The sequence below is a fragment of the Bidens hawaiensis genome, unplaced genomic scaffold, assembly GCF_021521415.1.
Source record: "Bidens hawaiensis isolate Kalapana, Puna unplaced genomic scaffold, B.hawaiensis_p1.1 tig00000458_1, whole genome shotgun sequence".
Taxonomy (NCBI): domain Eukaryota; kingdom Viridiplantae; phylum Streptophyta; class Magnoliopsida; order Asterales; family Asteraceae; genus Bidens; species Bidens hawaiensis.
This window is the reverse complement of record NW_027491030.1, coordinates 1694186-1822710: the sequence shown is the minus strand read 5'-3', so window position 1 is coordinate 1822710 and position 128525 is coordinate 1694186. Positions and strand designations below refer to the sequence as shown.

Here is a 128525-nt window from a genome sequence, read left to right as displayed (position 1 = left end):
GTTAGAAGCATTCAAGTTGAAACCATCTAATCAAATTATTTTTATCTTATATCTTTTAAAGATTTTAAAAGTTTTTTAAATGCTCTTCAAATAAAGTTTTAAGAGAGGTGAAGACGAGGAGGGTCATGACAGATAAATAGTGAGGTTAGAAAATGGATCGTAACTCGTAAAAACCTAATGAGAGAGAAATTGATAAAGAAGAAAGGGCTATGAGAGTCAAGGTTTAAGGCTAGAAAATGGATCGTACTCCTTTCTCACAATGTAACGTCATTTACTCTCTCTCTCTCTCTCTCTCTCTCTCTCTTCGGGTATCATACCCTATAGTCGAACACCGTCGCCGTTAGTTTAATATCCGGTAGTAGTATAACAAAGTAGGTTTTTTGGTTTTTAGAATACCATTAATCGAATCTTGATCGAAACTGGTAAGTTCGGTTTGCTACATTACCCTATTGTCTTATATATGTCTAATCATTACGTATATGACACCATAGATTAGGTTTTGATTGTCGAGTCATTACACACTTTTTAATTTTTAATTTTTTTATTCCAAGTATTTGGAAAGGGAAGAAACAAGACATGTGATTTTCTTTATTTTGATGATATTCCGTTTATGTATTGACAACGAAAATATGATTTTCTTTATTTCGTATGTTTTGTACATCATAACTACTTTTTTCCAATTTAATTTTTCTTAATTTTTAAAACTTAATATAAACCATAAAAATCAATTTTGTGAAAAAAGGGATAGAAGTCACACACTTTTTCTTTAAATAAAATAAATAAAGGCACTCTTTTGTTTGGTAAAAAGCAATAAGATACAATATTGTTTAAAGAACATATTACAATAGTTGTAAATTACGTATTAAATAAACATAGTCGAAATGAAAACAATATGTGTTGCTCCAAGAATAAACAGATAAGATATGACAAGTCGATTTGGCTGAATATTCAGGTTTGTGTTAAATGTTAATAAAAAGAGTTTTTATTGTATGAACACAAAAACCATAGAAACAATGTACCGATGTTATGGAACATGTATCTTCGTAAGATAGATCCGCCGTGTATGTACATGTGACATTACCTTGATAGGCGTCGGTGATATCAACTTAATGGTAAATGTATATGCAATGTAAATTTGATGGTCATTTATCAAGTTCTAATCTAATATCTTTTGCAACTCCGACTGATATTGTCGTTGGTTTGACCTGGTAAGAAGCTCTGTTGATAGAACTTGGGATAGGCACAACATCTACTTCCACTCTCTGATGTGACAATCTTGATCCTACATAGATTGCAGCTAATCATTTGTTTCACGTCAAACAAAATACGTTGGATATGACCTTCACTTAATTAGAGAGAGTCGCTGAAGGAAAACTTTATATGCATTTTATTTCTATAAGGGATGGGAATGCAAGCAATTTTACAAAACCGCTATCGACTCAAAGATTCACGTTTTTGCATTCCAAGATACGATGTCCTTAATTTGTGAACAGGGGAAGGGATATTAGATCTTATTGTAAATAGAGTATATGAATGAATGATTATTTAAATATGCATACAAGTATATCAACATGTATCATCCAATATTTTATGTGTGTGTGTGACAGAGAGTGAGAGAATCACACCACGACTTATGTCCTAGAAGTGTAACTACAAGTTTCTATCAATTTTGTAAATATATCAGAGTCGTTGTTTTATTTAGTAGAAGACTTCTTAAAGTATTAATTTACATTAAAAACTTACAGAGAACTAAATACCCAAATATTTGGTTTACAAAATATTGTGTCATTTTAAAGAATTTATTAAAGTTTCGTTAAATACAAAGATAGGTTTTTGTACAACTTAGCGGATTGTCTCATTGATTATATGGCCCGTCTAATCTAAGTTTTAGAAAATTACATATCACACCATGGACTTTAAGTTTGGCTAAATGACAATTTGGCCCTTCCACTTCTAAAGTTGGCAAAATTGATATTACACACACACATATATATATATATATATATAGAGAGAGAGAGAGAGAGAGAGAGCCAACTTCTAGGTGGTCTACTAAACTAACACGTGTTATGTATTATATTGTATTTATTAGATATGAATGATACAAGATATCCTTCGTTGTTTAAAAGTTAAGCTCGTCTAATAAAAACTTTTTAATTGTTAATAATGAGTTGTCTGGTAGCCTCTTAGTGATTCTATTAACCATGTAGCTTTGGATCAGTTAGCATCAAAATGTATTTGGTTGAGTAAAAAGAAATATTTGAATCAGTCATTAACCTCTCACATAATTATATTTCTAAACATGTTAAATGAATAAATGAAGCATTTAAATCGATAAACCTTTTTAATGACTCCCATGGTAGGTCCAAAGAGCCTCTAAGTTTATTTATTAAATAATAATTAGAACAATCTATTTAATTCTTAAGTGAATCAATGCAATTACTTAAAAAGTACCTTTAGCACTAAAATGTGTATGGTCCCAAAGTCTTTTCCTTATGTTAATGTAATGCTAAAAAGCAAACTGCACACTCTTGAGTCAACAAAACTAATTAGAAAGAAACTTAGGTATGAGTCACTTTTTTTCTTTATTTTTGACTCAAAAGTGAACGTTCAACTAAAGAACTAATTTAAATGGTCACGTCATAATATTATGTTAATGCAAAGAAAAATTAAAAAAATATATATACAATCAACTAATAATATCTAACTAGGCTTCCTTCAACTCTTCGAGGTCGCCACTTCAAATCCAAGTTAAAAAGGGAGTTTTATTCTATACACGTTACCCAGAGGGTTTCCACTCTTGTGGCGAAGGAGCTGCCGTCAAGTGGCATCGAGAGAAGCTTCATCCGAGGATGCAAGGAGGACCCATGAACCAGGGGTTATGCCCTTCGGGAGAAACTCTCTTGGTTGGTCGCAAGCTGACCTCCGACCATCGAGTTATACCGTAGACTGTCGTTGTTGTAAAAAAACTAGTAATATCTATTGAAATTGATTTTTTTTTTTTTACAATTTTAGCATTTTCTTCTTTATACCTCTAATTGTAACTAAGTATGTTCTCATAGCCGTTAAAAATATATTTGTGAATTTTTGTTGCATATCTATTTTCGTGCATCTACTATCCATGTATTCACTTTGCATGATCTAATTTACATACACTATCTTAATTTCTTAAAAGTAAGTGATGCTTATACTCTTCGACGAGAAACGAGAAAGTATTCACACACAAAGAGTGTTTGATTATAAAGTTAATGGATGATGTTAAAGCATCGTCATTCCTCTGGCTAAAAAACATAAGCAAAAGGGCGAGTTTAGAGTGGGAGCCTTGGAGCAAATTTAATTTCGTGAACTTCCCGTTGTAGTTTTGTATTGTCTTATTTCATCGTTTATGTTTACTGCCTTTTAACTACTTGTACTTGGGGTCTCTCGCTATTTGTTTGAGGTTTCCTTTCTCGGTTTTAATTAGATTTGGCCTTTCAAAAAACTATGATATACAGAAAAATAATATGTATACTAAAAAATATTTCATGTACCTCATTTCTAAAGATATTGAATTTGGTCGCACATACTTGGTAACATATTACCTTACCTAAAATGTTATTCTCTTGATTTGTTCCATCTAAAATTAAATGATCAAACCAGAAACAAGACAAAAGTTGATTGGCATTCATTGTGTTTAAACTGAATATAAGATAAAACTTTTATATTGATAAATAACCTATGTATATATACACCTTTACACATATAATGATATAAACATGTCCAATACATATGCGAAATAATCATTTTATAACGATTTTATTTTTACATAAATCCAGCTTCAATCACATAAAATACGAGTGAAAATATGTTTTACTAAAACTCCGAAGCTAATCTTATTATAATTTCCGCGTCTTTGCTTCACTGTAATTATTTATGCTAGAAGGGTTTCGTTGCTATAGGCTACCTATTATTAGACGTGTAAGAAGTTATGCACTCGAGTCTAAGGCTATATGTTATGATTTAACCAGCCCTTGCTACTTGCTAGTTAAAACATCACGAAACTGCCACGTAAGTAGTGGAGCTTTAACTAGCTCACATGTTAAGTAGTGCGTTGTGAATATTCTAGCATTATCCTTAAATTTTATTTAAAAAAACAAAACATTGATTGAGCTCACCAAGCAAAAATGGTGCCCCCCTTAACGTCACGGCTCGGTGTAGCTGGCACAGCTCCACATCACATAACCTAATAGTCGGGATGAACAAATTGTATCCGGGTACCGTTATTTCGGTAACAGTACCAAGTTTTTAAGAATTTCAGGATCGGCAACGGTCGATACAAGTGTTTACCGAATTCTTGCTTATCATACCTTACCGAGCACTTTCGGTACATGTACGGATACCAAGCTTTTAAAAAAACTCAAGATCGAAACATTTGAAATTGGTACCGATCTATATCGATATGTTACCAAGCTCATTTGAGTTGATTAGATTTGTTTTACAAATATAGAATATAATGCAAGCATTTAAGTGATGATTTTATGTGTATATGTTATCTAGTTCTTCCAAATTGCAAAAGTCCCATGTGGACTTGACACAAGACCAAATCTTTACACCACACCCAGCTCAGCCAATTAAGCTTTTTCAATAAATCCACACACCACTTGAGATCTACCGTACTTTTCAAAAAATCCCCAAAAGCATTTTTCCAATTTTTATAATTTTTAAAAGGTGAGAACACACACAATGAAACAAGATTCTAGTTTATGTCTAACAATATTTCTTTTTCATTCTTGGACGAGTTGTGGGCCCATTAGATTCTTTAAAGAAAAGATTTCTTGAGTTTGATGTATACCCGATTAAAGGGCTGTTTGGTATTCCTTATTTTATCTTCTTATAACTTTTCAATAAGTTAATAAGTTACAAAACTGTAATTTATGAAACGTTTTCTCTCACATCAAAAGCAATTCCAAACACCTTATTCCTTTTCAAAAAGTTAATAAGTCATAAGTTGATGAAAATAAGCAGTCCTAAACACCCCCTAACTCTTTGAAACCACATCGCAAGCCAATTTTATTAGTTTTGTCACATTACATATAACAGGTCATCAATGATGCTTTCTTCTTAAAAAAAAAAAATTAAAGTTTGTGTTCGTGTTCTTGTTTAGCATTTTCTGAAGGGTAACACCTCAGAAGAAGCTCCGGACTACCCAGTATCTGAAATAATATTAATAATTGGTAAGGTAAGAGAAACCAAAGCTTCAAGGGCCTAGCGGATCGATGATGCGATGGCAAGTACCGTTGTTAATCGTGGGGTCCCACACGATAACATAGTTTGTAAAAGGATAATGTCATGAGGTGGTATCCCCCGAGAGCGATGTTGTATTGAAAGACGCAACATGTCCAATGTAAACGATCACGACTCTATATATTTTATATATGTGTTTGTATGTGAAAATAGCTTTTTTCCATTTTAATTTCATATTTGTTAACTCATCGTACTTTAAGTGTGTGAGATCATTGTTTGGTGAATTAAGTGTTATCATGTAGTTCAATACCTAGTTAATACTCACTTCAACATTGACAACATCCGATTTGTGGTTTAGAAACAGTCTTTATGAAATTGGAAGAAAATTACGAGTATGGAACACTAGAGGAAGAGGAAATTGAGGATGTTGAAGTTTATGCATAGTAGTGTGTAAATTACATTTTGTCCTACGAACTACATCAATCCATATTTAATGATGTTATGTATTTTTATTTATCTATACTACTATAAAATACCTTCTATAAAGAGCAAGCACGGCTATTAAGACACATGGTTTTTTCTAATAGGTTTTTGATGAAGTTATAAGAACACATAGTAGGTTACAATAAGTTACAATGAATCATAAATGTATTGATGGACACATTACTAATTCGCTTTAGTTTATCTTTCTTTTTATACTTTTTGAACCTTATTTAAATTTTATTATTTTGGTCGAAATGCTATTGTTTAAGTCGGAAATCACGCGGGCATCCATTATACATAAATCCGTATCTAATGACATAACTTTTGTTATGCACATTAATAGTAGTAGGCTTGCACATGTTGAATCAGATGCAACACCGCATATCCTGTCCCGTAACGCTGCTATCTGTGCTAGCAATACTTTTAAATGTATATTATTTCATAATTTTCATTCTTTAACTAAAGTAAGACCATGCGTAGTGACTCAACGAGCTACAAAACGCAATGAACACCGCCCCCTACCTCGTTTTCCTCTTCATATTGCCCTGGCTCGTTGTACACACAAAGGTGGTGGTGGGAATGGTTGACTAATCAACAATTTTATATTTTATATATTTTTATCTATATTAAAAAATAAAAAAAATAATAATTGTGTAATGATTGGAAAAAGATTATGGGACATTCTAGCACTACGTCAATATTTACAAAATTAGTTATTGATAATTGAAACGTCACGTGTCAAAAAAATACATCTATTTATTTAGTTACCGCTACACATATGGTCTAGTATATACTCATTTTGGACTATAAAGTATAAACGATAGGTGAGTGCCAACTCACATGCTGAATAGACAGCAGAATTTGGTTGGATGGTCATGGCCAAGCATGGTGTATCCTATTGGCCCTCTTTGTGATTGTATGTATGTTGGAGACAGTTGTAAAAAGGGAAAATATATTTTATTTATATTTTTTAGTTATGTTTATAAACAATTTAACTAAAAGTTAAGCTAAAAGTGTTTTAAGTAATGAGTTACTTAAGATAAGTCTGCTAGAAGCTCGACTCAAGCTCTAGTTTACACTGAAGCTCCGGTAGTAAACGAGCTCTAGCTTCACATATCGATTTTGAATAGGCTTGTTGGCTTGAAAATTTAACCGAGTCTATTGTTTATATATGTTTAATTTCAAATAGTAATATATATTTACACAATAATTATATGTCTGAATGTTATTCATGAGCCAACGAGCCAAGCTCGAGCACTTTTAAATAAAATGAGCCGAGTTTGGGCTCGGCTTGACCTGTTGACATCCCTAGTCAAAGGGTTAGTCACTGAAAAACATGAATTGGATCCTATGACTGTAAATCAATAGAGAAAATAGTTCTATGAAAACTTCACCTAGTGGCCTATAAGTTTTGATTTCATTAGTTTGGATTTGAAATTGTAATAAGAGGAACAACGATCTTACTAAAGTAAAATAGAAAATAATGTTGTTTTAACTTTTAAGTGTAAACGAGTCTAAATGAGTAATTAATAAAGATGCAGTTAAAGAAAACATTTGTATTTGTTTTGTGATAAACAGAATTATAAGTACTCTCTACTTTAAAGTTAAACGGAATAAACGGAAGCAACAAGTGTGAATACGTATTAACATTTAATAATATTAAATAAACACAACAGACGTAATTATGTTTCCATGTCATACGATGACGTATATTTTGATACATCATGGTGCTATTTTCTTTTATTATTCGACTCAATATAGTTGGATTAGTTGAAACCGAAATCAATATGGTGAAACCAATCAATCTTTGAATCATAAAAACGAAGCCTACCCATCAAAACTGATTTTTAAATCACAACAAATTACATTCAGTTGTATCGGTTTTAAACTTTTATTTCTCTCTTAATAATCAAGTAAGATCATTAATGATATCTTTGAAATGAATATCAGACGGATTAGTACTAGACGGATTAGTACTTTTACCTAGGGGTAGACTTGTCGTTAAAGAAGAATGTGAGTTGATAAAATTTTCACTACGAATGATGGTACTCTGTAGAAGATCGGTCTTCAAAAAAGGCCTACTTTCTTATAAAGGGGATGCGAATGAATGAAGCTTGAGCGCATTTGCATCATTTATTTTCAACTTTCTTATAAAGAATGTAACAAAAAAAAATTCAAATCATGCATCAATGTAGCAATGTCATAAAGTAATACATATTAGCTATGGAATCAACACATGTGAATTACATGGACCATTAATACGTGAATAAAATAAATAGCATTTAAATTAATTGACAGATTCATTAATATATATATTAAAAACTAAAGATCCCTTCTCATGTTATTACTATTCAATTTTACATGATTTTATTGGTCCATCAACAGTTTTAGTAACAAATAAATTGTACTTAACTTCGTATGGTTTAATGGTTTCATAGTAAAGAGCAGGTCCTAAATACTAGTTTAAATAATTCATTGAGTTTTAATATATTTTTTTTCTACCTCCATCAATAGTCATATATTACTAGATGACATTTTAAATACTTAATTTTTAACATTTTTGCGGTTCTGGTTTAACCTTTACTCTATAAATTTACTCTATAAATTTATAACAATATAACATAAAAATATTAAAACTGGAGGAGAGTCATTCAAAAGAAATTGTACTTAACTTCCAAAAGCTGAAAATTGCACATGATATCTATCAACTTTTCTTTCATGCTTCAAATGCATTGAATTAACAAACCTATTGGGTCCCACCTAACCTTTTATTATTCTTTATTCTGTTTATCTCATATTCTCATTGCTACTTCTCCTTTAGTAATCAAGAATTCGTTTTGGGCTTTTAATCATCTAAGCCTTATCAAGCCTAAGACCAAGCCCATACCATTACAAAAGTTTATATCATCTGTACATATATAGACTCTCGAAACAACATAACCCACTGGACTATTCATTCAGTATTTACAAGGTTAACAACTAACAACAACCTATGTATATCCCTTTATTATTAGACTTGACAACTAACAACAACCTATGCACATCCCTTTGTTATTCAACCACCTAAGGTTATCAAACAAACTACTATATCTTCGACAACTTTCATTCACACTAGCGGTCCACCCGCCCGGGCCCGAGCCTCCTCTAGCGTTACAATGTCGCTAGGACACTCTTCGAGTATCCCTATCAAACCACCGCCATGAACCCTGCCTTCGGGTAGTGAGTAGCCGAGGCTCGCCATCTCAACCGGTCTGCCTGCATGACCACTTGACACCAGCCGACTATGAGATGCACAAAGACCATTTTTTCCCCTAAGATGCTTGCCACATGGAGCCGAACTTTGACCAGTCAACGGGTCGGGCTGGACCCACCAGCACCGGTTCCCACCACCGTGCGCTTTACATAAATCGGTTCGCCCTTGGGCACTTTTCCCACACCCTTGGTGATGACATCTTTTCCCGCCACCGTGACGGACACAAAAACTGGTTCGGCCTCTCGCGCTTTTGGTGCATCCCGCCACCCCGCACCGCTTACCGCCACCGTGAGCGACACAAAAAGTCGTGCCCCCGTGCACGCTTTTTGAACACCCGCCTTCAAACGTGCACCGCTTACCGCCACCGTGGCCTTTGCAAAAATTCGTGCTGCCTTCTGCACCTTTCGTGCACCCTTCAAACACGCATCGTTTACCGCCACCGTGCGCCTTACAATACATCGTGTTCACTTGTGCGCCTTTCGTACATTCGGGGTATTGGCACCGTTTCCCGCCCCCGTGGGAAATACAAAGGCCCGATGCATCCTCCGCGCTTTTGGAGCATCCTTCAATCTTGCACCGCTTCCCGCCACCATGTCGGATGCAAAACCCCGACCTACCTCGGGCGGCATGGGTGCAGCCATCCTGGCTGCACCGTGTACCGCCCCCATGACCGATACAGAAATCGGTACGTCCTTCCGCACTTTTCGTGCACCCGAGAAACTGACACCGCCTACCACCACCATGGGCTTTACAAAACACTGTCTTTCCTTCCGCACCCTTTTGACACCCATCCTGCTGACACCGCTTACCGCCACCATGCCCGATACAAAACCCCGTCGCGCCTCTTGCTCCCTTAATGCACCCGTTAAACTGGCAACTTTTCACCTTATATATACGCTTTCGTTTTAGCGAACCTGGCTCGGAATTAAACGAAGACGAACCCGAACCACCTTGAGTTACCGGTTTCGGTAATGGGGGCAGTTCCCATTGGGACGACATTGAGTTTGAACTCGAACCGACATGAGTTACCGAATTTTGCAATGGGGGCAAAGTAGGTGATATCCATTGAGTCGAGTTTGAACTCGAACCACCACGAGTTACCGAATTTGGCAATGGAGGCAAAGTAGTCGATTTCCATCGGGACAACATCGAGTTTGAACTCGAACTGCCACGAGTTACCGAGTTTGGCAAAGGGGGCAATGTAGGCGATTTCCATATAGACGACATCGAGTTTGAACTCGAACTGCCACGAGTTACCGAGTTTTGCATTGGGGGCAAGGTATGTGATTTCCATAGAGACGATAACGAGTTTGAACTCAAACCGCCAGGAGATACCGAATTTTGCAATGGGGGCAATGTAGGTGATTCCCATCGGGACAACATCGAGTTCGAACTCGAACTACCACGAGTCACCGAATTTGGCAATGTGGTGAAAGTAGGCAATGTCCATCGAAACATCATCGGGTTCGAACTCGAACTGCCATGAGTTACCGAATTATGCAATGGGGGCGTAGTTGGTACTTTACAACGGCACGACATTGGGTTTGAACTCAACCCGCCACGAGTTACCGAATTATGCGATGGGGGCAAATTCGGTGATTTACAATGACACGAAGTCGGGTTAGAACTCAAACTGCCACGAGTTACCAAACTACGCAACGGGGACAAAGCCGATTTTTTAAATCGAAGCGACGTCGGGTTCAAACTCAAACCGCCACAAGTTACTGAATTACGCAACGGGGACGAAGTCGATTTTTTAAATCGACTCGACTTTGGGTTCGAACTCGAACCACCATGAATTACCGAATTATGTGATGGGGGCAAATTCGGTAATTTACATCGACACGACGTCGGGTTTGAACCCGAATCGCCATGAGTTCCCGAATTCGGCAACGGGAGCAAACTCGATTTTTTACATCGACACCAAGTTGGGTTCGAACTCGATCCACCACAAGTTACCAAATTCGGCGATGGGGGCGAAATAGGTAATTTACTTCGATACGGAGTCAGGTTCGAACTCGATCCACCACGGGTTCCCAAATTCGGCAACGGGGGCGAAATAGGTAATTTACTTTGAGACGAAGTCGGGTTCGAAATCGATCCACCACGGGTTACCAAATTCGGCAACAGGGGCAAAATAGGTAATTTACTTCGATACGACGTCAGGTTTGAACTCGAACCGCCATTAGTTACCGAATTCGGCAATGGGTGGGAAGTCAGTAAATTCCATCTAGACACAGTCGGGTTCGAACTCGACCCACCACGAGTTACCAAATTTGGCAACGGGGCCAAATTAGGTAATTCACATCGAGACAGCGAACCCGACCCCACATCAGTTACCGAATTCGCCACTGGGGACGGATTCGGTAACTTCAACTGAGACAAAGTCGAGCCTTCGTCACCAACTCGATATCCCACCAACGCCATCGCGCTACTCGGTTTTCGACTAACATTATCGGAGTTAATCGAATCCGAGGCGTATCCGAGGCTTAACTCGAGGTCTACATTGGTTTGGGTTGGGATGCTCAAACTAAGTTCAAGATTGGGTGATGAATTATCAGAATTCTCTTCGATTTCAATATCGGGAAACACGGTGACACCGGAGTTCACCGAAGAACCCAACCCGAGAGACAATGACAATGACGATTCATCTATACTCTGTTTTCCTCTATTTTCATTAACAGCGTTTGAAGCTGAATTTGAATGAAAATATGAAGGGATGTCACTCATTTTGATTGAATTGCACCAATTACCTGATATATCATAAAAATTGAACATGATTAGACAGGATCTCAGTGATTGTAAATTGAAAACAGAGTTACATAGTGTAAACTGAATACCTGAAGGCTGAAGCAAAGTTATGAAGAAAATTGGAGAATATGGGAATATTATTAATAATAATAGTATTTGTAACGAAGGATGGTTTTCATGTGTGTTTTTGATCATGTACTATATCACATGTATCTTTCTCCTAGTAATGTATGTTTAAGGTGATGTTTTTGTTGAAGTGAATGTTTTTTTGAATAAGGTTTATTGTGTTTGGGTTCACACTATTTATAAGGTGTCAATGGTTACCAAGGGGTAAGAATGGGAAGCATTGCAATGTTAAGTGTCTAGGTGTGTCTTGTGGTTAAACATTTATGAACGTGTAACACTAATCTTCGCTAGCTTCGTTACACGTGTATTTTCGTATTATGTTTCTGACGTTTTAGCGGATAGCTGTTAGACGGTGAGAAGTGTAAGAGGTGTAAAGTCGAGTGAATGTGTGCCGGTGGAAGGTGATGAATTAATTTGCATGAAAGATAGTATCTATTGTGTTTTGTTATTATGATACAGAAAGCAGATATCTGTTAGACGGTGATAAGTTCAGAGTTATGAATTCGAGTAAATGTATGCCGGTAGAAAGTAATGAATTAATTTGCATGAAAGATAGCTTCTATTGTGTTTTGTTATTATGACTCAGCCTTAACAGTATATATCTGTTAGACGACAAAAAGTGTCAAAGTTATGAATTCAAGTAAATACATGCAGGTAGAAAGTAATAAATAAATTTGCATGTAAAAAGAGTTTCTCAAATCTCTGTTAGAATATTTAGGCAGATACTAACAAAAAATAATTATTAGGTTATTAAAGTTTATGTTTTAGGAATTATAATTTTACATATATATATATGTTGGTCTTGTTGAAATGAAATTATTTTAAGAAATTTAAAATAAACAGATACGCGCGGTTCTTACAATGTTAAGGATTAAATTATTATTATGCATAATAATAGAATAATTATAATTTTGAGTAGTGGATATCTTGTGGTTAAACCTCAATGTGCATGTAACACTAATCATCATTAATCTTGTTACAATTGTATTACTCTGACGTGCTAGTAGAAATCTGTTAGATACTGATAAACGTAATGACAAATATAAAAAATTTAAATTCGAGCAGATGCATACCGGTGGAAAGTAGTGAATTAATTTGCTTGAAAGATCGTCTCTCTTATATCTCAGTTAATGCATTTAGGTTGGTGTTAAAGAAATAAACCTATTAAGGTATTAAAATTTATGTTTTAGGAACGGTCGATGGTTTTACATTCATATATGTTGGTTTTGTTTGAAATGAATTTGTTTTGAGAAATATAAAATAAATATCTTGATGTTGGAGTTATTATAGTAGTAATGATCCAATGGTGAGTATGGGAATATTTTGTATTTAAACCTCTACTTACGATAACACTAATCTTCATATTTCTTGTTACACATGTATTTTCGTGTTATGATTCTAACGTGTTAGCATTAATATGTTAAATAGCACAATGTAAGAAATATAAATTTGAGTAAATGCCTGTTAGTGGGGAATTTAGGCAAATTTAGATGGGAACTAAAATGAATATGTAACATCTCATTTGGGTATATACATTATATCTCTATCTCTGTTGCTATTGCTATTGCTATTGCTATTGCTATTGCTATTGCTATTGCTATTGCTATTGCTATTGCTCTCTACATCTAATAAATAAAAATCCTAGAAGACGCATGACACAATTCTTAGTCTTCTCAATTGTGTTTCTCACCTTTCTCTCATATTAAATAATGATTTAAAAGAATACATGTTTAACTATTTAAAATAAATTATTCTGGATACTTAGTATTATATGATTTTTAGTTGTTATATCATTAACCAAATAAAAATTAGTTATGGATATATAGTTATAATTTATGGCTTTAATATGAAATTAGTGGTTGTTTGATTCAATATTTTTTTTAACTTCGCAGAAATTATAATTGCTACATCAAAATTCATTTTTAAAAGACATAATCTTACAATCATATGGTTGAGGGTTTTAGTATTAACTGAGACATGTGTAAAAGGAAAAACGTTGTTTAAGAAAATTAATAAATAATGATTGTTATCATTTTTTTCTATTGTTGATGGTTTTTCAAAAAAAATTAAAAATTGTTATTGTTATCATTTTTTTATAGTTAATATGGTTGTTCAAAAAAATTAAAATTTATTATTGTTGTCATTTTTTTCTATTGCTGATATTTTTAAGTTTATGTTTTAGAAATATTTGATAATTTATTCAACATATTATTAATAATAATACTTGTAACGAAGGATGGGCATGTTAAGAAAGAGGTGCACAGTGGTTTCCATGTGTGTTTTTGATCTTCTACTATCACATGTTGATGTTTCTTCCTCCTACTAATGTATGCTACTCTATATTTTAGGTGTTGCTTTTTGAAGTGAATGTTTTTTTTTTCTTTTTTGAGGTTTATTGTGTTTGGTTCACACTATTTATAAGGTGTCGTTGGTTACCAAGTGAAGCATAAACATTTATGAATGTGTAACACCGATCTTTGCTAGCTTCGTTACACGTGTGTTTTCATATTATAATTATGATGTTTTAGCGGATAGCTGTTAGATGGTGAGAAGTTTTAGAGCTGTAAAGCCGAGTGAATGCATGCCGGTGGAAAGTAACGACATAAATTGCATGAAAGATAGTATGTATTGAATTTTGTTATTATGACTTGACAGTTGATATCTATTAGACGGTGATAAGTGTCAGAGTTATGAATTCGAGTAAATGCATGCCAGTAGAAAGTAATGAATTAATTTGCATCAAAGATTGTCTCTATTGTGTTTTGTTATTATGGCTCAGCCGTGCCAGTAGATATATGTTAGACGACGATAAGTATCTTAGTTATGAATTCGAGTAAATGCATGCCGGTAAAAAGTAATTAATTAACTTGCATGTAAAAAGAGGATCTCTCGTGTTTGTTATTATGACTATGACGTATTGACAGATATCTATTAGACGGTGATCAGTGTAAGATCTATGAATTCTAGTAATTAATGTCGGTATAAAATAATGAATTTAGGCATTTAAGCGGATTCTAACGCATTAAGTTATTAAAGTTTATGTTTTAGGAATAACTGGTGATTTTGCATTCATATATATGTTGGTTTGCTGAAATGAAATTATTTTGAGAAATCCAAATAAGTATATACATGTGGTTCTTACAATATTAAGGATTGAATTCTTATTATGTATAATAATGGAATCATTAAAATGTTGAGTGATGGATATCTTGTGGTTAAACCTCTATATGCATGTAACACTAATCGTCGTTAATGTTGTCTAACGTGTTAGTAGAAATCTGTTAGATACGGATAAATGTAAGAAATATAAATTCGAGTAGATGCATAACAGTGGAAAATAGTGATCTTAGTCAATGCGATGAAAGACCGTCTCTCTTATTGATCTTAGTCAATGCAATGAGGTGAATGTTAAAGAAATAAACTTATTAAGGTATTAAAATTTATGTTTTAGGAATTGTTTTACATTCGTATATGTTAGTAGATTTCACTAGAGGTGCAAAAAAACCCGAATCTGGAATCGGACCCGAAAAAAAACCCGGAACCGGTTTTTTTATACTCATACCCGACCCTACCCGTACGGTACGGATAGGGTATGCAATTCGGTACTAAAACCCTAACCCTAACCCGAACCGGACCCGATATGTCCCCGGTAATACCCGAAAACCCGAACCGGTTCCATACTCGGAACCGTGTTTTTCCAATACCCGAAACCGGGTATTTCAAATACCTGATCTGTACCCGAAAAATACCTTAAAAATACCCCAAATACCCCTAAAGAGTGCAACCTCTTAAAAAAATTCAATCTATACCCGAAAAATACCCAGAAAAGCCCGAAAAAACCCGAAAATAGGGTATTCATAAACCCAGTTTTAGAATACCCGGACCAAAACCCGACCCGGGTATTACTAATACCCCATTTTCAAGTACCTGATCATACGCAAACCAGGTATTTGAAAAAACCCGATTTATGCACCTCTACATTACACAGTGTATTTTAGTATAATGTAACACAAATCTTTGTTAGTCACATTACCCATTCAGCCCATAATGCTTCTGATGTGTTAGTAGATAATATTAGCCCATAACCCATTCAGCCCAAATCCAGTTTCCTTTAAAAATTTAGGGCACAAGAATTACAACATAATGTGTCATGTAGCATCAGCCGCCACCCATGATTTTATTACTTAAATTATAAAAAAGAAATCTGTTACAAGACTCAGACCATGATTTTAGTTGCAGATGCTTTCACAAGCGACTCCCTTTCGGATTCTAGAGCTTCGATCTGCCTTTGCTGATTCAGTGATCTAAGTGTCAGCCCCCCGAATGCACCCACCAGGAACACGCGTCGTTGTTTAAGTATTTCATCGCCTTACTACCCAATTCCATCTTTTCAAATCTCAATTAGGACAGGGCAGGCAAGGCAAGGCCCCCAATGCTATATAGTTTTTTCCTTTTTTTTTTTTTAGTGATTACTTATTTACTTGTGTGTGTAACAATGTGCTTGCATGTGCTCTTGACCCACTTATCTTGATAGGAGCATTATGATCATGGCCCAACTAACCTGTTGAGGCCCAATAGCATATACTCACCAGTCATCAATAGATTTAACTTATGATTGGCCCAACTAGTTGTTAGGGTCCATTAAACTTAATTAAATATGTATACTACTAGGTAGTGGTGAAAAAAAAACCGAACCCGAAAACGGACCCGGAAAAAAAACTCGAAACTGGTTTTTTTTATACCAGGGTTTTTAATACTCGAACTCGTACCCAACCCTACCTGTAGGGTACGGATACGGTATGCATTTCGGTACTAAACCCCGAACCCAAACCGGACCCGATTTGTACCCGATAATACCCGAAAACCCGAACCAGTTTCATATCCGAAAACGGGTTTTTCCGATACCAAAACCGGGTATTTCAAATACCTGATACTGGGTATTTCAAATACGGAAACATTTGTACCCAAAATATACCTTAAAACTACCCGAAAAATACCTCTAAAAAGTGCAAGCTTTTAAAAAATCCAATCTATACCCAAAAATACCCGGTAAAAAATCCGAAAATAGTGTATTTTTCAATACCCGAAAATATGGTATTCAAATACCGGTTTTAGAATACCCGGTTCTATACCCGACCCGAACTCGATGCATAGTGTATGGTTTTTAGAGACAATAGCCAAACCCAAACCTGACCCCGGGTATTACCAATTCCCGATTTTTCAACACGCGGTCATACCCAAACCTGGTCCCATACTCGGAACTGGTATTTGACAAACCCGATTTGTGCACATCTACTACTATGCTCAGTGTGATACTTAGATGCTACTCATATATGTAGACATACAGGGGAGGCTCAGAGGATGGTGAACCACACCATCGGCCGAAACACATAAGGTTCGGGGGCACAAACTTTTTTTTATACATGTTACATATATATGTTTTTTGGTGTTAAAAATAAGGTTATTTGGTATGGTTTATGAGATAAGCACATGCTCAGAATATTTTCTACTTATAATAAAATGGTTGATAAAAGTTTTATCAAGACAAAATGGCAAAACCCGTCCTTTATGTTTTTACGTTTTTTCAGTTGTTGTCCTTTAGCAAACTTAATGATAAAAAACATCCTTTATGTTTAAAAAACCTTGCACGGTTCGTCCTTTTCACTAACCAGGGTTAGTTTTTCTTGTTAAATCAAGTCATGTGCATCTCATGTGAGGGCAATTTAGTCTTTTTACCCATTCGAGGGTTATTTGTGTAATTAACTTAAAATTTTGGTTTTTAAACAAATAAAACTTTTTTTCTTTTTAATCATTATCTTCTCCCCCCAAATAATCAAAATCCATCATCAACACTACAAACAAACACTAGTGCACCATCGTTATCATCATCTTAGAAACCCTAGATCTATCAAACGTTACAAAGATCTAATCGTATAGCATCGATTTCAGTTTCGTTTGTGCTTTGTTGTTTAATTGATGAATTATTGAGTACGGAAGTGATGAGTGACTTTGTAGAAGACAGAACCAGAGGCTTCCTCCTTCTTTCCACCATTAATAATAATAATAATCAACCTACTGTTGCCATAACTCAATTCAATTCATCATAACATTGGGTCTGTAAAAAGCTGAACACGCAAAACCCCTCTTTTTGAGATTAATAATTTGGCGGCGTTGTTATTGAATCGAAGGTGAGGCTTCAAGAATGGGGATTTGAAGCATGATGCGCCGATAATAGTCGTTGACACCTGAAGAAGCGTAGATCGACTTACTAGTATACGATCAACGTTCCTCGGGTATGAGTGTGTTATATCACCGATGATTCTCCGGAATATGAGTTCTTCCACCTACAAAATGAACAGCACCGTGAACTTACCCCTCAGAAAGGGACAGAGGGGTCCTCTTTGGGGTAACCCTCCGGTGTGAGAATAAGATTTGGTAGGAGAAGATGATAAGAATGTAAAGTGAGTAAGGGCTCAGAATATATTTTCTTGCTTACCTTCCACTGTGGAGGTGGTGTGGTATTTATAGTATTAGGGTTTCCAATGATTGGGCTCAGACCCAATTAGGGCATTTTTGGCCTCCTCCTACTGCTTCGCGCCACGTGTCCTTAGGACACCTGGTGCTTTTTCATTGATTATTCTCTGACCAAGGTATTTCACCTGACCCATGTGCAATCACGTGGTAGCACATGGGCTTTGCTGAGTTGTCCACCCTTCATTGGCAGCTGTCAACATCAGCATATTCTTTATTCCTTAGAAGATACCTTCTGGAAGGTTGTTTGATGAGCACAATCATGGTTGTCCTTATCCTGATTTGGATAAGGACATGGTTGATTGTGTGTATGTGTGATATGCGCCTATCCTGGGGATGCGCGAGCTCTTCTCTTTATTCTCACGCGCAGATGTTTCATGCGCAGATGTGATATGCGCAAGCATATGTAGTATGCGTGAGCATGTGACATGCGCCACGCGCAGATGTGCCACGCGCAGATGTGATATGCGTGAGCATATATGATGCGTGAGCATATGTGATATGCGCCACGCGCAGATGCGCCACGCGCAGATGTGATATGCGTGAGCATGTATGATGCGTGAGCATATGTGATACGCGTGAGCATATGTGATGCGCGTGAGCATATGTGATATGCGCCACGCGCATAGGTTTTGGCTTTGTGTCTTCATGACATCCTGATTTCAAGTCTCTTGTCTATATCTTGTGGGTTGACCCGCCCCGCTCGATGTTAAGGCGGGTGCATACCTCTTCAAGCCTCCCCAGTCTAATGTGTGTCTTGTCTCGCGCGAGCGAGGTAAGATAGATATTAGACTTAATAGTTTGCTCTTTTAATAGGGTTTGTCTTTTCTTTTTTATTTCTCATATGTGCGTTGCGCGAAATTCTATCCTTTTGGTTGAAATGAATCGTCCATGTACGTGGTTGGTTGGTGCTGACATGCCTCAGAGATGGAGACGTTATGTGTCAGACTTTTCGTGTACTCGAGGTGCTACAGTGGCCTTTCATGTCTCCTCATACAGTGTCAGGAACACGTGTCGCGCTCATGTTGGCCTGCACCTGCAAGTGGGGGCGCGTGAGCGTAACTCTGATCAGTACCTGTTTCTTTCTCTCTCCTGGGCCTATAAAAGCAAGGGTAAACGGGTTGCCGAGGCCTCGTCGGAGGAGGTGGGGAAGAACAAAACGGTGAAGAGATGGGATGAGATTCCCTGCAAATTGAAACAGTCTGACTTCGATAATCTCGTCGCCTCTCAGGGTTTTCTCCCTGAGTACAGCTGTTTGCTCCCGGCGACCGGGCAAACGGCGGCAGATCCGCCCACCGGCTATATCTCTTTATACTCTCACTTTTTCACTCACTGTAACCTTCGTCTTCCGATGACAAGGTTTATAGGTGCGCTCCTTCAGTTTTATGGGATTCACATATCCCAAGTCCATCCTTGTGGACTAGTGCGCATGACTCATTTTGAGTTCATGTGCAAAGCTCAGCGCGAGGAGCCCACCCCTCGGCGCTTTCAATATTTTTACAAGCCAAAAATCCAAGATTCTTGGTTCTCCTTCACACCGCGCAATCAGAAGGTTAAGTGCTGCACTGTTTCCTTCAAAAGCCTTCATGATTGGTCTGAAAATTTTTTTTATATTAAGGCTGGTGTGATTCCCATTCGCGTGACCATGCGCGCGATCACTTCTGCGCCCGCGGATGAGAATGTTCTTAAGAACCCAACGGGCACATGGGTTAACAAGTTAACTGCTGAACCATCCCCCGCCAAGAATATTTGCGAGGAGGCGCTGGTGGGGGTTGGTATGAGCAAGAGGTGGATCGACAGCGCGACTGAGCCTGTCATCCATGTTGATGGCTTGGGTGAGTTATTTGCTCATTGCATTATATCTGCGCGAATATAATTCGTTTTGCTGATATCATTTGTCTTGTATTATGCAGTAAGCAAGGAATACGTCCACGCCGCCTATGACGAGCATATGGAGGGTGGCTCTGTCGCGATGAGCGCTGGGGAAGTTGCTTTCCCCGATCGCTTCGATGATATGTTCATCCCTGTTGATTTAGGATTTTGCTTTGACAGCGATGCGCCTGGTAAGCCTTTGTACTTATGCTTATGCCTTTAGAATACCAAATTTGGTTAACATTTCTGTTGCACGTATTGTAGATGCGCTCGAGAACTATGAGTTGGAGCTTGCGGAAGAGGATGTGGAGGAGGAAGCTGAGGCGCCACAGCTTAAGCGCAAAGCTAAAGGCAAAACTCACTCATTGTTGGGTGATGATGATGATGATTAACAGGTTTAGAAAAGCGACCACAAACAGCAGATGCGTGCCAGTATTCTCACAAATCGATGCTGATACGATTAGATTTTTGTAACGTTTGGTAGATCTAGGATTTCTATGATGATGATGATGATGGGTGATGAGTGGTGCACTGGTGTTTGGTTATTTGGTTGTGGTGTTGATGGTGAGTTTTGATTATTTGGGGTAGAAAATAATGATTAAAAAGAGAAAAAGTTTATTTATTTAAAGATCAAAACTTTAAGTTAATTACACAAATGACACTCGAATGGGTAAAAAGACTAAGTTGTCCTCACATGAGATGCACATGACTGGATTTAACGAGAAAAACTAACCCTGGTTAATGAAAAGGACGAACCGTGCAAGGTTTTTTGAACATAAAGGATGTTTTCTATCATTAAGTTTGCTAAAGGACAACAACTGAAAAAACGTAAAAATATAAAGGATGAGTTTTGCCATTTTGTCTTTTATCAATGTACGTTAGCGAATAAAAAATTTTCATTAAGGCATACATGCCTTTTTATTTTTGCTCAGCCGAAGTATTTAAATTCTCGGAGGCGGCCCTGTAGACATACATATGTACATGAGTATGTGTATGATTATACGTCGATACCCGAATGCACCCAGAGCCACATATATATACATGTATTGAAGTCATATTCAAATTTGAATCAACTTATATTTGAATAACCTGAATAAACTAAAAACCAACTCGATGAATCACATAGTTAAAATGAGCTTAGCTTAATAAAGAAAGGTTGAACACAAGGGTGGTTTAAAATTTATATTAAATTTGATCCTCAAATGGGTGAAGAAGGGAGAAATGGAACTCAAATCAAACATAAGTAGTGTTAAATAGTTGATAAACAAGTGTCCTAGAAACATTATTAGGAGTGCTATGCGTTGATTAATGAAACGTTGTGTTTAAATTACATCTGTATTATGGAAATTGAGTTGTATATTAGTAACTTGCCAAGTCCCCTTCCTTCTCCTAAGTTTCTTTACTGTCCTAAGTGCCATTCCTTCCCCTTTCCTCGTTAAATGAAACTCGACAATATAACATTTAAGTTCTTATGCAATAATTACAAAAAATATTTAAACTGAAAAACGCATAGATAAAAAACATATATAAGCATATACAGTATGTATGTAGATGCCTCTATATTGTGTTAGAAAACTGATTGTTTTGAGCATGAAATATTGGGCTTATAAAATGAAAAGGGGCCTGAATGTTTGAGCTTGAGGCTTGAAACAAACCAAACCTTCACATTTGAGACCTAAATCCCCACCCCCCCCCCCCTCCACCGCGCCCATGCTGACCAATTCACCCAATCCGAACAGTGTAGCTTGTCGTTTTTCAAAACTGTATTAGCATTTAGCTTAATTTTTTATCAAATCCAACTGAACCGGATCATATATGCTCTCCCTATAATAATCACACAACGTCCTTAATGCCAAAATGTGGATGTTATAATACTCTCTCTGTCCTATTATAAGTGTCCACATTTTCTTTTTTATTTATCCCATTACAAGTGTCCACTTTCAAAATTTATTAGTTATTTTTCAAGTTTACCATTAAACACACACAACTAACATTAATAAACAATATTGATTGACCCATTTTTCAAGAACATTATTGTCATTTGATAGGTAAAAAAAGTAATCATTCAATCCACCTTAAACTTTGTGTTTTTCAAACATGGACACTTATAATGAGACGGAGGGAGTAATACAATTGGATCATAAACAACAATTAGCTAACTAAAAATAATGTACTTGATTATAGTTATAAATAAATAAATATATATATATATATATATATATGTTAAAAAAAAGGAAAAACCTTTATTGGCATTTCTATAAATTACAAAAATAAAAGTTAAAAACCACAACATAATTAAAAGTTACACAAATAGTGTTACAATTACAAGGCTGATACAATTGATGAGCTATATCCACTCTGGTCATCCCAATATTTTGACCACAACATTACACCTCCATACTTTGCAGACTTCTTAATCACCGGAAGAACTTGAGAGGTTAATACATCCGCCGGAATAAACCCGCTTCCTGCAGCTTGAACGTCCGCCGGCAATCCCAAAAACAACTTCTTAGCCCTTAATGACTTACTCCAAAGGTTCCATGAGTTTATCAAATTTGTAGTGTTACCCGAACTATATTGGCATGGAGGGTTATTATAAAACTGAACCCAAACATAGTCGAAAAGGCCCGTGTTTAAAGCGGTCCCCATTAGCCTATCCGGGTACGGGCATTGTGGGGCCCCGGTTATATAAACTCTTTGTTTTTGTGAACAATATGATTTTAGATATCGGATTAGGTCATCATAAAACTGTGATGACCCTAGCTCGATATCAAAGTCAATGCCGTCTAGTGCAGCATCACCTAGGGGGCGAAACACTGACTGTGATTTGCCCCCTAGGAAAGCGTTCCATAAATATAAGGAAACGTTTCTGGCATCTGGCTTTGAAGATAGTGAATATCTTCCAATGCCACCACCAATGGCTAACATGAGCTTAACCCCTTGTTTTTGACAACTCCGGATGTCGGTGCTCAATGAGACGCACCCTCCGGAGGTTGGGTCGCAGTGCCCGGCTAGGTTAAGTTCTGGGGTTGACCCATTGCCAAATACATTAAGGAAGGCTAAGTTAACATAGGGAAACTTTTTTGTGGCACACGTCGCGGCTAAAGTTCCCTCATTGCCATTTTGGCCCCAGTAAATGGCGATGCCGCCGCTTCCGACTGCGGAGATTGTGGTGGTGGATAGGCATAAGAGGAAAATAATAAGGGGGTTGAATTTGGATGATTTTGGAGCCATTTTTTGTTGCAATAAAATGGGGTGAAGGTGGTGTGTATTTATAATATATAAGGTGTCAAGTGGCTCATTGACTTTTATAAAAGTTTAATATAAGCATAATGTGATCACTGCCGGCAGCCATGGGAAGTGGGGGTTTGTAGGATGCCACCAAAAACCACCTTTAATTAATATTTGCTCGGGAACAAGTCAAGATTTGGCTTCCTTGTTTTGTAAAGTCATCTCTTTACCGGATAATTGGATAATGAACTTATTATTTTTTAAAACAAACAAATATATCTACTTGTGCATTGCCACGTAGCGCGTTAAATGCAATACGTGTTTGAAACTACCGAGTGTTGGGGTGGGGATGCGGCAGAACTCGATCGGTATCGGTTCAGTTCATTGTATTAAAGTTTTGTGGCAAACGTTAAAAGTTTAAAAGTTTTTTGGCCAAAGTTGAAACTAAAAGTTTATTGTAAATTCTAACTTTTGTCGACAAAGTTGAAAAACGTAAAGTTTGTCGCAAAAGATGTTACAAAAATTGAGGAGCAAACAGATAAAGGCGTGAAACTTTGGCGTAAAAAGTTTAAAGGATGCCAAAGTTTATTTACTAAAGTTGAGGGGCCAACATATAAATGAAAAAAAGTTCAAAAAAGGCTAAAGTTTATTCACCAAAGTCTAAAGATAAGGAGTCATGTAAAGTTGTGAAACTTTGATGGCAACAGTTCAACGATCGCAACTTTACGAGTTGCATCTTAACTGAATTTCATTTACCAAATATTATATGATAAATAAACCCTTGACGGTTTAGATAGCATGCTAAATGGTTTGTGTTCACGTTACATGATTTTAAGTGTGTACGTGTGTGTGGGGATTAAGGTTGATGCTTTTGATACACATACAATGTCCCCGCCAACCCGACAAGATTAACACCCATAAAAATTGGTGTACAGGTAGTAACAAAGTTATAAACGTGCTAATCGGGTTAGTATGATGAAAAAAATTAGTGAAACAAGTTATAAATAAGTTAATGAGTCGACCTGTTTTATTAAACATGTAAAATATGTCAACCGAACACGACTATTTTAATTAACAGATGTTTCATAATGGGTCAGAAATCGACACCACTGTCGATAAAAGAGAACCCACTAACCAAATTACGTTTTGTCAAATTCTTTTAAGAACTAGTTAAGACTATGGGTAGTGGGGGGTGAGGGGTGGGGCGCGGTCCAGGTGGCTGATGATGTGGCTCGCGAACACCGCTACACCGGTCCGGTGAGCCGGGGCGCGGTTGGGCGGCGTGACTGCGGTCGCGGGACACAAAATAGCCTTTGGGCTTTTGGGGTTCAAAAAACTAGTCGTTGGCTAGTTTAAATTGTTTTTTTACTAAATAACATATTATAAATAACTACCCCATTTTATAACAATAACACACCATTCTCACTTCATTTCTCTCTAATAATTTAAGAATTTATCAAGTTACAAACCATGTCGGGATGGGGCAACATCAACGACACTCAATTTCCCGAGGAATGTAACTACATGGACGACGATTCGTTTCAAGAGTTCATTGGGATGTCACAACCTGATTTTTCGGTCCCGGAAACACAACTGGAGCCGGCAAAACGATCCCACAAAAAGAAGGGGAAGAAGACCGGCGAAGCGGATGGTCCCTCGGCACCGGAGAAGCGGAAGACTACTCCGTGGTCTAAAGAAAAGAATCTTGCGTTGGCGAAAGCTTGGATTGAAATATCCCAAGATCGGAACACGGGTAAATTATTTCGTGAATTTTATTGTTTGATATTTCTTTATAGAAGAGAAGTTTTATTACATTTTTTGTTATTTATTTTGTAGCCGACTTTCAAAAAGCTCGAGTTTTTTGGGCCAAGGTTCGGGAATGTTTTTATGAACAAGTGGGGAGTAGGGCTCGTACCGATAATATGATATCGGGTCGGTGGACCGATACTCGTAAATATGTAGGATTGGTTACCAACATACATAACCGCAATGCTAACCAAATGCGGCCGAGTGGGTCCGATGATCTCGCGGTTTACCAATTCACTTGTGACGAATGGAAACAAGAGGTGTTGCGGAGGTATGGGGTGGTGAAGACGTTTGACGATGACTACTTGTGGGAGGTGTTAAGAAAGTGCTCGAAATGGATTGAACTATGTGCGGAGGACTTTGGCGAAGGGGCAAAACGTACAAAAACTAGTGCGTCCGGCACATACGTCTCTTCGAGCGGGTCGGAGAATCATATTGACTTCGACCTAAACTTGTCCGAAGATCATTTGAAAGACCAAGGTTGTAGCCGCCCTCCGGGTAGGGATCGTGGGAAAAAAACGGTTGTTGATGGCGACTATAAAAAAGAAATTAAGGAATTGTCAAGTGGCATCCACTCGATTGGTGAAGCTCGACACAAAAGAAACCGTTTCAAGAGTTTGGCTTTTCTAGCCAAAGACTTTAGCCACCTACCACCATACAACCAAGCGCTAATGGAGGAAGAAAAAGAACGCATTCGGAAGGAATTGGCAACACAAAAATAAAAGCGCTATTTATTTGTATTTTTTTATTTTCCTTTTTATTTTCATTTTTATTTATGTTTTAATGAAGTATTTTAATTTATATTTGTGTATATAATAAAAAAAATAAAAAAAAAATCAATCAAGCCCCTGACCAAGCCCCTGATCACCTGGACCACTACACCCTCTGGGGCTTGGTTGAGGGGTTTGATCCTGTGCCACATCAACGCCTACGTGTCAGATTTTGCTTGGCTCACTTGGGGCTCAACCAAGCCCCATTACCCTTAGTCTACGTGTCAGATTTTACATTTTATTAAACATGTAAAATATGTCAACCGAACACGACTATTTTAATTAACAGGTGTTTCATAATGGGTCAGAAATCGACACCACTGTCGACGAAAGAGAACCCACTAACCAAATTACGTTTTGTCAAATTCTAGTTAATGGTTTATGGTGATCAGTTGAACTAGTCTTCCATTACCATGTAATAATGTCAAAGGCCCACATTCTGGTCAACCATTATGCAAGTTGACAACGTTTTAATTTAAGTTTTAATAATAAAGAAAACAAGTATAAACATTTATTATAATGTCGATTGAAAGTCATGAACAAACATGATTTTGGTTCACATTGTGAGAGCGGCAACATTCTAAGACATTTATATTAGAAAACAATTTGTCTTTTATTCGTACTGAAGCACCTAATAAGGCATGAGGAATAACCAATACATAAGTAGGTTGTTTAAAAAGCTCACGGCTCGAAGCTCGCTCGAAACTCGTTCGAAAAAAGCTCGGTGAAAGCTCGCTCGAAATCGGCTCGATTGTAAACGAGCCGAGCCTAGCTCGACTCGATTTCTAAACGAGCCGAGCCTGAGCTAGCCCCGGCTCGACTCGAGCTCGCTCGATTGGCTCGAACTATTATATTTTAATTTATTATATATATATACATACATGCATATAATTATCGAGCCCAATTATTTTAACACATGGGCTTTCCTTTAATCCAGCCCAATTTCGTTTCTCACTCCATAGTTTATATTCATAATTTCATATAGTGAGTAACTGAGAGATGAGACTTCATAGTTCACACACTCAATAATCAGTATACGTTCCATTTTCCACCCTAACCCTAGCCGCTCATATTCACCTCCGCCATCGGCCGTCGCTCATAGATAATACTTCTCTACTTAATTTTGTATTTGGTTTGGTTTAGACTTGTTGAACATATTTTGTTTTCGATGGTGTTATTAGACGTATTTATTTAGTTTGTATTTGGTTGGTGTTGATCTTAATGTCATATTTATTTAGTTTAGCTTGATGGTTGCATATAAGTTTTATTATTACATGTTAACTCGAGCCAAATCGAGCTGAACCGAGCCGGCTCGATTTAAAACCGACCCGAGCTTGAGCTCAAATTTTTAGCTCGATTAAGAGCTCGGGCTCGGCTCGATAAAAACCGAGCCGAGCTTGAGCTCAATTTTTTAGCTCGATTAAGAGCTCGAGCTCGAGCCGAGCCAGCTCGATTGATTATCGAGCCTAGCTTGAGCTTGCTTTGGCTCGAGCTTGGCTCGGCTCGTGAGACACATTCAGCGATCATCATTGGAGTCTAGTGTAAGATGACAAGAAGCACCATTCAACACCTTCTTTATTTTATTTTATTTTATTTATATATTTGTTTGTTATCTATCTGTATTTAAAAATAGACATGATAACTATCCAATGTTTATTTTACTCCATCATATATTCTCTAAGATTTTTTAATCATACTTAGTTTAAATTAACTTTTAACAGGGTTTAGCCATAAGTCGTGGTGTATATTGATGGATGGACAAAAGACAATTTGTAGTAGGGTTATCGATTGGTATCGGTACTGATACCAAAATCGGTACTGATTTATTACCGTCGGTACCGAATAGGTGTCAAAGTTTTAAGTTTTGGTATCGGTACGGTTTTGGTACCGGTACGTACACGGTATCGGTGTTTTCCGAAATTTACTTTATTTAATAAAGTCTCTGTACCGGTACAACAATAATTTTTAAAGTTCAACATTTTATTCTATATATGACTATAATACTTACATAATTATATGACTAATAGATATAAAATCAAAATTGTTGTAAAAAAAGAACAATAGTTTATTATCCTGAAAGGAGTATTAAAAGATTAAGTTGAGAATTGAGATTACAATGCATGTCAACCATTCAAGACCAATTCTTGCGCCATATTTCAAGGAACAGGCATTAAATAACCAAATAGGCAGCGTCACGATAAGCCAAAACTTTTTTTTTTTAACGGCCAATTAAGTAATGCCGGGTACTTCATACGCGGCCTCATTGGCTAAAGGTAGCCCGAGCCGGCCACTAGTCCGGACGGACGGAGCCCCTAGCGGTCCACCTGTTGAGGGATTCACCGGATAAAACCCCGACCCCTACGCCCGCCAAACGGCACGACAGCAAGGAACCGGTAAAAGCGGGTGAGATCAGGACTCGAACCCTGGCAAACCAGGGTCATCTCTCATATCTTCCATATAAATTGGTGATAGTGAGGTTTGAACCCCCTACCTCTCACTAGTTTAGTGAGTGCTCTGCCATTGAGCCACATCCAATTTATATAAGCCAAAACTTTTAATTAGTCAATTTTAATATTATGAATGATATTACATAACTTCAATTAAAGTTATATCTACTAAATATAAAGCATGAGTTAGAGACCTCTTAAATTTTAAGAGGTACATAACTTGTTGCTTACTGTACAACATAACATAATATGCATAGATTTAAGAAATTTTAAGGGTAATGTTGTCTTTATAAAACAACAAGCATGGTTAATTTAGAATCTTACATAATAGTTTCAATTTTAGTCCTCTAACTTTAGTCAAATTTTGTTAATTTATAAATTAATTACACATTTACCCCGCACTTAAAATAAACTACCTCCACCACTTTTAAATGTCTATAACTTTTTCATACGTTAATATGTTTTAAGAAAATTATTCTATAAAAACGAGCATTTTATTCTCTTTAATTTGAGTATGATATTGCTAGAGTTTATTAATTTCAAAAAATTAACTTTACGTGATTACCAGTTTGTAATGACAATGGGTCTGGTTGGGCGGTTTGAATCATGGGGTCAAATGAATTAGTGTCGGAAAATGTCAATACAAAAGCTGGTTAATTTGGTGCGGGCCGGGATGGGTTCAGGTCGAAAGGGGTCATGTCAAAAGGGTATCGGGTCGAAACGGGTGTTGAGTTAAAATGGTGTCTGGTCTAGATGGGTTCGGGTTAAAACTGGTTACTTTGAAAATCGATTTATTTGAAATTGTTGTACATTTTAGGCATCAGTTCCGTGATGACATTGTTTACACGTACCATTTTAGGCATCAGTTCCGTGATGACATTGTTTACACGTACCAGACCCGATAAACACGTTTCCAACACCACGTAACGAGCGTTACCCAACCTTGGTAAGAGCCCAACACCACGCAACGCACAAGTAATCAACGTGAGTTACAGACATGATGCCGGTTAAGCATGTTTAATGCATGTAACATGCATTTTGGTGCCGGTTATGCGTTTTCAACTGTCAGTTATATAATACTGGCTTTGCACGTGTTACGCGTCCAATTTCAAGTTACGAATGCACCGTCATCGGGTTTGCGCACGTACTCCGCTGCATAGTGCGGGCACCTGACTAGTTTTATATGGTACGTATCATTTAATCAAAACAAGAATATATTGGCATGTTAACTATTTTTCTCCTTTCTTTATCATATGTCAAAAATCACAATCATATAACTATTAAAAAATAATTATAGAAAACAAATAGATGTAACATTTTTCTTTTGTCTTTTACAATAGCAGGATGTTCTTGTTTATGTACCAATTGTTTTATTCTAATTAAAAGACACAAAGTCTTATTATTTGGTCGATTAATTGACGCATAACAGAAACACATACGTAAAATCAAAGCAAACCATTGGCTATTTGTCGAAGCTTAAGGCGTGTTAACAAGTTTTAATACAATTAACGCATCGAAATCAATAGTATTAAAACATCAATATAATCACAAATAATAAGAGAAAATAAAAAAAATGAACCTATCAACGACTTATTACTTTTTTGATAACCAATTCATAAACATCATCATCAAGATGTTAATTTATTTCCAATAAAAATTAGCAAATTTACAGCAGGAAGCAGAAAAAGGAAATACATATGACAGCACAAATTAAAATACTTCATAGTACAGGATCTGATACATATAAACAAAGAAACCTGTAAACAATTACCACCCTCTATTCCGTCCCGATAATCTTCTTCTTCAATGCTTCAATATCATCGGTTAGCTCCTTTCTAGTTGACTGCACAAAAAGCCCGGTTTTGGCACGATCATGCATAAAGTAAACATTAAAAAGAAAAAATAATAATGTCGAGTAAATTTCACTTTTAGCCCCTATGGTTTGCCCACCCAAACTTTTGGTTACGTCATTTTTGTTTTATTTTTTTGCCTGATGCAGATTATGGTTTGCATTTTGTTGTCACTTGAATCCAGGTGACTAACTCCATCAATTTTTTCTGTTAAGTTGAAGGGTATTATAGTTTTTTTAACTAAGATTTAAGTTATTAATGAGTGGTACATTTTCTTAATACATATAGTTAATAAAAAAATGTTAACTTTATTTAATTTACAAGAAATGTAGCTATTTCTTAATACATATAGTAATAAAAAATGCTAACTTTATTTAATTTACAAGGAATGCAACTATTTAAGCGATTTTATATATAACGGCTAACCTTAAAGAGAAGATATCGATAGATGAACCATCCAGTGTATCCAAGTCCTACAAGTTCCAAGAATTTGGGGATCTGCATGATGAAGAAATATTTAGATTAATAAAAAGTAAAAAAAATATCTTCAGAAAATGTTATTATATATTTTGATGTGAATTTATTTACCACTGGAACTCCATTGATTGCTTCAACAATTGTAGAAGATAACCAAATACCAAGAACTGCTCCTCCTCCATAAATAACAACCGTTGGTTTGTTTTCAATCGCATCCCACTATTAAACGATTAAATAATATAATTCGGTGTAATATCAGCTTAAAATTTCATAATATGTTGATATAAAGGTTGAACAAGTGCTCACTTTTTCCTTTAAGCCTGAGAATACTTCCCCGATTTCTGAAGTTTCAGATGTATCATCTGAAGATGCCTTAATGCAATATTTTACCGACCTTTTGGATCCTGTTTCATAGAGGTGTTATGAATATCAGGCTCACAAGTCATCATGCTGCCTTATAAGTCACCAACATATGTTTTGATTTTTAAAGATACTGTAACTGAATATCGAACATTGATACTATATTTGAAAAACAAAATCTTACAATCTGAAATCTAGTAGAAGAATTACAGACAAATTAAAAAAACATATGAATCTGTACAACTAATTATTATGGTCACATATTCTCCACTTTTAGATTCATTGTCCACTAGATTTCACAAGCTCGAGCGTGGCTTATTTATTATTTGATTAATAAAATATATATGTTTTTAATTATTTTTATATATTTGAAGAAAACTATTAAATGAGCCTAAGCTCGGCTTGAGCTTGTGTAGTACCTTAAACGAGCCAAAGCTCGGCTATTCGGTGTGAAATTAATAAAAGTCCAAAAGAGGCAAAACTTATAAACACACAAGGCTCAAGCTCGGGCTCGATAACTAAACAAGCTTTATGTAAGGCTCGGGATCTGCTCGAGCTCGAAAAGGCTCAACTCGTTTGCACCCCTACCCTCGGTTATACGAAATTAACCGAATCGAACCATTCATATTTCCATATATTTCTAGTTATATACCTCCATTTCATGTATTTCATGTTTTATACAATTACACCTCCATTTCATGTACTTATACATCCGCTTCATGTATTTATACCTCCATTTCATGTATTTCGAATCAAATATCCCAAGCTTGGTTTTGGTTATTTACCAAAATTAACCGAAATCCGACAAAGTAACCGAATAAACCGACCAATCAACTAAAAACCGATTGATTAATAAAATAGATTAACCGATGACTTTGGTTTCTGTTTAGGCTAATAACCAAACCGAACCGAAGCGTCCACAGTTACCAAAATTAACTGAACCGAAAACCGACAAACTAACTGAATAAACTGAGCCGATTAACTAAACACCAATTGATTAATAAAGCAGATTAGCCGATGACTTCCATTCGGTTTCAGATTAGGCTAATAACCGAACCGAACCGTGCACACCGTATTAATTAAATTGATCTAAACAACAAACATAGAGTAGTAATTAGGGCTTACACCAAACAATATATAATGCAACAACGCATAAACAAAACTTAACTATTTAATCAAATTGTAAGAACTAAATGAGTCGTGATCGTAACTATAACAGCTGTGATCTCATATCGTAAAACAGGTAAAAACGATCTGTTAACTTTACCTGTGAATTGGAGCTTAGAGGAAGCTGTAAATAGAGAGGTAGGTGAACGAGGTGGAAGTGGAGGGTTAGGTAACGACGTCGTTGAAGATGATCGAGGTGTAATGATTGTTTGTGTCATTGAAGAAGAAGCTGCTGCCATCGGTGTATGATCGATCGGAGTTGACTTGGTGGTGGTGGTGGTTATGGAGGATCAGTTAGGTTGAAGTAAAACTAAAACTCAACATGTGACTCACGCAACAAATAGTTGATCATTTTCGTCGCCAATTATTCACACGTTTTTTTTCTTTTTAATATAAGTTTTTATCTTATTCTTCGACGACGGACTAGTATATAAAAAACAAAATGGAAGGCAATAAGTCTTCTTCTAATAATATAGTTAGATATTATGGCTGAAACATACCATTGATGAGACGTATGTATGAATATAATAACAACTTTATCGTTATAAGATTCAACTCACGTATAATAACCACAACTTATCTCTTCTACAACCTTTACGTCAGTATATCTCTCTCTCTCTCTCTCTCTCACCTTGCTTTGTTACACCGATAACTACAGATGAGGCGAAGGACATCGATTATCTATTTATCTTATTAGAACAAGTGAGAAGTAGGAAGACATTGGCGATTCATATCAGAATAATGAAAAGCTTCTTTCCTAATTGGCTTTCCGCTTCCCGTTAGTTGACCCCTCTCTGTATCTCCCCCCGCTGTGAATGAAGTGAGTAATTCATATTGAACACTATCATGGCACTCACATTTCGCCTAAAGTGAAGCGTGCGCAACCCCCTCCCCCATACTTAGACTTCCCCATCTCTATTCTTCCTTTCTCAATTCTTTCCCTATACATCTTGAACGTTGGTAACCTCTAATATTTGCTATAAAAAGTTTTGTGGTACAATACCCTTCATCATCACAAGGAATCCAAGTTTATTAGTGATGAGTTACTTAAAATCAGCTCACTATAACCAGTTAACCTTAACCTCAAGTTTGACTTAAGCCGGAACACGCTTATTTAATAAACAAGCTTGATCATGTATCGAACTTGAGCTTATCTTTAAACCCTAGTCACCCAAACTAGGGATGAGCTCTGTAGGGTACCAGTGTCGAGTGGTACCGATACCAAAAATCACGAATTGATGCTACCGGTATCGAAATATTCGGTTCGGTACTGATACCGGTATTGAAGGTAAAAATTCAGAAAATCTTCATTGTACAGTACTGATCCCGAAACTCAAAAATTTGGTACTGATTCCGTATCGATCCCGAAACTCAAACTAGGGATGGGCTCGATACTATACATTTCCGTATCAATCCCAAAACTCAAAACTTGGTATTAATTCCGGTTACCAATCGATACCGGTACCAAATTTGCTTATACATGGTCCTAACTCCTAAACCCATCCTTATCTTTTAACCCCTAACCCACACTCATACAAACGACGTCGTTTCTCCACCACCGTTATCTGCCAATCTCCATTGAAGAAGAACAAAATCCTTAATAAAATTTCAAATTCCTTAAAAATGGAAACCTTAACAGCTTCCTCAATCACCTCAACCACTTACACTCGATTCAACACACCAAATCTCACCAACTCAGTTTCATTTCCATCTTCCGCTTATTATTCAACATTCAGAACATTAAGAACGAACAGAAGACTCGTAATTATATCGAAATCGGCATCGGAAGACACCGGAATCACTGCCGTGGAAGACGAGTGGCTCAAGAATCTGCCGGATAAGAAGAAGCCGTTGTACTCGCACAGCTTGCCGTGCATTGAGGCCTGGTTGAAGCAGTTAGGGTTTGTTCAGAGAACTGATGATAGAGCTGTGTGGGTTATTGAGAAAGCTGATTGGCATGCCAAGCTTTCTCTTGATATAACAGATCTTTATATCAGGTTTCGTTACTCTTAATTTATTTATACAGTTTTTATAGTTTTATTATGAGTGGTTAATTGCACATTGATTGTTGTTGTCACTTTTAGGGTTTGTATTTGTTTGATGAGTCAGTGAACTGTTTCTGATGGCTGTCGGTTCGGTTTTTGGCTTATTCGGTTAAACCCGAAAACCAAATTCAGAAAGTTCGAAACCGAACCCAATTTGGTTTCCACCCAAAACCGGCCGTACTTGGTTTGGTTTTGAACGATTTTGGTTCGGTTTGATGATTCTTTTAGGGTCTATATTTGTTCGGTTCATGAACTGTTTCTAATGCCTGTTTGCAAAATTAGGGGTTAATGCCTGTTTGCAAAATTAGGGGTTTAATGAGTTTGGTTTTCAGGTTATTCTGTTAAAACCGAAAACCGAATTCAGAAAGTCCGGAATCGAGAACCGAACCTAATGCAGTTTGGTTTTCCGTTAATCGGTTTTATACTGAATAAATGAACGCCTATTACTAATGGCCATTGATTAGAATTCGGGTTTATACCAAACCGCCTTATATTTGTTTGGTTCATGAACTGTACTACTGTAGGGCTTAATTTAGCTTTGTTCATTCCATGTATGGAGTGATTTCTGTACATATGTGATATTCAGCATGATTTGAGGTTAATGGTGGTTATATGATTAAGGATTTAAACTTTTGTAGGTTTGACTTTGGCTTCTGAAAATCGGATTAGTCATAGATATGTGATCTTAATTTTCCATTCTTTGTAACCTTTTGGCGTTCTAGTGGGAACCCATATGGAGGTTAGGCGATAATAGCTTGTTTCGGGGCTTAGAATGTACAAACACTACTGTTCCTGTTGCTGTTATAATGCCTTAGAATGTCACGAGGGAACCCATTCTAGTATTATGTTTTGAACTTTTACGGGTAATATATATTTACGTATATGAATGATGCTACACGAATCTTGCAAATGAATATCAATGTAGAACAACTTGTTTGTGGTATGATACGGTTTTGTGAACTTGAAGTTGTAATCATGATAGTAAACACGAGTTTGAAATGTAGGTACTTAAAGAGCGGGCCTGGAAATCTTGATAAAGATGTTGAGAGGAGATTTAGCTACGCGTTAAGTAGAGAAGATATTGAGAATGCTATACTTGGCGGGCCTTGAGTTCACCCGAGGTTGAAGTTTGAGAACTCATTGTATAAGTTATGATATTATTTGTTGTTTGTATATTTGAGATGGACTGAATACTTATTTGCATGCATTTTTATGGCCAAAAGAAGGATCATCATTTTAAAAGCAGGCAACTTTATATACTAAATAATCCCAAAAAGAGTTGTATCCGCCATACATAGAATTATTTTAGCATAACAAACAACCAAACTAACCGTGTTCTAAATTGCATATCGTGGCAAGCAAGAACTTATTGTCGTGGTGGGAAATAAGGATCTTCTTTGTTCTGGTAAATATCAAATAACTGTGTTGAGTAATGTAATGCAAGTTCCCTGCATCGTTCGCTCCCCCCTGAGTAATATTCGTTCAGTTCTTCCACTGTTCTGTTTACATCGCCATTAGAATCTCCATCCGTGAGAAATTCAGCCAGCTTACTACCCCTACACGATCATGCATGAATACGTTATAACTACATTTTATTTACGTTCGTGTATATACTCGTTTAGATCTTTTAGGTCCATTACACTTGAGTCTAATTTTAGGAAAATAATCATCCATTACAACTTAGTTTTATATTGTTATTTTTATTTTGGCTCAACAGATGATCTTCATGTTTACTTCTACTTGGGGTTCGTTCAATATGTTCATGTTTAGTTATGCTCATTCGTTTATGTTCATTTACGTTCATGTATCATTTGTTTATAATGTTAGCGAGCGGACAATAAAAAAAAGAAAAAAAAACTCACCCGGGGGCATGAGGTTGGCTAAACCCTCGGTTGTTTCGGTGTCGTGTTTCTGTGGATGCTTTCTCATCATCTGTTTGTCGCCTATATAGAGCACAAACCGCACTCATACACAAGTCGGGATCTTTACCAAAATCCGACCGCATTTGCGTTTCATTCTCCCACTTTGGATTCAGAATCTTTTTCCTACTAATCTTCTCCAAAATTACTCTATACACACTAAACACATCTTCAGAATTATCATTGTCATCACCACTTTCAAAATCACAAACAGAAACACTTTCAGAACTGTGGACAATAAACCCACCCAAACTTTCATCTTCACTCTCACACTCATCTACACCAACATTATCCGCCTCGTACTCGTTTGTTACATTTTCTTTAACTACTTCATCAGAATCTGTCATGACGCGAGAGGTGTGTTGTGTTTTGAGCGTGCAAATTGGTGCATTGTCGTCATCACTGCTCTCATCATTGCTAATAATAATATTGGCAGCTCGTTTTCGTTTACCAATTCTGGTGTTCGATGAATGAACTCTATCGGCCGTATGCTCTTCATTAGTATAGTTTGCATCCTCATCACGAGTTTGCATTCTTATTCGGGCATTCCTAAATCCATTATCAATAAAACATTCTAACCTTCACATGTAGGCAAGTAAACGAACCGAACGTTCGGGGAAACATTCGGTGGGAAGTTCGCTTTTTAATAAACCAACAAACACAAAATTTTTTTTGTTCATTTAGTTAAACGAGCTAACATGAATAGATGTCACCTTCATTCATTCGTTCATGTTTGTCACACCCCGACCAAAGGCGGCGGAACATGCCGGGGTGCAACTTGCTCATAAGCGCATGACACTATTTAAAGCGACAATATTTAACAAACTCATTTCATTTCACATCATCGAAAATGTCACATAACCAAATATTCATAACTCAAATACAACAAAATATAACAAAATATAGCAAATCAAATATTGTTCAGTTTTGCTAATATCCTAACGGTATTTGTGACGTTTTCTTCACCGAACTCCATAATCAACCTAGATGCAAACCTGTAACATTTCATAAAATAAAGTTTATCAACACAAAGGTTGGTGAGCAATTCATAAGTTTGAACAATAGATATATAGTATGAAAAACCACAAAACTAGTATACAAAACCATAAATAATAGCTATAAACTTGGATAAACAGTTATCGCTAACAAGTTAGCGACACCCAACTATAAGGGGTTGCCAAATAGTTTAGGATTTTATAGTTATCATTAATTGCATTACGTTAACGACACCTTGCCATGAGGGGTTGCCAAATGGTCTAGGATTTATAGTTCCACCATCCAAAAGCGATAAACACATAGTCAAATAAGCATAGAACACCAAATCGAGCAATTATTCAAGTAAGGTATACAGCAACGTTTGTGGTTTAAGACCCCAAGTATAAAACATTTAGTTTAGATAAGTTGAAATGTCACCCCTAAAATAAAAGATAGAAAACGGGGTATGAAGTTACTCACATTCAAGTAATAAACTTGAAAGATTGATTATTTGGAGATTTGCCGGAACGACGAGTTTAACGTATGAAGCCTAAATAAAAGAAAGCCTTGGATTTAGAAAGGTTGTATTGAAGATCTTTAAATAAAATAATTGTTGCAAAAACTAATCAATTAAAGTTCAAGGTTTAAAATGTAACTATTTAAGAATTTATAATAATAACCCTTTTAAAAAATGTAAGTTTGCTCAAAACCGGGTTAAAGTATCTAACCTTAATATTTACTTAACCAATGTTAAGTAATAAGGTGGGGAAAATGCTAAAATGCAAGTTCCATTAGGCTAAAGATACTAAAACGGGTTTTTAACGAGTGTTCGGGTTGTCGGTTCGGGTCTTGACAAATGATCAAACCCAAAGTCAACTTTCCAAAATATTAATTGTTATGAGATAACTCATTAAAACATACTAACACTTAACCAAGTATGTAGATCTATTGTTTAGAACTAACAACGCACGTTAAGCGAGTGTTCGGTTTTGTCGGTCCAAGCTATGTTATGAGATCAAGTTGGATCCAACTATTCCAAGTACTTAAGAAAATAATTAAAATCAGTTTGTAAACTATTTTTTTAAAGAAATATACAAGTCTTGATAACTAAAAACACACTTGTGTGTCTTAAGCGAGTAAAAGTTGGTATAGTTCGGTCTCCATCTCACAAATAGTTCATAGATGGTTTCTACATGCCCAAATATCATAGAACTTGTATATTGGTTTATAAATGAAGAAAACTTAAATTTTACAACAAAAAAAGTTAACTACAAGTCTTTTAAGCAAAAGTTTCGGTTTAGTTCGGTTTCCATCTCCCAACGAGTTCATAGATGGATTCCATATGCTTAATATCAAAGAACTTGTAAAAATGATTATAAAGAAACTCAATCTAGCAATAAACATGTTTAAACAACTATTTTAACAAAACTAGTAAACAAAAGTTCGGTTTTCGGTTTGGACTAGTTTCGGTTAAACCGAGGTTAGTCTTATACAAACCCACACCATGGAACTTGTAAATAAGATGAACAAACTAAAGGGTTAGAAGTTAGTCATAAGTGATGTGTATAATAAGTTATGTGTGTGTAAATACATATCAAGAACACGAAGTCCTCCATGAAGCCTTGCCTTATGACATTCGAAACTTAACCAACCAAAGTCGGTGAAGTAACAAATAAAGGAAATAAGGGGTGTGTATTATATATATGTTGTACCACCATATTCAAGAGTTAGTAATGTTAGATGAACAAGTTAGAATGAAAGACTATAGTTAGTTTGACTTGAGAAGTCAAAACTTCAAGAATACATAAGAAATAACAACCTTGAATCTATGGAGTTTGAGAGAGTTTTTAGAGATGTAGCAAGAGTAAAATGAAGAAGATGGGTGTGTATATATAGGGAAGGAGTGAAGAGTTGGGTATAAAGATTCTTTTATGGTTTGCATAAAAATGGGTATGTTTAAATGGTCAAACAATGCATAATATAAAAAATATATATTTTATATATTTTATATGACAAGATCCAATATTTTATATATTTGAAATGTTCGGGTTACAAACGGGTCGGGTTTACATAACAAAAGTGACCCGAAATTGACGAATATCAGAATGTTCACTCATGTTCATTATTTGTGTTTGCTATGTTCAACTGTGTATATATTTATTAAAATCTCTAAGGTCCATTACACTTCAGTCTAAGTTTAATAAATAAAAATAAAATGATCACCCATTACAATTTACAGTTGAAGTCTAATTTTATTACTATTTTAGGCTCAACAAATTACAATTCGCGTTCGTCTTTAACTGGTGCTCGCTCAATTATGTTTATGTCCATTTACGAATGAACCATTAATTTATACTATTAGAGAACACACGTAAACGAACCTTTTCATTTTCTTAATGAATGAACATGAACTTATAATACTCCTTTCCTTTTATTGTTCATGTTACATCGCCTGTGTGGTTAAAGTTAAACGAGCGATCATGCATATTTACATGTTATCTGAATTCTGATGCAAGTGACCATCATAATTCACTAGTTTTGATTTTAGTAAATACCAAATATGGAGTCACAAAGTATCAATTTTTAATTAAATGCATAAAGTTATAAAATAAATAAATATATAAACTCACCCGGATGCATCAGCTTCATATTCATTTAACAGAGCTTCTGATTCTTCATCTACAACAACATTATTTTCCCCGTTCCCGTTGGTTAATTTTTCTTCAAGTTCTTCATACGAATCTGTCATAACACGAGAAGTATGTCGTGTTTTGAGCATGCAAATTGGTGAATTGTCATCATAACTGCCCTCATCATCGCTAATAATAAAATTGGCAGCTACTTTTCTTTTAGCACTTCTGGTACTAGATGAATGAACTCTAAACTTGTCCATGTGTTCATCAGTATAGTTTGCATCCTCCTCACTAGTTTGCATTCTTTTTCCAACACCCCTAAATCCATCATCAATAAAACATCTCTTACCTTCACATGTAGACTTGTAAACGAACCGAACATTTAGTGAACCATTAAGTTTATTTATTTAATAAACAAACAAACACGAACAACGCTTTTTGTTCATTTATGTTCATGAACGTAGATTGATAATCATTATTTACGATTGTGTGGATAATCATTGAAATATTTTAGGTCTATTACACTTCAGTCTAATTTTATGAAAAAAAAATTATCACCCATCACAATTGAGTCTAGAATTATTAGTTTTTTAGGCTCAAGAAATTGATATTCGTGTTTACCTTTAATTGGTGTTCGCTCAGTCATGTACGTTATGCTCATGAACTGTTCGTTTATACAGTTAGCGAACGAACATAAACGAAACGTTCATTTTCTTGACGAAAGGGCACAAATAAGCAAACTCTGTTTGTCTCATTGTTCATGTTCGATAGTTTGTTCAGCTTTTTACTAAATGCATAAAAATATGATAAAATTATAAAATAAATAAATAGATACATAACAGCATAACTCACCTGGATGCATCAGCCTGTCTAAACTCTTGTTTGTTATGGTGTCTAGTTTCTTTAGATTCTTTTACATCAGCTGTTTGCTGCTTATAAAGACCACAAACCGCACTCGTACATAATCCGGGATCTTTATCTAAACCCGACGACATATCCGCCTTTACTTCATATTCATTTAACACATCTTCTGATTCATCTGTGCTATAACCACTTTCAGAAGGTATGTCGTGTTTTGAACGTGCAAATTGGTGCATTGTCGTCGCAACTGCTCTCGTCATCGCTAATAATAACATTGGCAGCTCGTTTTCGTTTAGTATTTCGAGTATTTGATGAATGAACTCTAAACTCGTCCATACGTTATTATTTTGGCACCTCTAAATTCATCATTAATCAGTATTTATATAGTGATGGTGAACTGACGACCAACAGTTACAAACGCACGTATACTCATGCTACCATGTACGATAAATACGTGGCAGTTACACATTGTACGTTACAGACAACAAAGGTCAAAGAAACCGATGGAAGTGGTTGGTTTTCTTTGACTAAGTTGACCACCACCCATGATGTGCACAAACTACGAATTTTTAGGAATCAGAATCGGGTAGAAACCAGTTTCGGATATAGTCGGTATTTGAGCGTGTTTTGACTCGCTTTTCCGGGTCGGGCATGAACTGGTTCCGGGTTGGATACACTGGGTCGGGTCCAAAACCGGGTGTTTTATCATTTATGCACCTCCAAGTCTCTTAACTAAATAAATTAAATTATTATTTTGATGTTTCTTATGAAAATATCAACCACTCTTTGAGGCTAGTGAATATTTTTAGAGACTTATCACAATAGTTCTCGTAAATCACCATTTTATGTGTTATCTTGGATTTTAATTGTTGTGTATTATAGCTGATCATAATAAGTTAATAACATGCTTTTACTAGTTGACACATAAATCCAATCAATATATTGTAGAATTGCATGTTTTTCATCTATGGCCACCGTTTAAATGTATAACCTAAGCGCGTGGTATTGGCAATCACGTATTTTGCTTTAAAGTTACATATTGGAGAGTATCACAAATTTGACCCGCATATTCCTAAAGAAGGGTGATGTATGTGAGACGATTTTAATTGGTGTGGCGGATGCGTAAATTTGTTTATTTGATGTATAAAACACATATGGTATACTAGAGGATCCATTAATTATTCATATGGTCACATGTGGGTTTTCAGCTATCCAAATGTAGCATTTGCCAGATGATGTAGGACGTCGTTCTTTGACATGGTTAAACGCTGCTCTTTGAACTATTTATGGATAATGTTCAAACAAATGTTTATGTAGAACTATGTAAAAGAATAAGCACTTTCACGACATGGAACGGTTTGGTGAGCTTGAAGTTGTAATTATGATGGTAAACACAAGTTTGAAATATCTCCAGACTAATATGATAGATCTATACAGTTGTCGAAATCAAACATAGTTTAAAAGGATAAAGACTCTCGGCAGGTACGTTAGATATTGGCATACCATAGCTATGTCGAAATCTAACCCATTGCCACTTTTAAAAGCAGTAATTTTAATCGTCGATATAGGTTATATAGGTTTATATCCATGTATAGAAAAACTTTATCTACCTAAAGATGATATTCAAAACACAACTATAAACAAAATATTCACAAGTCAAAAGAGTTATATCCACCATCAGCCTACCATGGTGTGCATATTACATCTACATAGGGTACTATTAGCAGCAAAACAAACAACTGAACTAACCATATTCTGATTCAAAAACCTTAGCTAATATTAGCAAAACAAACCACCAAACTAACCGTACGGTGCTGGCGGGAAATAAGGATCTTCTTTGTTCTCGTAAATCTTAAACAACTGTTTTGAGTATTTAAGTGCAAGATTCCTGCATCGTTCGACCCCCTTTGGGTCATATTCTTTCAGTTCTTCCACTGTTTTGTTAAGATCGCCATCAGGATCTCGACCCATGATAAATACAGCCAGCTCACTACCACTACATGATCACACATACATTTTTAACAACATTAATCACATAGTACAAGTGAACATCATAATTTCACTAAATGTATAACTTACAAAAAAAAAAAAAAAAAAAACTCACTTGTTTGCATCAGGCTGACTAAACCTCGCTCGTTATGGTGTATAGTAACTTTAGAATCTTTCTCATCATCTGTTTGTTTCCTATAAAGAGCACAAACCGCGCTCATACACAATTTAGGATCTTTACCAAAATCCGATAACATATCCGCCTCTAGTTCCCACTTCAGATTCAGACTCTTTTTCCTACCAATCTTATCCAAAGTTTCTTTGTATTCGTTTAACACATCTTCAGATTCAGCAGCGCTATCACCACTTTCAGAATCATAAACCGAAACACTATCAGAACTGTCAACAATAAACCCATCTGAACTTTCATCTTCACTCTCTGACTCGTCTTCAACAACATTATTATTCTTATCTTTTTCATTTTTAGATTCGAATTTTCCCAGGCTCGTTAGGCGCCTCCTACTTACATTTTCTTCAACTTCTTCATCTGAATCTGCTACAACCCGAGACCTGCATTGTGTTTTGAGTGTGCTAATCGGCGCATTGTCATCGTCACTGTTTTCATCATCGCTGGTCAGCACGTTTTCTTTTAGCACTTCTAGTATTCGACGAACGAACTTTAAACTCATCCGTACGTTCTTCATCAATATGTTCTAAACCAATCTTTTGGAAGTTATTCTTGGAAGAACTTTGACTTTTAACTTTCGGAATCTCGTTGTCGTTTACATCCTCGTCACAAATATCAATAACAGTACGAAAAGCGGACTGAACAACACCGGGAGTAGACGGGGCCATCTTCTTATTCAAACACCCGTCTTCCTCAAACGGTAACCGTTTCCTAACTTCTTTCGTTCCCTTGGAGACCACAGTAGCATCCATCTTTGACTCCAGTTCCTTAACCTTCTCCTTCCAAAACAAAACGTCGGTTTCCGCCTTCCGTTTCTCACATTCCAAGACCTTGTTTTCAATCATGACCTCATGAATATTATCATCATCTAAAACCTTCTGAATCGTTTCGATCTTACCCTCGAGTTCTTGATTCTTTTTCCTTAAATTATCAACCTCGGTTTCCAACATCGAACACCTCGTTTCGTGCCGTTTGCTCTTTTCTTCCAATTCCATACATATCTTTTTAAAACTCTCAAACTCCTTAACAAAATCTTTCTCAATATCCATATTTTTCATCAATAAAAAGCTTCTAGAAGATTCTTTTCACCAGTAACATTCACAATCAATCACTGAATTACAATTTACAATTTACAACAAACCCTAGGTGGTTCAAAAATTAACAATATTAATGATTCAGTGAATTAATAGACAAGTATAATAAAGTAGCCCTAACAGAAACCCTAATTATTACTTGAATAAGACTTAATAGAAACAAGATATTGAATGCAGTAGTATGAGAGCTTACGAAGGAATTGAAGATTGCATCGGTCGTATACTCTGCAAAGTTTAAGCCTCGTAAGTGATTTGTATTCGGTTAAGGAATATGGTCGAAGCACTGAAACCCGAACCGACCAACATAATCATTATTGGTAATTGGTCGGTTATATTTTGTGATAAAAACCCAACGGGTTGGGCCAGGTATACCCAATGAGTATTTTGTTAAAACCCGATAGAAAATCCAAACATGACAGATAATTACCTGATTAAAACCCGACGGGTTTGGGACGGGCCTTGATAATCGGATATGGGTTTCGGAATACTTAAACTCAACCCAAAACCGGCCCATTGACATCCATAGGTCCATCGTTTATATTGGTTTATGTTTGGTCAATTATGTTTATTAAGTTTGTTTGTTTACGTTCGTGAATAGTTTGTTTAGGTTTTAAACGAACACGACTTTCTTAATGAACCAACGTGAACAAAAAAATTGTTCAATTATATGTATGTGTTCATTTTCGGTTGAGGTTAGATAAATTAACACAAACACGCCCTTTTTCATGTTCGGTTTATTTACATGTTTAGCAAATACAAAAAAAAAATAATAAAATACTTTCTGTTTTTACTCACAAAGTTCACTTAACCCAACATCTATCTATTCTAATAAAAGCCTACCATTTTTGTCACTTGTCAATACCATAGCTCTCCTCACCTTTTTTCAACCAATTTTCATATACGGTTCTTATCTTTTAAGTCATTTCAATATATGACATTAAAATTATAGGTTTATTCCAACTAAATCCATTACTACATATAATAAGTATTCTCCATACGGATTGACAAAAGACGATTAGTGAATTTTTAAGTCTTAATTAAAGTGTTCATTAAGGTTAATATTCAAAATAATAAACAATAAACATTCGATTCATAATATGTGGAATGAGAACAATCAACTTGGACTAAATTCTGATAACGTCAGCGGCTAAGGCTTAGCTTTTAATACCTAAAAATACATATGATTTTAAAACTAAAAGTTTTCGGGTTGACCCGAAACCTAGAATTCGGACCCAAAAACCAACCCGAATTACTTCGGTTTAGGTTCGGGTTAGTATTTTCTTGGGTTCGAGTTTCTCGGGTCAGGTACGAGTTTTCTTGGGTTGGGTTTCATGTAACGGGTAAAAGTGGCGGCCCTACTTTTAACGATTATAAATAAGAATCACTTACATTCATTTTATGCAACTTTAAATTTTCTAATATTCATTTAACTCGGAATAATCACTATTATTTGAACATGGTTTTAATGTTAGTATGTATTTTTCATTTTCCTAGCATTTACATTCATATGAAATAAACAAATCATTTTGTTATATTTGAATTTTCGGTTTTTATGTTGCTTGATTATACAATTTTTAATTGTAAAATATAACGTCAATTAAAAATTTGTCATGCACAGAATATTAATGACAACAAATTTATCATGATCAATCAAATTCAAATTGTAAAGATTCTAAGGATAATTATATCATCAAAGTTTAGGTATATGGTTTTTGGGATAATCATGTTTTTTTATAAACATGAGGAAATGCTCTCAAATGACATAATATTAATTGATTAAAAACTATGATATTTTATGTGCATGAATATTTTTTTTATTAGTATCATGGATATATATTATCATTTATCTAGAGTTGGTATGTACTTGGAGAACTTTTTTTGTCACAGAGACAACTATATATAACTATATCAAGAATTATAAGCATGCCTATATGTTATTTTATTAAGAGTTAAAAGCAGACATGAACTAAAAATTTTGATTATTGATAAACAATGTATACATGTTAATACAATCACAAATGTAGTGTAAAAGGAAGTTTTTACCTATTTGTAACATATTTATGTATTCTTAGTTATATAATTTCTGTAATTTTAATTTAATAGTAATTGTATTAACAATATATGATCTTTTCACTTAATGGTCAAAGTTTAAAATTTTCAACAACTATCCGTGTAATACACGGGCCTCAAACTAGTTTACTTATAAAAGTTCATCCACTTGTTGATAAGGAAAAAAAAAAGAGGATGGCAAAGAAACACTTAAAATGAATAGCCTCATGCCCTCACACACGTTTATGTTTTCGATGATCCGACGAACGAGCTAAAAAAGAAAGAATGGGGTACTATAGGTTATTGCATATCGATATCTGACAATACTCTCGCAGCCACACATCTTTATTGATTTTTTTTTATTTTTTATTTTTTAATAATAATAAAAATTTTATTAACATTTAACACAAACCAAATTACATCTAGATAATGGGTAAGCGAGCAACAAGCTGCGCCGGTATCCCCTTTCGGATCGCAAAGTCTATTATACTATTTGGTTCCTCGGGCTCTGCGAGTCACTTTATTAATGATTTCTTAGACGTTGTGGTACTAGATGGGACGCCACCCACCTACCACAAAAGCAAGGTGGGTTTCAAACACCACTACAAACCATCAGCTACCGATATCTCATCACAACCAACGGCGAATTATGTCGTCGGGCGCGAACATGGTTGGTCGTTGCTCATGACACTATTAAACGTTATAATAATTTATTCAACACATTTATTTCAGGTCACACAAACACACTTATCCCAAAAGAAAAACATAACAAAATTAGATAACATTGTTCATTTCACAATAAACTAGGTCCATAGCAGATATAAGTTGTAACTTCAAATGTAACATCAAGCTTGCGCACCTGCATCATGTATAAAATAATATGTCATCAAATTCGGACGGGTGTCAACACAATAGATCTATCATCGTTACGATGGCTTGCAAAGTTAATTATTCACACTAGATTGATTGATCGAATACACGCAACAAAAACAAGCAAAGCATGTAGCATATTCTGATTCACAAATCTTAGCTAATATTAGCAAAACAAACAACCAAACTAACCATATGGTGATGGTGGGAAATATGGATCTTCTTTGTTCTGGTAAATCTTAAACAACTGTTTCGAGTATTTATATGCAAAACTCCTGCATTCTTCGACCCCCTCCGGGTCATATTCTTTTAGTTCTTCCACTGTTTTGTTAAGATCGCCATTAGGATCTCGACCCATGAGAAAATAAGCCAGCGCACTACCCCTACACGATAACACATACAAACATTTTAGCAACATTAATTACATAGTACAAGTGAACATCATAATTTCACTAAATGTATAAAACTTTTATATAAGATAGAAACTCACCTGTTTGCATCGGGCTGACTAAACCCTCGCTCGTTATAGTGTATAGTTAGTTTAGAATCTTTCTCATCATCTGTTTGCTGCCTATAAAGAGCACAAACCGCGCTCATACACAAGATGTGATCTTTACCAAAATCAGATAACATGTCTGCCTCTTGTTCCCACTTTCGATTCCGACTCTTTTTCCTACCAATCTTATCCAAAGTTTCTTTATATTCGTTCAACGCATCTTCAGGTGCAGCAGCGCTATCACCAGTTTCAGAATCATAAACTGAAACACTTTGAGAACTGTCAACAATAAACCCGCCCAAACTTTCATCTTCTCTCTCTGACTCATCATCAACAACATTACTGTTCTTATGTTTTTTATTTTCGGATTCTAAATTTCTCAGCCTCGTTAGACGGCTCCTATTTACATTTTCTTCAACTTCAACTTCTTCATCTGAATCTGTTATACCCTGTAAGGTGCGTTGTGTTTTGAGCTTGCAAATTGGCGCATTGTCATCATAACTGTCATCATCGTCATCACCATCACTAGCAATAATATTTGCAGCCCGTTTTCTTTTAGCACTTCTAGTGTTAGATGAATGAACTTTAAACTTGTCCATATGTTCTTCATCGGTATGTTCTACATCAGTCATTTGGAAGTTATTCTTGGAAGAACTTTGACTTTTAACTGTTGGAATCTCGTTATCGTTTACATCCTCGTAACTAATACCGATAATGGTACGAAAAGTGGATTGAGCAACACCAGGAGTAGGTGGGGCCATCTTCTTATTCGGGCACCCGTCTTTCTCATTCGTGTTGTCCACCTTTGACTCCAGTTCCTTAACCTTCTCCTTCCAAAACAAAACGTCGGTTTCCGCCTTCCGTTTCTCACATTCCAAGACCTTGTTTTCAATCATGACCTCATGAATATTATCATCATCTAAAACCTTCTGAATCGTTTCGATCTTACCCTCGAGTTCTTGATTCTTTTTCCTTAAATTATCAACCTCGGTTTCCAACATCGAACACCTCGTTTCGTGCCGTTTGCTCTTTTCTTCCAATTCCATACATATCTTTTTAAAACTCTCAAACTCCTTAACAAAATCTCTCTCAATATCCATATTTTTCATCAATAAAAAGCTTCTAGAAGATTCTTTTCACCAGTAACATTCACAATCAATCACTGAATTACAATTTACAATTTACAACAAACCCTAGGTGGTTCAAAAATTAACAATATTGATGATTCAGTGAATTAATAGACAAGTATAATAAAGTAGCCCTAACAGAAACCCTAATTATTACTTGAATAAGACTTAATAGAAACAAGATATTGAATGCAGTAGTATGAGAGCTTACGAAGGAATTGAAGATTGCATCGGTCGTATACTCTGCAAAGTTTAAGCCTCGTAAGTGATTTGTATTCGTTTAAGGAATATGGTCGAAGCACTGAAACCCGAACCGACCAACATAATCATTATTGGTAATTGGTCGGTTATATTTTGTCAAACCCCGATAAAAACCCAACGGGTTGGGCCAGGTATACCCAATGAGTATTTTGTTAAAACCCGATAGAAAATCCAAACATGACAGATAATTACCTGATTAAAACCCGACGGGTTTGGGACGGGCCTTGATAATCGGATATGGGTTTCGGAATACTTAAACTCAACCCAAAACCGGCCCATTGACATCCATAGGTCCATCGTTTATATTGGTTTATGTTTGGTCAATTATGTTTATTAAGTTTGTTTGTTTACGTTCGTGAATAGTTTGTTTAGGTTTTAAACGAACACGACTTTCTTAATGAACCAACGTGAACAAAAAAATTGTTCAATTATATGTATGTGTTCATTTTCGGTTGAGGTTAGATAAATTAACACAAACACGCCCTTTTTCATGTTCGGTTTATTTACATGTTTAGCAAATACAAAAAAAAAATAATAAAATACTTTCTGTTTTTACTCACAAAGTTCACTTAACCCAACATCTATCTATTCTAATAAAAGCCTACCATTTTTGTCACTTGTCAATACCATAGCTCTCCTCACATTTTTTCAACCAATTTTCATATATGGTTCTTATCTTTTAAGTCATTTCAATATATGACATTAAAATTATAGGTTTATTCCAACTAAATCCATTACTACATATAATAAGTATTCTCCATACGGATTGACAAAAGACGATTAGTGAATTTTTAAGTCTTAAATAAAGTGTTCATTAAGGTTAATATTCAAAATAATAAACAATAAACATTCGATTCATAATATGTGGAATGAGAACAATCAACTTGGACTAAATTCTGATAACGTCAGCGGCTAAGGCTTAGCTTTTAATACCTAAAAATACATATGATTTTAAAACTAAAAGTTTTCGGGTTGACCCGAAACCTAGAATTCGGACCCAAAAACCAACCCGAATTACTTCGGTTTAGGTTCGGGTTAGTATTTTATTGGGTTCGAGTTTCTCGGGTCAGGTACGAGTTTTCTTGGGTTGGGTTTCATGTAACGGGTAAAAGTGGCTGCCCTACTTTTAACGATTATAAATAAGAATCACTTACATTCATTTTATGCAACTTTAAATTTTCTAATATTCATTTAACTCGGAATAATCACTATTATTTGAACATGGTTTTAATGTTAGTATGTATTTTTCATTTTCCTAGCATTTACATTCATATGAAATAAACAAATCATTTTGTTATATTTGAATTTTCGGTTTTTATGTTGCTTGATTATACAATTTTTAATTGTAAAATATAACGTCAATTAAAAATTTGTCATGCACAGAATATTAATGACAACAAATTTATCATGATCAATCAAATTCAAATTGTAAAGATTCTAAGGATAATTATATCATCAAAGTTTAGGTATATGGTTTTTAGGATAATCATGTTTTTTTATAAACATGAGGAAATGTTCTCAAATGACATAATATTAATTGATTAAAAACTATGATATTTTATGTGCATGAATATTTTTTTTATTAGTATCATGGATATATATTATCATTTATCTAGAGTTGGTATGTACTTGGAGAACTTTTTTTGTCACAGAGACAACTATATATAACTATATCAAGAATTATAAGCATGCCTATATGTTATTTTATTAAGAGTTACAAGCAGACATGAACTAAAAATTTTGATTATTGATAAACAATGTATACATGTTAATACAATCACAAATGTAGTGTAAAAGGAAGTTTTTACCTATTTGTAACATATTTATGTAGTCTTAGTTATATAATTTCTGTAATTTTAATTTAATAGTAATTGTATTAACAATATATGATCTTTTCACTTAATGGTCAAAGTTTAAAATTTTCAACAACTATCCGTGTAATACACGGGCCTCAAACTAGTTTACTTATAAAAGTTCATCCACTTGTTGATAAGGAAAAAAAAAAGAGGATGGCAAAGAAACACTTAAAATGAATAGCCTCATGCCCTCACACACGTTTATGTTTTCGATGATCCGACGAACGAGCTAAAAAAGAAAGAATGGGGTACTATAGGTTATTGCATATCGATATCTGACAATACTCTCGCAGCCACACATCTTTATTGATTTTTTTTTATTTTTTATTTTTTAATAATAATAAAAATTTTATTAACATTTAACACAAACCAAATTACATCTGGATAATGGGTAAGCGAGCAACAAGCTGCGCCGGTATCCCCTTTTGGATCGCAAAGTCTATTATACCATTTGGTTCCTCGGGCTCTGCGAGTCACTTTATTAATGATTTCTTAGACGTTGTGGTACTAGATGGGACGCCACCCACCTATCACAAAAGCAAGGTGGGTGTCAAACACCACTACAAACCATCAGCTACCGATATCTCATCACAACCAACGGCGAATTATGTCGTCGGGCGCGAACATGGTTGGTCATTGCTCATGACACTATTAAACGTTATAATAATTTATTCAACACATTTATTTCAGGTCACACAAACACACTTATCCCAAAAGAAAAACATAACAAAATTAGATAACATTGTTCATTTCACAATAAACTAGGTCCATAGCAGATATAAGTTGTAACTTCAAATGTAACATCAAGCTTGCGCACCTGCATCATGTATAAAATAATATGTCATCAAATTCGGACGGGTGTCAACACAATAGATCTATCATCGTTACGATGGCTTGCAAAGTTAATTATTCACACTAGATTGATTGATCGAATACACGCAACAAAAACAAGCAAAGCATGTAGCATATTCTGATTCACAAATCTTAGCTAATATTAGCAAAACAAACAACCAAACTAACCATATGGTGATGGTGGGAAATATGGATCTTCTTTGTTCTGGTAAATCTTAAACAACTGTTTCGAGTATTTATATGCAAAACTCCTGCATTCTTCGACCCCCTCCGGGTCATATTCTTTTAGTTCTTCCACTGTTTTGTTAAGATCGCCATTAGGATCTCGACCCATGAGAAAATAAGCCAGCGCACTACCCCTACACGATAACACATACAAACATTTTAGCAACATTAATTACATAGTACAAGTGAACATCATAATTTCACTAAATGTATAAAACTTTTATATAAGATAGAAACTCACCTGTTTGCATCGGGCTGACTAAACCCTCGCTCGTTATAGTGTATAGTTAGTTTAGAATCTTTCTCATCATCTGTTTGCTGCCTATAAAGAGCACAAACCGCGCTCATACACAAGATGTGATCTTTACCAAAATCAGATAACATGTCTGCCTCTTGTTCCCACTTTCGATTCCGACTCTTTTTCCTACCAATCTTATCCAAAGTTTCTTTATATTCGTTCAACGCATCTTCAGGTGCAGCAGCGCTATCACCAGTTTCAGAATCATAAACTGAAACACTTTGAGAACTGTCAACAATAAACCCGCCCAAACTTTCATCTTCTCTCTCTGACTCATCATCAACAACATTACTGTTCTTATGTTTTTTATTTTCGGATTCTAAATTTCTCAGCCTCGTTAGACGGCTCCTATTTACATTTTCTTCAACTTCAACTTCTTCATCTGAATCTGTTATACCCTGTAAGGTGCGTTGTGTTTTGAGCTTGCAAATTGGCGCATTGTCATCATAACTGTCATCATCGTCATCACCATCACTAGCAATAATATTTGCAGCCCGTTTTCTTTTAGCACTTCTAGTGTTAGATGAATGAACTTTAAACTTGTCCATATGTTCTTCATCGGTATGTTCTACATCAGTCATTTGGAAGTTATTCTTGGAAGAACTTTGACTTTTAACTGTTGGAATCTCGTTATCGTTTACATCCTCGTAACTAATACCGATAATGGTACGAAAAGTGGATTGAGCAACACCAGGAGTAGGTGGGGCCATCTTCTTATTCGGGCACCCGTCTTTCTCATTCGTGTTGTCCACCTTTGACTCCAGTTCCTTAACCTTCTCCTTCCAAAACAAAACGTCGGTTTCCGCCTTCCGTTTCTCACATTCCAAGACCTTGTTTTCAATCATGACCTCATGAATATTATCATCATCTAAAACCTTCTGAATCGTTTCGATCTTACCCTCGAGTTCTTGATTCTTTTTCCTTAAATTATCAACCTCGGTTTCCAACATCGAACACCTCGTTTCGTGCCGTTTGCTCTTTTCTTCCAATTCCATACATATCTTTTTAAAACTCTCAAACTCCTTAACAAAATCTCTCTCAATATCCATATTTTTCATCAATAAAAAGCTTCTAGAAGATTCTTTTCACCAGTAACATTCACAATCAATCACTGAATTACAATTTACAATTTACAACAAACCCTAGGTGGTTCAAAAATTAACAATATTGATGATTCAGTGAATTAATAGACAAGTATAATAAAGTAGCCCTAACAGAAACCCTAATTATTACTTGAATAAGACTTAATAGAAACAAGATATTGAATGCAGTAGTATGAGAGCTTACGAAGGAATTGAAGATTGCATCGGTCGTATACTCTGCAAAGTTTAAGCCTCGTAAGTGATTTGTATTCGGTTAAGGAATATGGTCGAAGCACTGAAACCCGAACCGACCAACATAATCATTATTGGTAATTGGTCGGTTATATTTTGTCAAACCCCGATAAAAACCCAACGGGTTGGGCCAGGTATACCCAATGAGTATTTTGTTAAAACCCGATAGAAAATCCAAACATGACAGATAATTACCTGATTAAAACCCGACGGGTTTGGGACGGGCCTTGATAATCGGATATGGGTTTCGGAATACTTAAACTCAACCCAAAACCGGCCCATTGACATCCATAGGTCCATCGTTTATATTGGTTTATGTTTGGTCAATTATGTTTATTAAGTTTGTTTGTTTACGTTCGTGAATAGTTTGTTTAGGTTTTAAACGAACACGACTTTCTTAATGAACCAACGTGAACAAAAAAATTGTTCAATTATATGTATGTGTTCATTTTCGGTTGAGGTTAGATAAATTAACACAAACACGCCCTTTTTCATGTTCGGTTTATTTACATGTTTAGCAAATACAAAAAAAAAATAATAAAATACTTTCTGTTTTTACTCACAAAGTTCACTTAACCCAACATCTATCTATTCTAATAAAAGCCTACCATTTTTGTCACTTGTCAATACCATAGCTCTCCTCACATTTTTTCAACCAATTTTCATATATGGTTCTTATCTTTTAAGTCATTTCAATATATGACATTAAAATTATAGGTTTATTCCAACTAAATCCATTACTACATATAATAAGTATTCTCCATACGGATTGACAAAAGACGATTAGTGAATTTTTAAGTCTTAAATAAAGTGTTCATTAAGGTTAATATTCAAAATAATAAACAATAAACATTCGATTCATAATATGTGGAATGAGAACAATCAACTTGGACTAAATTCTGATAACGTCAGCGGCTAAGGCTTAGCTTTTAATACCTAAAAATACATATGATTTTAAAACTAAAAGTTTTCGGGTTGACCCGAAACCTAGAATTCGGACCCAAAAACCAACCCGAATTACTTCGGTTTAGGTTCGGGTTAGTATTTTATTGGGTTCGAGTTTCTCGGGTCAGGTACGAGTTTTCTTGGGTTGGGTTTCATGTAACGGGTAAAAGTGGCTGCCCTACTTTTAACGATTATAAATAAGAATCACTTACATTCATTTTATGCAACTTTAAATTTTCTAATATTCATTTAACTCGGAATAATCACTATTATTTGAACATGGTTTTAATGTTAGTATGTATTTTTCATTTTCCTAGCATTTACATTCATATGAAATAAACAAATCATTTTGTTATATTTGAATTTTCGGTTTTTATGTTGCTTGATTATACAATTTTTAATTGTAAAATATAACGTCAATTAAAAATTTGTCATGCACAGAATATTAATGACAACAAATTTATCATTATCAATCAAATTCAAATTGTAAAGATTCTAAGGATAATTATATCATCAAAGTTTAGGTATATGGTTTTTGGGATAATCATGTTTTTTTATAAACATGAGGAAATGTTCTCAAATGACATAATATTAATTGATTAAAAACTATGATATTTTATGTGCATGAATATTTTTTTTTTTAGTATCATGGATATATATTATCATTTATCTAGAGTTGGTATGTACTTGGAGAACTTTTTTTGTCACAGAGACAACTATATATAACTATATCAAGAATTATAAGCATGCCTATATGTTATTTTATTAAGAGTTAAAAGCAGACATGAACTAAAAATTTTGATTATTGATAAACAATGTATACATGTTAATACAATCACAAATGTAGTGTAAAAGGAAGTTTTTACCTATTTGTAACATATTTATGTAATCTTAGTTATATAATTTCTGTAATTTTAATTTAATAGTAATTGTATTAACAATATATGATCTTTTCACTTAATGGTCAAAGTTTAAAATTTTCAACAACTATCCGTGTAATACACGGGCCTCAAACTAGTTTACTTATAAAAGTTCATCCACTTGTTGATAAGGAAAAAAAAAAGAGGATGGCAAAGAAACACTTAAAATGAATAGCCTCATGCCCTCACACACGTTTATGTTTTCGATGATCCGACGAACGAGCTAAAAAAGAAAGAATGGGGTACTATAGGTTATTGCATATCGATATCTGACAATACTCTCGCAGCCACACATCTTTATTGATTTTTTTTTATTTTTTATTTTTTAATAATAATAAAAATTTTATTAACATTTAACACAAACCAAATTACATCTGGATAATGGGTAAGCGAGCAACAAGCTGCGCCGGTATCCCCTTTTGGATCGCAAAGTCTATTATACTATTTGGTTCCTCGGGCTCTGCGAGTCACTTTATTAATGATTTCTTAGACGTTGTGGTACTAGATGGGACGCCACCCACCTACCACAAAAGCAAGGTGGGTGTCAAACACCACTACAAACCATCAGCTACCGATATCTCATCACAACCAACGGCGAATTATGTCGTCGGGCGCGAACATGGTTGGTCATTGCTCATGACACTATTAAACGTTATAATAATTTATTCAACACATTTATTTCAGGTCACACAAACACACTTATCCCAAAAGAAAAACATAACAAAATTAGATAACATTGTTCATTTCACAATAAACTAGGTCCATAGCAGATATAAGTTGTAACTTCAAATGTAACATCAAGCTTGCGCACCTGCATCATGTATAAAATAATATGTCATCAAATTCGGACGGGTGTCAACACAATAGATCTATCATCGTTACGATGGCTTGCAAAGTTAATTATTCACACTAGATTGATTGATCGAATACACGCAACAAAAACAAGCAAAGCATGTAGCATATTCTGATTCACAAATCTTAGCTAATATTAGCAAAACAAACAACCAAACTAACCATATGGTGATGGTGGGAAATATGGATCTTCTTTGTTCTGGTAAATCTTAAACAACTGTTTCGAGTATTTATATGCAAAACTCCTGCATTCTTCGACCCCCTCCGGGTCATATTCTTTTAGTTCTTCCACTGTTTTGTTAAGATCGCCATTAGGATCTCGACCCATGAGAAAATAAGCCAGCGCACTACCCCTACACGATAACACATACAAACATTTTAGCAACATTAATTACATAGTACAAGTGAACATCATAATTTCACTAAATGTATAAAACTTTTATATAAGATAGAAACTCACCTGTTTGCATCGGGCTGACTAAACCCTCGCTCGTTATAGTGTATAGTTAGTTTAGAATCTTTCTCATCATCTGTTTGCTGCCTATAAAGAGCACAAACCGCGCTCATACACAAGATGTGATCTTTACCAAAATCAGATAACATGTCTGCCTCTTGTTCCCACTTTCGATTCCGACTCTTTTTCCTACCAATCTTATCCAAAGTTTCTTTATATTCGTTCAACGCATCTTCAGGTGCAGCAGCGCTATCACCAGTTTCAGAATCATAAACTGAAACACTTTGAGAACTGTCAACAATAAACCCGCCCAAACTTTCATCTTCTCTCTCTGACTCATCATCAACAACATTACTGTTCTTATGTTTTTTATTTTCGGATTCTAAATTTCTCAGCCTCGTTAGACGGCTCCTATTTACATTTTCTTCAACTTCAACTTCTTCATCTGAATCTGTTATACCCTGTAAGGTGCGTTGTGTTTTGAGCTTGCAAATTGGCGCATTGTCATCATAACTGTCATCATCGTCATCACCATCACTAGCAATAATATTTGCAGCCCGTTTTCTTTTAGCACTTCTAGTGTTAGATGAATGAACTTTAAACTTGTCCATATGTTCTTCATCGGTATGTTCTACATCAGTCATTTGGAAGTTATTCTTGGAAGAACTTTGACTTTTAACTGTTGGAATCTCGTTAACGTTTACATCCTCGTAACTAATACCGATAATGGTACGAAAAGTGGATTGAGCAACACCAGGAGTAGGTGGGGCCATCTTCTTATTCGGGCACCCGTCTTTCTCATTCGTGTTGTCCACCTTTGACTCCAGTTCCTTAACCTTCTCCTTCCAAAACAAAACGTCGGTTTCCGCCTTCCGTTTCTCACATTCCAAGACCTTGTTTTCAATCATGACCTCATGAATATTATCATCATCTAAAACCTTCTGAATCGTTTCGATCTTACCCTCGAGTTCTTGATTCTTTTTCCTTAAATTATCAACCTCGGTTTCCAACATCGAACACCTCGTTTCGTGCCGTTTGCTCTTTTCTTCCAATTCCATACATATCTTTTTAAAACTCTCAAACTCCTTAACAAAATCTCTCTCAATATCCATATTTTTCATCAATAAAAAGCTTCTAGAAGATTCTTTTCACCAGTAACATTCACAATCAATCACTGAATTACAATTTACAATTTACAACAAACCCTAGGTGGTTCAAAAATTAACAATATTGATGATTCAGTGAATTAATAGACAAGTATAATAAAGTAGCCCTAACAGAAACCCTAATTATTACTTGAATAAGACTTAATAGAAACAAGATATTGAATGCAGTAGTATGAGAGCTTACGAAGGAATTGAAGATTGCATCGGTCGTATACTCTGCAAAGTTTAAGCCTCGTAAGTGATTTGTATTCGGTTAAGGAATATGGTCGAAGCACTGAAACCCGAACCGACCAACATAATCATTATTGGTAATTGGTCGGTTATATTTTGTCAAACCCCGATAAAAACCCAACGGGTTGGGCCAGGTATACCCAATGAGTATTTTGTTAAAACCCGATAGAAAATCCAAACATGACAGATAATTACCTGATTAAAACCCGACGGGTTTGGGACGGGCCTTGATAATCGGATATGGGTTTCGGAATACTTAAACTCAACCCAAAACCGGCCCATTGACATCCATAGGTCCATCGTTTATATTGGTTTATGTTTGGTCAATTATGTTTATTAAGTTTGTTTGTTTACGTTCGTGAATAGTTTGTTTAGGTTTTAAACGAACACGACTTTCTTAATGAACCAACGTGAACAAAAAAATTGTTCAATTATATGTATGTGTTCATTTTCGGTTGAGGTTAGATAAATTAACACAAACACGCCCTTTTTCATGTTCGGTTTATTTACATGTTTAGCAAATACAAAAAAAAAAATAATAAAATACTTTCTGTTTTTACTCACAAAGTTCACTTAACCCAACATCTATCTATTCTAATAAAAGCCTACCATTTTTGTCACTTGTCAATACCATAGCTCTCCTCACCTTTTTTCAACCAATTTTCATATACGGTTCTTATCTTTTAAGTCATTTCAATATATGACATTAAAATTATAGGTTTATTCCAACTAAATCCATTACTACATATAATAAGTATTCTCCATACGGATTGACAAAAGACGATTAGTGAATTTTTAAGTCTTAATTAAAGTGTTCATTAAGGTTAATATTCAAAATAATAAACAATAAACATTCGATTCATAATATGTGGAATGAGAACAATCAACTTGGACTAAATTCTGATAACGTCAGCGGCTAAGGCTTAGCTTTTAATACCTAAAAATACATATGATTTTAAAACTAAAAGTTTTCGGGTTGACCCGAAACCTAGAATTCGGACCCAAAAACCAACCCGAATTACTTCGGTTTAGGTTCGGGTTAGTATTTTCTTGGGTTCGAGTTTCTCGGGTCAGGTACGAGTTTTCTTGGGTTGGGTTTCATGTAACGGGTAAAAGTGGCGGCCCTACTTTTAACGATTATAAATAAGAATCACTTACATTCATTTTATGCAACTTTAAATTTTCTAATATTCATTTAACTCGGAATAATCACTATTATTTGAACATGGTTTTAATGTTAGTATGTATTTTTCATTTTCCTAGCATTTACATTCATATGAAATAAACAAATCATTTTGTTATATTTGAATTTTCGGTTTTTATGTTGCTTGATTATACAATTTTTAATTGTAAAATATAACGTCAATTAAAAATTTGTCATGCACAGAATATTAATGACAACAAATTTATCATGATCAATCAAATTCAAATTGTAAAGATTCTAAGGATAATTATATCATCAAAGTTTAGGTATATGGTTTTTGGGATAATCATGTTTTTTTATAAACATGAGGAAATGCTCTCAAATGACATAATATTAATTGATTAAAAACTATGATATTTTATGTGCATGAATATTTTTTTTATTAGTATCATGGATATATATTATCATTTATCTAGAGTTGGTATGTACTTGGAGAACTTTTTTTGTCACAGAGACAACTATATATAACTATATCAAGAATTATAAGCATGCCTATATGTTATTTTATTAAGAGTTAAAAGCAGACATGAACTAAAAATTTTGATTATTGATAAACAATGTATATATGTTAATACAATCACAAATGTAGTGTAAAAGGAAGTTTTTACCTATTTGTAACATATTTATGTAATCTTAGTTATATAATTTCTGTAATTTTAATTTAATAGTAATTGTATTAACAATATATGATCTTTTCACTTAATGGTCAAAGTTTAAAATTTTCAACAACTATCCGTGTAATACACGGGCCTCAAACTAGTTTACTTATAAAAGTTCATCCACTTGTTGATAAGGAAAAAAAAAAGAGGATGGCAAAGAAACACTTAAAATGAATAGCCTCATGCCCTCACACACGTTTATGTTTTCGATGATCCGACGAACGAGCTAAAAAAGAAAGAATGGGGTACTATAGGTTATTGCATATCGATATCTGACAATACTCTCGCAGCCACACATCTTTATTGATTTTTTTTTATTTTTTATTTTTTAATAATAATAAAAATTTTATTAACATTTAACACAAACCAAATTACATCTAGATAATGGGTAAGCGAGCAACAAGCTGCGCCGGTATCCCCTTTCGGATCGCAAAGTCTATTATACTATTTGGTTCCTCGGGCTCTGCGAGTCACTTTATTAATGATTTCTTAGACGTTGTGGTACTAGATGGGACGCCACCCACCTACCACAAAAGCAAGGTGGGTTTCAAATACCACTACAAACCATCAGCTACCGATATCTCATCACAACCAACGGCGAATTATGTCGTCGGGCGCGAACATGGTTGGTCGTTGCTCATGACACTATTAAACGTTATAATAATTTATTCAACACATTTATTTCAGGTCACACAAACACACTTATCCCAAAAGAAAAACATAACAAAATTAGATAACATTGTTCATTTCACAATAAACTAGGTCCATAGCAGATATAAGTTGTAACTTCAAATGTAACATCAAGCTTGCGCACCTGCATCATGTATAAAATAATATGTCATCAAATTCGGACGGGTGTCAACACAATAGATCTATCATCGTTACGATGGCTTGCAAAGTTAATTATTCACACTAGATTGATTGATCGAATACACGCAACAAAAACAAGCAAAGCATGTAGCATATTCTGATTCACAAATCTTAGCTAATATTAGCAAAACAAACAACCAAACTAACCATATGGTGATGGTGGGAAATATGGATCTTCTTTGTTCTGGTAAATCTTAAACAACTGTTTCGAGTATTTATATGCAAAACTCCTGCATTCTTCGACCCCCTCCGGGTCATATTCTTTTAGTTCTTCCACTGTTTTGTTAAGATCGCCATTAGGATCTCGACCCATGAGAAAATAAGCCAGCGCACTACCCCTACACGATAACACATACAAACATTTTAGCAACATTAATTACATAGTACAAGTGAACATCATAATTTCACTAAATGTATAAAACTTTTATATAAGATAGAAACTCACCTGTTTGCATCGGGCTGACTAAACCCTCGCTCGTTATAGTGTATAGTTAGTTTAGAATCTTTCTCATCATCTGTTTGCTGCCTATAAAGAGCACAAACCGCGCTCATACACAAGATGTGATCTTTACCAAAATCAGATAACATGTCTGCCTCTTGTTCCCACTTTCGATTCCGACTCTTTTTCCTACCAATCTTATCCAAAGTTTCTTTATATTCGTTCAACGCATCTTCAGGTGCAGCAGCGCTATCACCAGTTTCAGAATCATAAACTGAAACACTTTGAGAACTGTCAACAATAAACCCGCCCAAACTTTCATCTTCTCTCTCTGACTCATCATCAACAACATTACTGTTCTTATGTTTTTTATTTTCGGATTCTAAATTTCTCAGCCTCGTTAGACGGCTCCTATTTACATTTTCTTCAACTTCAACTTCTTCATCTGAATCTGTTATACCCTGTAAGGTGCGTTGTGTTTTGAGCTTGCAAATTGGCGCATTGTCATCATAACTGTCATCATCGTCATCACCATCACTAGCAATAATATTTGCAGCCCGTTTTCTTTTAGCACTTCTAGTGTTAGATGAATGAACTTTAAACTTGTCCATATGTTCTTCATCGGTATGTTCTACATCAGTCATTTGGAAGTTATTCTTGGAAGAACTTTGACTTTTAACTGTTGGAATCTCGTTAACGTTTACATCCTCGTAACTAATACCGATAATGGTACGAAAAGTGGATTGAGCAACACCAGGAGTAGGTGGGGCCATCTTCTTATTCGGGCACCCGTCTTTCTCATTCGTGTTGTCCACCTTTGACTCCAGTTCCTTAACCTTCTCCTTCCAAAACAAAACGTCGGTTTCCGCCTTCCGTTTCTCACATTCCAAAACCTTGATTTTTTTCATCACCTCATGAATATCATCATCATCATCTATAAACTTCTGAATCGTTGCGATCTTAACCTCAAGTTCCTGGTTCGTTTTCCTCAAATCATCAACCTCGGTTTCCAACCTCAAACACCTCGTTTTATATCTTTTGCTGTTTTCTTCCAAATCCAGACATGCTTTTTTAAAAGAAGATGAAGAGAAACGATGATTTCCCTTTCTTTTCTTTTGTCATTGAACTCGGGACAACCCTAGCGAAAAGAAAAGACAAAAAAAAAAAAAACAAATAGTATGTTAAAGAAACACTGGAAACAAACAGGATATATGACGTTATTTTTTTGATTTTATGGCGAGTGAAGTGAAAAAGAAAAGATCGTAAAGTGAAGATAAAGTGATGACTTAGATGTAAGAAATGTCTACCCTCTAAAGTCAAAAATTTTAGCCAAAACATCATTTTTATTAGGGAAAATTTCTATATAGTCCATTTGATGAGAGAGATTCTCGAAATAGTCTAAAAGTTTTGTAAATTTCATTTTAGTCCATAAAGAAATCATCTCCGTCGATACATTTGTAATTGTGCCGACATATTCCATCTTCCAATAAAAGTCTGTCACGTGTAAAGCACTGCACCTAACCCGTGGGTTTTGTTCTCAAGTCTATCTTGGCCGATTTTTTTGGACCGAAATCCATCTCCACAAATTTAGACTGGGTCGTGAGTTTTCAAGTCAAATTTATATGTGCCGCGAGTTTTCAAAAAGCCTCGAATTCCATGTTTTTTTTAAATTTATCTTCTCAGATGAATTTTAAGTGAATTTAGACTTCCAAGATGATTTTCGAAAATGCATGTAACCGGATCTATTATTTCTCTTATTTTTCTCTTCGATAATCATTCATTTTCATTACTTGCATTTCTCATCTTCAATTATCAATCATCTTGGTTGGTTGCTCTCAACTAGAAGAATGAAATTTAAGAGAGGTGATCGGATTAAAGTGGTTGATATGGTTCCTGGTTTCCCGGGTTTGTTTTATGATGGAAACAATCGTCGCACCTCCACTACCCCATCTTCAATCTCCTCCGGGCACCATCGTCAACCACCATGGAAGCACTTGCAAGTTCAGATCCGGCAACCACCTTCAACCACACTAGTTTTCATCTTTTGTATTTATATGTTCAAATTATGTATAGTTGAACTTTTGTATAATGTTTAGCCAGACAAAATTATCGGTTTTTTAAAACTTTTTTGAAAATCACAGAGGAGATAAAATTCACTGAAAATTATCGGTTTTTTCAAACTTTTTTGAAAATCATCTGAAGAGACTAAATTGACTGGAAAATTATCGGTTTTTTATACTTTTTTTAAAAATCATATAAGGAGATAAAATTTACCTGAAATGCATCCGGGGAGATGAGTTTCAATAAAACGCAAATATCATCTTTTTTTGAAAACTCACGGGCCAGACACATTTAAGTGGAAAACCATGGTTTTTGACGAGATGAATTTGGATTAAAAAAACAACAGCCCAGACATATTTCAACTAAAAAATGTGGTCACCTTTACACGTGTCAATACGTCACTGGTTATCGAAATCTGTCGTCACGATCACAAATGTATCGACGAAGATGATTTTTAATGACTAAAATAAGAATTTACAAACTTTTGTACTATTTTAGGAATCTCTCTCATCAATTTGAACTATTTTAGTAATTTTCCCTTATTATTTTTTTAGGTCCACCGCCTTTACTATATAAATAAATCTGAAATTTAAAGAAATAAGATTAATTATGGAATAAATATTAAATTCGTTAAAAAATACCAAGATTCTAATCATAATAAGAAAGTGAAACCGTAGTAGTAATCGGGTCAAAAGAGAATGGGCGGGAAAACGATAATTAGTTATTCAATTTTAAATAATGTATGAACCGTAACACTAAAATTATTAACCCTAAAATCCTTTGATCCAGCAGACGTATACGAAGGTTTAAACATTTACGTTAGCATTATCTTCAGTTTCTTCGTAAGTTCTCATACAATATTGTGGTTTCTCTTTATCCGTCGTTGTTGTTAAGTTTCAGCGTTTGATTAATTAAATGAATGTGCATGAACAAAGGCCGTGTTCGTTCATTATATGTATACATGAACGTTTGGTAATGTGTTCATTTATGTACAATTATTTACGTTTGCTAATGTCCATCTGTACTTACGTTCATTGATATTTGTTTGTTTATGTTCCTTCGTTAAACGCTTTTTATAGTTTATATTTTTGTAGTTTATTATCCAAACGTTTAAACTTTGGAGAACTAGACCCTTTCACATTTTTTTAATAATAATAATATATGATCATGATTATGATTATTAATTTATTATGTAAAGTATTTTTAAGTTAAACTTGATTTTATCATTTGGATGGTTAGGTCTAATCTTTTGGATTAGCAATGTTGCTTTATATTTTCAAATTAATATACACATTCGTTTGTTTTCATTTATATTTGGATGATTAAGTTAACGAACCGACAAGAAGACGGAATTTTGTTTGGTTTTGTTAGTGAACCATTCGCTTGCCTGATAAAAGCTTTACTATAAATCATTGTTTGTAATTTGTTATAAACTTGTAATGCAGTGATTGTAAATATTGATGGTGGCAAGAACCTATTAGAAACTTCGGATTGATGAAAATGATGACTTATGAGACGAATTTTGCTAAGGAATTTGAGAGTTATAGAAAAAGATGTCTTGATTTGGAAGAAATGAACAAAATGTATGAAATGAGGTGTTTGATGCTGGAAAGTGAAGTTGATAATTTGAAGAAAACGAACCAAGAACTCGAGGCGAAAATCACAACAACTCAGAAGGTTGCAGTTGATAATGATAACAATCTCAATGAGGATGTTAATTGGTCCCAAACAAGAATGTCTCCTCGTCTACTCCCGGTGTTGCTCAAACCCCTTTTCATGATGTTATCGATTTGAGTGACGAGGATGTAAATGATAACGAGATTCCAAATGTCAAAAGTGAAAGTTCTTCCATGGATAACATTGAAAAGATTGATCTTGAACATACTGATGAAGAACATATGAGTGAGTTTAATGTTCGTTCATCGAATGCTGGGAGTTCTAAAAGAAAGCGGGCTGCAAATATTATTACTAGCGATGATGATGATGACGGTTATGATGGCAATGCGCCGCTCAGAACACAACATACTGCTTGGGTTATGATAGATTCAGATGATGAAGTTGAAGAAAATGTAAGTGGAAGGCGCCTAAGGAGGTTGAGAAAATTAAAATCCAAAAGTAAAAAAGAAGATAATAATAATAATAATAATAATAATAACAATAAAAAGAACAACAACAGAAGCAACAACAATAACAATTATAATAATAGTAGTAGCAATAATAATAATAATAATAAAAACAAGAAGAAGAAAAACAACAACAGAAGCAGCAACAATAACAATTATAATAATAATAGTAGTAGCAATAATAATAATAATAATAATAATAATAATAATAATAATATTAATATTAATATTAATAAAAAGAAGAAGAATAAAAACAACAACAGAAGCAGCAACAATAATAATTATAATAATAATAATAATAGTAGCAGCAATAATAATAATAATAATGATATTAATAATAATAATATTAATATTAATAAAAAGAAGAAAAAGAAGAACAACAACAACAGAAGCAGCAACAATAACAATTATAATAATAATAATAATAATAATAATAATACTTATAATTATAATGATGATTATGATGATGATGTTTTAGATGAGTGTGAGAGTGAAGATGAAAGTTTGGGTGGGTTTATTGTTGACAGTTCTCAAAGTGTTTCGGTTTATGATTCTGAAACTGGTGACAGCGCTGATGAATCGGAAGATGTGTTAAATGAATATAAAGAAACTTTAGATATTATTGGTAGGAAAAAGTTTCTGAATCTGAAGTGGGAGCTTGAGGCAGATATGTTAGCTGATTTTGGTAAAGATCCCGAGTTGTGTATGAGTGCGGTCTGTGCTATTTATAGGCGACAAACAGTCGATGAGAAAGAATCTAAAGTAACAAAACACCAATACGAGCGAGGGTTTAATCAGCCTGATGCTCCCAAGTAAGTTTTTCTTTTCACAGAAAAAAATATAAATTTAGTGAAATTATGATGTTCATTTGTAATATGTGTGATATTGAAGGGCTAGTAAGCTGGCTGAATTTCTCATGGATGGAGATCCTGATGGTGATCTTAAGAAAACATTGGAAGAACTGAACGAATATGACCCGAAGGGGGTCAAACTATGCAGGACTCTGGCAGTTAAGTACTCGAAACAGTTGTTTCAGATTCACCAGAACAACGAAGATCCTTTTTTCCCACCGCCGCCATATGGTTAGTTTGGTTGTTTGGTTTGCTAATACTAGACTTTTGGTTTTTGGTGGATAAAACTCTTGATTTGTGGTGCATATTTTGGTAATATAAAATTATAAATGCAGCTACTGTTGCATTAATCATATACAAATAATATTGTGTGAACATTTGATTAAATGAGGTTTAACTTACATTTTCAACTGCAAACAGGGCTGTTATTTCTTTGTGTTGCTTAGGAATTCGGTTGGTTGTTTGTTAGTTTTTCTTTTACCCTTTGTGTGTTGTTTCACTGATATGTAAGTGACCAAAACATTTTATAAATTGTATAAATTGGTATGCAAACACTATAAATGGTTAAAACATTGTGATGTAAATTAGTACATGTTCCATCTGCGATGCACAATTAGCAGTAACTTTTCGGCCCGCTATTTAGGTATCTACATGTCAAACTCGTCTTTACCATAAAAATTACACCTTCAGGTTCACAAAACCGTACCATACCACGACAAGTTGTTTAAAATTGATATGCATTTGTAAGTCTTGTATCACTAATCTCATATGTATAGATATTACCTGTTAACCGTTCAAATCATAATACAAAAATTAATGACATTCTGAAGCATATAACTTCAGCAAGAACAGTCCATTACACATTCTAAGCCACAGAGCAGGCTATTAAGTATTAACCATTAACGTCACTTAAAAGTTAAGATCACAAATCTTTGACTAATCCGATTTTCAGGGGGCAAAAGAGGTAAGTAACATGTAGTGATGTTCAACGCGTAAACTAACTTTATAAAGTCGAAAAATTTGATCATATAAGCATCAAGAACCTCAAGTCATGATAAACGTTACTCAGAATCTCATATTAACGTAATGCAGGTGCTAAAGATCAACTAGCAGTACAACTGAATCCAAATCATTGGCCATTTATAATATGGTGTTCATTACTCGGTTTATGACCAATTAAACCGAAAACCAAACCAAAATCGCTTAAAACTGAACCGAATTACATATTCAGTTTTCCGTCCAAACCGAATTGGGTTTGGTTATCGGTTGAAACCGTCCAGGTTTGGTTTTCGGTTCAGTTTCAAACTTTCTGAAATTGGTTCGGTTTTCGGTTATGACCGAATAAATTTTCCCTAATAAACCGAAACCGAACCAATTAACACCCTAGTTTTAGGATGTTCAACTAGAAAGTTGCAGACAAACATCAGAATCTGCAATTAAGCACTCACAAATTGCTTCAACTAAATTCTAGTTTAGAAAGTGAAAGTTGTGATTGATCCCACATCGGTGGAGGATAAAAGAGGAAGCAGGGAATGGGTGTATAAAAAATGGGTTATGGGTAATTATGGGTAATGTATAAGTTATCTTTGCGCTTGGGTCAATGACGCAGCTAATGAGGTAATAATCGAGACGTGTTAAGTGCTGGTTGAAAACTATTTCCAAACCCCCTCCTTGGGTCTTCCTTATCCATTGAGAATTTCTGGAAGGACTCCGAGGGTAAAGTCCGACAATATTTAGTTTAGATTTTTTATTTTATTTTTTGAGATAAATTTTTAACTTCCTAAAAACGTATATTGTTTAGAATTTTGACTCAAATATATGTACCCGTGTATCGATTTTGGTAGTGTGTTTTTATGTTATTAACTTTGTGTAAAAGTGTGTTCATGAGGTATTTTTATATTTTAAATTTTGTGTGTTCTGTATATAAAAATAGGCATATTGAACGATATATTCTTAATTTAATCAAACACTGTATTTTAAAATTTACAAACAAATGAAAAGAGCATCTTATGAGTGAGTTTGTCAAATTGTAATTGGCCAAAAATAATTTTAGAAAGAACATTGGATCGTTTTGGTGAGGAGGAACCTGGACATTTCAAAGCCTTTTTTGTCCAATTTGCGATGATGTTGAAGAAACTAGCGAACGTCTCTTTGTGAACTGTGATTTATGCGTTTGGCTCAAGAGTTGTGGCAAATTATACCCGTATGGTGTAAGATACTTAGTATCTACGCGTTTGGTTTTCGGGATATATTGGATCAGTACAAATATACTAGGTTTGGGAAAAAGATGGAGAAATTTTTTTATGGGATCATGTTGGTGTCAATTTGGTGTCTTTGGAAGGCGAGGAGCACGTTGGTGGAAAGAGTAAAAGTGCTTGGTTTCTTGTGGATTCAGAATATATCAAGATTCGCGTCGATGACTTGAGAAGAGTGGAAATGTTTTAACTTGTAATTTGTATCGGTGTTTTTTATTTTTATTGTTTTTGACCTATGTATTTTGGTGTTCAGCACTTGGATGAAGATAGTGCTTTACCATTTCCTCATGTGTTGTGTTCTCTTTGCTAATAATTTCCTTTGATTAGTCTTTCCTAACCAAAAAAAAAGGAAAAAGTTTTAGGTAAATTATAAGATTATTAAATAAAATAAAGGAGTAGCAGCCCACCCATCCTACTAGAGAACATTTATTATACATGCCATGCAGGTGACTAATGTCTAATTCTTAGAACAAATTAATGTTAATATTAATTATTATATGATTGATATTAAATTAATATATTGGTATTAATAAAATAAGCAGCAGATTTGTAAAGACGATGCCTTCACAACAAGCTATGTATATTTTATTCATACAACTCCAAATTATCATCCATCATCATCCACAATAAAGTGAATGTTATGCTAGAGAGATGCTTGATACTATTTCATTTTTTGTATAAGTCAATTAACAACAGCTTAGCATATCCCTTTAAAAGAATATGTTACTGTGAAGCTGATGATCATCAACAAGCGATAATGAAGATTATGAAGTGGTTGTTCCCGGTCCACAAAGCAACGCAACGTTTCCTAAACTCTCAACAATATCATCAAACGCAGTCTTCGTATATATATTCTGGGTTACATTTTTATAGCACGTCGAGAATCGTAAATGCTACTGAATCAGCTCACAGGTTAGAAATGACAACTTAATTTGATCATCTTGTTATCTAAACACGTATCTAATCTCATGCATAGGTGTTGTGCTTTATTACTATTATTATTATCAGAGAATTCACATGTCCCGGCCGAGTTGGAACAAAATATGCTCCTTAAATCTTAACAAACTAAATAATTAAACTAATTATTTTTAAAGGACGATTAAAGTTATAGCAATAAACATAACATATAGCAAAAACATGGTATTGTAATGAGTTAATGACATACCGAATAGCAATAAATACAAGATTTCGAGTATTTGAAAAAAAATATATACATATCGGGAACTTTTTAAAACTTTTGTGCCCTCGAAAAAGACATGTCCTGGCTGGACGCCCACATTGCCCACCCTCAAAGTCTCCCCTGATTTATTGCAGGTTGGCGGATAGTAATAAGAAGAGTGATCTTGATATAATTTCAAGAGAAATCATTAAACCGTCTTCTCCGACTCCCCATGATCTAAGAACCTTCAACCTCTCCATTATAGACCAGTTTATGAGTGATATCTACACCCCTTTCATCTTATTTATTCCTAATACCGACAAGGATAGTATTATGGATGTTGTAAACACAAGAGTGAAACATCTAAAGAAGACGTTATCCGAGACTCTAACAAGATTCTATCCTATTGCTGGAAAAGTTAAAGACAACTTGCAAATCGAGTGTAACGACGAAGGAGTCTATTACATGGAAGCTCTAGCCAACCAAACACTCCATGATTTTCTAAGGGATCCAAATGATGAAAGAGTGAGAGGGTTGTTGCCTGAAAGCCCTGGCACTGCAGACTCTTCAAAAGGAAATTTTATTCTGGGTATTCAGGTAATTTTTAGCCGTATAATTTATCATATATAGTGTTATGTTAGTTGATTAAGATATAGATCTTGATTTTCTTTTGCTGGATTAGGTGGTTTACAAGACAAAAGTGGTTTTCGGTGGATGACTATATTTTAAATGCTTTTATATAATTTGTTGTTTCAAATAACGGATTAAGCTTAAACATAAGTCACATCTCCAAGTGGCAGTCCATGTCATCTGATTGTGCACAACCTTTCCAAATTTTTGAGTTTTCACATTGACGACATGGATGCCACTTGGAAAAGTGGCTTATGTGTAACACTAATCCACTATCTGAGATAACAAATTACCTAAAATTACTTAAAATATAGCCAAACACCTAAGAACACATTTTTTTTTTGTTAAACCACCTAATCTATCAGAAAAATCCTTGAATAAACAACTAACTAGAGCTTGAGATCGATGTATTGTTCAGATGAACGTTTTCAAATGTGGTGGGATCGGGATTTCCACGAACACGTCACATAAGATCTTTGACGTGCATACGTATTATGTGTTTATGAAAGCATGGGCAGCAACTGCAAGAGGTTCTACAAATACATTCTCACCAAGTTTTGTAGGTTCTAAGATATTTCCCAACAATCCTTGTTTAGAATACTCATTACCAAAGTTACTATTGACTACTAAAACTCTTAGTACGAAAAGATTTGTGTTCGATTCCACGGCTTTGTCTTTGCTCAAGGCGCAACCAATTGCGAGTGCTAGCTCAGCACATCCTCCAACTCGCGCGGAAGCCACCACTGCTGTCATTTGGAAGGCTGCAGCCAAAGCTGCATCAAAAGTAAGACCATTTGGACCTCAAACACCTCATGCTTTAATAACAATGGTGAATCTCCGAAAAAGGGCATCGCCTGTGTTTCCTGAAGAATCCATTGGAAACCTTATCGATGCAGTGGGCGCAATCTGTAACCCTGCAGGTAGCAACTTGGATTTACATTTACCAACCCTGATGGGTCGAATGAGAGATTCAATAGCGAAAATAAACTCAGTTTACGTCGAGTCTTTGAAAGGTGTAAAGGGGCATGAGACGTATAATGAGCAGTTGAGGGGATTAAACCGACTAGCTGATTTGCTAGCCGAAGGTGATTGCTTGCTGGCTACAAGCTTGTTAACCAGTGGAATGTACGAGTTGGATTTCGGATGGGGAAAGCCGATATGGTTTTATGCTTTGAATAATGGAAATTCGAGGCGTGTGGCGTTGAATGAAACGCTCAAGGGTGGTGGTGTTGAAGCCATAGTCACATTGAGTCCTGATGAAATGGATATATTCGAGCGTGATTCGGAGCTTCTGTCGTATGTCACCGTTGATCCTAGTCCTCTCCGGCTTGTTCATTGAATGATCACATTGATTCCAACTTTTTTATGTTCATTTTAGTTACAAATGTAAGGGTACATGTGTTGGATATTGATAATAATTTACGACTATTTTACATTTAAGTGTACCATACATATCAGTTTTTGTTACACACTTCTTTTTAGTAGTTAGTTTAACTGGTTTCCTAACAAGGCAAATGGATTGTTGTGATTTCTAAACCTTAATTAGAGCTCAACTACGTATTCGTTCATCGTGAAAAATCGAAATCAAAATCGGGCATATTAAATAGAAAAACAAGCTAGCACGATTAGAGAGATGAAATACAATAAACAATGACATAATTCAAATACTAAGGTTATGTCTACTAGGGTTATAAATATGGGTGACAAGGGGCGGGGCGACACAAACATGCCGCTTGTGTTATGGTGATTGTCACACCCCACTTTAGGGCCTAGGAGTGTGACCACAAGTTGGTACCTGTTTTGTAAATAAATCAGAGTTACGGGTTTTATTTCAGCGGAAGTCTTTAATAAAATATTATTACTTTGAAAACTTATTAAACTCTCAGGTTTAAATACCCGTTCGATGTTTCAAATACATTTCTTTCGAAAACTTATTCTTTTATAATATTTTGAAATAAAATATCCGAGCCATCAGATAGCATCTAATGACTATAACTCCAATCTTCTATTCCTCTTTGCTTGTATAGTCTAACCTTTCTTGTTTCCCTGTAACATGGGGGAAAAATACGTCAGCACAAAGCTGGTGAATAACGCTGACTCTAAAATCTCATTTTCAATACCTTTGTGAAACCAACAATAATACCTTTATGACTACTCATTAGGCACCCAACTATATTGGGATCAAATTACCCTAAGTACCATGTACAATTACTTATATACACAATATCATTTCTCTGAACAGTCCCGTAGACCTTCAGAGGCATGTTGATGATATGCATGGCCTCGGGAAAATGCCGAGTCACCATGTATGTTTGGATCCAGACACATGTATACTCTTAATCAGAGTGTCCGTTTCTTATTATTGTACACAAAGTTTTTAAGGATTCGTAAATCCTATGCAAACATTCTGACTCAGTATAAAAGGTTTGGGGCGTATTCACCTTGTCTGTTTATAATCAGTTTCTGATACTGATTCCTGTTTTCTGATTCTTGTCTTCTTGTTTTGTTACCTCGGACCTATAGTACGAGAATAACCTTTGTATAAATAACTAGACAACGATCTAGCTTTAGACCTTTAGTCTATTTCGTATAGCTTTAACCTTGATGAAAACATTTGGACCTTTAGTCCTTTTCTTTATTTATCATTTATATGCTACGTTTCTTCTTCAGGAAGAAACGTCTATTCTGAGTTTCTTCTTCAAGAAGAAACATTAATTTCATAATTATAATCTCTTGTATTATATTTCTTAGTCATAAAGAAATACTATTTTTGACTATAACTTTTGCTTAAGAAAAGTTATATTATACTTAATTGTAATCAAGGTTTGGCTATAACTTCGACTATGGTCTTAAGTCATTTATAATAATAATAACTTAGGCAGAACCCCTTACCTCGCACGGGTATTTGGAGTTAGATTTCCTAAGTTTATACGGGCGGCACTTCTACTCTATCTGCATGTTTCTCGAGGCGTTCTTGATCCACCTTTCTAGGCACGCAAATCGAGGCAATGTTCGGTCGCCGGGTCGTGCACGTACTTCAAGATGGAATGTCGGGTTACTTTCGGGTGGCACGAACTTCGAGGAAAACGCCGGGTTTATGGTACGGATTACGATGTGTTATTTGTCGAGTCGGTGGCACGCAAAACGATATTCGGCACGCAAACCGAGGTAGAGAGAGAGTGTAGGTGTGCATACAAATGAGCCGATCAACCCCCCTATTTATAGAAAATTTTGGATCCCATCGCGATACGCGATGGGCTCCTTTCTTCCTTCGTCGCGTATCGCGATACCCATATTTCTGAGATCTTGCCACGTGTCGCCACGTGGCCTGACACGTCTGCCACGTGATCTGACACGTTCTGCCACGTGTCTTGGCCTGCTGCCACGTCTCACCAGAGTGTGACACGTGTTGATGCGTCATTGTGGCCCATCGCGATACGCGATGGCCGTCTCCTTGGACTCATCGCATAGCGCGATGGGTTCATGGATATTATTTTTCACTTTTGGTCCTTCATCTTTTGCAGCTTATCACTTATGGTCTAATTCTCGTTATCCAAAAATGCTAAGGCAGCTCTTAAAGCGTGCGAAGTGCAAAGTGCGCCATCAAAGCGCCACAATGCGCCCAACGCCCTTCGCCATCGCCGTCATCCTCGCCCGAGCCCAAGCTCGTGCGCGTCGGGTGCTACACACCCTCCGCTAGGACCACTTGGTGCATGATATTCATAAAAGAATATAACTATGGAAAATCTCTTCCTTATAAAGAGCTTCCATTTCTTTATCACTTTCCATGTGGGATGGATTCCATCTCCCTTATTTATACCTTAGTGGAATGCTTCCACTTTCTTACATCTTCCAGTGTGGGATGAAATTTCTTTTCATGTAAGTAAACTTAACTTAGGAAATATTTTTATTTCCTTATTTTTCTTATAATTCCTTTATTTAATATTTTTCCATTACTTATCTTTTAATCCCTCAACTTTCCTAAGTTGTCAAATTTGGATCAAAATTTCGGGGATGTTACATCCTCCCCACCTTGGAATGAATCTCGTCCTCGAGATTCATTGGTTTAAGAGTGAATGGTTCTTACTTTTCTATTGTTGATTAGATTCTATCTAATCGGGTTCTTGTTGTTGCAATCTGTATGCAGAATGACTAGGGTCTTTATTTTATTGTTAACTTACATCCTTGAATGATGTAACCAGTCCATAATTCAGAATATCATTAGTAAATATAAATTGCTAAACACATTGATCAGTTGTGTTTAACTATTTACCTTACCGTTATGTATTCTAAACATTTACTGATGTTAACTACATTGTTGTTTCGATTCAGTCTGTCGAATCTATTCCAATAAGTTGTTATTTAGATTCAATCTATCGAATCCATTCTATCCTTGATCTTGATTATTGATGTTCGGTATATTCTAACAGTACTTTTGTACTTTGTCTTGTTCACCTTTGCTATACTTAGCAATTGTATTTCTTGAATATCTTCGAGCTCTTTTTCTTTGACTTTTTGATCAACCTTACTAGGTAGGTAATAATATTCCATCAGTTGTATTGCTTAAATGTCTTGTGGTCAATAACGAAGTTCTTTCATTAATATACTGATCTTGTATATTTAGATATTTTCTAACGTTTGGTATATCATCCTCCTAGATGATAACTTTTCTCAACGTTTTCTTGTTCTAACTTTTGCATGAACTTTTCAATAATTGAACCTCTTGATTGTTCTTTAGAGGTAATGAATATAAGCATTCTTGTGTATTAACACGATCTATATGCTAATATTTCATTTATAATTTAGGGAATTAAATACCCTTCTTTGATTACAAAACTTCTCGTTTAAGAACGAGTTACAATTAATATACAAAAGTTAGCTAATCTATCTTGACATTTCTTTGATATGATCTTGTCATTCATTAATCTTGATTAGCTTTTCTTTTCGGGCATTCAGTCTTAAAGTGACCCGTTTCTCCACACGTAAAACATAGTCCTAGCTTCTTACGACATTCTTCTATTGTGTGTCCTGCTCTCTTGCAGTATGCACAATTGTTTGAATTTTCTAGTCGACACTTCCCAGTATGTTTCTTTCCACAAGTCTTACAGGCTGACTTGGGAGTACTTACTTCTTTTCCTAACTTCTCAGGATCTTTTGCTTTCTTGGTTTCTGAGTTTTCCTTCTTTTCTTCTTCTTGATTCCTTATCATACTGTTGATTAAGTATCCGGCTAATTCCATAGCCGAATCAACTGTTTCAGGCATATGGGATTGTACCATGTCTCTTATTTCTCTTGGTAACCCATATATATAGCGAGTTACTTTATTATATTCCGGAGTTACTAGATGTGGAACCAATCGGCAGTACTCTAGGAATTTAGTGTTATATTCCCTAAGATTTGTGCCTATAACCTTGTGATTCCATAACTCGGTTTGAATTCGATCCATCTCATGAGTTGGGCAAAATTTCTTTAATATGAGACCTTTGAATGTTTCCCAACTTAAGTTATACATTGTTTCTCGACCCTTGTTTTGAATTAGGGTGTTCCACCATTCAAGAGCTTCTCCCTTGAACATTTGTGAAGAATACTGGATAGCTTCCTCACCAGTATATTTGCTTATGGTGACGATTGATTCTTGTTCTTCTAGCCATCTCATAGCGGCTATACCATTCAAGTCTCCATGAAATTCTTTAGGATTGTAAACTTTAAAGTGCTTAAAGTTACATCCTTTTTGAATTTTTCTCTTCTTTCTTTTCTTGTTCCTTGGGTTATTATTAGCTGTAGAGCTATCACAAGTTTCTTCCTTTCTTGAAGAAACATATTTACTTCGACCCCTCTTGTTAGATTTTGGTCGACTTTGACTCGTAGAAAAGTCTTTCATAGCTTCCTTAATCATCTTTTGAATTCCCTCTTTATATTGGGCGGGAATTTCATTATCTTTATTATTAATGTTTTCTTCGTTTCCCGATTTCTTGGGAGGACTGTTGTGAGAGTTTGCACTTTCTTCTCTTGACATACTACAATAAAATTTTAAAAGATAAGTCCAATATTCGAAGAACTTAAAACATATCTTTTATTCATCTTATTATAGTTACAAGAGTGCATATTATTTGTTACAATTATACTCTCTACATTTACTAATGTTCTATTTCTTCCAACGGATGATAAATTTCTTAATCTTGCTATCTTTCTTGATAGTCTCCTTTTCTTTTTCTTCCACCTCTATTTCCTTCATTGTTTCTTCATTTTGATTGTGAACAAAGTAAGGATCTTGAGTTGCCGGAAAATTAAAATATTCTTGTTCGTGAGAATATTCTTCCGGATAAGTCATTACTTCTTTTTCCTTTGGCATCATTGGTTTCTTGGATCTACTTGATACGTCTCTATACGTATTTTGATTTTGAATAATCCGAGCTAGGGGAATGTTAGAATCAAATGAACCTGAATCTTCCTCCATTTTTGTTTGGCATGTACTTTCATTGCTAGATATAGGAATTGGAAGAAAAAAACGTTCCCATAAATCCTTTTCCTTTACCAAATCGAGGCTGACATAATCCTTGGTTAGATTGACAATCGGACATCTGCACGAAGTTAGATTTTAAGGATAGGAAGACGCTCCTATCTTATTTGTATTTTTCATTTCTTATCCGTATCAGTTTTGGATAATTTGTTGATATTTTCCAACTAAGTATCTTGTTTGCTTGAATCAATATTCATATAATAAGTTTTCAAAACTTATCCTTAATCAAAGCCAAGGTATAATTAAATACCTAATTCGCTAAGATTGATGGCTCTGATATTTTATTTCAAAATATTATAAAAGAAATATGTTTTCGAAAGAAATGTATTTGAAACATCGAACGGGTATTTAAACCTGAGAGTTTAATAAGTTTTCAAAGTAATAATATTTTATTAAACACTTCCGCTGAATAAAACCCGCAACTCTGATTTATTTACAAAACAGGTACCAACTTGTGATCACACGCCTAGGCCCTAAAGTGGGGTGTGACAGTGATGATAACGTGGCTATTAGTTTTTGGTGGGGAGGGGCGATTTTTGGGCTATAACACCTGATGGTCGGGTATTTTGTATATATATTAGTGTATTAATTATGTAGTTTTATTGAGTATATTGTTAGAACTTTGGTACTTCATACGTGCTTTTGTATTTCAGGTAATTGATCGTTAAAGATACTAAATGCGAGACCTGTACGAGCATGGAATGATATCTCGGGAAGACCGAAGCTTGATTTGATGTCTTGGGAAGTGTTACAAGGATTCGAGAAGAGTATGGATAAGAAATCATAAGCCAATGCTAAAACTGAACAAGATGGGTTGACAAAATGCGACCTTGAAGTAAAACGAGCATATCCTGAGATAGAAAATGATTTACGGGAGCCATAATATATGAATTTTGGGTTTCTCGACGAGAGGAATCCAAATATGAGGTTTTCTTAGGTAGCGGTACGCGACAGGTAGGTTCTATGGCCATCGCGATACGCGATGGTCTTAAAAACGTGAAAAAACGGATTTTGACCTATATCTTCTATTTTCCGAACCCTAATCAGTATGGACGACTTCCAGCAGCTATTAGGCGATTTGGGTGAATTCCAGGGCTACCAATCATCTCTTGATCAATCCTAATGGCCTTCCTCATCATAATTGAAGATCTATCGATTACGATGCTCGACTAGTCTTCTCCGAATCATACCCGGGATGTATAGTTTGTAACTTTTATAGTTTTTCTCATGTGATTAAGAACACTATGTATAATTTTTTATGGTTGATATATGATTACTGATGTTTAGTATTTATGTGTGTTCAGTCGGTTTAGGTTTACGTTGGTCTGAACGATTTGTTACCAGTTGCTAGATAATTGATCATATGATTGTTTGATTAGATTGAATACGATAAAACATATAATTGCCCTTAACTGAGTCACACTGGCAAGGACCGTTTGATAACCAGTGTCGTGTGTAAAGCGATTATTGATGTCTAAGGTTTTGTCTGATTGATCAGTCTGTAGTTAACCAGTAATAATTAATCTGTTAGGTTGCATGAGATTACTATAGGTTGCTTACTTGAATTTCCGGGTGTGATTTGCTTTGTTAATTGATTGAAACTCGTTTACTTGTTTGTTTGCTTAATTCTCTAAATTCAACTTAATTGCTTGTGTGATCAGCACTAAAAACCAGTCACTTCATAATTAGAAATTTGTTACACGAATACATTGACCACATACTCCTGGTGGATACGATACCTTACTTATCCTATCTATATAGTTTAACTAGGTTTTTGATTGACTCAAACGACGGTCATCAACACCACCCCCTGGGCATGACCGGCTCCGAGAACGCAAATTTTTTTTTGGGCCAAAGGCGAAATTTATTTTGGGCCTTAAGTAAAATAATAATTTTGTTGGGTTTTAAACACTAGCACCCATGACCTTTTGGTTAATAATAATACATCTTTACCACTAGACCAAGCTAGTGGTTATGTAATTGAGTTTAAACACTAAATACACATATTGTTTTAATAAAAATACATTTTTTGTTAAAAAAAATATTTCGGGCCTGTTGCTGTCGGCCACCCTGCCACCCCCAAGGGCCGACCCTGCCCCTGGGGCTACATATCGCCCCTTTTGCCATGTGTCAAAATTCGCTCACGTTTTGTAGCTCCTCCACTACACATAACCTAACAAGGAAGCTTTACCCATGTTCATTTATATCAAATATATAATTAGTTATTACACATGTTGTTTTTCGAATTAGACATCAACTTTTTTTCCAAAAAGTTATTACTCTAATTATATACAAAATTACTATACTTCAGATTACTATACGCATGTTAATTTATTAGATTAACCGTTTGCTTTAACTGTTTTTCAATAACTAGTCTACCTGTTTGCTTGCCTGATTTTTATTTTTCTTGTTTGCTTAGGTGGGCCCAAGCGATGATAAGTATTTTTTTTCCTTTTTTTCATCTTAGGTGGGCCCATTGTTTGAAACTAATTTTCAAATCAAGTGACTCGTATTCTCCTTTGGATTAAAAGCTCTAAAAATCATTTTGAAATTCGGGAAAAAGTTAACAGTTTGTTAAGTTTCTTTAAACGAGACCACTGAGAGCTAATTTTTTAAACTTGTGACCATCAATGTCAATAAACTCAGTGGAGATTATTATCGTCTAATAGCCTTTAGTTAGGATTATTAAATCCAATGAAATTTTATTTTAAATAAAATTAAGTTGTTGAAAAATAATATATAATTTTCAATAGAAAATAAGTTTTTATACTTTAGAAATAAGTCATCGAAAAATCTCTCAAATAAACTGTTTTTTAACCGAATTTCAAGAAATTTTTAAATGTAAATAAGTATTGAATTTGGCACACTAATTCTACAAGAACAATCAACTTCTTAGCAATGGGACCTTGGGAGACAATAAGCATGTAGACTGACATTTACATATAGCCCAAAATTTATAATTTTTGGTCCCCTGTATAGGAAAAGCTAAATTCCAATTATTATTTGATGGTATATGCAACCAACAAATAGAGTATTATGATTCATTTGGTTTTGTTGAATTAGTAGTAATTTGCTAGACTAACTAGAAAACTTTTGATTTTTTATATTTGAGTTCCTCTTCTCATATTTTAAGAGATTCGATTCTAGGCCGGTGAATAAATGTCTATTTAGAATTTTATTTTATTTTTTAATTAAGGAACACAACGTATTAGAGAAAAATAGATTATCAAAAAATAAAATGATTTAAAAATTATAGTGTTAATAGTATTATGAGTGAAACTGAAACTTTGAGAAAAAGAAAATACGTGTGAAATATGGTTGGGTGGAGTACAATTCAGCAAGTTGCAATTTATCACTAATGAAATAGTGATATTATAGTATCACTACGACTTATACTGATAGTGTGGATGTACTCAAGGTTCACTCATAATTTAAATGTGGGTTCACTCTCATATATTATATAGACGTTCTATGTAAAATTCAAAACTTAATGGGTTCCTGTGAACATGGATCCGTCCATGCTTATAGTGATAGTGTGGATGTTCCATATAGTGGTCGTATGATGTTTGCCCTCTAAAAGTGAAGTGATGGGTTTAAATCCTTGCAGATACAACTTACTTTTATTCATGTAATTATGTGTTTTTAATGTTTGGGTAATTTTTTCTAACTATCTTGTTTTTTTATATTATATCTTCTCTATTAAAAATAATAAAATAAAATTCTTACAAGTGTAATGTTAGTGAGAATTTAGATGAAAAAAGGGTTGTTTATTAGATAACTACATATAACTACTCCTCAAACTTCAATTGAGAATCTTAATCCCCAAGGCGGTTGGCACGAACCACCACAATCTTTTTCGTACTAGACAGGGATATCTACAAAAACTGCTCTCTAATATACTAATAAACCTCTTTGATTGGCCAGTTTGGTTTACCTAGAAAGACAAGCGGTTTGATATTCAGTTTCGTTTCTAAACTGAATAGTTTTGTTAGAGTTTGAAACTAATGGTGTTACTATCTAAAGGTTAAAGGTTAATCCATTTGAGGAGGTGTTTGTAGATGAAATGATGATTTAATTCATTTACATCCGTTTTATGTTCCATGGGCAAATAACGTGAACCTTTGTGACTACTTGCTTTGGTTTGCTCAACGTTTACATTTCTGTATGGGCAAATTGCATTGCGTAATAAATTGAAGGCATTTCCTAGCTAGTTTATGATTTATATTTTGAATTGACAGTTATATATTATCAATGCATTCTTTTAATTTCGTTTTCGATAAAACCACATTGTTATATAAATCTACACCTTTTATTCTAAAACCCAAGTATTTTATAATAATAATAATAATAATAATAATAATAATATACAATTTCATTTTGAGTTTTAAACTAAGTATTGGGAACCATATTTTGAAAGTTTTTGGTTTATTAATAAGTATTAAATTAAATAGAATGTATAACTAAGAATTTAAACCAAATCTTAATATTTCATTCAACCTCTAGAGTTAGCTTCGCCACCAATTTATAAAGTAAACAATGACCCAAGATGAAAATTGAAAATAAAAGTAAATTATGGATGTAGAAGTTCGGCATCCTCCATCTAAAGAGATTAAGACATGCCATGTCACTTGACTCATTAAAAATAGGTTTTTTATTTTAAAGCAATGCCATCTAATGAAATTTATGAATTAGTTCATGATAATACATTCATTAATAACTTGTACCAAGCTAACACCAAAAGACTCAATTGGATTTGAGTAATCTTACATTTTATGTATTGGATAATTTACATTTAAAAATCTCTGTTAACAGTCCAACCTTTCAACTGTTTTTCTTAAAATATACTCCCGTTAAAAAACACTTAGCGTTGTTAAGTTTTTTTCAATATTTAAACTAATATTTTATATCTTTTGATCGAAAGAAGGATACAAGTCGATTTATGAAAAATTTATTTTAAAACGGTGATTCAGCTCCATACCGTCCACCCTTACCTTCCTTCCTTCCTTCCTTCCTTCCTTCTAAGCCCCTCTTAATATCCGCATTATGAATTAAAAAGAATTTACGTACATTAATCTCTAGGTTTAGAAAACTAGAGTGAGCATGAGGTACGTACTTGTGGGCCACACCATGATACCACAATGAAAGCTTCTGAGTCTCCACACAGGGTAATAACCATGGCCTAGTCACCATCAATATTATTATTCAGAACCCTCTTTATTATATTCCAGTTTCAGCATTTCTCTTTCTTTCTTGATATTGACAGTCTCCACAAAAGACAACAACATCTTCATATTGTCTTATATGTTCACATCTCTTTCCTCACATAATCCATCCATCCATATAGCCTGTTAAACAAACTGAAAACCAACTGTTATATTGTCTTAGATTTGACATTTCAAGTTTTCAACACTTGGGTTGTTTATAAGTTCTAAAAATGGCAGGTAGGTATACTATTTCACCTGATGAACTGGTGTATTTTAAGTCAAGATCTTCTGGTGCGTTACAAGAAGTTGTGGAGGCACCTATGAGAAAGAAACTGAAGTTGTCTGAGGTGGCAAATGGTGGTGGTGAGCAGCACAAGAGGTCACATATTATGGTGGAGCGAAACCGAAGGAAGCAGATGACCGAACACTTGAGTGTTCTTCGTTCGCTTACGCCTTGCTTCTATAACAAAAGGGTAATTTTTAGGTGGTTTAAACACTTTCTAGTCGAACTCGTACAACCTATAAATTAAAAACAGTCGTTCACAAAACACTCAGACGATCATTTTTACCAAATAAGTCAAAACATTAAAAATTATTGGTCAGTACAACTGTTTGAATTATATCCTGATGAATGTCTAATACAATATGAGATTAGATATAAGACAGTGTGACAGTGTGAGTAGCAGACCTTTAAAAAATTAATATTGCATCACTAAACCATCTGCAAATCCAACAATGTTTCAGACACTCACTGACTAGGTCATTTATTAATTTACATTATTAGATCATCATTGATTTATTTATTTGATCATCACTTTATTGCATGAAACTTTCAGGGTGATCAAGCATCAATAATAGGAGGAGTGGTTGATTACATAACCGAATTGCAACGAGTTCTACAAACCCTAGAGGCAAAGAAACGAAGAAAGGCTTACGGTGAACTACTAACGAGCCATCGCACCATTTCAAGCCCTCAGAAACCACAACTTAGCCCTAGGCCAAGCGTGCCGATTAGCCCTAGAACCCCGCAGCCAACGAGCCAATACAGACCCGTGTTTGCTCCATTCGTTGAACCTTCACTTGACACATGTTCTAATAATGAGCTATTGGCTAATTCAAGGTCATCCATTGCTGAAGTTGAGGTGAAGTTTAGTGGAGGTAATCTTCTACTAAAGACCTGCTCGAGTCGAATACCGGGGCAAACAACAAGATTAATCGCGGTTCTTGAAAATCTATCTCTTGAAGTTCTTCATGTTGACATTAGTGTTATTGATGAAACCATGGTTAACTCTTTTACCATAAAGGTAAGCCACATGTATAGAATTTCCGTTTTTTTTGCATGTTTTGTATATTTTCATATGAATTGCATGCATGCTTTTAATGTCACTTTTTTATTAATAATCTAATTTTTTTTTATATTTTGTTAGATTGGAGTTGATTGCCAACTAAGTGCTGAAGAGCTTGCTCAACACATTCAACACACATTCTGCTAACTTTAGCCCAGTAATTAGCTTGTTCGTGTCCTCAATCTCGGTCCTCGCCCTCGTTGTGACAGTAATCTTGTTTAGAGTAACAGATCAATGCGCAATGTGTCGTGTTCAATGCGATAAACATGGTGTTGAAGCATCCAAGAACTTAATAAAAGAGGAACAAATAAAAGCAGTTGTAGATATTGCAATTTGCACTTGATTACACTGCTCAAAAGTTAACAAACCTCTTCTAATTTTCACCTATGATATGTAAAAAGATTTAAACTTTTTATGTATATTAATTAGTGTAACTTTTGTGACCTTCAGACTGTCGTACTTTATCATCCACATAGAGACTATCGGGAAATTAGTTTGACTTCTCTTTTTCCACTAACTTTGCAGTTTGTACACAAATAATATGGTAAAATTCCCAAAATAGCTATGTTGACTTCCTTATTTTCAACTTTAGAGGGTAAAGCATTGTTACGGTGTGGTCCGCAAGACCGGTACCAAATTGAGGCAAACTCTGATATGACCTCAAAATAACAGGGGTCAAGGTCGGCTAGTGAGACGATGAGGGACAAGCATCGTCAAGAGGGAAACAACCCGGATCACCAGCTAAGGCCCCTAGATGACCGCTCAGTGATAAAGGAGGTAGGGGTGCATAGACAGCCAGGACAATCAGTTAAAACTCCCAAAATAGCAATTTAGAACGTTATTTAAAGAGTTCTGTCGGATCCGGCGGTTTTTTATGGCTATTTTCGGGATTTTGACTAAGTGATGACTAAATTTGAAAATGGGGAGGTCAACATGACTATTTTGGAAATTTCCCAATAATCAATTATGTTTATATATGAGTTATATGATTAAAAATGTAATGGTTCACGCTATATATCCTTGTTGAGAACTTTGTATCTAGCTAAGATGTACAAAAAATTAAGTTAAGATAAATAAGATATCAATTACTAAAAGTAGTGAGTTTGATATGGAATTTGGTAGAAGAAAATGTGTAAAACATGTCCCACATAAAAGAGTAACAAACCAAGCTAGAAGTGGTTTATATACCAAGACGCTAAGATGCTTAGTAAGTTTTTAAATTTTGTTTTACTCCAACACATACACATGGATAAAACAAAAAAAGACAAAAAACAAAAAAAAACCGGTGCTATCTCATACTCGTGAGTCCATCTCTGACAATACAACAAATGTTTCGGTCGCTACACGAGGAAAATGGTTTTAGGTGAGCCCGTAAGCCATTTGAAGGAAATGTGTCATACATGAAGCTTCATGCGACTCTTTAACATTTGTGTGCGTTCAATTCTTGTTGTTGAATATATATATATGTGTGTAATATATATATAACATTTCGGATTTATTGTAACATGTTTTGCAAATGGTATTGTACTATATGTATTGTTTTTGATATATCAAGAAAATGGTTTTATTTATTATAAAATAAACATAGATGGGATTTTCCCTACATAAACTACCATAGTAGGGTTGATTTTGACGTTGGATGCATATACACATTAAAGTCAACATTGATTATATATTGGTGGTTGTGGAAATAATGCAAGATCGACATGCATATATACTGAAGAAAATTAAAGATTCGTACACCCAAAATAGCTACTCATATGGTGGTATATAGCTAGGAGGGGTGTGCCTATAAAGGCAGGACAATACGAGTATGTTTGTCTTCAATTTTGAATACAACCCATATATATTAATGGTTGTCCAATACTCTTAATTTTGTATAGAATTTTAGTTTTATTAACAGTTTTTATTATTACTTAACTGCCGCAACATGATTGCACTAAAAGATTACGCGTGTGAAAGATTAATCATACTTGCAATCTCGCATTGGTTGTATTTGGTTTGATCATGCATATCAGCATCGATAGATAATATATCGTATTAAGAACACTTGCATAGATTGATTTATGCGTGTAGAATATATGGACATCCCTCTAGAAAAGTAAATAATACTATTTTACGATAGATAAATTAAATAATTAAAGAGTTACAAATAAGTTTAACCAAAATGATTAGTACCAAACCCCGTTGTTTGTGTTTTTTTTCAATGTAAGGTCAAAGATTTCTATATTTATCTATTTGCATCCTTCTAACGACCTTGGTAAAAATTTTATGTTAGTTTTAACTAAATTAACCAAAATACCCTTATTAATTGGACAGAATTACAAATTTTGTCCTTTAAAAAAAATCAAATTACGGTTCGTGTCTTTTTTTTAGTTTCCTTGCAGGCGGTGTACTTTAAACATTTTTTTCCTACACGTTATGTCTTTTACGCTAACTGAGTTAGAAAAACTCAGTTAAATACCCTCACGTGAGGCGCATGTGAGGACATATTGGTCTTTTCGTCTGTACCTGCAAACAAAACCCCTTGAAGTCAAACAAAACCCACCCCACCCCCGTCTCCCCCTTCGTCCTTTCCTCCCTTGCCTGCCACTGCCGGGTTCCCTCTCCGGCAAGCCGCCGCCGCCGTCTTCTCTGACGACGAAAACCATCTCCACTCCCACCATAAACCACCACCAACAATACCTAATCTAAGATCAACTCTCTCTCTCTCTCTCTCTCTCATCTTTCTCTCTCTGAAGACAACCACAGTCCAGCCGCTGTCAACATCGCTACGCCTCCACCATCGTTCAATCGCCATCATCAGTAGGGTTGTGCAAAGCAAGAAACCCGGCCCGACCCGTGAAAGAACCGGCCCGACCCGAAGACCGAAATAAAAGGATTTTACAGACCGACGTATGACCGACATGGATAATCGGGTATCGGTTCTTAGGCTATACGGTCTCTCGGTTCTTTGCAAACAAGACCGACCCGCTTCTTATCTTCACTATGCGATTGATGATTATACACTATTACCGAAGCAGAGACACTGTTACCGAAGCGAATACAAGTCAATTAAAGCTCCATATCTCTTTATCAGGTAATTTTTTTATTTTATCTTAATGCAAGATCATTTTTTTTGCATAAATTGAAGTGTGTGTTGAATTTGGTGCATGATTCTTCCTCATTACTTGATTAGTACAATGTGATTTCACAATTTTGGTGCTTAATTGATCATTATAGACCTGATATATTGTTCGATTAGGTACGCCCGCCAAGTGTATGATGAAATGTCTTAATGAACATCTAATGGATATCAATGAACTAATGAAACTGATTCACCAATGAAACTTAAAAAATAATGAAAATTGAACATAAAGAAAAACGAAAACAATCCAACTAATGCAATAAAAAGTAAGCAATCAAAGATGTTCTTTAAGACATCCGCAACCGCCGATTAATTGATCTCTGGATTACCCGGGCATAATGGACATATTTTATTATGTCTTATCAACAAACCTATTCCGTTCTTCTTCATATCTGCATTGAAAACTGAAGAACAGTGCTTGCATCTTGCTTTTAGCATTCCGTCCTCATCAGTTAACTTCTCAAAGTCCGTCCAAACATTATAACTCTATCTTTTTCTAACATTCATTGGATCCATCTACGTAACATCAACAAGAAAAACAAACAAGAGATTAAATTAAAAGAAACAACTGTTTAGAATGTAATATAACATACCTTTATTATCTCTCCAAATCCTTAATTCTTTGCAAATATGTGTTTGTAGAATACTAGAATGAATTATGCAAATAACAATTTATGCAGGAGGAGTTCGATTTTTTTAGGGTTATTTACATACATGCATTTGATTATTTTAGAGATATATATTATTCAGGATTTTAATATTTTTTAGGAATATTTGAATTAGATATATCATATATTTATATATATTACGCCCTGCTTGCGGTGCGCACATATAATGTATATATGTGTGAACCCTTGGGTGGGCAAAAGTAAAATTGCACTAATTTTGACGTTATTTTACTAATCACGTGAAAATAACGTTAAAAGTGGCGGAAGGTTAATCAGGCATCATGTGGTGGCGTTGATAGCCGAAAGACAAGGGCACATGCACCAATCAGCCGGTGTCCCGATGATTGAGTGTTATGTGTCTTATGTCCAAGGCTTGATTCAAAACTACTATCGAGCCGGGGGTCTCACCGGAAGCAGCCTCTCTATCTCTATGGGATAGAGGTAAGGCTGTCTACATCTTACCCTCCTCAGACCCTACCATAGCATTGCTATTGGTGGGATATACTGAGTACGATGATGATGATGATATATTTATATATATTAACAGAATTTTCGTTTTTTTGGGGGGTTTTCCAAAATTATCATTAACTATATATATTTTCGTTTTTTTTAATATTTGAGTTTTAAACTGAGTAATGAGATAGGTAATAGATAATATATCTATAAGATATATGGTCATATTTTAAAACAAAAAAGAAAAAAACCTACGGTGAAAACTTGAGAACTCATGCGAATTCTCCGGAATCAGCAGACAAAAATCTGTGTTATGACGAACCGATACGAATTAGGCCGGTATCAACAGTAAAATATACTTATACTTTACAGTGACGAACCAAGAAAAATAACTAGCCCGTGCATTACGGCAATGAACCGATCCAAAGATGGTCGGTATGGTACCGACATCTAATCGTAAACATAATTAATAAACTACAAAATTAACATAAAAGAAAATAATAACTAACATATCAGTTTAGTTTTGTTTTAAGGTTTTAAAACCACTCAGCTCATGGGTCCACCAATTAGTTGAAAATAAACACACAAAAAAAAGAACATGTAACCAGCAACAATGCATGAGTCGAACCTGGCTGGATAGAAAAGTCTGGACTTACATGTATAAAACCAGGCCATCACAGTAACAAATGAAATTATATATATAATTACTAGAAACCATTGGAGCATCAAACTGAAACAATAGGACTTTAATCCCCAAATTGACTCTGGTAATTCATAACCTGATGGTTGCAAATTTAATTAAATATAGTCATATTCGAATGCAAATTTAACCGAATCTAATGTCTTATAGTCAAATTCACCAAAACCATAAGTAATAAAAGAACAATAGTACTATCCATTGAAATCCAAATAGACCAACAGTCAAACCAAAATAATAAAAACGGCCTTCATGTTTTCAATATTCATCCCCATCCACCGATTATTCGACCTCGGGATTTGTGTGACCCGGTTCCGATTTCTCACAAATTTCTACCAAAAAATATACATATAATAATTAATAATAAAACAACATAAACGAAGTAATGGACTATAAAAGGGCGTGTATAATGTATGTAACCTTACCTTTTCCGATAGCGTCAAAGTCTGTTGGGCTTTCCGTATCATTTATCTTCTTGCTTGACACACCAATCCAATCCTCCGTGCATATTAATGCCTCGACAAGCGAAGGGGCCAAAGAACTTCTATATGGTTCAACAACTCTTCCGCCCGTACTAAAAGCGGACTCCGAAGCAAAACTAGAAACCGGGATAGCTAATATATCTACAAAATATATAATGGATGATACGTTAATTTAATTTGCAAAAAACAAATATTAGTAAACTACTAAACGTACCTTTCGCCATTTTCGCTACAATAGGATACTTTGAAGAAGAGGCTTTCCACCATTGTAGAATATCAAATCCCTCGTAATCCTGGCTCCTCTATGTCATCAAGGTACTTATGCAGTTCTGTTTTAGTTTCATACGAGCTAGAACCGCCAGCAGATTTAACTGAGCAAAAAAACTACTTGATCCATGTGATGAACGTGAAACGTTACTTGCCCTTTGTGAAACCTGACTTGAACTTGGCCTTTCACTATTTAACTCATAGTGCTTAAATACTATCTCCAGTTCTTCTGTTACGAGTTTCACTGTTGTCTCAATCCTTTTTTTAAGTTGATCAACCGTCTCATCCTTCCTATTTTCAGCCCTAAATACTTCCTCAAAGCCAAATGATATAACACGCAATTTCAACCGAGGATCTAATATAGCGGAAAAGTAGAGGATGTAGTTAAAACCTCGGTTACTAGTTCCCCAATATTTGTCAAACTTTTCTTGCATCCTTTCCGCCATAAGTTTACTCTCAAGGTCCGTATCTTTCATTTTTCTTAAATGCCTGTAAATATCCATCATTTCACTATAAAACATGTTAACAGTCACATGTTTAGTAGCAGAAGCGTTAGCGGTTTTGAGCTTAAACAATTCTAATAAATTTCTTATCTTTCTTATATAACCCCAATCTGTGAATTTAGAACACCATCAGCCAAATGATTTCCAAAATTTGGGTGTGCCAAATCAAACGCTTGAAACGCCTTCTCAAACTTTTCTGCCCTGTCAAGCATCTCATATGTAGAGTTCCATATAGTAGGCATATCCAAACGTAACAATGCCTTACTTTCAATCCTTTCCGCTTTAACACACTTTTTAAACGCGTCTAATCTTTGCGGGGAATATCGGATATATCGAATTGCGTTTCTTATCCGCTCAATTGGGAGCGCCCCGTCACGTAACCCGTCTTTCACAATCAAGTTGATGATGTGTGCCATACATCTAACTTGTACATATCTCCCGTCGCCTAATAAATTGTCTAATCTACCCTTTACAAAGTCTATTGCAATATTGTTTGCCGAAGCATTATCCGCTGTAATGGTTAAGACGTGTTCAATTTCCCATTCTTTTAAACACTGAATTAGAGCCCGACCGATATCTTCTCCTTTGTGACTTGTGATATCCTTAAAGTTTATAATCCTCTTATGCAACACCCAGTTTTCATCGATAAAGTGAGCTGTAAGACTCATATAGCTGATATTTTGTATCGATGTCCATGTATCAGTGGTTAGACACACACTCTTGTTACTTTTTGCAAAAAAAAGACTTCAGCTTCGCCTTTTCCTCTAAACATCTGTTCCCGGCATTCCCCCCTATGGTGGTCCTGCTAGGTACCTTATAATTTGGGTTAAATGTTTCCAAAAGCCTTCTAAAACCCACACGCTCCACAAATGAAAACGGGAGTTCATCAAGTATAACCATCTCGGTTACAGCTCTATTAGAAGCTTCAACACAAAATTTCCAGCTTTTAACCTCGCAAGTACCACCCTCGACATCATCATTCTTCTTAAGAAATATATTTCTTTGATTTTTTAAGTAGTCGGGGTGTTTCTCACATCTACTAGCATGTCTACGCAAAGACGACGTGCCATTTAAATGCGGGTCTGCTGCCAATTCAGCCGAACAGTTCTTGCATCTTGCCTTTTTATTATTGTCCTCGACGTCAAACTTTTCACCCGTCTGTTTAGAAGTCCCCGCCTTTTTGGAACCTGTAGTTTTCTTGGAACGTGTCATTTTACTTTTCTTTTTTGCAGATTCCGTTTCAACTGGTGGTGATTTTCTCTTATCTCTTCCGTGAGATTCGTCGCTCGATATATTCTCAACATTCTTTGAATCCATCAACGTTTAATTAACACAAAAAACACACATCAACTATTAAACATATCATATCGTACAATATAGAATATGTATATTGTAGCTCGCGAGAAGCTCGGCTCGTTTGCGCCCTATTGAAATGGGCGGGTTGTTAACACTTATTTACTTATTATTATTATTATTAATTGATTATTATTATTATTGTTTATTTATTTATTTGCAAACATGAACTGAATAAATGAGATGAATATAAAGTGACAGCAGCCCATCCAGATTACATCATTCAGTTGTAAAAAAAACGTCTTCTGGTAACTAGCTTTCGGCAGCACATACAAAGTTTCTCTTATTTTGGTTAGTTATATAATACATGATGCATTATTCTAATTTGTATGCATGCAGGTATTGAAAGCAACATGTATATATTGATCGATCATAGCATATTAGCAGGTATTTTGTTACAAATATATGTGATTAATCGATCAAAAGTAATCAAATAATTATTTAAACAAACCTGATGCAGCAAAGAAACAGGAGTAGCAGCGTGATTTTGATACAATGGAGAAATAAAGCCCTAATGATGGAGCAGTAACAGAAGATTAAATTTATATTTATGTTAACTTATATAGAATGCGTATTTTTTAGGGTTATATGGCCCACATACATATGTATTCCTGTTTTTTTGGGATTCTAAAATCGGTTATTCGGTTTTAGTCGGTTTTCAATAGACCCGACCCGAACCCGACCCGAAACCGATTGGGAGTGAAATTAAAGACCGATTTTATAAGTTAGTAAATAGGGCCGGTCCGGGTTCGGGTTTTTTCGGGCCGGTTCTTCAGGTTTTTTTGGGCCGGACCTAAATGTGCACACCCCTAATCATCACCGTCCATCGGAACAATACTACGCCTCCACCATCGTTATCCTTGCAGATTTGAAAGTCGAAAATCGCAGATCGCATATATGAAAAATCGCAGAACTGAAAAATCGAAATCGCATATCTGAATCCATGGTCGGAGTGGTTGGTGGCAGAGCTGTGGTGGTGGCGAAGCTGTGACGGAGATGGAGCGATGGCTGGTGGCAGAGCTGTGGTGGCGGTGGTGATGGTGTTTGAGGATTTATGGGTTTCTTGGAATAAGTTAGATTGATTCATGGTATTCTAGAATGATAATTAGTAATCGGGCTTGATTACCGGGTTGAAATATGATCTGGGTTTGAATCAGTTTCTTGAATTTATGTGTTTTGTATTGAATTGGTTTAATTAGCAGATTTCTAGGTTTCTTGGAATAAATTAGATTGATTTATGGTATTCTAGAATATTGATGTACTATATTGCAGTCAGATAGATGTAAGCATGATAAGAGAAAGAAATAAGAGAGAAAGGAGGGGAAGGTAATTGGAGTTGATTGAGATCTGCAAAATGAAGAAGAAGAAGAAGAAGAAGAAGAGGAAGAAGAGGAGGAAAAAGAAGAAGTTGCAGATACAGACGAAAAAACCAATATGCCCTCACATGCGCCTCACGTGAGGGTATTTAACTGTGTTTTTTTAACCTAGTTAGCGTAAAGGACATAACGTGTAGGAAAAAAAATGTTTAAAGTACACTGCCTGCAAGGAAACTAAAAAAAAAGACACGAACCGTAATTTGACTTTCTTTAAAGGAAAAAATTTGTAATTCTGTCTATTAATTGTCTTAAATTAAAAGGGAAAATTATGATTTGCCTCCCTGTGTAATATGGGGGCGCAGTTTGAACCACATATTCTTAAATTGCGCGTGTTGAACAACTGGAGTTTTTTGGTGGGCTCAGCATGTAACATTTCGATTTTTCGCATTTTATTTTAATAAATTGTATTTGCATTCGAATCCATATCCGTATTTAAAAACCCAACTAAGCGATTTTAGCATTTCATTTGGTTAATAAATAGTTATATCGTATTGATCGATAAGCGTGAAGTTCGTTAGTTTGTCTTCTAGAGGATCGTTAATAAACCGTAAGGACTGGAATGGTCATTTTTGTTAAGAGTTCATATATTCCATTCAAGTTTTAAACTATTAATAAAGGTCTAGGGTCCTTTAGGTAAATTCGCTAATATATATAAACCTAAACCAAACCCTAGCCCCCATCTCTTTCTCTTATTTTCCGGTGCCGTTTTCCGGCGACCGGAATTGGCTCCGGCGAGTCCCAAAGCACCACCACCGACCTCCGACACCACCACTCTCCTTCTCCGGTAACCCCATCACCTCCGGCACCCTCTCATTCCCTTTCCCTCGTTTTTCCGGCAACAGTTTCGGTGGCTGCAGGCTACAGTGCTGGTTCAGGGCGGTAACTCTCAGCGACGCGGTCGCGTGGATATATTATTTGCTTGATTTCGAGTTCGTATGACCAAGTTATGAGCAAAACAAGAAAGGGTTCGTATTCCGGCTGTCGGGTCAGTTTTCATGCTGACTGTTTGGTTTTCCGGTGACGGTGAAGGTGTTTTCCAGTGACGAAAACAGGTACAGATAGTGGAGTTCAATGAGACGGTCGCATGGATATCTTATTTGCCTAAATCAGAGTTCGTTTGTTATGGTTTCGAGCTATTCGACTATTTCTTTTTGTAAGTATTTTAAAGGTTATAAAACTTATAAAAATTAATATTAAATATAAATAAACTTTTTCGTATTAAAACCGAACACCGTTATAACCTGTTTTCTCGGCTCGACTCGTTAAACTAATTTCATCTATATATATATACATATGTATGTATGTATATATCGTAAATATATAAATAACGAACATAACTTATTTAAACACCCGACACCATCTTTTGGGTAACGTTGTTTACATAAAAGATGTACATTTTTCACATGATAAACGTAAGCCTTAAATCAAAATCTGTTAAGTTGGAGCTTTCGGTGGTCAAATCGATCCCGGCCCGTTAAGGGGCATTTTAGTCAATTTTGGAATAATTCGAATACTCTATCTTCTGGTTAGAACTAGCTTTCGGACCAGAAGACTTTTATGTTCGTCATAATATCTTGAGTGTAGTGGTCAGAACCCGACTCCAGACTCGCAGTTCGGATTCTGAACAGTACCAGCTCGCTTAAATATTGTTTATTTCATAACTTAAGTTCTAGGCATCCGTTAGACCTGTTTCCAGCGGCTACGTTCTCGTTTTTATTTGTATATTATTCCCTAAAAGTTTCAGGTTTATTTATTTTCTGACCAGTCAGCTCGCTTAACCGCATCCTTAAATTTCTCGTTAACTTTATTATTTCAAGGTGAGTACTTTCATACCCTTTTTTCCATCTTTCGTTTTGGGGTGACATTTCATACTTATCAAACTAAATGCTTTATTTACTTGAGTCTTAAACCCACAAACGTGATTGTATACTTGACTTGAATAATTGCTCGATTTGGTGTTCTATGCTTATTTGCCTATGTGTTTACAGCTTTTGGATAGTGGAACTATAAATCCTATACCATTTGGCAATGGCAAGGTGTCGTTAACGTAATGCAATTAACGATAACTATAAAATCCTAGATTACTTGGCAACCTCTTGTAGTTAGGTGGTGCTAATGTAAGCTTATTAGCAATTGTCAATAAAATCCTAGACTAATTGCCAATAGCTAGGTGTCGCTAACTTGTTTAGCGATAACTATTTTATCCAGGTTTATAGCTCTTATTTATTGTTTTGTATACTAGTTTTGTGGCTTTTCATACTATATACTATTGTTGCTCAAACTTATGAATTGCTCACCAACCTTTGTGTTGACAAACTTTATTTTATGAAATGTTACAGGTTTGACTATTGTTGACTCGAGGACTTGACAAAAACGTTACCAAGACTATTAGGATATTAGTAAAACGAACAATATATTTGCTACTTGTATTTAACTTGGTTGTGTGAATGAGATGTGTTGTTTATTGATTTGTTGAACTAAAATGAGTTGAATAAATATTGTCACTTTAAATAGTGTCTTGTGTATTTGTCCAATCACGTTGCACCCCGGCATGTTCCGCCGCCTTTGGTCGGGGTGTGACACAGCATGCCCCCTTCCGTTAGTTGACTTTGCTTTGACCTATTAAAAAAATGTTTAAACCCGGAAAATCATCCATCTTCATCTTCATCAATAATCTTAAATCAAACTTACAACAACAAAGAGAGGCCTCGTCGGAACACTAGTTTGGTTGCCGGAAAATTGATTTTTCTGAAATACAACGAGAAAGGAGACACAAACACCTGGTGTGGAAGAGCAAATCTCAAATTTGAAACCCTAAATCCCAACCATTTCTGCCGACTCCCAACTCCGAGACGCCATCCCATCTCGCATCATCATCTCAATGACAGGACGATCTTGACAATCCCCCCCCCCTTTTAAGTGGAGAGCGGGCCCATTTTGGACCCCTGCATTGGCCATACTCTGGATCAGCCCTAAGACGGATGTTACATTTAGTTTTACAAGAAGAAACCTAATTCAAAAATTCACTTAGAAGCTCTTAAAATTATTAAAAGACGACATCTAAAACTCAATTTAATCATGTTTCCTATACATTATTTTCAAATTTACTAACACTCATCTTATCACGTCTGTGCTTAATTTTTTTCTATAATGTGCGTTAATATTGATTGTCTTATCACATATATATTTTCATTTGTGTAATTTGTCCATGTTGGCTTGTACATATGGTTGTGCATAACTTTAATTGTTTAATTTTAGTTTTGATAAGCTCTATACTTTCTAAGTTTTTTCCTTCTCAACTTAGTTATAATTTTCTACGATAATGTTTACATTTCAGTCTAAATTTTATGAATTTACCCGTCACAATACACGTGCATTGTTTAATGTTTTCACGTCTATTTATTATAGAGTTAAACAGTCACTTCACTTCTTTTCTATGTTTTACGTTTCATTCATGAGTATGAATTAAAATAAAACAATCAAATTGTTTTAGAAAAAAAAAACACACCACACATATATATTTTAAAACAAACAAAACTTACCTCATAAATATCACATAGTTCCAAGAAACCAACCATTCAACATAACCATTTCATCAAACATTAAACGTTATATCACTACTAAAAAAACAACCACCCCATACGTGTCCACCACCTTGACACTTTATAAAAAAACCAAACATCCATGCAAGCCGCCACGTAGCCCCTATCTTTTCCTATGTAATCCAACCAATCTCTAACCTCTGACTGTACCAAAAACCATGGTGAAGCTTGCAACGGCTCGTGAGTGTCGAATGTACGGTCCGGGTCTGACCCGAAACCGAGCAGAATATATGAATGCAGGAGTTTATGTGTTTGCAATAATATTATTAATATTTGGGTTTGGTTTGTTGTTGTTGAGGCAACCAAAAGTTGGACTTGTGATGGTTATGATAGGGTTGGTGTTGATAGTTGTTGTGAATGTGCATGATTTGATTGCGCATTTGGCCGGTATCGATTATCGAATCGGGTTGATGGAGTTGGATGTTCAGTTGCCTATGGTTGAGGTTGGGGTACCGGTAATTCAAGCTTTGGGGGGTGTTTTGTTGTTTTTGGGAGTTCTTTTTCTTCTTATACAGGTATTGTGGAAAATAAGATTGTTAGTTTTGGTTAATATGACATTATTCGGTTTGAAACTGATTAAATTGAAAATTGAATTGAAATTGTTTAAATTTGGATTGATATAGAGCAATTGTTTAAATTTGGATTGAAATTAATAAATTTGGGAGTTCTTTTACTTCTCACGCGTTAAAGAGCTGTTAATTTAATCAACAGCTCTTTAACGCGTGAGAAGCGTGCATATTGTTTGAACTAGAGCAATAGTTATTATGTTACTTCATTATTCTATGTTGTAAGCGTAATAGTATTTTTTTCTAGTTAAAAAACTAAGGCATAACAATAATTAATATAGTGTTAGCATAATTACTCTAGTTATTTGTATGTATATGTTAAGATCTATTTGCCAAAATAACTGAAAACCAAACCAGGGAACAACTAACTATGAGATAATAAAAACCCCAAAGGTGTTGTGTACCTAATAATAAATAATATATTTTAACTATGGTGATAAGATAACAATGAATTTTATGATGTCACTCTATTTTGTGTTTGATTTATGGAAATTGCAGGGGGGATAAAGGACACTATCATACTAGGCTCGAGACGCATGCGATGAACATGATCATTGCTGGCTCGGTGTTATGGGTGATTGGTTCAATCCTAAATTCATGTCAGATCTATGAGAGAGCTGATGGTCATGTTCAAATCTTGCAACAGAGTGTCCAAATCCCGTTTTTGACGGGAAGCTTCTTGTTCATGGTGGGTGCCATTCTTAATAGTCGTGAGCAAGTCGGATATTCATATTCAGGCCATGGTCTCCATCTATTGGTATGTGACATAAGTTTGCTAGTTGCTACGTACTTTTTCCTTAAAAGACAGAGATCCTAGCTTGTTTATTTTAGATAATGTTAAATGATTTTAGTTTACTTTAACTAAATTTAAGTTCGTAGGCGAGCGAAAATTTGGAAATCTAAAATTGACTGTTTGATTATGAGATCGACTTGCTAAATAAACATGTAAATGACATTCAAAATTGACGGTTTTGACTAATGTAGCATAGATTATGCCAATTAAGTTGAGCCATTCCTAACTAATTTGACTAGTTGGTACAAATACATGATAATAGTTTGTAGAAAATTGTATCTAAACGATTAGTCGATTATAGGTGAATTTAGCTAAATCTAAATTTGATTGATCTAGCTAACATTTAAATAACTAATGTCGTAATGTCCATTGTTACGCAAATTTCTCAATTAAAGATTAACCTTTTTATATAGAAAAAAAATTAATCAAAACTTATAAATAGGAGAGAAACTGAGGGCTTGGGATGATGGAATTTGGTTCGCTTGCCTATGGTGGTTTGTTACATGATCCGGCCTGTTAGGACATTTCTGGCGATTATGGATCCTACACTCCTACTGTAGGATAATTATGTTCTTAATATTTAAGTTGAACCATTTCTAGTGCATTTGATTAATTGGTAAAATTCCACTAACTTTGTGACCATCCTTTATAAATTGATCTTTTATCTTTAAAGAATCAAATTGGTCAAAAACCAACTACTTTTTTTTTCATGTTTTGTGCAGAGAAGGACTTGGGCTTGGACGGGTATGTTTGCCAGTTTGTTGTTATTAATAGGAGGTCTAGCAAATGTTATTAAAGTGTTCAAGATGCTCCAAATGGATAGACTAAGATTGGAAAAGTTACGAGGTGGGGCCCAAGAGCGACTCAGCAGAGCACGGGAAGGGCAGACCCCATTTCTTAGAGAAGAACGAAGAAAGTGGCCGAGGCAATTAGAAACCACCGAAGAACCGCCACCGGAACCTACAACTCCATACAAGGATGTTCTTATTGGTAAATCATAATCATTTATTCTCTTACATTTGCATACCATGTTCTTGCATGTCTCATTATGTTTTACATACCTATCGTATTTATGTTACCTGATATGCAAGTTACCGCACAATGTGTAATAAATAAATAGTTCCAAATCTCAAAATTTTCTCAAATTTACAATGTTGGTTTGACAGTTATCTTTATATTATCTTCAATATTTGACCCTTGAAAACACATCCAAGTAACAAACAGTACATAATCATATATTTATTGATGAACAAGATAAACAAATAAACAAGAAAACAATGTCAGCCATCAACTCTAGCCTTCTAAAATTATTATAAGTGGAACAAAAATTATGGAAACAAATGAATAAATGAATTGTTGAATATACCGTATCTGAGTTTCAGCTTCGGTTTCAGCTCTGAGGTTGTTTTTCGGTTTCAGTTGTGGTTACTGACTCGGTTTTGGATTCAGTTGTGGAATCATGATAAAGCTTGACTACTATGCAGGTAATATTATCTGCACTTCCACAACTGAAAGCAGTTTCTATCAACTTTTTAGCTCCTGCTTCAGGTTCCTCTTCAGTTTGCGCGATTGAGACCGCATCCTAGTCAGCAAAACCATACAAAAATAAGTTACAATGGCATTGCCAAACACCCTTATATATGATCATCTAGATGACAATAAAACATACATCATTAGGTACTACATCCCATAGACCATCACTTGCAAGAACCAGCATTTCAATTTCTTCACCAAGCTCTTGTTCCTTGATAACAGTACACAACAACCTTAGTCGTGAACAAACCAAAACCTTAAAACTGATTTAAATATTACCTGGATGTCGGGTTCTGCAACGACAAATTGCTTCAGCATTCGGTTTCCAAAAGCACGCGACATTGCTAGAACACCTCCAACCCTCCAGGTTCCTAAATAGCATTAAAATGAAATGAATATCTAAGCAGCATAACCAAAAAAAATTATTAGTTATTTAACAGACAAACAAACAAATAGAATTACCTGCCCACATGACAACCCCACCAGCATTTTCAATTCTTTCCCTTTCATCAGTTCTGTTTGGTTTATGATCCTCAGAAAGTGGGATAGCTGTCAATTAAGAAAATTTTAAAACATTCATCCAGCTTTGGAGTTTTGATATAAAATGTAGAGGCGTAAACGAGCCAAGTCCACGCTTGGCTCGGTGTGATTTACGAGAGTTTGAGCTTGAGCTTGAGCTCGGCTAGTTTCGAGCTCTTTTTCTAAAGCTCAAGCTCTGGTGAGTCACTTTTTCAAGCTTGAGCTCAACTCGGGTTCAGCTACTTTGTTAATAACTGAATAATTACAGTTTGTAATTATTTTTATATATCTTTAGAAAAACTGAAACGAGCCTAAGCTCGGCTCGGGCTCTGGTGTAGCACCTTAAACGAGCCAAGTTCGGTTGTGCAGTGTAAAATTAACAAACGGAAGTCCGAAAGCGTTAAAACGTAAATATACACTACGCTCGATGAGCTTAAACGATATTTCCATACAAGTTTCGAGCTTTGGCTCGATAACTAAACAGGTTTTATTTTGAGGCTCAAGCATCGTTTCGAGCTATTTATCGATCTGATCTCAAGTAGCTCAGTTAGTTTGCACCCCTAATAAAATGCCAAAACTTCTTGCATCGACAATTAATTACCTTTTCCTGCCTTTGATATTATGGTCCGTGAATCACCAACATTGGCGACAAACAAGCGATTACCTACCAAGACTGCTGTCGAAGCAGTAGAACCATCGTCACGCGAATTATCCTTCTCAGACTCCAAAAAATCCGAGTCTGTTTGTTGATAAGTTTCACCTGCAACCCCGTCCAAATTAAACAAATCAATTATAATAATTTTCTACCAAAAATAGGGAAGAAGTGCAGGATGTTCATAATAAAGACTCACTTAAGGCCATTTTAGTGTTTGTCATGAATTGAGGGTGCATCATGAGGTTGTTAAAGAGATTTTGCTTCAAATACTCGGCTGCGCGTGAACCACCATGGCCTGTACCATATATTCAGACACAGATAACAAAAGTTTCTTTTTCGTTAACAAAACTGTGTGTTAAATAAACTGCGAAAGAATATAAATATAACCGTCAAATATCCCGAACAAGCAGACGGTCTGCCCATTGATCTTGCAAGTTTTGACATCAAAGAAGTCTTCCATTGTTGCTCTTTTTCCTCTGAAACTTGAAAAACCGCAGCTCAATCTTCCATCTTCACTGCCAACACAAATCAAAAAGGTGTAACAAAGAAGCATTCAATCTTTATATATACACGCACACACGTATATATAACATACTACACATATGATATTAGTACTACATATATGTAGTTAATATACTGCATATATGCAACATACTGCAGTACCATACATATATGCAGTATATATACTGCATATATATGTAGTATATATACTGTAGTATACTGCATATATGTAGTATGAAGTTCTTAGTTCTCTCATGATATATTAAAACAACATTTACCTTTTCCATCCGCCACTCGCATAGCAACCACCATCTTTCTTTTCAAGTGAAGTTACGGTCATCAAACTCCGGTTAGTGTTAGGATCCATATCCGCCATAAGTTTACCAACCGTCACTAGTTGATCAATGGACGGTGCTACTGCAGGAACAGTGTTCAAACTCTTTCTGGAAATTGCAGATAGAAATAATTGTGGTGTGAGTTTGCAAACACGCGCAGATCTCAGAAACACCGTCTTGAAGTAACTTCCGCATAACATCTATGAGTCCACAAGCTGGTTGTTCTTATGAACTAATATTTCACAGCAAGAAACCAAATAATACTTTCTGAAAAGATGAAACTAGGGATGAGCATATAACCAAATTAACCAAACCAAAACCGAATTAACCAAAGTACAATTAACAGAGTAATATTTGCATGGTGGATTAGGCAGCATTGAAAGCCGCTTCATGCAAAGTGGTCAAACACGAGACGGGGTTTCTTGACAACCAAACACATGTTTATACCATTTTCATTTAATACCTTTTGGTATTTTTGCGCCCGAGACTATGGAGCTACTTAGTCGTGTCCAACAGGTCATGAATAGTAATGTTATAACTTAAAGATATATTAACGTAAGTTTAAACGACTTAGTTTTGCTATCCAAAAAGGGCTAGCAGCGCAGCTTGTTGCCGTTTGCCATATATTTCAGTGTATACACTACTCTTTATGATCTTTACATAAAATTTGGATCGACTAAGCCATAACCGATTAACCGAAAACTGTGATCCGGTTTTGGTCTCGTTGCTTTGCATAGCCGAATTAACCGAACCGAATTGATCCATTAGACATAATAACCGAACAACCGAAACCATGAAAACAGTAAATTATATAAGCAACATATGCTGCGAGTCTGCGACATATATATACAAATTACTCTTAAGAATTATCGTGTTCAATGCATCAACGTAGAATCTGTTACACGATAATTAACAAAACCATTTGACGTTTAATGGAATAAAATGTAACAAATTATATAAACACGATACGTGATCAATGATCTGGAAATATTAATTAATCTTCATAATAACGAACATGAGGCTTACAGATTATTATTAATAATTACACCGGGTATCGGCGAGATGAATGAATGAGATACAGATACAAAGAGAATCAGAAACCCTAGAATTGAAGATTATTTTTTGTTTACGATTCAACCATTCAGAATATTATGAGGCAGAGAGCCAATGCGTGACACGTGGCGGCCCAATCCATTGAAACCAGCTACGCGCTCCAATGACTTCATATCTGACGTGGCATATAAATTTAAATTGAAGTGTTAAATAAGATGGATTATGTTTATTTTTTATTATTATTATTATTATTATTATTATTATTATTTTGAATACTCTATTAGTCCGGGTTTAGACTAGCCAAGCTAAACTGCTCACGAGTTACTTGAGATTGGATTGATAAAAAACCCAAAAGATAGGGATGTGCAAGAAACCCAAAAACTGAAACGAAAACCAACGGTTTGTTTTATGTTTTTGTAAAAACCGAACTAACGGTTCTGTTTTGGTTTTGCATGTAATAAAAACCGAACCGAATTCCTAACTTTTTTTATTTTAAGTAATTTATAAGAATTTAATAAATATGCAACTCAAATATTTTTGGTCAAATGTAAATAGTCTATTAGTTAACAATTAACAAAATTATTTATGCATATATTCATTTTTTTTGGCAAAATGTTTTTTCGGCCAAAAATTTTCAAGCTCAAATGGCAAAAACCGAAAAAAACGAACCGGAACCGAAATAAACAAAACCAAACGGTTTCAAAAAATCCAAAAATCAAAGGTTTGGTTTTCGGTTTGGTTTTAACTCAAAACCGCACCGAACCATACCACACACATCCCTATCAAAAGGAGCCCTCCTAAGTCACAGATAAAGCTCGTTTAGTTATCGAGCTTGAGTATTGTATGTTTTTAAGTTTAACTATTTTGGACTTCTCTGTATATAACTTTTTTGTAATCATGAGTATGCTCCGCATAGGTACCGTGTATCTATCTTCAACCAATTTACTAGAATCTAAAAATGTTCATTTTCGTGATTTTATAGCTGGATACTTAGTATGTCAAGCATGAAATTAAAAAAATGGAAAAAAAACATTCATGGAAATAAAACTGATGTATAAAAGCTCAAACCATGCATAACTGCATACTATTTTCACCTTGAATATATTGAACAGAATATTTCAGTCTTACAGTTATTATATGTAACTTAATAATCAAGGAGTCACATTAACAATCTACAGGTACAACAATTAAAAACAAGTACACCATAACTTGATCACCAAGTGGTCATATTGACAATCTATGGTCACAATAAGCTTCAAAGACAACTCACTTGCTTCCTCACAAAAGATGGCAACGCGAATGCAGCCGTATGTATCTGTTCAAAAGATATGCATATGATAAGGTAACATTCATTGTTGACTAAAGATTACAGTTTTGACCTATGTAATTATTATTTATAAAGGTCGATTTGGGTTGTAATCGTTTTGTTTTAGGGAGTAAATTATTATTGTAATGATATTGTTTTTACCTGAGAGTTATAAAATCTTGGTTCGCTGACTTCGCCCTCTAGCTTCTCAATAGGATTTACAGGGTTTATAAAATCCACGGGTGGGCCCTCCGTCGAGCATAGTATGAATCCAATCACACCACTACATAACCAATCAATATTAACAATCTAAGTTACTGTTAGCAAGGTATTGGTAGGTCCCGTGAGTTTTTTTAGTAACAGGTTCTCAAAGTTACCAAAAAATATGTAAATCAAATTAAGATTTAATTAATCGCACCTAGGATACGTGGGAACATTAGCCCATGCATAATGAACCGACCCTTTAAATACTTCGCGACACGCAGATAACATATCGTTAATAAGATGAGTGTGAAGCCACATACTCTCAGCCATGTTACAAAGAACACCACCGGGCCTTAATGCATTTGAAATCATCTCAAAAAACGGCTTTTCAACAAGATCTTGAGCAGGACCTAATTACCAACAAAACTAACATGTCGAAAATCGCCTAACTAAAGAAAACAATTAAATGTAGTATAATAAACTTAGAAACATACCGACAGGATCAGACGAATCAACAATAATCGCATCATACTTCCCTTTTGGAACATGTTTTATGAACTCAAGAGCTGTTAAGATTCAAAAGTTGATAAAAACGCTTTGCGTTAATTTGCATAAGCGGTAATTTGGGGGATATTGTTATTATTATTACCATCTTCAACATGGAGATGAACGCGAGGATCCTCGAAGCCAACAGCTAATTCGGGAAAGAATTTCTTACTAACCTACAAAAAAGGTAATTTTTATGACATTAGTCACCTATGATAGAGAACAAAATTTTATAAAAGTATAATAAAATTGATAGTCACATACATCTATAACCATCTGATCTATCTCACATATATCAATCAACTCTACCGAGCTGTGGCGAGCAACCTCCCTAAGCACGCCACCATCACCACCACCGACAACCAGGACCTGTAATATCCCATAAGTTTTAATAACTAATTAAATTTTAAAACAAATATAATGGTTGACTTAAAATGTTATTTACATGTTTTGGTGATTTGATTGAACAAAGGGGAAGATGAGCAACCATCTCCTGATATGCAAACTCGTCTCTCTCGGTTAGCTGAAGGATGCCATCAAGAACTAGCACTTTTCCATATGTTGCAGACTGCAAAGTAAGTAAACAGAATTGGAATATACGAGTGATGTTTGATAATAAACGAGTTAATGGAAGAAATTAAAATGCACGGTACCTCGAAAACTAGGACCTCCTGGAACTTTGATCTTTCTTTGAATAGAATTTCTTTTACTTCTAATGAATGTGCTTCTCCTGCGAGCAAAAATTTATTATCTTAGATAACAAAAAAACAAATAAATAATAATAATAAGGAAGTACTATACATAATTCATTCTATGTAGTTCATGGTTATTGATCTAAAGTATATGTGAATACCTGGCCACATAGGGTTATTGAAGTACATTCTTTTGTCACTTTTATCTGCCATAATAACATAACGGTGATCAGTATATATCGGCGATCAAAAACTTATATTAATTTGCATCTTGAGAAGACTGAAGAGTGTTAACATTCATAATCACAAGTTCTATAGCTTTCTTTAAAAAGAAAATGATGATATTAACATAACAAAAGTATGCAAATGAGTGATAAAAGATAATGACCAGATGGATTCTGATGCTCAGTGAACCATCCTGAAACAACGGTTGCGTGACAATTGGCTTCCAGCTCAGCATCAGGAGCGTAAGCCCGGGCTTTCAAGCAACATGGAGGGATATTAGCCGTGTCATGCTCGTGATTCATGTTCTGACTCATTACTTACTTCACCAGTTCCAGCTTCTAATTAATAAATCAATATGAACACATTACAGAAATGAACATATATATAAAGAAGAAAAATAATCAGAAAAAAAAAGTAACATAAAAGAAGTAATGAATTGAGAAAAAAACTTTACACTTTACGGCACATACTTTTTTAATCTTCAATCATTAATTTATGTCAAAAAAATAGTAACCGAAACATGAATTTTGAATGGTTGGATTTTTTTTCCTTATACGAGACATATAATAACTTAGGACTGTTTGGCAAGCCTCTTAATGATTCTTCTAAAAGACTACCTTTATATAAGTCAGAGGTAGACTGTGTCCTCTTAATGATTTAAGTTTTAGAGACATGCCGAATGATTTAGAGGTGACAAATAAGATACTTTATATCACTTTAAGATTAATTTCTCTTTAAAAAAAAAGTGTATTGAAAGCAGGAATCATAAACACATGTAGGAATTGAATATCCTAGCTGGAGAATCAACCTTATTTTAAAAACAATATGCTAAAAGATACGAATGATCTAATCAAATCGACACGTAAACATCAACATAAGCATACACGTTCAATCGCAAGTAAAAATCGGTCACATCATTCGACGTTTGGAAAACCTTGAGAAATTATGACCCTTTGAATAACTTCATTTTCTTTAAGGACCGTAGGTAACGTGTGACCAATATTGTGTGAACTATGTACACAATTCTCTGTTACGCGAGGATTGTCTAAGCATGGTACGTTTAACTCCATCTATGCCAACTCTTCCCTAGTAATTGACTAAAGTCGTCTTACAAGGTCTAGCGATAAGTCCTCCTAATATCGACATATCCCTAAAGAGTCACGAGTTGTTTCAACTACGACTTAAGTATAAACTTTCATTTTTTGGTAACATTAAGCAGAAAAATTGCAAAATATTACTTGATGTAACGAAGAACTAGGGATCGTGATTCGTTACAACTACAACTTAAGTTAGGAGTTGATAACATAAAACATATACATATGGTTTACACCTACTTAGAAAATATTAGAGAGATGATTGAAATGAATGAAACTCACAAGTTACAGGCACAAAGTCTGTCAAAATTTGGGCTCCTTTTGAGTTTTGAAAAGTGGATGAAAATAGTGTAAAGCATACGTATAATATATACACATACGAATGGATATTGTTGGGAATTGACGGATGTGTCCTTGTTATCAACGTGATAATAATAATAATAACAATAATAATAGCAAAATTTTAGTAGTAATAATGAATTATGGCAATGAGCTGGTGGTGGTGTTTCATTTGACCCAGGTTTGATTCTTGTTCTCGGCATTTCGTTTCACAAGTACCAAGGTGATAACGGAAGACTAGACGAGTAAGTGGTTTTCATTAGTTGGATCCTTGAACTGAACATGTTTTATATCACCGCATTGCCGTGCCTTCAAACGAGTGTTCACGGGCGTTGGTCTTAGATGAGGGTTTTCCCTGAATCGAAAAACAAGTATATCTCAATATAATAAATTTAATACGTAGCTAATTTGGTTTATTCGTTTGTCGTTCATAAAAAAAGTATTAAATAGTTACAACAAACTTATAATATTATAAGAGAACTGATAATTAAACTTACATAGTGATACACGTGTTTGAAAAACAATTATTATATTTTTCTAACCTTTTACAAAAATGTTTTTTTTTGAACGACTTTATTTATTATTTTAAGTATTAATCTTCAAAACTATTTTTTTTAATTTATTATTATCCGTCTCATCTTCCTTAAACCCACCACCTCACCTTCTAGATAAGCTTGGCTCATGAGCTCCTAATTATAGAACTCATTTTAATTTAGGCCATAAATAATCTCACATTTTGTATATTGGTTGATAATAATTTTATATTTAAAAATCACTATCAACGGTGTCTAACTTTTCAACTATTTTTATCTCAATGGACCTCCGTTAAAAAACACTTAACATCGTTAAGTTTTCTTTTTCAAGTTTCAAACCGATGTTTTAGAACTTTTGATCGGATAAAGTATATGAGTCGACTGGTGTAAAACTTATCTCGAAATTATGATTATTTATTTTCCTTTAAAATATGTGTTTATTTACAATGTTGATATTATATGTAATTTGTTTTAAATTATGAATTTTGTTTCTTAAAAATTAGGAAAATAGTTCCTAATCACATAGTTTGCTTTCACAAATGGTTTTTGGTAAGTATAAACATTTTGCCATTTCTTAAAAGCTACACTTTAACCATTTATTACTATAATAATAATTTCATACGGAGTTTTACTAGAAAATGTTATAAATAGACTGTTTTCACAAATATTTGTTCACGAAAAAGCTAATAGCAAAACTGGAAGAGTGGTTATTAAAAGGAAAGAAGAGTTCTTGTTGGCCAGGATGACTTGTGACACTAGCCAGTCGCTCATTGGCTTACTTCACATGATCTTCTAAAAAAACTCCTAATATTATAAAACAAGGTTTAACACGAAAATCAAAATCAACCGAATCTTCTAAGTAGTATTTTGGTAATTATAACATCATTAAGTGGGTATGAGTCGTTTAAACCCCTTTAACGGCCAATTTGGGAAACTAGAACATCATAAAGTGGTTACGGGTTTTTTTGGACTCGTTTAACGACCTATTTTGATAATTATAACATCATTTTATGGGTTAACGGCCGAATTTGGAGTGGGTGCAGTTTATTTGGACCCATTTAATTATCGAATTAGAACATCATAAAGTGGGTACGGGTCACTTTAATCCAATTAATAGCCTATTTTTGTATCTTGAATATCATTTCAATTGGTATTTCACATATCTGAATTGGTGTATTATCAAGCTTGCACTTCATCTAGAGCTTACATTTATATATAAGCATGAAAATATAACTGTTATATGTGTGATTTACATATTAAAATAGCATCTGTAGAATATAGAACGAAAATAAACAAATAAGTTCGGTTAAGACCGTTTCTAATATGTAATATGTATCTTAAAACATAAAAAAATGGCATAATACAATTTCTATTGACACTAAAATGGTATATTGTTTTGATATAAGTATATAACATAATTTATCATACATTTTATCATTTATGCAGCACATTTGTTGGAAATCATTCACCAAGTCATATTTTCTTTATACCCCCTATATAATAAAAGAAAAACTCTTCTGCCACTTGTTACCTCAATATTGCTTGGGCTGATGCGTCAAGCCAGTTCCTAGCCAGAAACTGTTTCAACAACTCGGGGTGGCCTCCATGGATGTGGTTAAAAGGGAAGCTTATCCTGAACCTCGTGTGTTATACAGAGAAGTAAGTGTAGGGGTATGGTACTAAAACCCGGTTCTACGACCCTAAATCTATTATGTTTGGCTTATTTTATTACATGGACTAATACAGTGTTATTGGGCTGAGGGGGTTTTGTGGAGGTAACCCTAACTGGGCTAGGCCCATTAGGGTATCATGATGGTGGCCATGAGGCTCTCTATATAAGGAGGTCTCCACCTCCTTATTAGAGGGTCATGCTCAATAAGAGCCACCACCACTTTTTTGTGTCTGTAAACAAGAAATCCTCAGGATATCTTAGCAGTCACCTCCACACCCCCAAAAAACCATTGCAGGTCTCAAGCACAGCCGCAGAAGAAGATCAAGACGTGGTTCGTTCATCTCGAAAATCCGTGGAAACATCGTCATGGATCAGGTCAGATTCATTTCATGCTTCGACATTGGCGCCATCCGTGGGACGGCAACGAACTACCATTCGATCTTCATCTCGGCTGTCGGATCTCTCCCAGGAAAAACCCAGATCTGGAAGTTTACAGAAAAAGGCTTCAAGGCTTGTTCTATTAAAGCTCAAAAAGATCCATAGATCTAAAAAGAGGCTTCCAGATCTGGGCAAAAAGAAACAGCCTGATTCGAATGATCAGGTCTCCGGATCTGTGATGGTTTTAAATCTGCTCCGAGCTTCAGACCTACCTAGATCTGATTTACAGATCTAGATCTAGATTACAGACCTGGATTTTAGGTCTAAAGTTGCAGGTCTGACTCTAAAATTGCAGATCCAGAAATTACCAAACTTCAGCCGCCATGTACGCGCGCCCGCGGATTCTCACTCCGCAGCCGTGCATGTGCCGCCGCGGAAACCACCATCTGGGTTTTTGCGCAAGAGACCTCCGCCATGCACGCGCATTCACGAGTCACCACTCCATCGCCGTGCATGCGCGCATCAGGCCTCGCGCCAAACTTCAAGGTTGGGAATCCTCATAATATCCCATATGGCCTCGCGCCAAACTTCAAGGTTGGGAATCCTCATAATATCCCATATGGCTACGCGCCAAACTTCAAGGTTGGGAATCCTCATAATATCCCATATGGCTACGCGCCAAACTTCAAGGTTGGGAATCCTCATAATATCCCATATGGCTACGCGCCAAACTTCAAGGTTGGGAATCCTCATAATATCCCATATGGCTTCGCGCCAAACTTTAAGGTTGGGAATCCTCATAATATCCCATATGGCCACGCGCCAAACGTCAAGGTTGGGAATCCTCATAATATCCCATATGGCCACGCGCCAAACTTCAAGGTTGGGAATCCTCATAATATCCCATATGGCTACGCGCCAAACTTCAAGGTTGGGAATCCTCATAATATCCCATATGGCGACGCGCCAAACGTCAAGGTTGGGAATCCTCATAATATCCCATATGGCCACGCGCCAAACGTCAAGGTTGGGAATCCTCATAATATCCCATATGGCTACGCGCCAAACTTCAAGGTTGGGAATCCTCATAATATCCCATATGGCTACGCGCCAAACTTCAAGGTTGGGAATCCTCATAATATCCCATATGGCTACGCGCCAAACTTCAAGGTTGGAAATCCTCATAATATCCCATATGGCTACGCGCCAAACTTAAGGGTTGGGAATCCTCATACCACATGCTCATGCACCACATATGCTCACGCATCACATATGCTCACGCATATTACATATGCTTACGCATCACATGCTCACACATATCACAGTCTACGCGCACGCGCATACAACATCTGCGCGTGGCGCGGGACATAAAGCCTACACGCACGCGCATGCAACATCTGCGCGTGGCGCATAACACAAAACCAAAGTCTACGCGCACGCGCATGCAACATCTGCGCGTGGCGCGGGACATAAAGTAGCTCGTAAGACGCCTCACGCGCAAGCTTTATTATTCATACAGCTCATAAGACGCCTCGCGCGCAAGCTGTTATTATTCTTATAGCTCGTAAGACGCCTCACGCGCAAGCTTTATTATTCACACAGCTCATAAGACGCCTCGCGCGCAAGCTGTTATTATTCTTATAGCTCGTAAGACGCCCGCCCGCAAGCTTTATTATTCATACAGCTCATAAGACGCCTCGCGCGCAAGCTGTTATTATTCTTATAGCTCGTAAGACGCCACCCGCGCAAGCTTTATTATTCATACAGCTCATAAGACGCCTCGCGCGCGAGCTGCTATTATTCTTATAGCTCGTAAGACGCCTCGCGCGCAAGCTTTATTATTCATACAGCTCATAAGACGCCTCGCGCGCAAGCTGTTATTATTGTTATAGCTCGTAAGTCGCCTCACGCGCAAGCTTCATTATTATTATAGCTCGTAAGTCGCCTCGCGCGCAAGCTTTTATTATTCATACAGCTCATAAGACGCCTCGCGCGCAAGCTGTTATTATTATTATAGCTCGTAAGTCGCCTCACGCGCAAGCTTCATTATTATTACAGCTCATAAGACGCCTCGCGCGCAAGCTGTTATTATTATAGCTCGTAAGTCGCCTCACGCGCAAACTTCATTATTATTATAGCTCGTAAGTCGCCTCGCGCGCAAGCTTTTATTATTCATATAGCTCGTAAGACGCCTCGCGTGCAGGTTTTTATTATTCTTATAGCTCGTAAGACGCCACGCGCGCAGGCTGCATTATTCTCATAGATCCGTAAGTCGCCTCGCGCGCAGGGTTAATTATTCTTATAGCTCGTAAGACGCCCCGCGCGCAAGCTCTATATTTTTCCTATAGCTCGTAAGTCGCCTCGCGCGCAAGCTTTATTATTCTCATAGCTTGTAAGTCGCCTCGCGCGCAGGCTTTTATTACAACATGTCACCATCATGAAGTCACCTCCAAAAACTCAAAAGACAATAAAGACAAGGCCAAAGAAAAGGGAAAAAACCGCCTCACACCTTATAAAGTCCAGCGCTCCACCTATACGCTTGCGCGCCCAAGAGCAACGCTGGACTTGGGGGGCTTGTAGGGGTATGGTACTAAAACCCGGTTCTACGACCCTAAATCTATTATGTTTGGCTTATTTTATTACATGGACTAATACAGTGTTATTGGGCTGAGGGGGTTTTGTGGAGGTAACCCTAACTGGGCTAGGCCCATTAGGGTATCATGATGGTGGCCATGAGGCTCTCTATATAAGGAGGTCTCCACCTCCTTATTAGAGGGTCATGCTCAATAAGAGCCACCACCACTTTTTTGTGTCTGTAAACAAGAAATCCTCAGGATATCTTAGCAGTCACCTCCACACCCCCAAAAAACCATTGCAGGTCTCAAGCACAGCCGCAGAAGAAGATCAAGACGTGGTTCGTTCATCTCGAAAATCCGTGGAAACATCGTCATGGATCAGGTCAGATTCATTTCATGCTTCGACAGTAAGTATCCATTGTTGCTCTAATTTTGATTCAATTATTGTTGAGTTCTGATATTTTGATTCAGTTTTAGGTTGGAGATGGTAACACGGATCATTATTGTTGGCAAAGGCCCGGAGATGGTAGCACAGATCTGACCCCGCCGGAGAAACTGCCGATTATGTTTCACTCTGCGTATTCAAGGGAGCTTCTAACACATTCTCACCAAGTAAGTTGGGCTATTACTGTCCTTTTCTTTGTTTCACTCTCTACCACTTGTGAGGTCTGTTTTCCTTCAATTTTTTTGGCGGATTTGGTTAATCACATACATTTTCAAAAATTTTGTGTAGCCACTGCTTAATTGGCCATTACTGACGGACGCTCAATCGACTGTCAAATTGATTACTACTTCAGGTTTATGTTTCTTTTTTAGTATATTCATTTAAGAAATCATAGTTGCATATTATAATACTATTCGTGTCATATTATGCATTTGTTAGTTGATTATTTTTACCATGTTTGGTGGTTTGAAAATGGGTTCGGTTCGGTTCAATTTATGTTTTTTCGGTTTTTACAATGGATTTAGTTCGGTTATGGTTTTTATTTTGGTTTTTACAATGGGTTGCAAATAGGTTATTTGTGTCCAGGAGTATTTTTGGGATTTCACAGGAATTCATTTGACTTTAGAGGACTGAGGTTTGACTGACAGTTTTCTCTCCATATTAGGTTATGTCCAAATAGCTCGAAGCTCGGTTGTAAAAGAGCCGAGCCCAAGCTAGCCCTGGCTCAGCTTCTGAGCTCGTGAGCCGACTTGATTTATTCTATATATATGATATATGATTTTTATAGGCTTACAGTATGATATTATTGGTGCACAATAATATGTGTTTATTTTTGTTAAGACTAATATCTTCATTGTATTAATATATTTTACAATTATAATGATTATATACGAAAAACCTGGACATGAAAAAAATAAAGTTGATTTTGTGTACCCATGTTTAGATAATTACAAAGTGCAGACAAACCAATTTTATCTGCTTTAATTATTATTTTACACATGTGCGTCAAAAAGATTTAAGGCTATGGTTTGTCATAATTTACCAAAATTAAGGGGATTTTATAAGTTTATATGTGAATTTGTTATTGATGACTTATATGTGATATATTAATCATAAATTCAACCAATCTTTATCAAAATTAAGGGGATTTTATAAGTTTTTATGTGAATTTGTTATTGGTGCCTTATATAATCAAAATGCAATTAATCTTATCAAAATTGCATATTGCATTTCTAGACCTATAGAACAGTTATTCAAAAAATGTGGCTGCCCTATTTGTGCAGATGAGAAACGTCTCACCAATGAACATTCAACATAACTAAGTGCAAAAGCGAATCAGACAAGTTTGTCTTATTGCTATATAATTAAAGCTAATTATTGATACAATACTTCTTTTATAGCAACTGATCATTTTTAAATTTGTGGTGTTGGTTCATATTTCATAGTGAGGAGGACTAATGCATTGCTACTAAATCACTTTCCTAAAGGTATGCAATTATCTTTCTTTTAGTTATTCGTCTATGAACTTTCTGTTATTAATAAAAAAAACATTATTTTGAGAAGTTTGCGATAGTCAAGGTTGTATGTAGCAAGCTAACTCATCCCCAAAAAGAATTATACACTTCAGTCATTAGCTAAGCAGTTAATGCGGAAAAATATCGGATATCGGTCAATAACAGCTATCTGAGATATCGGTTATCGCAGTGAGATATCGGTGGGATATCGGTAATTTTAATATCATGTAAAATTCATATATATAGCAACTTTAACACTAATAATTCAGTATGGTGTCCTACCATTAACAAATTAACATTTTGCAAATTGCAAAACACTAACAATCATAGCAAGTAAGAATTGATTAAAAATTAAAACAATAACATTGAACTCTAAAATTTAATAATTAAGACTCAAAACACTGATATCGTGAATGCCGGTGATATATCGTTTAAATATTAGTCCAATATCGGTCAGTATCGTTGATATTATCGGTACCGATATTCCGATTTATATATCGGTAAGGGACCGATAACCGATATATCACTGATATATCGGTGATATCGACTGCATAGGTCATTAGAAAGGTAACTGTATTTTTCGCATTACTCGTAAAGATATGTTGTCTAGATGTGCATTGATAGTGGTCTCAAGTGATCAAAACACGTGAAATTTGTGAAAACTATTTTCTATTTCAACTTGGTAATAACAACTAATTGTGATGTAGGTTGAATATGAAAATATTTGAGCTTATGGCTTCAAATGTGGCATAAGAATGTTTTTGGGTTGATAAAAAATCAAGAACCAGAACTACAAAAAGAAGTGGAAGATACATTGTTTTCGTACTTTCATCTTTAATGTATTGTAGAACCATAACGTTTGGTTCATTGAGAAATTTGGTTTATTTTGTATCTTTGATTGTTTATTCTATACATTCTTTTAATATAGTTATTGTTACGATTACATTGTAGTTGCATAATAGATTATATTTATTAATATGCTTTAAAAATATTTTTTTAACCCATGTGTCACATGGATATGTAGACTAGTTTATATATATATTTTAATCCATACAATGAATATTTTCTTTTACTTTATTTTATTATCATATTTCCAACTATTTCATGAAATTATTAAATTTTAAACACGGACTGGAAAAAATATATATTATTATACCAATCTCAATAGTTTAATAATGAATACTTTAAAAAAAATAAAGAGTTTGTTAGTAGTTTAAAATAACTAATAATAATAGTGAATAATCTATCTATAATATATATAAACGAAGACATAAAAATCCCACGTGTCGTGATGTGGTCGCTCCCTCTTTTTTGGAGTCATCAGATTTGCTTGATTTTTAAATGGAGGCTTCTCATGCATTTGACCTGAATTTATGGGTATGGGTCTTACCAAACCCAGATATTCCTTAAACGGGTTATAACATCTCATTAAATTAAAAATTATTCTCACCAAATTATTTATGTAAAAATCCTATAAAATAGGATATAATAAAAAAATAATATCTTATTTATTTTAAAAAAGATATATATTATTTAAATTAAAAAACCAATTTTATAGTCAAAAAATAAACGGGTCTTGGGTCTTATCAAACCATAAGTATATTATTAACTTTCACAAATATTATTTATAATTAAAAAACCAATTTCATAGTAAAAAATTAACGGGTCATAGGTCTCATCAAAACCATATAGCTTTTAAACCGGGTTATAACATCTCATTTATTTGTGAAACAATTTATCATCAAATCATAAGTATATTATTAACTTTCATACAATAAAAAAATATAAATTAAATAAATCAATAAATATTAGAACAAATAATATAAAACAACCCCTATAATACGGGGGATAAAAACTAGTGTATATATATTTGATTGATTGATGGTGGTAAAGGAATAAACACATGCACAAGAGAATAACATCTGCAAAACGATTATGCATTTTCAATTGGCTTTAATTTTTATAATGATAATAATATGGGAGCAATATTCAATTACATTTTAAACAATTCTTTAATTTTAATAATTCCAAGTTTGTAACAGAGCCAACATACAATTTATTAATTTTTTTCAGATTATAAAGTATATTCGACTTCGATACAAGTAAAAAAGTTTGTTAATCAGGTAATATCACTAATATCATACACGCCCAAAACCACTGAATTTTTAAAAGCAGGGGCGCAACTTCTCAAGGGCCAGGGTCCCCCCCCAGTTTTTCCGCTTAGTAGTGTATATTTTCCGATATTCTGTCGAAAATTTGTATACATAGTGTACATTTACCCGTTTTTGGCCGAAAATTTGAGCCCCCCCCCCCCCCCCCCCCGAGTTTATGATTTTCACAATACATTACCCGTTTTTTGCCGAAAATTTGAGCCCGACCCCCCGACAAACTTGTCCAAGCTTCGTCACTGTTTAAAAGTAAATTCATAATTTTGATATGACACTTGAACACCCGGTTACACACCATATACATTTCACATTTAAACCATTTTACTTTCTCTTGTATTCTTTTTTGAACACGGTTTGAAACTATCCCAATGCCTTGCAACCGTCTGTTTTTGAATTAAGTTTCAAACCTAAGACGGTAAGATATCAAATCTTAACTAACATCCACATACCAGTGGACCAAAATACCAGCCACAATTTCATATTATTATAAATTGAAAATTTGCTTCTTCCTTTTTTTTTTTTTCACTTTCATGGGTCATGAATCATGTTTGTTTCCACCTAACACCCTTAAAAATATTAACCACGCGCACAGCATTTTCAAGCACGTGTCTTTTCCGATTGGCATCATTGGATTGATTATTAAAGAATAAAGACCCACAAATAATCATCGAAAGGATGGGCCTACAAATACAAAGGATGGGCCTACAAATATAAAGCCCGAGACTTGTGTGGCAGTTATTTGTTTGCTTATATTGACGATAATGTGCATATCTTTATTATAACTTTTATTTATTATTATTATTATTATTATTAAAGCAAAGTTAAACTAATAGTCTCTATAGCACGATTAAATTGTGAATTTAATTCTTAATTTCATATTTATTTTTGCATAACTGAAGCACGTTAAACAAATTTAGACGCATCATGGTAATGTTAGACGCACTATGGTAATTTTAGACTCACTTTTGTGATGGGATAGGTGTTTGCATGGTTGAAGCTCATTAAAGTAGCGAAGATTGGCTAACCTTTTACGACTTTAAAAGCATTGTTTGTAATCAACAATGAATCACAAGTTTTAGGAAAATGTTGACTTTAAAAAAATATATGTAATAATAATCATAATCATATTAGTAATAGTAATATAACAACAATATACTCGAGTTAGATATAATAAAATTATTGATTTTATCGCATAGTCTTTTGAAAGATATATCAAAGTTGTTTGAGATTTAACACTTTATTATTCAAATCAAATTCAATTGAATAATAATCAGTTTACTTGGATAACCATACCGAATAAATTGGTTTAATTTAGCTCGATTAGACGCATTTCTAATTTGGATTTGTTTGGGGAGGGGGAGGGGGGGGGGGGGGATTAAAAACATAATAAACTAAACTAAATCAAAACCCCGCTTTGATTTAAATCTATTTCTTTGAAGTTCACTTATTGGGCCAGAGCCCAGAGACCCTTTTTTAAGCCCAAAGTAATAATTTGTTTTCACATGAACACGTCATAAAATAAAACTAAGACAATATAAAGGACATGATTTATAACAGTTTGGGCGAGGTAAATTAGACCAAGGCTTTAGGAATCTAATTTAAAGAGCCTCCATGGCTTCATCTAAGAGACTAAGATACATATTATTTTATGGGTTTTTGAAAGTGGGCATTTTACAGAATTTATAACTCATTGATGGACTACAAACTAAAAATGAAGGCCTCATGAATATTAAGTATTAAAACTGTATATCATTCATAATACATAATTCTTGGATACTTTCTAATGTTGTATGAAGGGGGGGGGGGGGGGGCTCAACATTGTAGTTATTTTTAGACATCCGAATACGTTGAGCCAACCCTGATAACATAACAGTTCCGGCTTGGGATGTATAATTTGATTTTCAAAGATATAGTACACGAAATGTTAAATCAAGATAATAACGTTCGAACAATTTATTAAATGATAGATTTTTTTTCCAAACGACTAAATTTTTGCACTCTATAGGGTTTTAACCCATGACCTCCAGGGGCGTAGCTTAGTTGGGGTTAGGGATGGCCCCGACCTCCTCCACTTTTTGTTCGGTTGTGCAAAAAAAAAAATTTTCGATCGAAATTTTTATACGGTGTAAATTTATCCGTTTTCGTTAGAAATTTTGAGACGGTCCCCTCTGGTTTACGATTTTTTTAAAAATACATATTGAGTCGCCCCCCTCGAAATGTATGTCAAAGCTTCGTCACTAATGACCTCCTACTTTACACCTTAATCACCTTATCACCCCACCATTAACCTATAGTTTTATATTATCATAGTTATATGTTTATATTTATTTTTTCAATTATTACTTCCATTTAATAACTTTTCAAGAAGTATCTGTTTCCACATTCCATTATTTCATATAAGGATTTAGACTTATCCCTCTCATATCATAGTGGCTCATTTATTCAGGCAAATATGCTATAAAATTTTGTATGTTTAATCACTTTTAAGTAATACATGAGATATACAATAAACAACATGACACTCAAAAGAGACTTTATACCGTATACGTAAGGTATATTGTCATCTAAGTTTACTCTCTTGATTTTTTTTGTGAATTATATAAGACCATTTTATACAAGATTATTACTTCTCTTGCAAATTTGCAATTGCAACTTAAAACATCATATGTTTCTACATATACTACTTCTACAACCCAATTAAGTATCTATGCACTTGATTCTATATTCATAATGGAAGAACAAAGTTAGACCAACACCTTATACCGTAAACATTAACAAAACCATAACTATTTAGTTGGGTTTCGGGTTGCAAAAATTACAAGGAATCCTTTTCGTTTAATTCTCGTGTTAACAGAATATATGGCCAATGGCTCTAGTTTTACCCGCTAATACTAAAAGGGATATCGTAACAAATGCCATCAAAACATGAATCGGGGTAAAGATGTAAAAATATGACTACCTAACATGAGATCTAATTAATCTTTTAAGATTCACAACGATAACACTTATATTATCTTTACTACCACGAGCCATTGCTAGTTCTGTTAAAACTGTAGCCGCATTCGTCATTCTATATTGGTTATCATTCAATTGTTGCGATCTCCTTCGACAAGTACTAATCCTTCCATCAATACATTTTCTCACAACATGACATGCTAAATCATTAGATATAACATCCCATAAACCATCACTAGCTAATATCATAAATTCGTCTCCATCTTCTCGTTTGTTCACGGTCACCTCCGGTTTTGGTATGACATACGGGTTTAAATGTCGATCACCTACAAATAATTTAAACAAAATCCGATTACATTCGTTAAAAGTTAATATTAACTAACAAAATAAAACTAATAAGCAAGTCTTTTTTTTACCTATAGATCTTGAAGTAGCAAGAACTCCCATTACTCGTTGCCCATTCCAATTAATCACCGTTCCTCCTGATCGTTCGATCCTTTCTAGCTCATCCGGTCTATCAGGCTGCGTATAGAAATTAAATATTAAAATCATCATAATTTAAATAAGCAAACTGAATTTTAATAATCTAAACTATGACTCATTCGCTTATTAAACCATACACTTATTAACTAAAAAACCTCATTCATGTAATTGATATATATTTACACATTATGAGTCAGCTTAAAGAACAATAATCATTAACGTATGTAAATCACGCTCAAGACAAAACAAAACGCTCAAAGCCAAAATACAAAAACGCTCAAGAAAATCATAATACGCTCAAAACGGGTTTCCTGAATAAAAGAACAAAATTGATCGATTAACGATCCAAAATCTATTTTTTTTTTCGGGTGAATCGATGATTAGTTGGGTATGTATTGATAATTATGAGATGTTAGGATGCGATTTCATGGATCAATTTCGTGAATATATTTAGTTTTTATGTTAAGGATTATTGTATTATATTTATCTGTGTTTTATTAACTACCTTATGATCATTAGACAACGGCACCGCGGCCCCACCGCGTGAAAGCACTGCTCTCGAGTCACCACAATTAGCCACCACTATCACATCCTCACCAACCACCACGACGGTCGCGGTGGACCCCACCGACCCAACAAACTCCAATTCATTCACCTCCTCATCCATCTTCTCAAAACTCTCAACCATCAACGTCTCCCAATCAAATCCCGCCACGCGTCCACTCCCGACCGCCATCTCCGCCGCCAACACCTTATGCAACCGCTCCCGACACCCGTTCGCCACTCTCGAGCCACCATGACCGTCATAAACTCCATAAAAATCAAATTTCCTTGAATTATTATCATTATTATCATTTACAAACCCTAATTCTACACTCACTGCATCCTCCATCTCTCTCCGCCGTCCGATTACACACGAGTGTTGCGGAAACTCCGTGGATTCATTCTCACAAGTTTCGAACCGTTTACGTTTAATTAAAGACTCGTCTCCTTGTGACGGTACGGAAACCTTCGACCGCCGGAGCTCAGCTCGCCTCCGGCGAGCAAGTGCCACGTCAGATCCACCGGAACAACCTGCCGTCAGCCGGCAGTTATTAAAACTTGATGATGAAGAGATCGTGTGATCTATATTGTTGATCATCATGTTAATAGATAGATATTCAAATGTTGGAGTTGGTATAAATATTGATTTAAGTAGATCGGATTAAAGAGAGAACGTATAAGGAAACCAGTCATGTGAGCTTTCGGCTGTCAGTACGGGAAATGGTAGCAGCCATAGTCACGGAAAAACTACACGTAGGGATAACAGATTCGGTGTATCCAACACGTGGACGGAGGATACTGGGTTCGTTGCAAATGGAATGATTACTACTTTTCTTTTTCTATTTTTTTTTAATTAGGAGTGTTTTGTCGCCTCATTCTAGCCACTTGACATATACTAGATTCAGAGTTTGTTTTGAAATCTTACTCTTGGCTTTCATTTGACAGTTGTGCCATCACAATAGCATAATTCTCTGACATAACACATGGTAAGACGAAAACCCGGGTGAGCTCGGGATTCGAAGTGACAACCTCACAAGGTCTAGCTAAAATCTTATATTGCCAATATCTAAGGCTGGTTCGTGAGCCAGCGAAACCAAGCATGAGCTTTAGACTCACACTTAATTAAGGCCTTCAAATTCAAAAATGAAAAATTAAATATAGACAAATTATTTGGGAGAGTAAACTCAAAATTATGGGTTGCTTATTTGTATATCATGAGTATAAGTTTGAGACCGGTTCTAAGTAGAGTTTTTTATGTTTTTATTTTTATTTTTTTACAAATGTCATAAAAGTGTCAAACATATTTCTTCAGTACTAGGAAAGGGCTTCGCAGCTAAAAGCCGCCTCTGGATAGAAAAGATGGAATCACCCCCGATCAGCTTTTGATATAGGCCTACAAAATCATTAAGCTAGTATAGACAAAGTCCACTCAAAGTGTTACAAACGAGAATTTAACATGGGTCTTCATTCGAGAATCCAAGGCTTGAGTAACCATAACAGGCAACAAAACCCAAAGTTTGAATTCATGTGGCAAGTGTCAAACATTTTGGTCACAAATTTCCTTGTTGTGGAGGTAGAATATGCCTTCAAAGTTTGTAGGAAGCAAACTAGGAAAACCCTAATGATGTGGTCACATACATATATATAACATATATATACAACTTTAATATTTTTAATGGGTTTTGCGGAGGTTTAATGTTGTGAAAGAAAAAGAGATTTTTGAGAAATGTTAGAAATATGACGTGGCGATTTGTATAAATTTGTTGTTGTGGATGATCTAAATCCTATCATTATGCCACAAATGTATGGTTTTTAATTGTTTATTATATTTGTAAGAAATATCTTCCATCAGTTTGGGTTGTACATAACTTCACATGACATGTTTGACAACTTTTAAAAAATTTATAGAGTTGTGTTACACGAGGATTGCATATTTTCTTCAGGCTAGATATTTCTAGGCGATGAAGATTGATTAGATTTAGATTGTGTAAATGGACGACTGAGAAATAGATCTTCCCTAAAACATGGATGGTTGATTCGCAATGGGTTTTTGTGGTGTGGTTGCATGTTTGTAAACATATCATTTTCATAAACACGATAAGTTCATAAGACCAATATAGTATGATATTTTAGTGTAATTGAATTGGTTTGTATCGACCAATGTCAATCATAATATACATTAAACAAGTTAGATTGCAAGTTGTGCACACTTTTTGAATCTATTATAAAGTTAGTTAGTTACTCTGGGATCCAAGAGGCGGCAACCCCAAGCAGAATCCTTACTGAGATTATAAATATTAGAAAAAGAATTTTCGGATATTGTCACGTTTTTATCCTAAGTCAAAATATGGATGGATTTTTTTTTACAGTTACTAATCCCACGGATTACGAATTATCTAGTTCATTGGGACACGTAGATTTTTTCTCTAGTTATGGAATTCACTCTTAAATTATATACTTGTTCTTGATCTTTCCGATTGATTTATTTGAAACACCACCAGATATGTTTAATCTGTAAGTGTATACGATTCTCAAATAATTCAAGTTAGTTACTTACAAAATCCCCAGCAATCAACATAATTATAACATATTAAGGTCTCTATTATTATTCAGTCTGGTTGAATTTGCTCACACAAAATTACCAGAGAAAAATACGTGTATGTAGGGAAATTCAACGAATCAAATTTCGAATATTCAAATTTATTCTACTCGAATTATTCGAATTTTGAAATTTTGAAGCTGAATTCGAATTCGAAATAGATTCGACAAATTCGATTCGATTCAAATTCAGAATAGCTAAATCGAAATTCGATTCGATTCGAAAATGAAGTTCGAATTGAATTCGAATCGATTCGAATTCCGTTAAAAAATATATTTCAATTTCAAAACCACTATAAATTTGAGTATTTTAACAACAAAAAGTACAAGTTTATAAAATAAATAAATCATTTAAAGTTATCAATTTCAATTACATTAATTATTAACCATAATGATGAACTTTCTATTTTTAATTTCTATAACTTAAAAGATGTATGTAGTGTATCTTTTCATAAGTATGTATATATATAATAAATATAAAATGTATAATTTGAATTCGAATTTTGAATCGAATACGAATTTATAATCACAAATTCATATTTGATTCGAAATTCAATTACTAAAATCGAGTTCGAACCGAATCGAATTCGAATGACTGAAAATCAAATTCGAACCGTCAAATTCGAATGCGAGTCAAATCAAATTTCGAGTTAGTCGAGTCCGATTCAAATACTGAACACCCCTACGTGTATGTAAACATTTCCAGAGTTTGAATTAATCTCCTGTCAAAGTTAAGAATTATTGGAATCTTTTTTTTAAATATAACACAAAAAAAGTAAAAATTCTTGATCTTTAATAAAAAAAATTATGCTATTACGTAAATAATATATCCGATGGTCCAGAAATGAAGGTATCTGGGTCACGTGTCATGTTGATCGGAAAAGCTGCCATTAATCATCATCTTTTTAGGTAAATATTTATGAATTTGTGTACCACTTGCTATTTTATCCGAAAATGAGGAAACATGTATACTTAAATCATCCGTTTAGATAACAATTCATTATTTATTATGAATATATTTAATAGCATTTCTAACTTGTCCATAATATTGTAAGTAGTTTCTCTGTATTCGATTGGGAGGTTGTAAGTGAGTGTGAGTAGAGGATTTCCAAAATAGCTCATTTATAGAACGTGATTCTAATTTTGTCCCACATTCCAATTTTGTCCCACTAAATTTTAAGTTTCCAATTTTGTTCCTTTGGTATCTCGTCGCCGGCGACATGTTTGCGAAAACCGACGATGTGTTGACATAACATAAGGTTGACGATGCGTTATGTTGTTAACATAGGGTAGCAGCGATGCGTTAATGTTTAAAGCAGGGGTTCCACGATGCGTTAGCTGACAACGCATCACTGCTACCCTATGTTATGTTAACACATCGTAGGTGTTCGCTAACATGTCGCTGGCGACGAGATACGTTTATGTTGCTAACATAGGGCAGCAGCGATGCGTTATCAGCTAACGCATCGTGGAACCCCTGCTTTAAACATTAACGCATCGCTGCTACCCTATGTTAACAACATAACACATCGTCAACCTTATGTTATGTCAACACATCGTCGGTTTTCGCAAACATGTCGCCGGCGACGAGATACCAAAGGGACAAAATTGGAAACTTAAAATTTAGTGGGACAAAATTGAAATGTGGGACAAAATTAGAATCACGTTCTATAAATGAGCTATTTTGGAAATCCTCTACTCACAATCACTTACAACCTCCCAATCAAATACAGAGAAACTACTTACAATATTATGGACAAGTTAGAAATGCTATTAAATATATTCATAATAAATAATGAATTGTTATCTAAACGGATGATTTAAGTATACATGTTTCCTCATTTTCGGATAAAATAGCAAGTGGTACACAAATTCACCCCTGCTTTAAACATTAACGCATCGCTGCTACCCTATGTTAGCAATATAACGCATCGTCAACCCTATGTTATGTTAACACATCGTCGGTGTTCGCTAACATGTCGCCGAGGACGAGATACCAAAGGGACAAAATTAGAAACTTGAATTTAGGGGGGACAAACTTAAAACCACATTCTATAAATGACCTATTTTGTGAATTTTCTCTTTTGTTAATGAGTAAATTTGGAGAAACACTAATCACTCTTTATAACTTTTTAATGTTTGAATATAGTGGTTGTGCGGGGTTGTTTATGAACCGACACAAGTTTGTTCATACTTGGTTTGGTTTGAAAGCGAGTCGAACCAAGCGTGTTGAATTTAAATAAACGAGCGATATATTTATGCTTGAACTTGGTTTGGTTTGAAACTGAGCGGCTTAGTTCGGCTTGGTTTTGCTTGATTTCGTACAAATTTTTCAATTTTTAATTTCTAAAACTTAAAATATCATTAATTCAAAACTTTTAACTTTAAAATGTCTAAAACTCAAAGTTAGCAAGAAAACATATATAAAACGAGCAGCTAGGGTTTATATTTGAACTTTGAATTCAAAAAAAAAAGAAATTTTACAAACTTTAAAAAATAGTATATCTTTATTAACACATATATATATATATATAATTAATAAATAAAACACAATTCAAGCAAAAAGAACCGAACCAAGTGAGGCTTTGCTCGTGCTTGGCTTGCTTTCAAATCGAACCGAGCCGAACGGCTTATTTCAAAACCGAGCCGAAATTGAACGTGCATTTTTCGAGCGAGCGACCGGCGAGCAATTTGGACAGCCTTAGGTGTGAGTGGATGAGAGAAAAAATGTAATGATAAAAATATAACAAAATATATTATTTAATTGAAAATATAGAGATTTTTAGTGTAATTATAGAAATAAAGATAGAGGTGCTGTTAGGAATGCTAACAAGTATCTTGACCCCACGGTGTTGAGACGGTCGATTTGAATAGTCAACGATTGACGAGAGTCGGTAAAGGCTACGCAAGTTGCAGGGCCGGCCTAGACCCCATACGGGGCTCGGCCGCCGTCTAAGGCACGGTCTTAACAAGGGGGCACGGAATTATTAAACTATATACATGGTTATATACTTTAATATGCAAAACCAAACAAAACAATAGTATTGTTTTAGTGCAACTGGCTGAAATAGGTTTTTTTAATTTAGTTGTTTGTTGCTGCCCATTTTGACGCAAGTTCGAATCCTTTACTCCTCATTTTTTTATTTGTAAATCAAAGGCTGTCTTGAAGAACTTGTGTTTTCTTTATTTTCATTTTTTTAAATAAGACTGAAGGCCAGTCATATGTTTGCTTTATTGCAACATAATTAATTAATTTAGTCTTGAATGAACAAATGCTATTTTTGAATTTTGATTATTGAATTTGAGTTTTGCTTTGAAAAATGTTAGGACGTGATCCGCTAACTACCTAAAATAGGCCATTTTGGTTTAAAAAAATGATCTTGTTTTAAATGTGGCCGATTTTTTAGTACCTGTTTAGGGCACTCAAATCTCGGAGACGGCCCTGGCAAGTTGTATCTAACAAAAATTTTAATATAAGAAAATAATTAAGTACAACTAACAGAAGGATACGTATGTTAATGAGCTTTAGCTTAACATTCATACTATGACGATGGGAAATAAGGATTTTGGATGGAGATGTTAGGTCTCAAGTTCGAATCTGATCTCAACCTTGTTTTACTATAGTGGATCTTTGGGCAGCAGATTTTCTTAGGAACAGAAAATGGTAAGCTTGGACTAAGCAACGTTATCACGATCGCATTGCATGCATATAAAAAAAGTCTTTTTTTGCGATTGGATTACCCGGATAACGGAACATTTCTTTTTTCTTCGTTCAAAAGAAAACACAAGGATATATGAGAGCTCTCATTTCCCAAGATAACTGTGACTGTGACTGGGATACATGCATATGCATGTGACTATTGAAGTACAACGAACTGACACAAGATATGTTGTGGTATTAAATGAATTGCCTAAAAGTACTTCCTGCATAATTTTCATTGTACCCCTCTTCGAAAAACATAAAATCAATGTTTTTTTTCTTGTCCTTTAATATGTAAATGAGAAATTAAAAGATGTAAATGAGAAATTAAAAGAGATGAGTGTAACAAATAATTAAGTAGAGAGTGGAGGTATAATCAAGTTTGATTACATGTTCTCGTTGATAGTCAACCAGTATACTTGATTACGTATTACGTTATGAAAATACTTTTATATTTATACGAGCCTAATCAAGTTTGATATGTAGAGCTTAGCCTCGAGCTCACTTAAACTCAATTTGATTCAAGTTTTGAGCCAAATGATCTCAAATAGCTCACAAACGACTTGGCTTGTTTATGTTAGGTCCCAAATTTGATTATCATTTAGTTAAAGCTTTTGTATTAGATGTGATTCGTAATGTGTTATATTGATGTGCTTTTGTTTAGTTATGGTTGTCTTGGGCCTATGACAAAGACTATGAATTGCCCGGTTGGGCCGGCCCAAGTATACCTTAGGTATGGAGTATAAATACGGAATACCCACTTATACTGTATACACTAGTAAGCCTTTTGGAAATAATATTCTTCTACCCATTCTCTCTCTTTTGTGGATTTCTTGATCCAAGATCCGGATATTCTTGAAGATTTTCGTTCACCAAGTCTACAGATTGGTCCGGGATTAGTTTTTAGATCCATATCAAGACCTACGGTTTAAACCCTATTAAACCATCATTTGACCAATCAAAGACGACATAGCCATATCGACGTTTGGTGTCATGTCTCATCTATAATTATGAACCGCGACTCCTTATAGTGACGCTGCCCATGAGCTTTATATGATCTGTTGTCGTAACACTATTGCAGAGATAGTCAGGTCATTAGCAAAGATCTAAGTGTAGCATAACCAGCTGAATCGGTATCCGCTGAGCCATCAATAGTGGACACAAACGAGCGAGAAATGATCAGCCCGTGAGCACCTGTACATCAAAGATATCTCAAGATGCAATTGACTGCAAGCGGTACATCTTCACGCTAAAACCATAATAAGCAGAAGGTGTCAAGAGTTCAAAACAAATAATAAGTTAAACCATTTGGATTTAAAAAACCACAAAAACCCAAAACAGAATCATCTGTACAGTTTTACTTATTCAAAGTCCAAAAACCAAAAACAACCAATAATAATAATAAAAACCCTATAAACAGCAAACAGACAAAGAGATACAAAAACTAACTTCCACACTCTATAACCCTCTGTTTTCAATACCTAACTGCCTGCTGCTCCATCTTCTTCTCTCCTTGCAAGCCACTTTCAACACCTTCCTCATCCTTCAACAAAAACTTATCCACTTGTGCAGCCGCTTGTCGCCCTTCCGATATGGCCCACACCACCAACGACTGCCCCCTTCGACAATCACCCGCTGCAAACACGCCTTCCACGCTCGTTTCAAACCGCCCGTACTCCGCCTTCACATTCGACCTCCCGTCTTTCTCCAACCCTAGCTTATCCGCTATCGTCTGCAAACAAAATAAAAAATAATTTATTATCAAACCGTTAAGATAATTAGCAAACCGGGTTATAAATGAAATATTAATTTGTTGTATGTTTGCCTTCTGTTTCAATGTAATCACTACTTTTCATTTTATTAAATAATCTAAAAAAATACATGAAATAATAAAAGACTAACCGATTCGGGACCAAGGAAGCCCATGGCTAGCAAGACCAGGTCAGCCTCGAGAATCTCTTCCGAGCCCTCAACCTCCTTGAACTGGAACCGACCGGTCTCGTCTTTCCCCCATTTCACCTGCACGATCTCGACCCCTTTTACCGACCCGTTCTCGTCACTAATAAACCTTTTAGTTAACACTTCGTAAGTCCTCGGGTCTTTCCCAAATTTAGTAGCGGCTTCCTGGTGACCGTAATCTACACGAAATATACGAGGCCACTGCACGCCAAAATATAAAGATTTAAGAAAATTTGGATAAAAGTTGTAACTTAGGGATATAAAGGTAATTTGAGTAGAAGATGTGAACCTGTGGCCACGGGTTGCCAGGTGCTCGGGTTTGTGGCGGCTGGGGAAGAAGCTCCAGGTTTACAACGCTGGTGCAACCGTGTCGGATGGATGTCCCGATGCAATCGGTACCGGTGTCACCACCGCCGATTACAATTACCTTTTTGCCCTTGGCGGAAATGTAATTACCGTCCTCGAGATTGCTATCCAATAAGCTTTTAGTGTTCGCATGCAAAAACTCCATGGCAAAATGCACTCCCGATAGCTCTCGGCCCGGAACAGGAAGGTCCCTGTAATAAAAAAGTTGAATCAGTTAAAACAATAGACTGAAACTAATTGATTTAATAAATTAATCTATTTATTATATACCTTGGCCTTGTGGACCCAAGGGCTAAAATAACGGCGTCATTGTCTTCACGAAGGCGTTCAATGGAATATGAAGGGTCGGTTCCTACATTGGCATTAACCACAAAGTTCACACCTTCCTCCTCCATCAAGTTAACCCGTCTTTGAACCACATCGATTTTGTCAGCCTTCATGT

At 35.1% G+C, this 128525-nt stretch overlaps 14 protein-coding genes and 1 pseudogene across 20 annotated transcripts in view; 5 read left to right on the top strand and 10 right to left on the bottom strand.

Moving 5' to 3' along the window:
• Window positions 1–22540: 22540 nt before the first annotated feature.
• On the bottom strand, window positions 22541–23722 carry LOC143626417 (hevamine-A-like). The gene has a single exon (XM_077096525.1). The coding sequence runs from the start codon at window positions 23468–23470 to the stop codon at window positions 22559–22561; it is 912 nt and encodes a 303-aa protein (XP_076952640.1). The 5' UTR covers window positions 23471–23722; the 3' UTR covers window positions 22541–22558.
• Window positions 23723–30102: 6380 nt separating this feature from the next.
• LOC143626408 (protein CURVATURE THYLAKOID 1A, chloroplastic-like) lies at window positions 30103–32590 on the bottom strand. Its single transcript, XM_077096516.1, has 5 exons — window positions 32445–32590; window positions 31124–31221; window positions 30929–31036; window positions 30767–30838; window positions 30103–30333 (listed from the first exon to the last, which is right to left on the bottom strand). Exons 1-5 carry the CDS (start codon window positions 32581–32583, stop codon window positions 30268–30270), a joined length of 483 nt encoding a protein of 160 aa, XP_076952631.1. The 5' UTR covers window positions 32584–32590; the 3' UTR covers window positions 30103–30267.
• A 1273-nt stretch (window positions 32591–33863) lies between these two features.
• LOC143626397 (uncharacterized) lies at window positions 33864–35634 on the top strand. The gene is made up of 2 exons (XM_077096511.1): window positions 33864–34341; window positions 35394–35634. The coding sequence occupies exons 1-2, from the start codon at window positions 33968–33970 to the stop codon at window positions 35497–35499; spliced, it is 480 nt and encodes a 159-aa protein (XP_076952626.1). The 5' UTR covers window positions 33864–33967; the 3' UTR covers window positions 35500–35634.
• A 6798-nt stretch (window positions 35635–42432) lies between these two features.
• LOC143627860 (uncharacterized) lies at window positions 42433–48859 on the bottom strand. Of its 4 annotated transcripts, XM_077097587.1 has the most exons (4): window positions 48801–48859; window positions 47457–48655; window positions 47159–47349; window positions 46883–46955 (listed from the first exon to the last, which is right to left on the bottom strand). In XM_077097587.1, exons 2-4 carry the CDS (start codon window positions 48569–48571, stop codon window positions 46942–46944), a joined length of 1320 nt encoding a protein of 439 aa, XP_076953702.1. In that variant the 5' UTR covers window positions 48572–48655; window positions 48801–48859; the 3' UTR covers window positions 46883–46941. The 4 variants fall into 4 exon arrangements, with proteins under 4 accessions (XP_076953714.1, XP_076953706.1, XP_076953702.1 ...); XM_077097599.1 differs by lacking the exons at window positions 46883–46955; window positions 47159–47349 and adding exons at window positions 42433–42773; window positions 42882–42905 and having other exon boundaries at window positions 47481–48824; XM_077097582.1 differs by having other exon boundaries at window positions 47457–48824.
• A 2476-nt stretch (window positions 48860–51335) lies between these two features.
• Window positions 51336–53427, bottom strand: LOC143626382 (uncharacterized). Of its 2 annotated transcripts, XM_077096503.1 has the most exons (4): window positions 53369–53427; window positions 52025–53223; window positions 51727–51917; window positions 51336–51523 (listed from the first exon to the last, which is right to left on the bottom strand). In XM_077096503.1, exons 2-4 carry the CDS (start codon window positions 53137–53139, stop codon window positions 51510–51512), a joined length of 1320 nt encoding a protein of 439 aa, XP_076952618.1. In that variant the 5' UTR covers window positions 53140–53223; window positions 53369–53427; the 3' UTR covers window positions 51336–51509. The 2 variants fall into 2 exon arrangements, with proteins under 2 accessions (XP_076952618.1, XP_076952611.1); XM_077096496.1 differs by having other exon boundaries at window positions 52025–53392.
• A 2426-nt stretch (window positions 53428–55853) lies between these two features.
• Window positions 55854–57275, bottom strand: LOC143626372 (uncharacterized). Its single transcript, XM_077096491.1, has 3 exons — window positions 56593–57275; window positions 56295–56485; window positions 55854–56091 (listed from the first exon to the last, which is right to left on the bottom strand). Exons 1-3 carry the CDS (start codon window positions 57228–57230, stop codon window positions 56078–56080), a joined length of 843 nt encoding a protein of 280 aa, XP_076952606.1. The 5' UTR covers window positions 57231–57275; the 3' UTR covers window positions 55854–56077.
• A 3309-nt stretch (window positions 57276–60584) lies between these two features.
• Window positions 60585–62226, bottom strand: LOC143626362 (uncharacterized). The gene is made up of 3 exons (XM_077096485.1): window positions 61162–62226; window positions 60864–61054; window positions 60585–60660 (listed from the first exon to the last, which is right to left on the bottom strand). The coding sequence occupies exons 1-3, from the start codon at window positions 62061–62063 to the stop codon at window positions 60647–60649; spliced, it is 1107 nt and encodes a 368-aa protein (XP_076952600.1). The 5' UTR covers window positions 62064–62226; the 3' UTR covers window positions 60585–60646.
• Window positions 62227–67772: 5546 nt separating this feature from the next.
• On the top strand, window positions 67773–67914 carry LOC143628934 (U4 spliceosomal RNA; annotated as a pseudogene).
• Window positions 67915–69211: 1297 nt separating this feature from the next.
• On the top strand, window positions 69212–71586 carry LOC143626351 (epi-neemfruitin B 7-O-acetyltransferse L7AT-like). Its single transcript, XM_077096478.1, has 3 exons — window positions 69212–69357; window positions 69760–70201; window positions 70653–71586. Exons 1-3 carry the CDS (start codon window positions 69212–69214, stop codon window positions 71571–71573), a joined length of 1509 nt encoding a protein of 502 aa, XP_076952593.1. The 3' UTR covers window positions 71574–71586.
• Window positions 71587–81841: 10255 nt separating this feature from the next.
• On the top strand, window positions 81842–83634 carry LOC143626343 (transcription factor SPEECHLESS-like). Its single transcript, XM_077096473.1, has 3 exons — window positions 81842–82431; window positions 82795–83262; window positions 83386–83634. The coding sequence occupies exons 1-3, from the start codon at window positions 82189–82191 to the stop codon at window positions 83449–83451; spliced, it is 777 nt and encodes a 258-aa protein (XP_076952588.1). The 5' UTR covers window positions 81842–82188; the 3' UTR covers window positions 83452–83634.
• Window positions 83635–95990: 12356 nt separating this feature from the next.
• LOC143625386 (uncharacterized) lies at window positions 95991–98192 on the top strand. The gene is made up of 4 exons (XM_077095727.1): window positions 95991–96287; window positions 96348–96367; window positions 96897–97155; window positions 97914–98192. The coding sequence occupies exons 1-4, from the start codon at window positions 95991–95993 to the stop codon at window positions 98190–98192; spliced, it is 855 nt and encodes a 284-aa protein (XP_076951842.1).
• Window positions 98193–98421: 229 nt separating this feature from the next.
• LOC143626333 (putative protein phosphatase 2C 76) lies at window positions 98422–100934 on the bottom strand. Its single transcript, XM_077096464.1, has 8 exons — window positions 100678–100934; window positions 100286–100413; window positions 100095–100193; window positions 99845–100003; window positions 99187–99273; window positions 99004–99095; window positions 98861–98935; window positions 98422–98773 (listed from the first exon to the last, which is right to left on the bottom strand). Exons 1-8 carry the CDS (start codon window positions 100932–100934, stop codon window positions 98582–98584), a joined length of 1089 nt encoding a protein of 362 aa, XP_076952579.1. The 3' UTR covers window positions 98422–98581.
• Window positions 100935–102933: 1999 nt separating this feature from the next.
• On the bottom strand, window positions 102934–106178 carry LOC143626322 (spermine synthase-like). The gene is made up of 11 exons (XM_077096455.1): window positions 106137–106178; window positions 104924–105098; window positions 104697–104741; window positions 104497–104573; window positions 104289–104411; window positions 104108–104212; window positions 103947–104019; window positions 103792–103863; window positions 103512–103707; window positions 103256–103376; window positions 102934–103102 (listed from the first exon to the last, which is right to left on the bottom strand). The coding sequence occupies exons 2-11, from the start codon at window positions 105072–105074 to the stop codon at window positions 103043–103045; spliced, it is 1023 nt and encodes a 340-aa protein (XP_076952570.1). The 5' UTR covers window positions 105075–105098; window positions 106137–106178; the 3' UTR covers window positions 102934–103042.
• Window positions 106179–118355: 12177 nt separating this feature from the next.
• LOC143626312 (putative protein phosphatase 2C 8) lies at window positions 118356–120066 on the bottom strand. The gene is made up of 3 exons (XM_077096447.1): window positions 119423–120066; window positions 118851–118956; window positions 118356–118760 (listed from the first exon to the last, which is right to left on the bottom strand). Exons 1-3 carry the CDS (start codon window positions 120059–120061, stop codon window positions 118435–118437), a joined length of 1071 nt encoding a protein of 356 aa, XP_076952562.1. The 5' UTR covers window positions 120062–120066; the 3' UTR covers window positions 118356–118434.
• A 7021-nt stretch (window positions 120067–127087) lies between these two features.
• The window catches only part of LOC143627839 (glutamate synthase [NADH], amyloplastic-like), a 10023-nt gene continuing 8585 nt past the window's right edge, over window positions 127088–128525 (bottom strand). For all 3 annotated transcript variants that reach the window (XM_077097563.1, XM_077097568.1, XM_077097574.1), the window contains 4 exons: window positions 128354–128525; window positions 128007–128274; window positions 127661–127918; window positions 127088–127490 (listed from right to left, as the gene is read on the bottom strand). The exon at window positions 128354–128525 is cut by the window's right edge and continues 134 nt beyond it. In XM_077097563.1, the coding sequence (XP_076953678.1) occupies window positions 127233–127490; window positions 127661–127918; window positions 128007–128274; window positions 128354–128525 (956 nt within the window). In that variant the 3' untranslated portion in view covers window positions 127088–127232. The remainder of the gene's footprint in view (window positions 127491–127660; window positions 127919–128006; window positions 128275–128353) is intronic.

Coding starts and splice junctions, on each gene's coding strand:
- LOC143626417 (XM_077096525.1), bottom strand. CDS start 23,470: ATGGCTCCAAAATCATCCAAATTCAACCCCCTTATTATTTTCCTCTTA.
- LOC143626408 (XM_077096516.1), bottom strand. CDS start 32,583: ATGGCAGCAGCTTCTTCTTCAATGACACAAACAATCATTACACCTCGA. Junction 31,222..32,444: donor CTCTAAGCTCCAATTCACAG/GTAAAGTTAACA, acceptor TCTATGAAACAG/GATCCAAAAGGTCGGTAAAA. Junction 30,839..30,928: donor CAATCAATGGAGTTCCAGTG/GTAAATAAATTC, acceptor TTCATCATGCAG/ATCCCCAAATTCTTGGAACT.
- LOC143626397 (XM_077096511.1), top strand. CDS start 33,968: ATGGAAACCTTAACAGCTTCCTCAATCACCTCAACCACTTACACTCGA. Junction 34,342..35,393: donor ATAACAGATCTTTATATCAG/GTTTCGTTACTC, acceptor TTTGAAATGTAG/GTACTTAAAGAGCGGGCCTG.
- LOC143627860 (XM_077097587.1), bottom strand. CDS start 48,571: ATGAAAAATATGGATATTGAGAGAGATTTTGTTAAGGAGTTTGAGAGT. Junction 47,350..47,456: donor AGTCAGCCCGATGCAAACAG/GTGAGTTTCTAT, acceptor GTTATCGTGTAG/GGGTAGTGCGCTGGCTTATT.
- LOC143626382 (XM_077096503.1), bottom strand. CDS start 53,139: ATGAAAAATATGGATATTGAGAGAGATTTTGTTAAGGAGTTTGAGAGT. Junction 51,918..52,024: donor AGTCAGCCCGATGCAAACAG/GTGAGTTTCTAT, acceptor GTTATCGTGTAG/GGGTAGTGCGCTGGCTTATT.
- LOC143626372 (XM_077096491.1), bottom strand. CDS start 57,230: ATGACTGATGTAGAACATACCGATGAAGAACATATGGACAAGTTTAAA. Junction 56,486..56,592: donor AGTCAGCCCGATGCAAACAG/GTGAGTTTCTAT, acceptor GTTATCGTGTAG/GGGTAGTGCGCTGGCTTATT.
- LOC143626362 (XM_077096485.1), bottom strand. CDS start 62,063: ATGAAAAAAATCAAGGTTTTGGAATGTGAGAAACGGAAGGCGGAAACC. Junction 61,055..61,161: donor AGTCAGCCCGATGCAAACAG/GTGAGTTTCTAT, acceptor GTTATCGTGTAG/GGGTAGTGCGCTGGCTTATT.
- LOC143626351 (XM_077096478.1), top strand. CDS start 69,212: ATGAAGTGGTTGTTCCCGGTCCACAAAGCAACGCAACGTTTCCTAAAC. Junction 69,358..69,759: donor GCTACTGAATCAGCTCACAG/GTTAGAAATGAC, acceptor GATTTATTGCAG/GTTGGCGGATAGTAATAAGA. Junction 70,202..70,652: donor ATTTTATTCTGGGTATTCAG/GTAATTTTTAGC, acceptor TGTATTGTTCAG/ATGAACGTTTTCAAATGTGG.
- LOC143626343 (XM_077096473.1), top strand. CDS start 82,189: ATGGCAGGTAGGTATACTATTTCACCTGATGAACTGGTGTATTTTAAG. Junction 82,432..82,794: donor CTTGCTTCTATAACAAAAGG/GTAATTTTTAGG, acceptor TGAAACTTTCAG/GGTGATCAAGCATCAATAAT. Junction 83,263..83,385: donor TTAACTCTTTTACCATAAAG/GTAAGCCACATG, acceptor ATATTTTGTTAG/ATTGGAGTTGATTGCCAACT.
- LOC143625386 (XM_077095727.1), top strand. CDS start 95,991: ATGGTGAAGCTTGCAACGGCTCGTGAGTGTCGAATGTACGGTCCGGGT. Junction 96,288..96,347: donor TGGTTGAGGTTGGGGTACCG/GTAATTCAAGCT, acceptor CTTCTTATACAG/GTATTGTGGAAAATAAGATT. Junction 96,368..96,896: donor GTATTGTGGAAAATAAGATT/GTTAGTTTTGGT, acceptor TGGAAATTGCAG/GGGGGATAAAGGACACTATC.
- LOC143626333 (XM_077096464.1), bottom strand. CDS start 100,934: ATGTTATGCGGAAGTTACTTCAAGACGGTGTTTCTGAGATCTGCGCGT. Junction 99,096..99,186: donor TGGGGTTGTCATGTGGGCAG/GTAATTCTATTT, acceptor AATGCTATTTAG/GAACCTGGAGGGTTGGAGGT. Junction 98,936..99,003: donor TTGCAGAACCCGACATCCAG/GTAATATTTAAA, acceptor ACTGTTATCAAG/GAACAAGAGCTTGGTGAAGA.
- LOC143626322 (XM_077096455.1), bottom strand. CDS start 105,074: ATGAGTCAGAACATGAATCACGAGCATGACACGGCTAATATCCCTCCA. Junction 104,020..104,107: donor TAGATCAGATGGTTATAGAT/GTATGTGACTAT, acceptor CCTTTTTTGTAG/GTTAGTAAGAAATTCTTTCC. Junction 103,864..103,946: donor TCATCTCCATGTTGAAGATG/GTAATAATAATA, acceptor GAATCTTAACAG/CTCTTGAGTTCATAAAACAT.
- LOC143626312 (XM_077096447.1), bottom strand. CDS start 120,061: ATGATGATCAACAATATAGATCACACGATCTCTTCATCATCAAGTTTT. Junction 118,957..119,422: donor CGTTGTCTAATGATCATAAG/GTAGTTAATAAA, acceptor TTCTATACGCAG/CCTGATAGACCGGATGAGCT. Junction 118,761..118,850: donor TGCTACTTCAAGATCTATAG/GTAAAAAAAAGA, acceptor AATTATTTGTAG/GTGATCGACATTTAAACCCG.